The sequence below is a fragment of the Acomys minous genome (assembly GCF_964271855.1).
Source record: "Acomys minous genome assembly, chromosome: 7".
Taxonomy (NCBI): domain Eukaryota; kingdom Metazoa; phylum Chordata; class Mammalia; order Rodentia; family Muridae; genus Acomys; species Acomys minous.
This window is the reverse complement of record NC_140488.1, coordinates 94,248,743-94,392,921: the sequence shown is the minus strand read 5'-3', so window position 1 is coordinate 94,392,921 and position 144,179 is coordinate 94,248,743. Positions and strand designations below refer to the sequence as shown.

At 41.1% G+C, this 144,179-nt stretch overlaps 1 pseudogene across 1 annotated transcript; it reads left to right on the top strand.

Annotated features, from left to right (window-relative positions):
* The first annotated feature begins 52,957 nt into the window (after positions 1-52,957).
* LOC311601248 (60 kDa heat shock protein, mitochondrial-like) lies at positions 52,958-111,147 on the top strand (annotated as a pseudogene). Its single transcript has 3 exons — positions 52,958-53,070; positions 108,255-108,369; positions 109,450-111,147. The product of its transcript is annotated as a 60 kDa heat shock protein, mitochondrial-like (transcript).
* The last annotated feature ends 33,032 nt before the right edge of the window (positions 111,148-144,179 follow it).

Below are 144,179 nucleotides of genomic sequence, written 5' to 3'. Positions count from 1 at the left end.
ATCTAGGACAGAAAGAGAGAAAATGTGGAGAGAGAGAGAGAGAGAGAGAGAGAGAGAGAGAGAGAGAGAGAGAGAGAGAGCGCGCTGGGGTGACAGGCCCTTTTATCAGGGACTCATACACCTGTCACACCTGGAAGTGACAGCAGTTAATAATATAAGCAGTCGCTAGGTCCCTGAGGCAGACCAGTGGAATTGCCTGCACACAAATAGATGGAAAAGATTATCATTTCAATAAATGGTGATAGAATAAGTGAATATCCCCATGAGAAAAAATAAACCCGGAGTCCTTACCATGCACACAATTTATTTTTTTATTATGTAAAGCAATTTTAAGTTTATTTTTATTTTTTTGAGATAGGGTTTCTCTGTGTAGCCTTGGCTGTCCTGGGCTCACTTTGTAGAGCAGGCCGGCTTCGAACTCAAAGAGATCCACCTGCCTCTGCCTCCCTGACTGATAGGATTACAGGCCTGTTTCCATCATGCCCGGCACAGTTTTAACTTTAAATGTATTTTGATAATATTCTCCCCTTCCACAAGTCCTTCCAGATTGCCACTCCTCTCTACCCACCCAACTTTAAGGTCTTTCTCAGAAAACAACTCCCCCAAACCAAGAAGCCAAAATGAAACAAAACCACACCCCCAAAACAAACAAACAACTCCCCCCCACCAAACTGTAACTAAATAAAAACACACGAAAACCGATGGCGTCCATTAAGTATTCAACTACTGAACATGAGGCCTGCCCTGGAATTGAGATACCCAGTGTCACCTCATTAGAGAAAACTGATTTTACTTGTCTTCCAGGAGGTGTAAATGACAGTTCAGTTGTTAACCTTTGCCCTAATGGCTAGGTTCTCATTCATTTATTTATTCATTTTTAAAAATAAAATAAAATAAATATAGTAAGATAAAATAAAAACTGTCACATTGAAGTTGGACAAGATAGGCCATCAGAAGGAAAGGAGCCTAAGAGGAGGCACAAAGGTCAGATGTCCACTCATTTGCACACTCAGGAGTCCCATAAAAATACTAAACTGGAAGCCATAATGTATACATAGAGGACAACTTAATTCAATATATAGTATGGGTCTGAATATTAAAGGCCAAACAAATCTCGAGAAGAAATGCTAAGATAATATCTTCATGGGTTTTGTAAAGAGACTTTAAAAGCAGAGTTTGCAAAATGCACACTACCCATGAAGGAAAAGGCTGATAAATTGGATTTCAGTAAAGCTAAGAACTTATCAGAATCCATGACAAAGAATGTTTTGGCAAGCTGGAAAACAGTAGAACTTCTTTGCAATACACCTGTCAAAGGATATTTGCTTGTTTTTTCTGTGTTGGCAACTATTTCTAATTTGAAACACCGAGGGGAGAGAAACCTCTGTGCAGTGTGACATTATGCAGGACAAACAAAGCAAGCCTGTGGGCCAGCTCTGCTCACAAGTGGCCAGTTTGCAGCCTCACCTTGAGCCACCCTAGAGAACGGAGCTGCTTTAACATTGTTTTCTTCTTCTTTCCTTGAGCAGCCTTTCTGAAGGGGAATAAACAATGAAGACATCTAATGCTCAGCAGCAAGGGTTTCCCACTGGATGGCAGAATGGCTCTTACAGGGAGCGAGTGAGTTTAGGTTTTAAATAAATGGCACCTTCCTTCTGACAGACACAGATTTTTTTTTAAAAAAAGGCATGATTTAATCAACTTTTTTTTCATTAGCTCTGTGGAGAGTAAAGCTGATTCCCTTGTTTCCCGACTTCCTCAGACGGTAGACTGCTCAGCATCCATGCATGATAGTCTAGAGACCTGGAAAGTCAGTTTCATGCTTTAGGGAGACAGAAAATTTGCAAAAAATCAAGGTTAAACTTGTAGCACTCTGAGCCCCTTAGTGTCCAACTTTTTAATTTTCAACTTTCCAAGCTATCATTTTCATGTCCTCCCTTTCTTTTGGTCAGCTTGACTTTCTTTTTTAAATCTATCATAGTTGAAGGTTAGTGAGGTGGTGTTGGTGGAGTTGGTTTCCTTATGTCATCATCTTCCAAGTCCATTGAGTAAGAGGAGGTGGCCTGATGGATAGCACACTGCTAGCATTGCATATTAGTCAAAAGTATGGAGCTTGAGTTAGACTCTCTGGATTTAAGTCCTGCGTCTAATCTTTTGCAGTCCTGGGCATATTCTTTTTTTCTCTCTGCCTCAATCCCTCATCTATAAGTCACCAATAATAGTGTATGTGTATCAGTTACAATGGTGCCAAGCAATTGCTAAATGTGTTCACTAAAGTGAAAATTAAGTGTTGCATGGTTGACTGGCAGGTCTTGTTATTGTGCTAAGCCTTCGGTAGCAGAATACAAAGGGGCCATTGTCTCAGAGACCACCAGCCTAGTCTTGATTTCAAGAGAGGCAAACAACTTTACCTAAATAGCCCTCCTTTTTCCTTGAATTGGCTAAAATGGGGCTACTGGCTGGATTGATATTCTGCTACTTATGAAACCTGGTCATGTCTCATATTCAAAGCCATACAGAAGATTAAGATCATTTGGGGGGGGATATATTCTCTTAAAAGTGGACACTAGAATTACAGTGTAGATGAGGAAACCTTGATCCTGTAGAAGTGAACTAAGCTACTCATGATATGGCAGTGTTTTTTTTAAAGTCATTAAAAACTTTGATGATGTTTCATAAAGATCTAGGAGAATTATAAATCACCTCAGAGAAAGTCTGAATAGCACAAAAAAGCAGTAGAGATTCTTCTCTGGGGAATCAATGCTAGGAAGTATGAGACCCAATTTTAGAAATAAGTGAGGGGGGGGGCTGTGGCAGTGGTAGACAGCCTGGAAGAACTGTTCTAGAATGATGTGGAAAGCAAAACTTCTGAAAGATGAACTTGGCCATGTAGCTGAAGAGATATGCAAACACAATCTTGAAAGTACATCTTGGCTTTCTCCTCTTTAATAGGAAGATGTGAGAGGGCTTGTAGAAACGAAGGATCATTAAACAGAAAAGAACCTAATGATGTGGAGAACTCTAAGCTCTTCTAGGCAACAGATGTCAGTACGAAGCTTCACTCAAAGACTCTAAAAAGATGGAAGGTGTGATTCCCAGGGGCCTTTGAGGACAAGGGGGGGGGCACTGTTCCTCAGTCACTTAGCAGAAGCTGAAAATGGAAAAAGAGACTAGATAAAAAATGTTTATAGACCTGGCTTCTAATAGAGTGTGACCTATGGCATTCTGAGGAGATTTCATGAAATTCTTGACATTTTTACATCAGCAGAAACACTGTAATGAGAAAGGCTGTTAGATTCTTCAAATTCCATGGACAGGAAGCAAGCTGATGCTTGGGCATAAACATGGACCAGTGGTCATGAAAAAGGAAGGATGACGTAAGGAGGGAACCAAGGGTCCAGAGAGTAAGGCTAAGAACCTGGGAGGGAAGTTGAAAGCCAACAGAGGCCTCCTTCAAAACCTTGAAGCATAATGGAATTTGGCTGGATTTTAAAATGTTTTGGAACAATGGTTCTTTTTTTGGCCATTCACTTCTCCATTATTGAAGCATAATTGTTCACAGATTTTATGCTTTCCCTGTCCTTCCATCGTATATTGAAAAGGGGGAGGGATGTGACTTTTCAGTTCTCCAGATCCACAGATGGAAAGGAATTACATCCTGAGGTTGAGCCTTAGCTGTGTCTGATTTAGACAATCCAAATGGTAAGATGTGGGACTTAGGAGCTAGGGAGAATCAGAAGAGACTTCTGGATTTTCTTTTGTATAAAGGTATGAGATTTCTGGGTACCTTAGGATGGGGGTAAATATGTTGTACGGATGGAATGGATTAGAATCATAGGGTGCACCAGGGCACAGACTGTGGCAAGCCAAATTTGTGCTCTCCTAATCTCTCCTCATAGAGTTGTATTATGTTCTATGGCAAAGGGACTTCACAGATACAACTGAAGTTAATGATCAGTTCACTTTAAAATTGGGAGAGTATCCCGGGTTATTAGTATAATCACATGAGCCCTTAAAGAAGAGAGATGGCAAGGATGGAAGCCTGACAAGATGGGCAGGCAATGTGCTGAGGAATGCTTGGCAGCCATAAAGAACCGAGAGACTCTTTTAGCCCCATAGCCACAGAGAGCTGAGTTACGTCAACCATTTTATTGCTGAGTGCATGGAAGCAGGTTTGCCACAAAGCCTCCAGAAAGGATCCTGTCCTTGCCAACACCTTGATCTTTATTTTTATTTGTTTGCCTCTTTGGTTTGTTTTTGGAGAAACCCTAAAGAAGGGACTCGTTCGAGCTATGTTTCCTATGCAAAACTATTAAGACAGTAAATTCCTATTATTAAGCCTCTCTCTTTCGATAGTTTGTTATAACGGCAATAGAAAACGAATCAGCTAATAGAAAGTTTCATTTTAGTTTCCAACATTGTGTCCACAAAATTTTTGCTGGGGCTGGAGTAAGAGGGGATGGGGGAAAGGCCAAAGGAGAAGAGGCCTCTCTCCTGACCTTTCTGAGCATTCATGCTTTTCATGAAAAATTGTCTATTGGAAAATGAGAAAAAGTCAAAGAGGTACATTGAGTGCTTTTGGTGGGTTTGCAAAGGACATTCTGTTCTTCGCTATAGCCATCCTGCAAGGCAATTATTTCTTCCCTGGTTTATGAGCCTGGTCATGAAAGGAACCTTTGTAGAACAGTTACAGAGAGATGCTATACTGATGAGGTTACAAAAACGAATGAGACAGCCAGAACTGTGAGTGTGGGGGTGGAGTAGAGAGTCCTTTAGAGGAGGCACATGGCAGCTAAGTGCTGCCAGCTGCGTCCCAGATGGCCCCAACAGAACGGAAAGATAAGAGCAAGCAATTTGGGCTGAGAAGGCCTGAACTCCAGCCCTGGGTGCTGCTTTCTAAACTGTCTCTGTGAACACCAGTCCACTTCTTGACATCTTATCATGAAGGGTGGATAAGGAGAAGACCCACACTGAGGAATTCCAACACTGATTCAATAATAGGCTGTTCGTGGAGGCATCTTGCTGACTATGCAGCGTTGCTTAAGTGGTAGCTGGAATTCATGATGCCTGATACAACCTAAACCAGCCAATATTGACTGAATTCTTAGACAAAACACCTTGCAAAGAAAAAGCCTTGTCTTGGATCCTGCTGGACAGCAGGTGTGGCTGCTCACATGGGGTTCCTGGCTCTCATCCATGGTTCAAATGTTCCCAGGGATTTCTACCACCTTTATAGTTATAGCACGCAGGAGGAACTGGATGTGGCAAGCTGCTTTTCTGCCTCTGTCCCATGTCCATCAGGGTAGTTTTCCTGAAGGATGCATCAGAGATGGCTTGGGTACAATTATGTTGAGTAACTTATGGCATTAGGACTTGTGAATGATTTTTACCATTAAAAAAGAGGCTGTTTAGGAACATGTTGCAGGTTGTACACCTGTGCATGTGCATGTGTGTGAGTACAGATCTTCATCTGCCGTACATGTGGTGGTTAGGGTGGGAAAAGGCTTCCACTATCATATAGAGAAATATTAAAATTAATTACAGCACTCCATTTCATTGAGAGTCAGGTCCTTTCTGATTCTGGAATCTCAAGGACATATGGGTCATAGATAAGATGTGGAGAGAATGTAGCTCTTTTCTCTGTTCATTTATGGAAGAGCTGGAACATTTAGGTACTGCAAATAGAAAGATTCATGGAGCCTGCTTTTATAACACTGGGAGTGATACTTGTCTGTTCTCTGTCAAGTAGGTAAGACTTTTTTCTTGTTTTTTTATTTTTTTATTTTAATATTTATTTTTTTTAAATTTTTTATTGAAAATAAATTCTTCTCTCATAAAGTACATCCCAACAAGAAGTTTCTCCTCCTTCCATTCCTCCTACTGCCCCCCAATCTCCCCTCTCCCCCAGATCCACTCTTCTTCCATTTCCCTTTAGAGAAGAGAAGGCCTCCAAGAGACAGCCAAACAGGACAAAACAAGATACAGTAAGACAAGGCAAAAGCCCTCATATTGAGCCTGGACAAGACAACTCAATCAATAGGAGGGAAAAAAATGTCAAGAACAAGCAAAAGAATCAGAGATACACTTGTTCCCACTGTTAGGAGGCCCACAAAAACACCAAGCTAAAAGCCATAGCATATACACAGGCCTCTGCAGGCCCTGCTTCAGTCTCTGTGAGCCCATGTGAGCCCTGCTTAATTCAGTGGTGTGTTCTCCTGGTGTCCTCCATCCCTTCTGACTGGTAAGAGTATATTTTTTTCAAGACAGGGTTTCTCTGCTTGGCTGTCCTGGACTCCCTTTGTAGACCAGGCTGGCCTTGAACTCACACAGATTTGCCTGCCTCTGCCTCCCAGAGTGCTGGGATTATAGGAATGCACCCTACTTGGTAGGAGTGTTTCTAAAGGCTATGGTAACTGAAAAATTTTAGAAGACTATCTGGAATCATTGAGAGAAATTTGTAGAAGACCAGAAACTTCCAAGAAGTAAATATATGTAAAAAAGAAAATAGAAAAACACGTGAAAAACTGTTTTTCTTAAGACTTCTTAAGAAGCTATTTACCATCCCACGAATCAAACAGCACTGGAGGTGGGATCGCACAATGGTATAGCAGGTATCGTAACATGTGCAAGGCCTTGGGATTAGTCCTTAACAAAAAAGAAACTTGTAAGGAAGAGTGACTTGTATTCAATTTAATGAAACGGTTTAGCAACCTATCTAGAATCCAGGTGACTTTCTGCAATGTCATCTTAGACAGTTTTGATCCATGTTGGTATATTTTAAAATCTACTTTATTTGCATTTCTTACACCTCTACCTTCCACCACCACCACCCCCAACACTAGGTAGGAGTGAAAGAAGATTAGTTGGGTGAGGGCGCAAAGTTCCATTTAGCTACTTCTGGCTTGTTAGGGCTGTCAGGTCCTTTGTGGCAATATCAATCTCAGTTGTCAGTATATCCAGCAGTCCAGCAAAACAGCAGCAGCAACTGAACTAACAACCTTCTTCCTCCTCCAACTGTCTCCTAGAAGCATCTCTCTGTCTCTGGGTTCTGGTATTTATACCCTTTCAGAGTCCTCAGAGTTCAACTATCTCAGCTGGCAAAGACCACGCCCTTCCCTGAGACACATAAGGCAATTATCAGCTGTGGACAAATTAAAAGCAGCCCCATATCCCACAGTTGGGATTAAAACATAAACATAACATAACTGGGGTTTTTTTTTTTAAGAAACTGAAACTTCCACTAAACATGCAGAAATTTAAAGTTTAGTATATAAGAGCTAATTTCCAATTTACATCTAATACTTTTAGTCATTCAAATAAATGCAAGATAAAGTGATTTGTAATGTGTCTGCTGGTACACATTTCCCACAGTTCCTGTCCCTCTGCTCTAGCTGGATTGGTCACAGGAGAGATGCATAGGAGATTGAGTTAAGAGCAAAGCAGTGGGAAGGCAGTTTACTCTCAGGAGATCAGGGTAGATCTGCTTTAGTTATAGCATGAACACATTTTATGAGTCTGCTGGTAATTCTTTTTGTTGGACCACCAGAAAGACTTATAGTTTGCTATCCTCTCTTACTTCTTGTCCTAAAAACAAGCCACATAGATGAGCCCAGAATGGTAGAAGGATACTGCAAAGTTACATGGTAAAGTTGGTTGTAGTTAGAGGGAGGAGTAAAGAATTAGGGCTGTTTTTGCAATCTATCATACTAACACTTTTCATGGAGGTGATAAGTAGCCATGTCAACTGATGCTATTTTCAGAGCCTTTTCATTTCCAGCATCTAGATTTCTTATAGCTATTAATTGTCATGTTTATGTGACACAAAATGGTCATTGTCAACTTCTTGTATTCAAGTCTCGAGCTCAGTATCCCCTCTCATTAGAACAAATAATTACCTAATAAAGCCACAGTATTGTGCAATGAACTTACCATTCTCATTTCTTTTCATTTATGAAAACAAAGAAGAGGTAGCAAAAACCAAAACCCCAGGGATGGGAAGTTGCTGAATACTGACAAATAGACACATACTGTTAGGCTGAGACTGAACTGAATCAGGATAGAGATGGCCTGAATTATCCATCAGGAACCCTGAAATACAAATCAGTTCAAGTCACTTGCATATATTGTTTGTGTGTGTGTGTATGATTTAAAAATTTTTTATGTGTATGAGTGTTTGGCCTGCATGTATATCTACACAGCATTTGTGTTCTTGGTGCCCATGGAAGTCAGAAAGCATTAGATCCCCTGGCACTGGAGTTTCTGATGGTTGTGAGCTGTCATGCTGGTGCTGGGAACCAAACCCAGGTCCTCTTCAGAAAGGATTGTTCTCAACTGTTAAGCCATCTCTGCAGCCCATATTTATTTTTATTCATGTGTAGCTGTGGATGTCTCTGTGTATATTCCACATGTGTACAGGTGACTGCAGAGGCCAGAAAGCATACAAGATCCCTTAGATCCGTAGTTACAGCCAGTGTGAGCCTCAGGATGTGGATGCCAGCAGAGAAACCCAGGTAACCTGGCAGTGAAGGAAACACTCAAGTGCTACTGGTTTTGTAGACAGTAGTGTTAAAAAATCGAAGGTTAAGAAACAAATGATTAGGCTCTCTACATTCTTGGTCATTTTTCTATTGGAGGAAACTATGTTTCTTAACAGCAAATTTCCTAAGAGGTGTTCATTTTATTCATCAAAGGTGTTCACTATTTATTTGTCTCAGGGTTCCCCAGAAGGCAACTCTGAGACAATGAGTCAAGTGCAAGCAGTCTATCTTGAAGTAATGGAAATACCAGTGAAGCTGTGATAAGATAATGCTAAAGCACCAGTAATGAGCACATTATCAGCCTAGTTAGCTCAGAGGACAGCCGAAGGGCACGATCCTGTTGGAAACAGTAAAGAAACCACATGTTTCATAGTTACTCACACAAAGGTGGGAGAACTTGGGATATTTATTCGCCAGTTAATTTCCAGCATTTCCTTGTTGACAGCAATTCTTCTGGTGACATCAATCCTCTGGTACTTGTTACCTAAAAATTGGATAGGCAACATGGGTTTTATCAATAAAAAAACTCTTAATGAAATACAGTTGACATCTGAGGGAAGAAGGACCATCACCTAAAGAGGCCAGCTATGGGTATAAGAGAAGACTACTGACAAAACACGTTATGATGCCCTTGAGTGTGTGCTGATTGTTCAAGTATAGGTATGAGAGCAATTCTTCCTACAGGTTTACCTTCTCCATTGTAGTGAAGCATCACTTTGTTAAGTTTTTGTTGGAAGATAAAATTCATACATCTCCACCTTTATTAAGATAGAGCAGGTACACAATAAACTGCACACACAAAAGTATACAGTTTGATGAGTTTTGACATATGCATGTATATCAAGGATTCTTGTATGAAACAATTATCGCTGCAGTGTTTTCAGGGTGAATTTTTTATTTCCCTTATCTCTGCATTTGTTCATATATAATAATAATAGTAATAATGGTGAGTCTATTTATTTGTTTATTTCAGTAAAGACCCATAGGCATTTATTTTATTCTTTGGATTATAATAAGAAATGATTGTTAGTTTGTTACTCAAACTATTACATCTTTGGCAATTGAAAGGTCTTTCAGGTTGGCCTCTGTATCTTCATAACATGTGCCTATCATTTTTAACACCTGCACTTATTTCTTTTAATAGATTATCTACTGCATTAATGAGGAGTTACGAATACCTCTGTATTGCTTAGCATTAGGCTGAGCTGCATTTTAAGATTGAACATTATTTTTTTCACACTATACCATGTTGATGGACCAAAAGTCTCAGTATTATTAGATTGGTGCTTCTCCTTAAATTATATATTCAAGGTAAGCCCAGTCATAAAATACCATTTTTGTGTAGAAACTGACAAACTGAGTATAAAATTTCTATGGAGAATTAAAGCAACTAAAATAAACAAACAAAATTGGGGAAACCCCACAACGATAAAGCAAAAACAAACAAACAATCAAACAAAAAACCAACCTCACAATATGAACACAAGGATTACTGTATTCTATTATAATTTAGGCAACATGACCCTGGCATAAGAATAAGCATATAGAACAGTGGAACAAAATTGAATGGTCTTAGTTACATATATAGTCAGTTAGCTTTCTGATCAAGGTGTCAAGGTAGTTCACTATGGAAGGTCTTTCAACTGATGATTCTGGAACCATAAAGTGACCATATTAAAAAATGGTGAGTGTCAACCTTTATCTTGTACCACATGTAAAAGTTCATTTGAAATGTTTCATAAACCAAAATATTAGTATGAAAACTATACAAATTCTAAAAGGTGACATAAGAGAAAATTTAAGGGATCCTACAGTTAGCAGATCATTTTTAAAGAAGACATAAAAAGCACAAACCTCAAAAGAAAAATAAGTTATACTTCATAATTATTAAAACTTCTTCTTAACAGGAAAGGAACCTACCATAGAGGTCCTCTGAAAGACTCCACCCAGCAGGAGATCCAAGCAGATGATGAGACACACAGCCAAACTCCAGGGTGCATCATAGGGAGTCTTACGGAAGAGTTGGGTAATAGAGGGACCTGGAGGGGTCAGGATATCTACAGAGACTAATGGAGCCAACAAATCTGGGCAGAGGAGGAGTTGCTGCAGAGACTGATATACCAACCAAGGACTATGCATGGTGTGGACTTAGACCCTCTGCTTAGATGTAGTAGATAGGCAGCACAGTCACCATGTAGGTCCCATAATATAGGAAGTAGGGGTAGGGACTACCTGTGACATGGACTCTGATGTCTACCTGTTGATCACTTACCAAACCACAAAGGAAGAGGATACAGGCAGTCCAGATGAGACTTGATAGGCTGGGGTCAGATGTTAGGGGAGAAGGGCTTCCCCTTTCTGAGGACTAGGGTAGGGAGGGATTGGGTATGAGGGAGGGAGAGAGGGTGGGCTCAGGAGGCAATGTGGGAGGGGGACTACAATCAGGATGTAAAGTGACATAAAATTTAAAAGAAAATAAAAAAACTTTTTTCCACAAAATGCAAAGAAAATGGAAGGACAAGTCATACTTAGTCATTAAAGATGTACACAATAGAACAACAAAGGCATGCTAACTACAGTATATAAAATGAATAATTCTTACATCTTTCAGTGCTAGTGATGACTTGGAACAATTGAAACTTTTTTATTTTTTTATTTTTTACATATATATTTATATTATTACACAGACATACAATAAACTACCTACAGCAAGAAGAACCACAAAGCAATCAGGAATTATATAAATGTTACATTCATAGTGATTTGGCTATTTGTATTTGGCAGCCTTGGAGAAAACATCTTTCCTACCTTGGTGAGTCTAAAATTCTGAATGGTCCCCCTCAGTCACAGACATAGGGGAGGGGAATAGGGTGAAAGCAGGAAGGAGGGAGGAATGGGAAGATACAAGGGATGAGATAATAACAATTTAGATATAATATGAATAAATTTAAAAAATCAATATAATATCTCATCTCTATTAATATAAAACATCTATCTAGATCTAAAAACATCTTAACCACAAAACAACTAAACTTTTTTCTTTTTTTAATTTAATTTTTAATTTTTAATTTTTTTATTAATTTAATCTTATTACATCTCAATGGTTATCCCATCCCTTGTATCCTCTCATTCTTCCCTCCCTCCCATTTTCCCCTTATTCCCCTCCCCTATGACTGTTCCTGAGGGGATTACCTCCCCCTGTATATGCTCATAGGGTATCAAGTCTCTTCTTGGTAACCTGCTGTCCTTCCTCTGAGTGCCACCAGGTCTCCCCCTCCAGGGGACATGGTCAAATGTGAGGCACCAGAGTATGTGAGAAAGTCATATCCCACTCTCCACTCAACTGTGGAAAATGTTCTGACCATTGGCTAGATCTGGGAAGGGGTTTAAAGTTTACCGCCTGTATTGTCCTTGGCTGGTGCCTTAGTTTGAGTGGGACCCCTGTGCCCAAATCTGCCTATCATAATGTTCTACTTGTAGGTTTCTAAGATCCTCTGGAACCTTCAACTTTGCTATTCTCCCATGCTTCTCTCGTCTAGAGTCCCAATAGGATGTCCTCCCCTCTGTCTCAGTTTCCTGGTAAGTGAAGGCTTTCGTGGGACATGCCCCTTGGGCTAGTATGCAGATAGAAGTGAGTATATACTATTTGAGTCTTTCTGCTTCTGGGTTAACTCACTCATTATGATCATTTCTAGCTCAATCCATTTATCCACAGATTTCGGGAATTCCTTGTTTTTAATAGCTGAGTAGTATTCCATAGTGTATATGTACCACAGTTTCTTTATCCATTCTTCTACTGAGGGACACTTAGGCTGTTTCCATGTTCTGGCTATTATGAATGAGGCTGCTATGAACATGGTTGAGCAAATGTTCTTGTTGTGCGCTGGAGCATCTTCTGGGTATATTCCAAGGAATGGGATAGCTGGGTCTTGAGGAAAAGCCCTATTCCCAATTTTCTGAGATAGCACCAGATAGATTTCCAAAGTGGCTGTACTAGTTTGCATTCCCACCAACAATGAAGGAGTGTTCCTCTCTCCCCACATCCTCGCCAGCATGTGGTGTTGCTTGAATTTTTGATCTTAGCCATTCTGATGGGTGTAAGATGGAATCTCAGAGTTGTTTTGATTTGCATTTCCCTGATGACTAAGGAGGTTGGGCATTTCTTTAAGTGTTTCTCAGCCATTTGATATTCCTCTGTTGAGAATTCTCTGTTTAGTTCCAAGCCCCATTTCTCAATTGGGTTATTTGGTTTGGTGGTGTTTAATTTCTTGAGTTCTTTATATATTTTGGATATTAGATCTTTGTCAGATGTAGGGTTGGTGAAGATCTTTTCCCCGTCTGTAGGCTGTCGCTTTATTCTCTTGACAGTGTCTCCTGCCTTACAGAAGCCTCTCAGCCTCATGAGGTCTCATTTATTAATTGTTGACCTTAAGGCCTGGGCTGTTGGTGTTCTGTTCAGGAAGTTGTCTCCTGTGCCAATATGTTCCAGGCTCTACCCCACTTTTTCTTCTAAGTGGCTTAGTGTCTCTGGTTTAAGTTGAGTTCTTTAATACACTTTGTTTTGAGTTTTGTGCAAGGTGACAAATATGGGTCCAGTTGCATTTTTTAGACATAGACATCCAGTTAGACCAGCACCATTTGTTGAAGACACTATCCTTTTTCCATTGGATGGATTTGACTTCTTTGTCAAAAATCAAGTGACCATATGTGTGTGGATTCATATCTGGGTCTTCGATTCGATTCCACTGATCAACCAGCCTATTGCTGTGCCAGTACCATGCTGTTTTAATTACTGTTGCTTTATAGTACAGTTTGAGATCAGGTATGGAGATTCCTCCGGAGCACCTTATATTGTACAAGATTGTTTTAGCTATTCTGGGTTTTTTGTTTTTCCATATGAAGTTCAGAATTGAACTTTCAATGTCTTTAAAAATTGTGTAGGTATTTTGATAGGGATTGCATTAAATCTGTAGATTGCTTTTGGTAGGATGGCCATTTTTACTATGTTAATTCTCCCGATCCATGAGCAAGGAAGATCATTCCATCTTCTCATGTCATCTTCAATCTCTTCCTTCAGAGTTTTGAAATTTTTTCAAACAAGTCCTTCGCTTGCTTAGTTAGAGTAACTCCTAAATATTTTATATTGCTTGTGGCTAATGTGAAAGGTGTGGCTTTCCTAATTTCTTCCTCTGCAAGCTTGTCATTTGTGTATAGGAAGGCTACAGACTTTTTTGAGTTAATTTTGTATCCAGCCAATTTGCTGAAGGTGTTTATCAGCTGTAGGAGTTCTCTGGTGGAATTTTGAGGGTCACTTATGTAGACTATCATATCATCTGCAAATAGGGATAATTTGAATTCCTCCTTTCCCATTTGGATACCCTTGATCTCCTTTTGTTGTCTTATTGCTCTGGCTAGAACTTCGAGTACTATATTGAAGAGATATGGAGAGAGTGGGCAGCCTTGCCTTGTTCCCGATTTTAGAGGAATTTCCTTGAGTATCTCACCATTTACTTTGATTTTGGCTATTGGCTTGCTGTATATAGCCTTTATTATGTTGAGGAAAGTGCCTTGTATCCCCGATCTCTCTAAAACTTTAAACATGAATGGGTGTTGGATTTTATCAAATGCTTTCTCTGCATCTAAAGAGATGATCATGTGGTTTTTTATTTTTATTTTATTTATATGGTGGATTACATTGATGGATTTCTGTATATTAAACCATCCCTGCATGCCTGGAATGAAGCCTCCTTGGTCATGATGAATGATATCTTTGATGTGTACTTGTATTCGCTTTGCAAGTATTTTATTGAGTATTTTTGCATCGATGTTCATAAGAGAGATTGGTCTGAAATTCTCTTTCTTTGTTGAGTCTTTGTGAGGTTTAGGTATCAATGTGACTATGGCCTCCTAGAATGAATTTGGTAATGTTCCATCCATTTCTATCTTTTGGAGTAGCTTGAAGAGTATTGGTATTAGCTCGCCCTTGAAGGTCTGGTAGAATTCTGCACTGAAATTATCTGGCCCTGGGCTTTTTTTGGTGGGAGACTATCAATGATTGCTTCTATTTCTGTAGGGGAAATGGGACTATTTAGCTTGTTTATCTGTTCTTCACTCAACTTTGGCAAGTGAAATTGATCAAAAAAATCGTCCATTTCCCTTAGATTTTCAAATTTTGTGGCATATATGCCTTCAAAGTAGGATCTTAGGATTCTTTGTATTTCTTCAGTGTCTGTTGTTATGTCTCCCTTTTCATTCCTGATTTTGTTGATTTCAATACTGTCTCTCTGCCTTTTAGTTAGTTTGGTTAATGGTCTGTCTATCTTCTTGATTTTCTCAAAGAACCAGCTCTTGGTTTTGTTGATTCTTTGGACTGTTTTCTTAGTTTCTAATTTGTTAATTTCAGCCCTGAGTTTGATTAATTTCAGACGTCTACTCCTTTTGGGTGTTTCTGCTTTTTTTTTTCTCGGGCTTCCAGTTGTGTCGTTAAGATGCTTATGTGCGATGTTTCCAATTTCTTTTTAAAGGCACTTAGTGCTATGAATTTTCCTCTTAGCACTGCTTTCAATGTATCCCACAAATTTGGGTATGTTGTTCCTTCATTTTCATTGAATTTCAGAAACTCCTTGATTTCCTTCTTTATTTCTTCCCTGACCCAGGTGTCATTTAGCAGAGAGTTGTTTAATTTCCACGTATGTGTAGGCTTTTTGTTATTTCTGTTGTTGTTTCCTCCATTATCATCCTCATTACTAAGGATTTGAGGTCATTTTCTTGTATTTCCATTGTATTTGAGTTCTGTGGGTTGTTTTCTTTGGGATAGCTGGAGACTGGAGACACCATGTTGTTTTGGGTTTTTTTTTTTTTTTTTTTGCGTATTCTTTTACGCTGTCCTATAGACATCTTGCCGTCTTTGTTTTTGTTGGGTAGCTTCCAGAGTTGGATGGAGGGAATCTGATGATAGATTCACTTGTTTTCTCATGATTTCCGTAGCCTGGAAGCTCTGATGCTTTACTGGTGTGGATGGCAGGAGGTTAGTCCTGTCGTTTTGGGCTCTTACAGCCAGTGATCCTCAGCTTCCCTGTGCTGTGGGTTTTGCAATCGTTCTGGGTCTCTGAATGAGCATTCGGTCAGGCCAAGGTATTCACAGCCTTCTGGGTTCCCTGCCAAGTCCAGCCACGGACACTGGGCCCAAACCAAGCACCGAGCTCAGCTAGATTCTCAGGGCCTGAACCGTCTGCCAAGCTCAGCTAGGGATTCTGGGCCCAAAACACACACAGGGTACAGCCAGAATTTTTGGGCTGGGACTGTGCACCAAGCTCAGCTAGGGGCATTTGGCCCTAAGTGCGTGCTGTGGTCAGTTATTGACTCAGGGCCTGAACCGTCTGCCAAGCTCAGCCAGGAATTCTGGATTCAAAGTGCACACTGTGTCCAACCAGAGTCTTAGAGCCAGGACTGTGCCAAAAGCTCAGCTAGAGTCTCTGGGACCAATCTGTCTGCCAAGCACAGTTAGGGACTCTGGCCCCAAACGGCATGCCGAGCTCCACCCAAGTCACCGGGGCGGGATTGTGCACCGAGCTCAGCCAGGGACTCTGGACTCACACTGTGCACTGAGTTCAGCCTGGAACTCTGGGCCTAAACTGCGTGGATAGTCCAGCCAGTGTCTTAGGGCCGCCGAGCCTATGCGCACAGCTCAGCTAGAGTCTCTGGGCCCAATCTGCCCAGAAAGTCCAGCTAGGGCCTCTGGGCTGAATCTGCATGCTGACCTCAGCCTGCGTCAGTGCCCCAGAACTGCCCACTGAGCTGAGCTAGTGTCTCGGGCAGAACTGCTCGCTGAGCTGAGGTAGTGCCTCCGGTGGAACTGAGCGCTCCGCCCAGCCTGCGTCACAGCAGGAGAACTGTGGCTGCGCTGAGCTGGTGCCTAAGGTGGAACTGAGTGCTCCACCCAGCCTGTGTCACAGCAGGAGAGCTGCTGCTGAGCTAAGCTTGTGCCTAGGTTGCGTCACAGCAGGTGAGCTGTGGCTGCGCTGAGCTGGTGCCTCGGGCAGAATTGCTTGCTGAGCTGAGCCAGCGTCTCCACGGCACTGCGCACTGAGCTGAACCCAGGACTCTGGGGATGAACTGTCTGCCGAGTCCAGTTTGGGTCTCAAGGCACCACACGACCCAAATCCTGTCCAGAGTCCCCTCTACCACAGCAACTCCCACTGGCCACCATACCAATTGGCTCCACCGGAAGGCTCTGAGCTGCAAACCTCAGCCACCACTGCTACTGATGCTGGTGCTGCTGGTGCCGCCGCTGCTGCTGCTGCCTCTGCCGCTACTGCTCTGATCCAAGAATATCCGCACTCTTCCCATGTGCAGGGGCACGCAGGTCCTCTGCACCCTGGTCCCTCTGAACTGTGGAGCACTCCTGCTGCCGTGGTGTGGGGACCTTGGTGTTCCTGGCTCAGAAATCTGCAATTCCCTGAATTGTTCACTGGAGCTTCCAAACACGGTCCACACTGCTTGCCGCCATCTTGGATCCCCAAAACAACTAAGCTTAATTATAAGCTAAACTATCTGGTCTTCAAGATCATCAGAGACTTGAGAAGGAATAAAATTAATTACCTGAGTATACAGGGAGTGCAGGTTAGCAGCTTCCCAAATGGGAAGATGACAGAGACAGTTTGCTGCCTGAACAGTGACCAAAACCTCTCTATAACGTTGGAGAATCTTCTTCAGGCTTCTGGCCCAATATATCTGACAGACATATATGTGAAACAGGAACTATTGAGGACTTGCTTATCCTGTCTTGGCAGAGTTTGGCTATCAATTCTGCCTATATCCAAGCTTGCCCATTTTAAGGCAAAATTCTGTCTGTGGTAAAAATGACGACATTTTTCTCAGTGGCTTGTTTGCCACACTTGAAGCCATCTCCATAAGGAAATTCTTTGATGCTCATCATCCTCTTGGAGGTAGGTTGGGTGTTGCCAGGAGTTAACCTGTCTTGTCAGAGAATCTTTAAAAAGAATGAGAACATCTTTAAATGCCATATTCTGTAGGCATCTGAGGTTTTTGAAACCCTTATCTAATTATTTTGCCTTATCTTTCTATATAATTATATCTATCTTTTATACCTAAGATGTATATTCTTGTGACAAAAATAGACTAGTAATTGGTATGCCCATGATTTGATCAACTAACAATTAACTTGTATAACTTACTTATGCAGCCTGCAATATCACTTTCAAAGTATTAGAAGTAAACCTTGTATTACAATTGAGTTATATGGGTACAATACTGCATATTAGAGTAGAAATATATATAATGTGTGTAAAGAATAATCTTAAATTTGAATTTTATACCAATGTATCTAAAATTAAACTTATTTTGCATGTATATAAAAATTCTATACCAGTGAATTAAAAATAAGCTTGTGAGTGATATTTAAGGTGTTAAGTTGAGGAGTAGATTCATTAATCTACCTTTTGTCCGATCATCCCTATATATTTCTATATTCCTTCTTTCTTTTCAACCCATATCCCCAAACCTAAGAAAGAAAGATAAAGGAAAATAGAGACATCCCTGAGTCCAACCTTGTTTTCTCTATAAATAGGATCAATAATAACTTATAACCAAATACCAATGAAAATAAACATCTTTAAAAAAAGAGAAAAAGAAAATAAATCTACCACCGAAGAAAGCAACCAAAAACCTACCCAAACCCCACTTAAGGGAAATAGAGTGTTGTTCTCTTAAAGTTTCTTTCAGCTTATTTGAGATGAATAATACCTTTGTAGGGGCCCAAATAAAATTGGGGAAATGGTTATACAAGCTAGAAATCACATTTGTGGTTTAGTTTCTAAATGTTGAGAAATTCTAGGCTTAATAGGAGTGCTGTGTGGGACAGTCTGAAATGCTGGACCAATTGGGGTTGGAAGCTTTCTTAGAAGGTGTCCTGGGAGCTGTCCTGTTCTGATGAGGAACAGCAACTGAAGCACTTGGTACTGGAACATGAAGGATGCAGGATGTCAGCGTCCAGCATGCTGAGAGGAATGAATCCTTTCAGGTCTGATATAATTTCTCACAAACATTATACAGTTCTAAAATTATAAATGTATGAGGTTTGCATGATGCACAGAACAATTAAGGCTGGTTCTCTGTTCTTTGTATGAGCAGAAAAAAGACATCTGTAAGTCTTCATTCATGCCATACAAACAATGGCATCTAATATTAAATTACAGGGATTCTGTACTAACAAGAAGCATTGTCTGTGCATAGACATTCATGACTCAGCCAATCTCCGAGCTATTCCCGTGTAGTGGGATTAGCAATATAAATTATTTGCTTGTTCTGCAGTTTGAATTCTTTACATCCCACTTGTAACCTCCTCCCTCATTGCCTCCTGATCCCACCTACCCTCCCTCATCCCCTCTCCCTCCCCTAGTCCTCAGAAAGGGGAGCCCTTCTTCCCTAACATCTGACCTCAGCCTATCAAATCTGCACTACCTGTGTCCTCCTCCTCTGTGGCCTGGTAAGGCTGCCATGTCTGGGGGGAGTGATCAGAGTTGGAGAGCCAGAGACCCACAAGGAGACTGTGCTGCCTATCTACTACATCTGAGCAGAGGGTCTTGGTCTACATCATACATAGTCCTTGGTTGGTGCATCAGATCTATATTGTAATATAGTTATCCTGTATTATGTGGCTAATATCTGCTTAGGAGTGACTCTATATCATGAGTGTCTTTCAGTTGGATTTTTCTTCAATATTTCTTCTTACTGAATTCCATTTTCATACCTTAAACTGACTTCCTTATTTCCTCCAGCTGTTTGTGCTTTCTTATAATAAATATAGTTGTGTCCTATTTGAGTTGTTTAAGCATATTTATAATTATTCTTTTGCATTGTCTACCTGGGATTTTGTTTGAGTAATTTTCACTTGGAGCCATTACTGTGGAATTGGTAATTTTGGAAGGAAAGAAATTGTCTTTGTTTTTCATGTTCCTTGTGATTTTGTACTGGGAACCATTCAATTGGGATGAGATTACTAGTGAAGATTTTTGTGGTTTAAGAATTCAGGCCACCTTTCTACTTTTAGTGGAAGTACCTGTAGTGTTTAGGAATGACCAGGTTGCAGTAGGGTTGAAGTGCTGTTTTCCTCTTTTTGACTATTGTTCAGGGCACCAGCTTCTATCTTTAGGCTTCCACTGCAAGTGAAATGCTGTCTTCAACTATAGTCACTATCCAGCAGTAAACTCATTGGGAAAATAGAATATCAGTTGACCATAAAATAACCATAACTTAAAAACCAATAGTTTAGTGGAGGAGTGGTAAAGGAGCAGGAACATGACTGCATGAAGCAGTATAGTAGTTATTTGTGCATATGAGCAGAGAAAGTAAAGAGAAATGAGAAAGAAATCACAGTGGGCTTGGTGACTAGATTAGGTTGCTAGATAGGAAGTAGATGAGAGAAACAGACATAGAAGGAGGTATTATAGGAGCAAAAAGAAAGGTGAGAGGGAGAGATGGGAGTAAGGCACACACTGAAATAATATAGAACAGTCTCTTCTCTCAGGAGAGTGAGTCATGGAAACTCTGTAGACTAGGGCAGCCTGTGTTCTTTTAGAGAGGTAAAAGAATGATAGGATATGAACATAAGAGAGGAAAAAAGAGACTTGAGTAGTGAGGGATGGAATTGGCCTGTTACTTGACCTTGGGTATTATATTATATAAATAAGGAAGATTTGTAGAGGGGAACCGAGAGCTGGTTGGAGACTGGGGGCCAGGCCAGATTCCCAGCTGACTCTCTGACCTTATATAGGGCAGTTTTAGGGTGGGTCCAAACTCTTCGTGCACTCTGAAGCCTCAATGACAGCCAGGATTGGGACTGAGGCATGGGCATGCTCACGTGGTAAACAAGAGCTACAAGTACTTTAAAACATCCATAAAGCTTACGCAGTCAATCCCACTGGTGGAGAATAAGACCACTACCACAATTTTGAGCCACATTTGATGCAAATTTTAATTAAATACTGGCCAGGAGGATGGAATCTGGCCTGGACCATTCCAGAGTACCCAGGAAATGGCAATAAGTCACATTTTGCCAAGGCTTTTAGAGGTACACCCATGAGGCCACCATATTTCCCATCAGGTCCAATTAGGGGCAAGCATATATCCTGACATACTTCCTGCCCACATGTCTCTTGCCTACTTGTAATCAAGCAGTCGAGTAAAGAAAACTTGTCTGGGGAGTGAGGACACATGGCTTTTTCTCTCCCATAAACAATATCCTCCAACGTTTCAGGAGGTATCTGTCCTTGGACAAGTAGGGCTTACATGTTAGAAGCATTTTTTGTTTCATAGATCTCTTAGCCACAATAATTAAAACTCAAAACTTCAGCGCTCATATAATTCCACATATACTCTCTCACACAGCTTACTCATAGTCTGCCAGTTTTCAATTCAAAAAACCTGCAAACACTTAAGAGAATTTTGATCAGAGAGGTATTGAGGCATAAATATTCCCTACAAATAAAGTCATAAAACCAGAAGAATGTGATCTCAAACTGCTTGGAAAGAAACACATTGTTTTCTGGAGGAAAATCCTTAAGATGAAAATTATAATTTCTGTTTCAGCTTTGCATGTTGTAAACAGTTTTAGCCAGGAGAAGATTGATTATTTGTCTTTTGAAGAAAAAGCACCTGGTCTTTTGACCTTGAAATTTCCGCTGTCTGAATTAGGATCTTCTAGACACTCCCTCAAAAGGGAGATACTAGCTTGAATATGTTCAATTTAATAATGTAGTTTGTTACTTTGTATATTGGCTATTCATTTTATTACCGATGAAATTCTAAAGTCTGGAGAAAAAGAGATTGAGTCTTTCACTTGTTAAGCCTCTCTCCAAAGGAAGTAGCTATAACACAAATGCCGTAGAAAAGACAGACTCTGTAAGAGTAATCAAGTAGCATGTGCTGTATCATTCATCTACCATCATAGTAATGTCCTGTGAGAAACAGTCTCAAAATCCATTTGCTTAAATCATTTTTATACACCTTCCACAACCACGGTTTGGGTGATATTTGGATGATATGACTTGACATTAGCTAAACTTGGCTGTAAATGCAGGTTGGGACTAGATAGGCCTCCTGTGACTCTCTTTCCTTTTGAAACTGTAGACTGCTATGTTCTCATGTCAATGGCATACAGACAAAGGAGATTTGTGGAAATACCAGCTGCTTTAAGGTCCAAGTTCAGAACTGACACATTCATTTTTCCTGGTCAAAGAAAGTCGCATGGCCAAGAAACATCTTCAGTGTCTAGGGAAATGTACTTTACTTCTGCATGGAAAAACTCCAATGCCACAGGCAGAAGGCATGACTGATTAATTGGAAACAATTGTTCAATACCGACTTGAGACACAAACGCCATATGTCTATACCAGTAGCTAATCCATCTTAATCCTTCTGCCCAAGACAAGGTACAAACTGTATGGGAGTAATGTCATTGGAAATGTGTGAAGTCCTCTTTTCCATAAAAGGGAAAAGGACTTGGAAACTATGGTCCAAACAAAGTGTTTAAAGCACTAGAAATCAACCAAAAACTTACAACAATCTGAAGAAAAAATTAAAATGACTAAATATCATTAATAACAGCCTTTTACAGCCTTTTATTTTCCCTTGTTGTCTTGTTCCCCTTGTTCCTCTTTCCTATTCTGTGGTATCCTTAAAAACTATATGGGATTGCAGTGACAGCCAGCAGCCTAATAGCTGCAGAATGAGTCAGAGGAGAGTGGGGCCTCTTTACAAGCCCCCTTCTTGGAGAACTGTCATTATTTGACCTATTTTACAGTTCCTTAGAAAATCCCACTCACAAGACTTGTCTTTATTTCACTTGACTCAGAGCTCAGCCAGTGTGAAAAGCCTTCTCCTCAAGGGCATTTGTCAAAAACAATCAGGAGCAATTGTTTAATATCATAGCTGCCCAAGGCGGTAGTAAAGGCTAGGGCAAACAACAAGCTAAGTACAAAACTTGAATGGAAAAAAAAAGAACACCCTTCCCTCAACACCCCCCCCCCCAAGAGCATGCGATGTTCATAGGTGCATTGAAAAAGATGTAGCATATTCTTAGAGTTCTAGAGGGCTATCTAAGAATGCAGGGCTGGATTCGTGGTGAGGAGTGCATATATGCTCAAAAAGAAACCAAGAATGCCCTAAGCTTGCTCTTGGGCCAGTGTTAGGTTTCTGCACAAGCATAAAGGGAAGGCTGAGGCAGAGCTCTAAATTTGTTCTGCAAATTAACCAATGGTTTATAACAACTCAAGAGAAATGGCTGAATGTAGATGAAAAAAACCAAAACCAAAACCAAAAACAAAACAGTGAGATACTTCAAATTGTCTGAAGGTTCCAACATGCATGTTGAGGTCCTCAGCAAGACTCAGGGACTTATTGGTTCAGGTCATGGAAGGCAATGTCTGTTAAATCATTAGCTGACTACTAATTTTATTGAGTAGAGACTTTAGTGGCTACAAACAATACTTAATTTACCTAATTAGTTTAAGAATGTCACTAAGCAATGAGTAACAAAAACAAAGACAAAAAAGGCCCGAGGAGACACCTGGTTTCTAGATATGCAGAATGTGTGTTACATAAAGTGTTCATTCGGTTCAAGGAGGCTGAGGAGAGTAGCTCAGTGGTAGAGTACTTTCCTGGGAGACAGGAGGCTTAGGTTCAATCCCAACACCACAGAATACCTAGTATAAAAGAAAATATATAAAATATGCAAAGCCATAAATCTATGACACACATACAAGAGTAAAAGTGACAAATAGAAACAACTTCCAAAGAAGGCAAGTGTTGAACTTATTAGATAAGTCATTTAAATCAGCTATTTTACATATGTTCAAACAGCAAAAAGAAGCCATATCTTTAAAACCAAAGAAGAATATATATCATCACATAAAGAACAAGAATAATGAGAGTTAGGGCCAGATTGGGTGGCCTTGTGAGAACGTGTCTCAACAGAAAAAAAAAAGTGAATAAATAAATGCAGGAAGGGAGGAAGAAAAGAAGGATGAACTGAAGAGTAGAGTTCTGAGCCCAATACCTACACAACAAACTGAGCTCCCTCACCATCTGTAACAATAACACCTAGGGCAGGGGCAGAGACAAGTGAAAAACAAAAACAAAAACAAAAAAAACCAAATAAACATGAGCTCCAGGTCCTGGGAAAGAGCTTGTCTCAAGGGATTAGAGGGGCATAATAGAGGAAACTTGACACCCTTCTCTGGCCTCCAACACACATATACATACATGTGCACATACAACATCCACACATATACACAGATGCATATATATATACACACAAAAAGAATTTGGTATTACTATGACACTGATATTTGACAGTATATACTCTAAGACAAAAATTGTTCCTAGAGACAAAAGTGGATTTTACAATTTTAAGACAATCATTTCCTTAGGAAAATATTACCATATAGTATGTTCACCTAACAAAATAACTAAAAAATATATAAAGCAAAAGGTGACAGAATTGAAGGAAGACATAGGGTAAAATTTATTGAATGCACATAAAGTAGTGCTAATAGAAAAATTGTAGCTGCAAGTCTGTTCATTACAAAGAAGAAAGCAAGTCAGTAGTGGTGGCACACACTTTTTAAAAATATTTTATTAATTTATTCATATTACATCTCAATTGTTATCCCATCCCTTGTATCCTCCCATTCCTCCCTCCCTCCCATTTTCCCCTTATTCCCCTCCCATATGACTGTGAATGAGTGGGACCTCCTCCCCCTGTATATGCTCATAGGGTATCAAGTCTCTTCTTGGTAACCTGCTGTCCTTCCTCTGAGTGCCACCAGGCCTCCCCATCCAGGGGACGTGGTCAAATATGGGGCACCAGAGTTCGTGTGAAAGTCAGTACTCACTCTCCACTCAACTGTGAGGAATGTTTTGTCCATTGGCTAGATCTGGGTAAGGGTTTGAAGTTTACTGCACATATTGTCCTTGGCTGGTGCCATAGTTTGTGCAGGAACCCTGGACCCAGATCCACCCATCGTAATGTTCTTCTTGTAGGTTTCTAGGACCCTCTGGATCCTTCTATTTCCCCAATATCCTATACTTCTCTTACCTAGAGTCCCAATAGGATGCCCTCACCTCTATCCCGCTTTCCTGGTAAGTGAAGACTTTCATGGGACATGCCCCTTAGGCTAGTGTCCAACTATAAGTGAGCATATACCATTTGAGTCTCTCTGCTTCTGGGTTAGCTCACTCATTATGATCATTTCTAGTTCAATCCATTTGTCCACAAATTTCAGGATTTCCTTGTTTTTAATAGCTGAACAGTATTCCATAGTGTAAATGTACCACAGTTTCTTTATCCACTCTTCTACTGAGGGACACTTAGGCTGTTTCCATGTTCTGGCTATTATGAATAAGGCCACTATGAATATGATTGAGCATATGTCCCTGTTGTGTGGTAGAGTATTTTCTGGGTATATTCCAAGGAGTGGAATAGCTGGGTCTTGAGGAAGCCCTATCCCTTTTTTTCTGAGAAAGTGCCAGATAGATTTCCAAAGTGGTTGTACAAATTTTCATTCCTACCAGCAATGAAGGAGTGTTTCTCTCTCTCCACATCCTTGTCAGCATGTGGTGTCACCTGAATTTTTTATCTTAGCCATTCTGATGGGTGTAAGATGGAATCTCAGAGTCGTTTTGATTTGCATTTCTCTGATAGCTAACGTCATTGAGCATTTCTTTAAGTGTTTCTCAGCCATTCGATATTCCTCTGTTGAGAATTCTTTGTTTAGCTCTGAGCCCCATTTCTCAATTGGGTTATTTGGTTTGGTGGTATTTAATTTCTTGTGTTCTTTATATATTTTGGATATTAGACCTTTGTCAGATGTAGGGTTGGTGAAGATCTTTTCCCAGTCTGTAGGCTGTCACTTTGTTCTGTTGACAATGTCTCCTGCCTTATAGAAGCTTCTCAGCCTCATGAGGTCCCATTTATTAATTGTTGACATTAAGGCCTGGGCTGTTGGTGTACTGTTCAGGAAGTTGCCTCCTGTGTCAATGTGTTCCAGGCTCTTCCCCACTTTTCCCTCTAGCCGATTTAATGTCTCTAGTTTTATGTTAAAGTCTTTAATCCACTTGGACTTGAGTTTTGTGCATGGTGACAAATATGGGTCTAATTACATTTTTCTACATGTAGACATCCAGTTAGACCAGCACCATTTGTTGAAGATGCTATCTCTTTTCCATTGAATAGATTTGGCTTATTTGTCAAAAATCAGGTTACCATATATGTGTGGATGCATTTCTGGGTCTTCAATTCGATTCCATTGATCCACTAGCCTATTGCTGGTGGCACACACTTTAAAGCTCAGAACTTGGGAGGCAGAGGCAGGTGAACCTCTGAGACAGCCTAGTCTACAGAGTGCATTCCAAGGCTACACAGAGAACCCCTGTGTAGGAAAGAAAGAAAAGAAAAGAAAAGAAAAGAAAGAAAGAAAGGGAGAAAGGAAGAAAAGAAAACAGAAACAAAAACAAAGAAGAAAGCTTTCTCACTCATAGCTAAATTTCCACCTTAAGAAACTTTAGGAAAGCAAGAGGAAGCTAACTTATAGCAAGAAGTTAGAAAATAACAGCGCCAGGTATGGTGACACACATCTGAAGTCTTAATGCCCTACAGGCTGAAGAAGGCGGATCAAGAGTTTGAGGCTAGCCTGTGATGCATAGGGAAATCTTGCCTTGAGGAAAAAAACAGCCTAAACAACAACAGCAAAAATCCCACCTGGTTTCTGTAGTTACTCTACATTGCATATCCATGTCTGAGGATTTAGAATTAAGGAACCACAGATGAGAGAGAACATGCAGTGTTTATCCTCTTGGGTCTGGGATACTTTGCCCAATAGAATCCTTACTAGGTCGGTCCATTTACCTTCAAATTTCACGATTTCACTTTTCTTTACAGCCTGATAGTATTCCATAGTGTATATGTACCACATTTATATTATAAATTCATCTGTTGAAGGGCACTTAGGTTGTCCCAGTTTCCTGAAAATTGTGAGTAAAGCATCTTTGAACACTGCTGGGAAACTATCTGTGGAGTAGGTTGTCAACTTCTTTGGTTAAATGCCAAGAAATCATAAAATTGGTGTGTATGGCATATTTATTTTTAGTTCTCTCTCTCCCTCTCCTCTCTCTCTCTCTCTCTCTCTCTCTCTCTCTCTCTCTCTCTCTCTCTCTCTCTCTCTCTATCTCTCTGTGTGTGTGTGTGTGTCTGTGTCTCTCTCTCAGGATTCTTCATAGTGATTTACAGAGTGGCTGCACCAATTTGCATTCCCACCAACAGCAAGTGAGGTTTCTTCTTTCTCCACAATCTTGCCAACATTTGTTGTCAGTTGCCAGAAAAATATAGTGGGACCATGGGGGTGTGTCTTGGGAAGGAAATAGAAGGATACAGGTGAAATGAATTGAGAAATAGAATAATAGGCAGGGGGCTTTAACTGGGTGAAAGAGAGAGGTCAATACAGAAGGAGCAGGAAGGACAAGGGACAAATAACACCAAGGGTGTTTGATAAAGACTCTAAAATTAAACACAATATATATATATGTACACACACACACACACACACACACACACACACACACACACACACACACACACACACACACCACTTCAGCTGATAATGCTCACCACAAGAAACATATGCTAACAAAAATCCTTGTACCAGGCACAAGAAACCTCTTTTCAAATGGGAGATCAACATAGTTCAAGTGACTCCCAAAACAATATAGATTATTGATACAGCATTTAGTTGCCTCTCAGAAGCTGAATGTAGGCCCCTACTGCTTGAGAAACCACACAATTAGGACACAGAACTTGGATGATTTAGGCTAGATCTAACCTGAAAGCCCCCTCTCTTATTTTATCCAAAAATGTTAGCCCAACACTTAACTGTACAGTTCATTTCCAAAATTTCTATTTCCCAGTCTTACTCCCCAGACTCATGGGATGAACTGGATGGTTTGGTAAGTGTGGTGGCCTTATGTTGAAGAATCTCCTGCATGATGGGTTCTGCTTTCTCTATGATGATGAGAAGCTCGTTTCCTATTAATTCAGAGCAGAAAGGTGTGGGGGGCTCATATAGACACACACACTTGTGCATGAGATAAAGTAGAGGACAAAGTTAAAAAGAATAGAGGTTAGAAATGCCCACTCCAGAAAATTGCAGAAAGCAAGCTAAGGATGTAAAAACCAACCAACTCTTTAAAATACACCATAGAAGTGGTTCAATACAGAATTTTGGAAATCTTTTCAACATCTAAGATGTATTGACATTTGCTTGTTTTCTATTTCATTAATTACCATTCTAGTCTTTACTTTTTTGCTATTTTCTTAGCTCCCTTTATCTTACTGTAGTTAGCTTGGTGGTTTTTTTATATAACAAATTGTGACTTTTTATTTTTAAAATGTTTTTAATTTAAACATAATTACCCTTTTTGGATAAAATAAGAGAGTCTGGACCTTTTCCCATCACCACCAACAGAACTAGGATACCTTCTGGATGTATTTCTTAGCATGCACTTGGTGATAAACCACTTCTTTGTTGGCTGGCAAGATATTTTTCTCAGTGCATAATTTCTTCAGAACCTTGTTCTTCCCTTGAGCATTTAAATTGGATCCAATATTTTTTCTTTTAATATAATTTTTAATTAAAATAGAATTACATTACTTTCCCCCTTTCCTTTCTTCTTCCAGACCCCACCCCAACCCCAAGTACTCCAGATTAAAGTGTTTTCATGTGGTTCCCCCCTTGGTTCTCTTTTAAGGGGCACTTGTGAGAAATCTGATTGTGAAGCAGTCTGTATTCCAGTTGGCTGTCTAAGGGAGGACCAGGGTGTTGTTGAATAGACTATTCTTCAAAGTGACTTGGAGTCTAGTTTTTGGAATGCCCTGGCCTATTGTTGAAGTACCATCTCAAGGAAGCTGTTATTTGTCACTCACTTATCTCTGCCCATGAGACCTATGAGGATCATTAAGGGAGGACAGATTGAGGGAAGGACAGGAAAAATGACATAGCAATTGTTCTGTCCTGTCTTCATATCTTCATATTCTCTCCCTTTCCCCCTTTCCTTCCCCCTTGCTCCTGGCCTTCTCTGCCCCCCTCCTCTTCTTCCCTACATTCCCTTTCCCTCCCTCTCTCTGTATGCATGTGCATGCACATGCAGAGGCGATCAGAGATAAACACCAGATGTCTTTACCACTCCACCCTATGTTTTTGAGACAAGGACTCTCACTGAAGCTTGGGCTTGCCAGTAAGTCTCGGGGATCCCCCTGCCTCTGCCTCCTTGGTGGGATTATAGACACATGGTTTTTTATATAGTTACTGGGGATCCAAACTCAGGTCCTCATGACTGTGTGGGGAGCACTTTATCCGCTGAGCCATCATCTCTCTATCCCCCATCCTTAATTTTAAAGAGGATAATGATAATAACAAAAATACAAATGTGTGTTTATCTTTATACAAATAACTTGGACCCCGCTACCCACAAAATGTGTTAGGTGCTGGGTTATATGTGAACATAAGAGATATTCTTGCATTTACAAAAGAGGGAAGGAAGAAGAAAGAAGGGTTGAGGAATGAAGAGATGGGGAGAGGGAAATAGTAAAGTGATGGAGAGAAAAAAGTGAAAGAAGAAGGGAGTACTGAAAAAAGAAAAAAAAAGGAAAGAGGATGGAGAGGAGGAAAGTGGGGGAAGAGAAGCAAGTGTTGTTTTTTCAAAAGCTATACTTCTAAAATTCCTTTAAGCCTTCATGGTTACTATATGTACTTTGTATAAGACTTTCTTGGGTTTTAATACAAGAGAGAGATTAATTTTGAGCCTCTCTTTTGATGCTTTGGTTCTCTTGCTTTTGGCATGGGTGATGATGGTAGTAGAGGGGTTGGAAGTTGCTGAGCGAAGATGGGGGAAATGTTTTTGTTGCTACGCACAGAATCCCTGCAGTCCCTGGAGACCTCTCTGTTCTAGCAGGAGGAGGCTGTGTTGTCAGTTAAGCCTAGAAGAAATCTCATCATTATCATGGCTAACAGAGGGAGAGGTTGGATGCACCTGAGACTCTAGTGTCCACAGGCCATTTCTCAGGAAGCACAGTTGCTTCATTTCTACTAATCCACAGCCTGCAGGAATAGGTGAAAATAATAAATGAGCCCAGAATGTTATGTTAGGTTTTAGCTCATTGACTTAAAAGGCTGAGGTATAATTTCCCTGAGAGTTTTACAGTCATGAACATCTGCTCATAGGAGCTTGCAACATCTGCAGCCCTTGTAGTCATTCTTTGCAAAGGACCATAAAGTTTATAGAAAAATGAACCCACACAGGCACAGAGGCAACCTGGCAGAGCCACCTTCCTGGCTAAGAAGTTTGTTGTTTTATTTCTCAGCGTGAGCTGCTATGGCTACACTTGAGGACATATGGAGGAAGCCATGCTAAGGTTTCCTCTTTAGCCTTCTGCATACACAAATGTGCACCCCAGTGCCATGTACAGAATCCCTGCTATATGCTGGAAACCTTCTCATCTCTATTTCCTTCTTTAACTCTCTCAGTGGCCACCAGCCACTGGTAGTCATTGGTTACACGGGTAATGTCTTAGTTAGTGTTTTCTTGTTCTGAAGGACATCATGAACAAGGCAACTTACAAAAAAGCATTTAATTGTGGTCTTGCTTACTGTTTCAGAGAGGGAGTCCATGACCATCAAGGTGGAGAGTGTGGCAGCAGCTTGGAGCTCACATCTGCTCCTAAAGTTGGAGGCAGCAGCAAGAGACTAAATTTGGTGTTTGGTGTTTTGAAAAACTTAAAGCCCACCTCCTTATCCAACACACCTTATCCAACACCTTCCAGTCCTTCTCAAGATAGTTCCACCAACTAGGGACCAAGCATTCAAGCATGAGCCTATGAGACCATTCTCATTCAAACAACCATAGATAGATAGACAGGTTCAAGTGTGAAGTTTTAAGCACCAAACATAAGTTTCTGAAGTCTGGGTTCACAATTATCTATCAAGTAAGAAGAGATGTAAATAAAGTAAATAGAAACAGCAGCATCATAGGCTGAATTAAGAGCAAGAGACCTCCATTGTGGTCTCATCTCTGAAGTTCTTATATACTATTTGCTTTCTTTTGGGGATACAATTCTCATTCATACAGTGAAGAAGTCACCTTTAATTGTCTGTTTTAATTAAATATTTTTAATTTTTACATATACATTTCTATTATTATACATATATATACAATAGATTACCTATAGCAAGAAGAACCATGACACAATCAGGAATTACATAAATGTTACATTCTTAGTGTTTTGGCCATTTGTATTTGACAGCCTTGAAGAAGACATCTTTCTTATCTAAAATTCTGAATGAAAATCAATCTCCATCACATCTTGTCATTACATTACCAACTTAAAACATCTATCTAGACCTAAAAACATCTGAACCCCAAAACAACTAAGCTTCACTGTAAAACTAAGCTACTTGGTCTTCAACTCCATCAGAGACTTGAGAAGGAATAAACTTGATTACCTGAATATGCTGGGAATGCAGGTTAGTAGCTTTCCAAATGAGAACATGACAGAGACAATTTTCTACCTGAACAGTCACCTTATGTTGGAGAATCTTCTTCAGCTTTCTGGCCCAATATATTTGACAGACATATTTGTGAGGCAGGAACTATTGAGGACTTGCTTACCCTGTCTTGGCAGAGTTTTGCTGTCGACTCTGCCTGCATCCGAGCTTGCTCCTTTTTAAGGCAGAATTCTGTCTGTGGTAGAAACGAGGACATTTTGCCCAGTGGCTTGTTTGCCACAGTCACCTTTTATTTTCTGTCTCATCTAGCTCTCATGGCAGAGAAAATCAATATCCAGTATAGTCTCTATCATGCAACAGAAATGTTTAGGAAGAAGGCAAGAAATAAGTTTGCCAAAATGTTTATAGAGTTTTTGAGTGGTATGATTAAGCTCTCTTTGACATCATCTAAATCTTCTTTAATGTATGTATATCATATTTATGTTCTAAGCAATATAAAATATTGGACTTTATGGCAAACATTGCTCTATCTTTTTACCTCATTGTTATCTTTTTTAGAAATCTCTCTCCTCTCTCAGTCTCTGCCTCTCTCTCTCTCTCTCTCTCTCTCTCTCTCTCTCTCTCTCTCTCTCTCTGATGTACATATGTGCATGTTAATGTGTGAAGTTGTAAGACACCTTTGGGTGTCAGTTCTTGTCCTGTGCCTTGTTTGAGGCAGGGTCTCTTATTGTTTTCCGGCTGCATATGCCAGGCTACCTGGACCCTGAGCTTCTGGAGATTCTCCTGTTTCTGCCACCCATTTCTCTGTAGGAATTCTACAGTTATGATACATACTGCCGCATCTGGCTTTACGTGAGTTCTGGGATTTTAACTCAAGTGCTCAGCTTTGCACAGCAAGTGCTTTTCTCCGTGGAGTTATCATCCTTAGTGTTAACCATAAGTTTAATGCAATCTAAAATCACTTGAGAGACTAAGTAAATGATTGTCCAGATCAGTGGTTCGCAACCTGCGGGCCATGACTCCTTTGGGGGTTGAGTGACCCTTTCACAGGGGTTGCCCAAGACCATTGGAAAACACAGATATTTACACTATGATTCATAACAATAGCCAAATTACCATTATGAAGTATCAATGAAAATAATTTTATGGCTGAGGGTCAGCACAACATAAGGAACTGTATTAAAGGGTCACAGCATTAGGAAGGTTGAAAATCACTGCTCTGTATCAATGTACTGTTGAAAGGGAGATAAACCTGTTTCTGTTTTGATCCCAAGTGTGGGACAGAGAAGAGGGCAGGATGTTTACCACTTAGATGTGAGAAAGCAGGATGTTTTTTCACAGAGAAGTCGAACTACTTTGTACGGGAGCTTGGTGAAAAATACCCTTGAGCAGACTGAGAGGATATATATATATATCCTGCTGGTTCCAGCAGCAACTTTGGTGGGTTTGCTGGTCTGCTGAAACCCTGATGACTATGCCAGAGACTGATATCCTTAAGGTTTCATTGTAGTGTTTTTAAATATCCTTTTCTGATTGTTTGGGTTAGTCAGGTTATTAGGGAGGTAGGCTCATTTAATAAGTTCATAGTGAAATATAATTGATAAGAAAATTGAGCCTACATTCTGTGGTCATGACTATGGGGAATTGTCTTGATCATCTTATTTGATGTGAGAAGATACAGTAAACTGTGAGCTATACTATTCCCTGTGCTTGGGTCCTGAATTGTATCAGAGCATAAAAATTGATTTAGATATCATCTAGGTATTCAGTTTCTTCTGTTCTTAACTGTGGGTGTGACATGACCAGCCATTTAAGTTTCTGCTGCTTTGATTTCCATACTATGATGGATTGTACCCTAGAATTGTGAGCTAAAATAAATTAGCCCTGATTTTCTTTTTCTATTGCTATTTTGCCATAGCAACAGAAATAAAACTAAGAAATGAGCTGTGCCCTGAGCCCCGACATTGTTTCCTTCTTCAACTAGGCCCATTATGGTAGACAGACCAACACAATGTCTCCATGAAATGTTCTCTAATTCACTACTGATGCCTTTGACCACTCCTGTGAGACTGCTTTAGATATATTTACTTGTTGCATTGGTATGTGAGTTTGTATGTGTGTGTGTATGTGTGTATTATATACAACTGAATCAAAAGCTTCTCAAGATTGAGAAATATGGGTCTTTTGCTTCTAATTGTTTGTTTTAGGCAACATGATGGTTTGAATCAGAATGGCCCCCATAGGCTCATATATTTGATCCCACCTTAAATCAGTATCACTTGAGGTCACAATACCCAACCTTTAACCTGGGCTGCACCTTCTGGTGGCCGCCTATATAAAAGACAAGGAAGAAAGAAGCTTTTTCTCTCTGTCTGCTGCCTGGGGATTAGGATGTAAAGCTCTCAGCTACTATGCCAGCACCATGCCTGCCTGCCTCCTATTATGCTTCCCACCATGATGATAATGGACTAATCCTCTGAAACTGTAAGCCAGCCCCAATTAAATGCTTTTCTCATAAGAGTTGGCTTTGGTCATGGTGTCTCTTCACAGCAATAGAGCAGTGACTAAGACAGAACTGTTGTGGCACTGTGTATTATAGAGAGTTAGTTCTTTATGGAGTGAAAGAATGGAAGATTATATTTTTAATGTCTTAGCTCTAGAAGTTTCTTCCCTTATTTAGCCAACAAATCTGATCAGGCTTTTCTTTAGTGCCCCAAGAAAAAGGTCTCAAGGTTGGTTAATGTAGCTGTGGTCCTCCAAGAACTTGTAGTCTAGTGGTGGAGGTGGGACAGGGTGGGGTGGAGAATGTTACACACATATATGAATGTCTGCAAGGAAAATTTGTATGATGGGGTTCATAAGTGATGGAAACTTCAGAGCCTAGGATGGCTTAGGAAGGAGAATTCTCTTCCAATAACAAACCAGGGAAATTATAGCTGACATTTTTTTGGTGCTTCACAAAACATTTTTTAGTCTCTTGTGTGCAGACCCAGCTGTGGTTGATAGTTCAAGAATCCCACCTCAAGTTGGCACATGTATCTTTCTACCTCAGAGCTTTCTCCACTGCTGTGGAAAGTGGCTTAGTTCACATGCAACAGCAGTCTGAAAGTGTGGAGAGCATACTGCCCTCAGGGACAACTGCCGAGCAATGGAAGTGGGAGCTGGTGGCTCAGATCTTTGGCCTGTAGTTCTGTGTTGGATTGGCAGTTCTGATAGCTATCCTTTAGCATCTTTGAAATCCCCATGGTGTAGTCTCTCATTGTCTACAGCAATGATCTCAGGAATTATATTGGCTTTGCCTTGGTTGTTGCTGCATCCCCTTTAGTCAGTGTTTTTACTCAAGTACTTAGGCTCTGTGTGTGTGTGTGTGTGTGTGTGTGTGAGAGAGAGAGAGAGAGAGAGAGAGAGAGAGAGAGAGAGAGAGAGAGAGAGAGAGAGAGAGAGAGAGAGAAGAGAGAGAGAGAGAGAGAGAGAGAGAGAGAGAGAGAGAAACTAAATGAAGGCAGAAGTCATTATGAATTTGAAGACATTCAAACTAGGCTTTGTCTAAGGCACAGAAGAAGGGAGAATTTTAGGTAGTGGCATGTTGTAAGGGAGGCATGGAGAGTATAGTGTGTGCACGTGCACACACACACACACACACACACACACACACACACACACACACACGCACACACACACACACAGGCATGTGAGTGCAGATACTCTCAGAGGCTGGAAGATGAGTCAGCTCCGCTTAAGCTGGAGTTATAGATGCTTGTGTACTGCCTGACATAGGTCCAGGGAACTGAATCTGGGTCCTCTTCAAGAGCAGTTTGTGCTCTTTAGCACTGAGCCATCTCTCTGGCTAACAGATACTTGCAAACCCATGTTTATTGCCATACTATTCAGTCACTAAGCCATGAAAGCAACGTAGGTAGTCAACACCAGAAAAACTGATGAAGAAAATGTGGTGCATATATACAATGGTACTTTTTTCAACCATGAAAGTAGAAGAGGGGAGGGGCTACTTGGGAGGGGAGGTGGCCAGATAGAAGGGGCAGTGTAGTGGCTAGCTTTCTGTTAGGTTGACACAAGGTAGGGTCATCTGATAGGAGGGAACCTCAATTAAGAAAATGCCTCTATAAGATTTGGCTGTAGGCAGGACTGTGGACCAGTTTCTTAATTGGTGACTGATGGCGAAGGATTCAGCCCTTTGTAGGTGCTTCTATCCTTGGGCTGGTGGTCTTGGGTTCTGTGAGACTGAGTAAGTCATGGAGAGCAAGCCAATTAAGCATCACTCCTCCATGGATGGCCTCCGCATCAGCTCCTGCCTTCAGGATCCTGCTCTGTTGGAGTTCCTGCCTTTCTTCAGTGATGAACTGTGATGAGGAAATGTAAGCTGAATAAACCATTTCCTCCCAAGTTTGCTTTGGTTACGGTGTTTCATTATAGCAATAGATAGGCAGGATGGAGGGGAGGGTGACTAATAAGAGCAAAATATAATATGTATGAAAAAAGTTACAGTGACTCTCCTTACTTTGCATACTGACTTAGAAAAGTGATAAAGAACATATTTATTCCAGAATTTATTTATTTATTTATTTATTTATTTATTTTATTTATTTATTTTTTTTGGTTTTTCGAGACAGGGTTTCTCTGTGTAGCCTTGGCCATCCTGGACTCACTTTGTAGACCAGGCTGGCCTCGAACTCACAGCGATCCACCTGCCTCTGCCTCCCGAGTGCTGGGATTAAAGGCGTGCACCACCACGCCCGGCTCCAGAATTTATTTATATACACTTGTTTCATTTTGAATTAGAAAACTGCTCCCAAACTTTCAGGATTTGAGGGATTTTTTTTTTATTTTTTGAGAATTTCATGCATGTCTACTATGCATGTTAATCATATATACTCCCTATACCCCCTTTCCAACTCCCCTGGGCCCTCCTAGAGTCTCCCTCCCAACTTCATGCACTCTTTTAAAAAATAATCCACCAAGTCTAGTTCTGCTGTCCCTACGCCCATGAGCGCAGAGTCATCCACTGGGGTCTGGGCAGCCTAACAGTACCCACCCCTAGAAAAGTTACTCTCCCTCTCCCTGTAGTCATCTACTTCCAAAACGTCATCAGTTAGACTTGTGGCTTCAGGAGCCCTCCCCTCCATGTACTAGATTTTAAAAAATTGTTTAGTGTATTTAATTAATGAATCTCCGCATTAACCTCTACTCACTGTGGTATGTAGCTTCTCTGATCAAGACTGAGAATAGCACACATCTGTGAATATAAGTATAACTAACTGTTAGATAGACAGTGGGGGCGCACGCCTTTAATCCCAGCACTTAGAGGCAGAGGCAGGTGGATCACTGTGAGTTTGAGGCCAGTTTGGTCAACAGAACAAGTACCAGAGCAGCCAAGGCTACACAGAGAAACCCTGCCTTGAAACACCAAAAAGGACTAAACCAAACCCCAAACCAAAACATGAACACAGATGTTAAAAAGCAGTCTGACAACATGACAATTCAGTAAAAAGGCATCAATGAGTTCTCTTGTGCCTAGGACTTTCTCAGTCTTGAGTTTTGACAATGTTTACAGTACCAAGCATGAATTCCCTCCTGTGGATTGGACCTCAAAATCCAGTGAAGAGAGTGCTTGGTTTCCCTCAGAAATGGTCCTGCCATTATTGCACCAGTGGACATGTCTTGCCTGTTGGTTGCTATTGCAGCATGCAAGCTGCAGTACTGGGTAAGGCTATTGATGTTTTTTCTCCCTCATCAGCCCTCAAAGCACTTGGTAACACTATGAAAGCTAGCTAGCAGGGATATATTTTTAGTGCAAGAGTACTTTATGCAACTAAAGTGTGTGCTATCTATAGTGGGCAACCCATGGCCCTAACCTACATTGCTTTGGTGCTTCTGGGGCCTGACTAACCAGTAATTTGTAGGGAGGTAACCTGGGCCTGCCACTGAGATTTTTGTTTAATAACCCATATCTTCAGAGAGTAGCATTGGTCATCCATACAGGAGTACCTCTGTTCAAACTCCCCCTTTTCCTTTTAACTGTGTGTGCATGTGTGTGGGGGGTTGTTATTTTGCTTTGTTTGAGACACGGTTTCTCTGTGTAGCCTTGGCTGTCTTGGAACTCATTCTGTAGCCCAGGCTGGCCTCTAACTTAGAGACCTGCCTGCCTCTGCCTCTGCCTCTGCCTCTGCCTCTGCCTCTGCCTCTGCCTCTGCCTTGAGAGTGCTGAGATTAAAGGCATGCACCTCCACAAACCAGCCTTAATTGTGTTTTTAATTGGCTTGCAAACTAGTGGCAGTTTTATAACCTTCTTCAAATATATTCTTAGTTTGGGTTATTTCTCCTCTCTTAGCTCTCCTTTCTTCTACCCTCTTGCCCCCATCAGGATTTGAATCTTTAAAAGCCTAGTTAATTCTTCAAACATATTTTCAAAAATGGGTTCTTTTTAAATTTGTTACACTTATATAGTTGTGTGTACAAATGTATATGTGTGAGTTAACACATACCTTGGTGCATACATGGAAGTCCAACTTGCAGGAACTATGCTCTCCTTCCATCATGTGAGACATGGGAGTTAAAGTCAAGGGAGCAGGCCTTGGTGGTAGCAAGTGCTTTTGCTTGCTACACTGTCTCATCAACCCCCCTCCAACAGTTTGGATTTCAATGGATAATGATGATAACAATAATGATGATGTCTGACCCATGAGATAGATGCTGATCTTTCCCCGAATTGCAACACTTGTTTCTTTCACTTATGCACTACTGAGATCCTAGCTGAAGGAAAATAGATACTGTCATCCCTTTGTCTTATTCTTCTTTGTGTGGACATAAGTCCTCCTGAGGAAACCAGGAAGATCTTTCAGAATTTTGCTTGGGAAAGGTTTAGATAGATTCATTTCTTTTTATTCTGGGAGTGATTCTAAAGATGTCTATGACAGTGTTTTGAATGTGCATGCTTCTGAAAGTGACTTATAACTTAGAATTGCTCCTTGGCATAATGAGCCATCCTTGGCATCTCACAGTTGTGACACTGCTATCAGTAGCTTGGCTCCTTTGTATCATTAGTTATCTTAGCTAACTTCCCACCATGCTACCAGACTCTAAGACTATTTCAGTCCCAGACAGTGAAAGCTTTCTGGTACATCCCTGACCCCAGCTGCCTGTCTGTCTGGGTATTTGCTCATTGCCTGTGGCCACAGCAGCAAACGCTCAGCCAACAGCTCCTCTCGCATCAGCCCCTCCCCTGCTCTAGCCTCCTTTTTCAAGTGCCCTTGACCCTGAAGCCCAGATTAAGGGCAGCTGTACTTCTTCAGCCTTGCTTCATGGTGGCCTTGGAGTGATTCCATCTCCCACCCAGATCCCAGAGGTCCTGGAAGTGAGAGAGAGAGAGAGAGAGAGAGAGAGAGAGAGAGAGAGAGAGAGAGAGAGAGAGAGAGAGAGAGAGAGGAGAGTGCTTTGACCTAGACCTGGCTCACCTCACACCATAACTAACAAGCTTATTATAGCATGCAATAAACCTCAAACCAGCTTGACTCAGATTCTTAAAGGGCTAGTACTAACCAATCCTTATCTCCCTAGCAAGTATAGGTGTTAATTTTAAGAGCATCTTCCAACGTTATGGAGAGTGTTGGGTGACTGTTCAGGCAGTAAATTGTCTCAGTCAATTTTTTTTTCATTTTGGAAGCTGCTAATCTGCACTTCTGGCTCACTCAGATATTTAAGTTTTATTCCTTTTCAAATCTCTGATGGGGTTGAAGACCAGATAGTTTAGTCTTTCAACTAAGCTTAGTAGGTTAGGAGTTAAGATGTTTTAGATCAAGATAGATGTTTTAAATTAATAGAGATGAGATATGATAGATATTGATTTTCATTCAGAAATTTAGACCCAACAAAATAGGAAAGACATTTACTTCAAGATTGCCAAATACAAATAGCCAAAACACTATGAATGTAAAATTTATATAATTCTAGATTGTTTCATGGTTCTTCCTGCAGTATGTAGTTTATTTTATTCATGTGTAAAATATAAATGTATATGTTAAAAATGAAACATAGTAATAAAAAAGAGCATCTTCCTAGCATGTAAAAGGGGGGTGTGAGATTCCTTCTAATATCTGAATTAAAACGTCATATTTAAAATACTTATATTTTAGAGTACTTGCTTAAAGAGCTGAATCTAAGAACAGCAGCAAGACTGAAATATTGGCCACTTTTATAATGGGCACTTGGTTGATAATGATGGCGGTGGTGGTGGTAATGATAGTGATGATGATAAGGATGGTAAACAATATTTACTGAGTACCTCTTACATGTTTGGGCTCATTTAAAAGTAAATGATGCAGTACCCTATTGAGTCCTCATCATTCTTTCGCCCTGCAAGGTATACATTATCCCATTTTATATGTGAGAAAACAGAGTTACAAAGGTAAAATAATTTTTTAAACTTCAGAAAATACAACAATTGGCAGACAGCTTTAGAAACCAGAGTGTGCATTTGTGCTGTTGGCTCTGTGTTATCATCTTGTATCTCAGTGTGTAGAAAATGGGTTCCTCCCACCACCTTAATTCAGTCTGGGAGAAACAATGGTGGAATTTTCTTTGATAATTGAAAAGTCCCAATGGAATCTATTTATCTATTTGTTTTAATTATAGCAGTCTGTGTCAACTCTTTAAAGAAAAACAGTTAATAAACTTCTAGATTTCTAGAATATAAATTCAACCATAATTTTACCACCCAATGATAACTATTGTTAACAATTGAATATTTAGTATTTTTAGCATCTAACGTTTCATTAACAATAAAAATGATTTTAGAACATACAGAAAATGAAAAAAAGAAATGACTGTCATTCTCAATTCTACTCATTATTGGATTCCCATAGTCTCTTTGTGTATGTTTGTATATATGTCATATTGCTTTATAATATGAGCATTGTTATTTAATTATTATTATTGTTGTTATTATTCATCTAAAAGCATACCCTTCCATGATATGTCTGTTAGTTTTATATCTCAGTGTATCAATTTACTAAAAATCCAGTGGCTTGAAATGACACATATTCTTACAGTTTCCATAGGTCAGGAGGGTTTAGGACCAATTTATCTTAATTCTCTGTTCAGAGTCTCACAAGGGTGTCAACCATGATGTCAACTAGGGTCTGTTCTATCTGAAGGTTTAGGTCATGTTTAACCTTACCCAGGTTACTAACAAAACATATTTTTGAGACTGTGTGGCCAGGGGCTTGAATTCTTGATAGCTATTGACTGATGGCTATTACAAGACCCCAAAGCGGTGGTTTTCAACCTGTGAGTCATGACCCCTTTGGCAAACCTCTGTCTCTAAAAATATTTACATTCCAACTCACAACTATAGCAAAATTACAGTTAGGAAGTAGCAAGGAAGATAACCTTATGGTTGAGGGGGAGTCACCATAACATGAGGAACTGTATTAAAGGGCCTCTGGATTAGGACAGTTGAGACCCACTGCTCTAGAGGTTGCCTATAAATCTCTGTCATGAGCCCCTCTCCTCTGATGGTTCACAGTATGGCAGTATGCCAGATGAAAGCATTCTATTTTTACTTCTATCTATTATAGGAGTGATGCTTTAACACCTTTGCTATATTCCGTTTGTTATGAGTAAGTGGCAGGTCTCACTCACACTCAAGAAAAGGAGATTATTATACAGATAGAAATATAGGGTAACTCTAAGGTCTGCTTTGCACATAGTATTTAAAAGTGTAATATGCTACTCTGGCTTTTAAGAAAGCCATGTTATTACTTCTCTAATAAGTTCCTTGTATTTGAACCTTAGCTTTTCCATGGTTTTGTATTTATTAAAGAAATAGCAATGATTACTGTATTAGTAAGATTTCTCTTGATATAACAAAAATACTTGAGAAAATTCTTATAACTATTAAACTTTATTTTGGCTCACATTTCAGACCCCTGTCCATGATCAGTTGGCCATGTTGGTTTAATTCTGTTGTAAGGCATGGACTTCTGCCAGAGTAAAACTACTTACTTCGCGGCCAGGAAACAGAAAGAGAAGAGGCTGCAATCCCACAGTCCCTTTCAAGTGATCTCAATAGTAACTTAAGGAGTTGCACTCAGCCCAAGTTCCCAAAGTTTTCACCACCTCCCAACAGCACTACCCCAGGGACAGGCCTTTATAATTACAAGACCTTGTATTGGACAATCAGCATTTAGACCCTAGCCATCACACTTGTGGCTTCATCTTCTTACAAGCCCTTGATTATTTCACTTTCATGAAGATAAGAAACAGTCCCTGGGCCAGAAACTTCAGGCATTTTAAAGACAAGTAGCAGCAATGGTATATGGGACATAGAAGTATTTTAATGAACTGAACTCAGTTAATATTTGCCAAGTGCTTAAAGAATATATAATATATTAATATAAATATTATTTATATACAAATATAAACAATATAACTATTACATATATTATTATTAGGTAAAATGATTAGGTATATATTAGGTAAAATGAATGAAAATAAAAGTAATTTGGGAGCTGGAGAGAAGCTTGGTGGTTAAGAGCTCTTGTGGATGACCCAGGTTTGGTTCCCAGCACCCACATGACAATTCACAATCATCTGTAACTCCAGTCCCAGTTAATATGATGCCCTCTTCTGGCTTCCTTGGGCACCAGGCACACACATGGCACACAGATACAAAAGCAGGCAAAGCACTCAGACATGTAAAATAAAAATATCAAGTCAAAAGTAAGCTGTTTTATCCTTCAAACTAACGTGTGAGGTCAGTGCAAACACTCTTTCCAGTTTATAGAAACTGAGGCCAAAAGGTGAGGAGAAAGATTTTCAAATTGAACAGAGGACTTTTCCTCTCACCAAGCAAATGACTAGTTCCAAGCAAGAGCAACTCTTGTCTGAGTTTACTGCCTTCTTTTCTATCACTTTGCTCACATAATGAGTTAGTGCTGGGACAAGTCCTTGGGAATGGTAGAGCAGTGATTCTGCACAGCAGTGATTGGTTATGCAGTAGGAATCATTTTGGAAGCTTCAGAAATGAGAGATGCCTGGCCCCTAGCTCCAGATATTTGTGATATAATCGCTTTGTGCTGTGGGATGGACATCAGAAAGATTTAGGGCTGCCAAAGTGTATCGAAAACGCAGCCAAAGTGAGACTCGCAACCAGAACTGCCCCAACATGTGAGGAATTATTTGTGCATGGAGTTGAGGAAGCAGCATTTGGTTGTTGCTGTCTGCTGCCTGGAAGTGGCTTGCCAGACTCAGGCTGAAGTCAAACCTCTGCTTTCAACTCCAGAGTCAACTCATAAGCTGTCAACATGCAAAGTTAGTTTTGGGAATCTTTAATTACCTGCCGTTTTACAGTTTTGTGTTGGTCACTGGGCAGCAGGTCGGCTGCAGAAGCAGTGGCAGTGGTGACGGGGCGGCAGCAGCAGCAGCAGCAGCAGCAGCAGCAGCAGCAGCAGCAGCAGGTCCCTTTGGAAAACAGCCCTTTACTGCTGCTTGCTTTCCTCACATCAGAGCTTCAGCGTCCTGCTGCCTGTCGGTCAGCTTCACCACTTGAGGCTGAGGGACCAGACACCTGGCTGCCTGCCACTGGAGCTGGGGAGCAGATTTGTTGAGGTGTCTTTGGAGCCAGTCCAGACTTTCAGCTAACCATGACGGCTGAGGATGAATTTTTCTAAGCAGCTAAGTGTGGCTCAAAATGAATGTGATCAATCAATGGAATGAAAGTGTCAGCTAAGTTGCCCCAGAGTGATAAAGAAAGCCAACGCCAACTTCAGTCTTCCCATGACATCTGGTAAACTGGGGGAAGGATGTATGTTTGCTGTTTTCCTGAGGTCAGACGCAACCTATAGGTCAGACACAACCTAGTGATTATTAGGGAAATTGTAGTGTAGAGAAAGACATTAGCAAAGGCAAAACAGAAATGGCCCAAATGTTGAGTTCCATATATATATATATATTTTTTTTTTTTTCTGAATCTGAGCATGACAACAACACAAGAATGTGGCTATTGGCCCTTCTTAGGTGAAGACATTGAGGCAAGGTCCTTGTGAGGTCACATACCCATAAAATGGCAAACCCAGAGTGCCCACCTTGGCCATTCAGTCTGCAAAGTACTTGGTTTTTGTTTGTTTTTGTTTTTGTTTTTGTTTTGTTTTTTTGCACACCAGCTTCTCAAATTGGGAAGAGGAAGTTTGATCCCAGTAACTAATTTTATGCTAGCTCCCTTTCTTCTCATTAGGACTGTTGCCATCATGGCTTGTCTTTGGCACAGTTGTGAAACACTGAGGGTTGTGAGGGTTGCTTTTTGTAATGGCCCATCTTCCTCCCACTGAATTAATTTAGTAATATTAAGGCTATAATAGACCACCCCTGACTCTCAGAAGCCTAAGAGAACAGACGTTTATTGCTTGTTCACATAAAGCATTTGTGGCTATATAGGGATGAAAATTTCATCATGAAGAGGCCTATGTTCTTTCTGCCCGAGGCTCCACCTTCTAGGAGCTTCAGGGTCATCTTCAGGGCCTGTGCCTTTGAAAGATCCATGTGGGAAAGGAGTGTGGAAGTTCCTAGAGGAGATTTCACAGCCTATACATTCACTTCTATCCAGACCTCAGCAAGCACATTCCAGTGATATGAACAGCTATGATAAGCCAAAGGAAGACAAGAATGGATTTTAGTGAACATATATTAGTTGTTCCTAGCACAACACACGCCCATGAAGTCTCTTCTTTTCTGAGGCCTCATCGTCTTGACCCTACCCACATCCTTTCCAGAAAACTACTGTGTGCTTTGTTTTCTGTTATCTGACAATGATCTTCTGCCAAATTTCTGTTTATTGTGTCATGGCTGTGACAAGGAGTGTCAGGAGTACCTGGAAGGTCTCATGGAGCCATTTTCCATGCCAGTGGTACTGAAGTCATACATCATGGGCCTCTCAAAAGGTATCTGTCTTATGACTCTCTTCAGAGCCGGGAGTCCGTGATGGAGAGGTGGCTGGCCTTTGGTTTGGCTCTTCATTTGCCTAATGAATACGAATGTCCATGTCTCAGAGTTGGAAAGACCGGACTGTTTTGTCTGCAGTCTCTCCTCCTCAGTGTGTTTTCTGTTTCATCAGCTCTGCTTCAGGCCCCAGGGAGATGGGTTTTACAGTGATGGACACAGAGTTTTCAAATGTGCCAGTTCTGCTAATGAGTCTGTTAAGCTCTTACCTGTTTATTGCTGGAGTAAAATGAAATCTGCATTCTCATTTAACTGGAATCATTGGTGATGACAGATGATATAAAGGAATCTTTTCGAAGCTATTCAGAGTCTCATTTGATGAGCACTTGTCTTTCAGCACCTCCTGGATTTCATGATGAAAATGACAGGTTTTCTAGCCTTCTGAGGATGCTATGCTGACATCTTTGGCTGGTGTCCCTTGGGATGAGACCTTCCTCTGCATCTGGACAAGGAGTTTGTGGCCATTTCAGTATGATCACATCTTTCTTGGGTTCCTGATGTGTCTGAAAGCTCTTGGTGTCTGTTGAGGCCTACTGAAAGTATCAACATCATTCTGAGGTGGGCTTGTAGCAGCAGGTCTTCTGGCCTTTAACCCTGTAGGGACTAAAGGCAGCTTGAAAAGGCCAGAGACTGCTCTGCTTGGTCCCACTGTGCTGCCCAGATGAGTTCAAGCTGATTGGTTCAGGCTTGTTGGAGTTTCTCTTCTTTCTCCACGTGGCTTGCATTCAGCCCAGGAAGGGGACAAGGGGCATATAAATACTATTGCTTCTTCATCCTGTCCTCTCCAGCTCTCAGCCATACATTCTTGAGAAAAAGGCTGGGCTTTTCTTCTTCTCCTTAGTCATAATTCCTTCTCCCTGGCTCCATGAACATAATTTTGTCAGACAATAAGGAACAGATACTTGAAATTCCACTCAGGGGTGCACTGCCAACTGGGGTGGTTGGTGGTGGTGGTGGTGGATGGATTTCAGGTTAGAAGGTGGAGATGAGAATTATTCTTCAGCAATAGATTGTGCACACCTTAGATAAGTACTAAAACCCCTTAAAATAGTTACATCCAAAGAGAAATATCGTGGCTTGTAGTGGTGGATACACTAAGCATCTAAGTCAGTAGTTCTGAATCTGTGGATCATAACCCTTTGCCAATCCACTATCTCCAAAAAATATTTACACTACAGTTCATAAGAGTAGCTGGGAAGTGGTAACAAAAAATGTTGTGTTTGGGGTCACCACAACATGAAAAACTGTAATAAATTTTTGCAGCATTAAAAAGTTGAGAACCACTGTTCTAACTGAAACAAATAAGCAGGGGAAAAACCCAAGGACAAACAAGGACAAATTCTAAAAATGTAATATTGTGAAATGGTGAGTGGACCCATTTTGCACAGTTATATACTTAACTCTGAGGCTTCGTCTGACCATATAACCTTGTTCATATATATGATAGATGGCTTTCCTGCCCAAACAACCTTTCATTCTTTGGGGCTCCTGATTGAGCTGCTCCAGTATGTGAAAACAAAGAGACAAAAAGAAGAGAAGCATAAAAAAAATAAGACAGAACTGAAATGTCATCACTTCCCACCATGCTCATGTAACTGTGATGACACTGAAGAATAGCTCTTTGTGGGGTAAGTGGGAAATGATGCAAGGGAACAGAAGAGTCAGGTGGACTTCATCTGGAAGGGGATTGGTTGACAAGGCCATCAAAAAGCTCCAGTGATTTCCTGTTCTCCTTGTCTTTAAGGCCAGAGAGACAACTCACTGCCTGATATGCTGATTTCTTATGGTTTTAGTGCACAGTTGCCTTGCCTGCCTTGCCTTTCCATGAGTTGGTTTGAATATCCCAAAGCCAAATCTCCTCTGAAAATGACTCCCCTCACATACTCAATGAGACAACATCTCATTTTGAAATGAAACACAGACCAAACATCTTTTTGAAATGTAGATTTGTTGCTTACTAGCTACAAGACCTTTACAAAGCAAGACTTTATTTTCCAAAGGTAGTTCCAGTAGTATCTTCCATTTTGCATGCTCTTCTAGAACCTTCTCTCTACTCTCATAAGGCAGAATATAATACTCTTCTTCTTGGATCTGGATGGGTGCATTTGTGACTATTGCTGTAAGTAGAATGTGGAAAAAGTAATACTGCATGGCTTCTGAAGTTAGCTGATATGGAGACCAGAAAATGTCTGCTTTTTTTTTTTAAATAGTCACTAATAGGTTCTAGCTCCATGCTGTGAGGAAACTCCAGTAGCCTTTTAGACTGGCCCAAGCAGAGAGGAGCCACGAGTCCTGCTGAGACCCAGTCATCAGCTGACATTAACCACGTGGATAAACCATCTTGGAAGTAGAATGTTCAGCCTCTGGTGGAGCCACAAACGACCCCATTAAGAACAGGATCTGAGATGAGTCCTTGACTTGAAGACTTGGGGACAATAATAAGCTAATGTTCTTAAAAAGTCACTAAGTTAAAATATTTTTTAATAGTTATAAGTTTTGTTTTGGTGCGAAATAATAGGCCCAAGAGTCCCACATTCCAGAATATTCTCTAGCTCAGTGGCTCTCAACCTTCCTAATGCTGTGACCCTTCATTACAGTTCCTTATGTTGTGATGACCCCCAACGATATAATTATTTTCGTTGCTACCTCATAACGGTAATTTTGCTACTCCATACTAAATTGTAACGAAATACCTGTGTTTTCTAATGGTCTTAAGTGACCCTTGTGAAAAGGCCATTTGATCCCCAAAGGGGTTGCAGCCTACAGGCTGAGAACCACCACTTTTTAGAATAAAATCATTGGTGTATATATGCAAATATATTACAAGGATGCCTTTGTGCCTCTTGCTATATCAGCTAGAAATATATTAAGCACCTTAAAAAGAGGTCTATGAGTTATTGTCAACATATAAAAAAGGAGTTGCCAAATAATTTATAACATGAGCCATTTTTAAAGTAAAGAACATGGATCAGCCCCCCCACCCTGCAACCCTGTGTATGTGTGTTTATAGGAGTCTGGGGAATAATGTGGGAAGATAGATGCCATGCCGATGACACTGGGATAGATAGGGGTCAAGGGTGAAGATAAGGAGACTCTTGGGTGAAAGTAGCAAGTTTGAACACATTTGGGTGTCTTCACTTGGTACAGTGAGCATGTCTTTGAAATAAAAGCAATGTCATAGAGAAAAAGAAAATATCTTAATAGATTGAAGAAAGAAGGGTGCCATGTCCTATACAGCTCTAGGGATTGACCTGATTGGGTTGTCATGGGAATGAAGAAAAACAAACGCATGGACAAAAGCTGGGCTGAGTGGGCTGGGCTCTCAGATGGGGAAGCAACAGCAATGTGGAAGCTCAGCATGTGTTTTATATACAGTTGAACGGGGAGGCAGGATATTGCAGACAGCTAAACAAGGAAGAAGGATTATTATATACAAGCTGAACAAGGAGGCAGTACTAGCCAGTCTCATCAGGAGTGATTTCTATAGGAGAGAAGGCTTCAGCCCATAAACATATTTGGGGTCTGGGGGAGCAAATTATGGTGAACAGGTTTTGCTCATACTGTCACCATTCATACTTGGGCCCTAGGAAGGCTTTACCATCTCTGTGTGCCACACTTGGGGAAGGTTTTGCCACTTCCATGGGGCTAAGTCACTGGGCTTCTTAACATGTCCACGCCCATGTCAACAATTTGCATTCACTCAGGATTTAAGTTGCTCCCTACAGAAAGAGCATGGAACTTGGAGTTTGATAGATGGAGATTTGAATGCTGGGTGTGCTGCATACTAAATGATCTTAATCAAGCTACCTGAGCTCTCTTGGCCTTTGTTTCCTTGCCTGTAAATAGTAATGGCAATGCTTATACTGCAAGTTGATTGCTAGGATTAAGTGAGAACATCATTTTGTGAGATTACCCTCAGTGTAAACCTCAGGTTCACATCCAGTCCTTCAGGTGCGCTCTCTCTCTCTCTCTCTCTCTCTCTCTCTCTCTCTCTCTCTCTCTCTCTCTCTCTCTGTGTGTGTGTGTGTGTGTCTGTCTCTCTCTGTCTTTCTGTCTCTGTCTCTCTCTATCTCTGTTTATTTGCCTCTCTCTGTCTTCTCTCTTTCTCTCTTTCTCTCTCTGTCTCTCTGTCTCTGTCTCTCTGTCTCTATCTCTGTCTCTCTCTCTCTTTCCCTCCCCACTTCTCTCTCTGTAAATGAATTGTCACAAAACATTGTTTAAATCTTTTCTCCTGCTGTTATTTCCTCAGTATAGAAACCATAAAGGTTTTGGTGGTGGTTGTGATGATGATGATGACGACAAATGATGTTTTGTTGATCCTTCATTATATGCTAGGAGCTTTATGTCCAGGTTGGCCTTCTACCTCCTGCACGCCAGTGATTCCCCTACCTCAGCCTCCTGAGTAGCAGGGACTATATAAAATCCTACTCCTGCATCACTATGCTGGACTGAAACCAGATGCCTCCTCTTCCTCCTCCTCCTCCTCTTCCTTCTTTTTGGATTTTTGAGACAAGATTTCTCTGTGTAGCCTTGGCTGTCCTAGACTCACTTTGTAGACCAGGCTGGCCTCGAACTCACAACAATCCTCCTGCCTCTGCCTCCCTTCTTAACTATACTGTTGAAAGTGGGGGAAAATGGAAAGATCCCTCTAGACTTATCCCACTACAAAGCCTGCTGCACTTACTCTTAGTTAACCTCCAGTTGTGTACCACCCTGCCTGGGCCACCTGGTGAATCAACTCTTTTGTGGAACTAATCCTTTCAGTAACTAAGTGTAACTGGTAGGAGCCAGCCAGTCAAAATGTGACAATATGCTGCTGTGGGTGTGACTCCAAAGGTCCTGGTTTAACTATGGTGGCAAGTGAAATAAGGCTAATTCAGTAGCACTGTCTTTCTGTGTCTCCCCCAAATTTAGCCTTTCTCTACATCTCAGGCCCACAATATCTCCTCAAGGTTTTACCTTGCCCTGCTGCCATTTAACTTTTCCTTGCCTCAACTCTCCTGACTTAAGGCTGGATAGGACTCTTGGGCCTCTCTTCCTACTTTTGTACCAACCAGCTGGTTCTGGTATGATTAGAATACACCAAGACTGCCCACTCCTTGTGTCTTCTTCACTACAGGGGGAATAAGGAGTCTTCCGTCTTCAGTATGGTCTTCTCCTATTTGGACTCTAAGAAATTCTTGTGGATAAGTTAGTTAATAAAAAGTATGCATATGCTATGGTGGGTTGAACTATAGCTGCGGTTTCCTTTCTTCCCTGTACCTACACTCTTGCAATGTTTGTGTATCTGATGTGGCCATGTGACTTAATTCAGCCGGTGGGACAATCATGATTTAATATGAGACATAAAAATTACCTTCATTTTTTCCCTTTTTTATTAATTTATTCTTGTTACATCTCAATGGTTACCCCATCCCTTGTATCCTCCCATTCTTCCCTCCCTCCCAATTTCCCCTTATTCCCCTCCCCTATGACTGTTCCTGAGGGGGATTACCTCCCCCTCTATATGATCATAGGGTATCAAGTCTCTTCTTGGTAACCTGCTGTCCTTCCTCTGAGTGCCACCAGGTCTCCCTCTCCAGGGGACATGGTCAAAGGTGAGGCACCAGAGTGTGTGAGAAAGTCATATCCCACTCTCCACTCTACTGTGGAGAATTACCTTCATAATGGAGGTTTGGTGTTCTACTACTACCCCTTCATTCTATGAAGCTTGGGATAGCCAGCTGGCAGATGAGAGCGCGGAATCCAAGTCAAACTGTTATCCCCATGGATCAGGTGCCCAATAGTTGCTGATCTGAAGGTGACTTTGTGTAAAGTATACAGGGTATAATTGATGTTCAGCATGTGGGAATATCTGTCTTCCTCTTCCCTTGTCTCACAATCACAAACTCTTTATCAAACACACACACACACACACACACACACACACACACACACACACACCCTGTGTCTAGGTCATTTCTAATTCTGAATACACCTTCAGAACTTAACTACAGCCTCAACACAAGGTGGAGTTTACATTACTTCCTAGAGAACACTGGGTTAGGCTTGGTGACAGTCTTACTAGTGGGCAATATTAGTTTTGAGAACATTTTATTTTAGTTGGTTATAGGAGTATCTTTAGCTTGGAGTGTGCTTATATCCCCTTACCCCCATCACAAAGACAGACTTTGTTGCTGTCATGTAAGACAGCTACCCCATGGCTGCCATTTTGGAAATGCCACATAGAGAGAAGACATGGAAATGCCTAAGTAGCCTTAGTTGTTTGTCTGGCTGTTCATATCTTCCCAGCTGGGATCCAAGACCTGTGAAAGATGAAGGCAGGCAAAAGGCTTCAGCCATGTCCCCTGTCTCATTTCAGCCACACCAGTCCTTAGGACACAACCTTTTAGGAAGCAACAGACAATTTTCCACCTCAACACCAGACATCAAGTTAACATGGGTTTTAAACTCAAGGCTCTGTTGGCCAAGGAGAGAGTGAACATGAGAGGCAGTCATTGATGACAAGTAGGCACAGAGTTAAAACACAGAGAGACAGAAAATTAGGAAGAAAACTCTGTATCAGTAGAATCTGAGGCCATAAATTTTATTTATTTATTTTTATTTAAAGAATTTATTCAGATTACATCTCAGTTGTTATCCCCTCACTTATAACTTCTCCCTCCCCCTCCCTCCCTCTTTCACCCTTTTCCCCTTCCCTAGGTCTGTGACAGGAGGGGACCTCCTCCCCCACCATATGGTCACAGTCTATCAGGTCTCATCCTGGTAGCCTGCTTATCCTTTCTCTGAGTGCCATCAGGCCTCCCCACCAAGGGGAAGTGGTCAAATAGGGGCCCTAAGCTTTAAATTAAATTATATTTTCCACATTTCAAATACCAGCAAAGACCTATAGCCCAGTGACTAACAGGCATCCTAATCATCTTAGATATTAAATAATAATAGCTAAAGCTGGTACCTATCATGGGCTGAGTAAATTAATTATTTTACTACCATGGGAAGGATGTTATTATCCATTAAAAAATGATGTCAAAACCATGCAAGTGAATTAGACCTAGTAGACTACCTCCCAAGTTAAGGTTATTTATTTATTTTGTTTTTATTATATAGAATTTATTTTTTATATGTGTGTGCATGCCACAGTGTATGTGTGTGGAGGTCAGAGGACACCTTGTGGGAGTAGGTCATCCCTTTCTTTAATATAGGTCTTGGGGAAATCAACTAAATTTGTCAGGTTTGGCAGCAGAATCCTTTACTGGCTGAGCCATGTCACCGGTACTTATCTGATCCCCCTTTTTTCCTTTAATAAAATTATTTATTTCTTCATTTTACATCCCAATCATAGCCCCCCTCATCTCTTCCCAGTACCACCCTCCCACCCTTTTCCCCCTACCCCTTCTCCTCAGAAAAGTAGAGTCCCTCCTTCACATACCAACCCATCCTGGCTCATCAAGTTGCATCAGAACTAAGTGTATCCTCTTCCACTGAAGCCAGGCAACGCATCCCAGCTAGGAAGAAGTGATACAAAATCAGGCAATAGAGTTCATGTTAGAGACAGCCTCCGGGACCCGCATGAAGACCATGCTGTCTACCAGCTACATATGTGTTGGGGGCCTAGGTCCAGTTCTTTGGTTGGTGCTTCAGTCTCTGTAAGTCCCCAATGGGCCTAGGTTTGTTGACTCTTTTGGTCTTTTTTGTGGTGTTCTTCTTTCCTCCAGGTTCCTCTATCCTTCCCCTTACTCTTCCACAAGCCTCCTTGAGCTCTGCCTTATGTTTGGTTGTGGGTCTCAGCATCTGTTTCGAGGTGCTGTTGAGTAGAGCCTCTCAGAGGACGACTCTTCTAGGCTCCTCTCTGCAAGCACAGCAGAGTATCATTAATAGTGTCAGGGGTTGGCTCTCTTTCATGGGGTGGGTCTTGGGTTGGGCCAGGCATTGGTCAGAATTTCCCTCAATCTCTGCTCTATCTGTTCTATCTTTATCCCTGTACATCTTGTAGGTAGGGTAAATTTTGGGTGGAAGGTTTTATGGGTGGGTTGGTGTCCCATTCCTTCTACCAGAGTCCCGTGTGACTAGGAAGTGGCCACTTGGGTCTCCATGTTCCTCACTGCTAGGAGTCTCAGCTAGATTTACCCCCATATCCTCCCAGGAGCCTACACTGTCATATGTCTCCAGCTTTTCCCAGATATGCCCCCCACCATCAGGTTCAATTTATAACCATATCGAATGTCTGGGGACACTCTTATGGAATTTTGAGTTAAAGATATTTAAAGTAGACTCTACCTTTAGAAAATATAACACGGAAGATTCCACAAAATTGTGAGATTTAGAATTGTGAATCACCCCTCCTCCCTGGCAATGGGCAAAGAGACGCCTTGTTGATGGTGTTGTTCTTATATCAGTCAGGGGCAGAACAGATTACAGTCCGTTGTTCATCTTAGCTTGAGGCCTGGCTGGATGGCCAAAGCAGTCTTATGCCTAGGTCTGATAAAAATAAAATAAAATCCAGGCAGTGAAGCAGGGGAGGAAAGAAGACAGACAGAGAAACCTGTGTATCACCATGCCACCCACAGACCTGCTCTATAGCACATGGCACATGTGGGCCATAGACACCTGCTTCCTGCTACGCTACACAGCATAGATGGATGACATCACCTATGGGTCCACCAGTTATGTGGCCAGCCTGCATCGGGAGCCACCGCAATGTACAAGTATGTGGTGGAAAGATGGGAGAGAAAGAGGAGTGGAGCAGTTTGAGCATTATGAAGAGAGACAGAACTGGAGACTCAAGGGTGGAGATCAGTAGCCTGTTGTGAGTGGCCAGCCCTGCCACCTGGGGCCATGGTGAGGTTCCAACCCAAGAAGCCTCTGATGGCCATGGCTGAGTCCATGGATATGCAGTGGCAGTGGTCAGTGGCAGTGTCCGTGGCTCATATTACCACTAGAGAACATGGGTATGTTCCTGGTCAGGGTAGCCTTTAGGGATCATGTAGATGTCCAGGGGGTATACAAAACTGTCCCTGCCCCCTCACTGGTTGGTACGTTGTGGCGAACTGGCCCCTCCTCCCACCACCAGCAGCGCTTGGCAGCTGGATCTGGAGGCATGGGTGCCAGTTAGCTGGCCAGGAGAGCCGACCCTGCCTCCTGCTGATGGTGTCATTGGATGGTTGAGATGAAGCAGAGCTAAAGAGCTTGCCCTGATGGTGCAGATAAGGGAGAGCCAGCACACTGACCAGCTCAGCTACAACCCAGGCCCAGATCTGGCTTGGCCCACCCCAGAATCTGTATCATTTGTGAATGTTTGGGATGCATAAAAGGGCCAGTCATGCAGTTATAAAGCTGCATGATCTCCATGACACAGCGCAACAACAGGAAAACCAGGAGGAGGCCAGATGAGGATCTAATAACGATCATATCACAGATGCCAGAGACCTCAAACCAGACCAGTAACTCATTGCAATGAACATTTGCAAATGATGATATGTGGACAGTGGGGCATACTATGGGACACACTGTGATACACTACAGCTTCCATGATGAGATGTTCTCTCTCTGTCTCTGTCTCTCTCTGTCTCTGTCTCTGTCTCTCTCTGTCTCCCTCTGACTCTGTCTCTCTCTGTCTCTGTCTCTCTCTCTGTCTCTCTCTGTCTCTCTCTGTCTCTCTCTGTCTCTCTCTGTCTCTCTCTCTCTCTCTCTCTCTCTCTCTGTGTGTGTGTGTGTGTGTGTGTGTTAATTTGGGTGGGAGGTTGCATGAGTGAAGGGCAGATATGAGGGGATAGGGGACAGGGCAATGAACAGGACTGTGGTGCATGATATGAAACTTGCAAAGCTAAAAAAAAGTATTGTGAGCTGGGTGAAGTGGCACACACCTGTAATCCCAGCACTCAAGGAGGCAGAGGCAGGTAGATCTCTATGAGTTCGAGGACAGCCTGGTGTACAGAGTGAGTCCAGGACAGTCAAGGATACATAAAGAAACCCTGTCTCAGAAAACAAGCAAATAAAAAAGAATTGTGAATCAAATACTCTATTCTACACGCAATCAGATGCTTTAGCTGCTTTTATAAGTGTGAGGAAAACCTTGTGCACCTATCAGTTACCAATAAAACCTCTGTAAAATCTGAGGCAATTATGCCCTATCCACACCATTATACCCCATAATACATACAGTATAATTTTTTATTTTAAAATAAAAAAAACTTTTAAAAATCTCAATGAAAGTTTTAGAGTCAGCATTTAAAGAGTCAAACAATGCCAATGACCTAAAGTTCATTAGACATATGGATAAAATAACAAAATTTGGTTTCAAGCCAGCATATGTGTTGTAAGGAGGCTTTTCCTCTAAAATAATTGCAGAATTTGGCCATCTATCTTCCTTTCTGCAGCTGGAGTGAGCTTAAAAGGTGGATATTGGATAGGGCCTGTGCTCCATATGAAACACTCTAGGGGTTTCTTACTGCACCTGACCCACCCCTCTCTCTTACCCTCTGTTCCTGTTCTCCCTTTCTCACTGAGCTCTGGCCTTTGCTTGGTGTCTTTTTAAAATGTGTCTACTTTTGTAGTCTATGACTTGTAGTTTCTCAAGTCTTCACCTAACCTGCTTCTTTCCTTTCTTTGGATCCCAGCAAAAGCATCATCGCTTCGGAGATGTTTTCTGTTTGTTTTCTCAGTTTGGCACCCATAGTCCTTGTTTATCACCTTACCCTGTTTGTGTCCCAAATGGAGCATGCCACAGTGTAAGTTATCTTGGTCATTTGGCTGGTATCTCCTCCTAGATCACATAGTCTCCCCTGCATCACGTTTAGTATGTAACGATCTCCTGGGAAACCTATAGGCCTTATTGTCACTTATTTAACTGTTCATGATTTTGTGAGTTGTCCATGTGGTCTGGGCTCCACTCCAATGGGTAATCCTTGACTAATGTGGCAGAGTCTGTGCATACACGTGCCTGGGTCAGCTGAGACTGACTGGCCTTTGTGGGGAGGGCTGGACCAATGGGACCTTCTATGCATCTTCTCTCACCCTCTAGTAGAATCACCCAGGCATGGTCACATGATAGCTATTGTGTTCCAAGAGCTTGGGTAAGGAAGTCCGAAGGCTTCTGGTGCTCTAAGGAAGGAATTACAGTCATTCCGGCTGCATTCCTTTGGCATAACAAGTCAAAGACCAGGCAAACTTCAAGGGTAATATGAAAAGACCCCACCCCACCACTGGAGGAGCGACAAAATGTTGGTGGCCATTCTTGCCTGGTAGCACCGTCTCACCAGATTGCAACCCCCCGAGAGCAGGACCTTGGCTGTGCTCCATGGACTGCTGTTTGGAAACTGCTACTCCAAGGTGGGGACTGGGCTACATTCTGGTCAATCTCATATCCAATCCTCACTTTGGTTTAAGTTATTCAAGATGTGGCCATTCTGCCTTTCACATTAACCTACTCTGGAATGCAACCACCAACTGAGAAACTGTCGCTTTAGAGAAAAATGACCCAAACTGGAACGGCAGCAGGGGAAGGGGTAATATGAGAAACTTCAGATTAAAGAGTGAGGCCGAAAATCTGTCAAGCTCTGTAAGATAAAAATCTCCTCGAAAGGGCACATCTGACAAGACTACATTTTCATAGGCAGTCCTGACTGGAAATGAGGTCAGCACAGCACTCCTGTCCTCCCTCCCATGCAGGCCTGGGGAGACAGTGGAAGAATTTTGACGAGAACTAAATTGGATCCCCCAAAGCCAGGGCTCTCCATTCTATCTTTAAAAGAAGATAAGAAAACGAACTCTGTTAAGATGGCGAGCAGTTTTGGCAAGAGTAGCCTCATCCCTTCTGTGAACTTGGATTAGGCTAAGAGGAGGGCTTCCTCTCCTTGAACCTTGCCTGCTTCAAAGTCGCCTCTGCTGAGACTTCCTTCACGTTGCAGAAGTATGTCACTAAATTAGCCGCTCCTCCAAAAGCATTGAGAGCCAATCTGCTCAATTTTCAGGGCTGTGCTAGACACCTTAGGGATGGGGGGGGGCTGCTTCAGAGAACTTCTAAGGAACATACAGACCCTCAATGGAGCTGATAGCAAACGCTGTCTTCTGGCAGTGCTCCTCACAGTTGCAGCCATGGATCTTTTCTTGAGAGAGGGTTTGAGGAGTATGCGCCCCATGCCTATCACAACTAACCCTTAGCGAGCAAGTCAAACACAGAGGCATTCCACTCAGTGCTTTGTTTTCTTTTCTTTTGGTGTGTGTGTGTGTGTGTGTGTGTGTGTGTGTGTGTGTGTGTGTGTGTGTGTGTGTGTACGTGTGCGTGTATGAGAGAGAGAATATGCATATGTGTATGCAAGTATATATAGGCAAGAAGTAGATAGCTACTTTATTTCATGTCCTACCTTTATCGATGCCTACCTTATTTCATGAGACAGAGTCTTTCACTGAGCCCCAATTGAGCTCGACTGGCTGGCCAGAGAACTCTGGCAATCTGTCTATCACAACTCCACCCCCACACCAACACTAGGCTTACGTATGCAAGCTGTCCCATTCAGTTTTTACATGGCTGCTGGGAATCCAAAGTCAGGTTCATATTCTCATACAGCAAACAGTTTGCCTACTGAGCCATCTCCACAGCCCTCTGCGTTTAGAGCTTCTCTCTCTCTCTCTCTCTCTCTCTCTCTCTCTCTCTCTCTCTCTCTCTCTCTCTCTCCTTCCTTCCCTCTCTCACCTTTTAAGATGGGGTTTCATTTTATAGTTCTGGCTTACCTGGAACTTTCCAGAATCTTCCTGCCTCTGTCTCCTGAGTGCTGCAGTTGCATTCATGTGCCACCACAGCCTATTTGTATTATTGTGCCCTGTTTGTGTTATTATGCAGTGGGCTCTTTATGTCAGCTCTCTCTTGAAATATGGACTATTCATGTTACTGAAGCTCAAAGTTATAGGACTCATACAGGAACACAGCAGGCTTTTGACAAGTGTTTGTCTATGTGCTCTTATCCCCTGCCAAACTACATATATTATTTTATTCTATCCCTACTACAAACGTAGGAGGTAGCTATAGTTATGCATTCACATACTGGGAAACTGAGGCATGAGGAGGGTAAGTTGTTACTCAAGGTCACAAAGCAGGTCAAAATGTCCCTAGATTTGCTCATAATTTCAGTAACCCGCAGTGTACCTTTGTACCTTTTTGTTCTGGCTCCTCTTGACATGTCCAAACCAGAAGTACATCCAAGACACGTTCACATGAGAGCCATGCTGTTTCCACAAACCTTTCTGCACTGACCCCGACCTCATGCCGAGTCAACCTGTCAAGAATTCCATTCCTCTTACTGCCCTAAGCCTGTCCTTGGCTGGAATCCTGACAAGTCCTCTCTTTTCTTCCGCCCTTGATAAGAACAGCCCTGCAGAAAGCCTTCCCTGCTACTTATGTTGTCTGTTATAATCTTCCCCGGCTAAGCAGCCAGCCAGGTCCAGGGCGCAGAGCCAAGGAGAGGGAAGGAGACTCCAGAATTTAAGCTGCCTTAGCATCCTTCGTTACAAGCTCCTGAGAAAAGAGACCCTGGGTAACTGACACATAGGACTGTCCCCCGAATCCAGCAGCCTCCAATCAGCTTTATTTCAGACAAAAGGACAGAGGGACAAAAAACCAAAATCACCACCACCACCACCACCACCACAACAACAACCACAACAACAACAACAAAAACCCAAACTAAAACAAACAAACTAAAAAACCCAAACAGACCAAAACCTCACCCCACTCCTCACGCTTTCTTGGAGAGAACACTCAGCTTCTATCTGAGCAGCTTCCAGCTAGAGAGGCTTCACAGATGACTCAGCTCACATCTCTGTTCTACCTAGGATAAAGTTGAAGCCCAGGCCAGCCATCGACTGCTACGAAGTCATGTTGTCCTTTAGTAGCAGGCCCAGGCCTATGACAGTCATACAAGTAAACCTCCTTTTCAACAGATATACAGCAGAGTTTCCTGTCTTTAGACCCTTGGAGACCATCTTTTACATGTTTGCCACACCATTGTGCTCCCTGTGCCATTAACTGCTGAAGATCTTCCTGAAATGGACAAATACTAGCAAAAAAGAACTTATTGACAAAGTACATCTTGTAAATTACCAACCAGTTCATGCTTGTTTTCCATTTTTCTAATAAATACAAAAAGGTGAGCTTATATCATTTTACACTCCACTAGCAGAATGCCTTCCACCTTCTTGGAGACAAGGCCTTAAGGTGAGCCCTGATGCGTGCCTGTGGTGGTTAATGTTGTAAATTTGACAGTTACTAGACTCACCTAACTCAGCTCTGGGCAAGTCTGTGGGGGAGTGCCTAAACTGGGTGAATTGAAGGGGAAAGACCCACTGTAAATGTGGGTGGTGGCATTTCACAGGCTGGGGTCCTAGACTGAGTGAAAAGGAGAAGTGGGCCGACCACCTGCCTTCCGTACTCTCTCTGCTTCCTGACTGTAGATGCAACACCACTGCCACCAGACATCACCACGTCCTGTCGCCATGCCTTCCCTCACTGTGTTAGACCGCACTCTCAAACTAAGCCAAACCAACTCTTCTTGCCTTCAGGTGCTTTGGTCAATATAGTAACTAATACAGGGCTGAAAGAACTCTGGGTTTCTGTTTCTCCTGTGGGGCTTCCCGACTGTGATGTCATGCGTGTTTTCCTTCACCTTTCCCAGCTGTGAACCCCATACCTCTGCATTCCTTATAGGATTGTCAGAAGAACAAATGTAGGGATACACTTGAAAGAGCTGTAGACATTCAACCAAGCTCTCTTGTGACTTTTATTATATTATCATGCTCAGAGAAAATATTTTTTCAGGTGCTCATCTTCTGAGGATATAGAGATCTCCTGGGGGCTAGTTCAACTCCTTTTCTGATAGTGTCTCTGAGTGAATCCTTCATTTCTCCACACTTGTCGTTAGGGCCAAGGAAGCATTGAATGGATAGCTTTGTTAGTTTGTAGACCTTGCTTATATGAATCAGGCGTAGAGTATTGCCTTGGATAATTCAGTAGTCCTTTTCTGTTTTTTTCCTTATCCAGTCCCTGCTTTTAAACATCTCAAGGGAGGGGTGGAAAGATGGCTCATCAGTTAAAAAATACATACTCCTCTTTCAGAGCACTGGGATTTGGTACTTAGCATGGATAGGTGGCTCACAATCACCTGTAACTCCAGGTCCAGAGGACCTGAACCCTCTTCTGGCTTCTATAGGAACCTGAACTTACATGTATACTCCTCACCCCACCCACTCACCTGCAAACTCACATATACACATAAATCAATAACTAAAAAATAAGTCTTTAAAATGCCAAAGAAATGTTTGCATTTATAATTGATTGCTGACAATTGTGTTCCTGACATGTGTGTGCATGTGTGTGTCTATCTATCTGCATGTATGGTGTCATTCATCATATTAGTGTGCCAGACACAATTTTAGAATTCTACTAATACTAATTTATGCCTCTGAAAAACCTCTGGGGCAGGTACTTAGTGGCTATATTTTATGGAGACCAACAGGAGGAAAACAGGCTTGCTGAAAGTCACAGAGCTAGTTTTCAGTAGAGGTGGAATTTGAACCCAGATAATATGGCTCTAGGACCCTTGACCTTAACTAGTGTATGGTGTATTGAAATAAAATATGTTGGCTGTCCAGGTGGCACCAGCTTCCAAGGTCTAGTGTCAAGAGTTCCTGCCTCCTGGGGCCTCCTCTGAGTTCTCTCAAAGGAAATTTCAGAAATCCAATTGCATCTTATATCTCTCTATAGGCACATCCAACTTATTAGCTGGTGTTAGAATGATGCTGTACATCTTAATCTTCTCAGTGTGTGTGTGTGTGTGTGTGTGTGTGTGTGTGTGTGTGTGTGTGTTTCTCAATAACAGAGACTCTTCACCAAATATTTCTGGCTTTCCACTTCCAGTCACATACTAGACTCCCAGTCCCATTGTGGTGGGCTCATGGGATTTATCCTGGTTGATGATTTGTGAAGATAATGTCTCTGAATTATTTCTGGGTCTGACCACTAAGTTTTTCTGTGAGAAATTTCTACAATTTGTTGATTTGGCATAATCATAGGTAATATTTAAGATTGGTAAAGGGAATGTTTTTATTTATAAGAGTCATAATTATTTATGGGAAAAGTCCCAAAGAATCTATAAGATGACTAGTACTTGTAAGTCAGTTTTATATTTTTCAGGCCACATGGCAAATATACAAAGCCTCATCCATTGTATTTCTAGATACTGGCATCAAGTAACTGGAATTAAAATGTAAAAAAATAATATTTATAACAACAGAGAATACTACTCAGAAATACAAAGAAAGGAAATGATGATATACACAAGAACATGGATTATTATTATAAGCCTTATGCTAAGAAAAAGAAGTCAGACCCCAAAGCTGCATGTTCTACAATTCCATTGATGTGACTCTGTGGCAAAGGGTAAGCTGTACTGATGGAGAACAGATCAGCAGCTGTAGGGTTCATGGGTGGGACAGGAAGCTGATTACAGGGAATCCACTCAAAGAAACTGGGGTGGTGTCATAGGCCTGTTCTGTGTCTTGATTGTGGTAGTGGCTACATAGCTACATGCATTTCTTCAAGCTTATGGGATTGTATATTATGTGAGTTAGATATCTGATGGGTAAAAAAAAAATAAACCTTGTCTTTATTTTGTGAGTTTGGTATACCTTCCAATTTTTCTTAAATTCCTCTCTGATTTTGACTAAATTTCCTAGGAATCAGTGCTTATCAGAGGTAGTTTTCTGTCTCTCTGTCTCTGTCTCTTTCCTTCCCTCCCTCTCTGTCTCTCTGTCTCTCCCTCCCTCCCTCCCTTTTTCCTTCCCTCTCTCCCTCCCTCCCTCCGTCCCTTTTTCCCCTCCCTCCCTCTTCCTCTCTCCTTCCTTCACCTGTGTGTGTGTGTGTGTGTGTGTGTGTGTGTGTGTGTGTGTGTGTAGTGTGCTCTCATGTACTTGAATGCACGTGCGCATGCATGTGTGTGTTTCTGTCTACTAAACTCAAGTTTCTAAAGAAGGGGAAATCATCCATGTTTAAATAAAATAATTCCTCCATCTCCGCCTCAGCGTGAGTCACCCTTTTGTTAACAGGAGACAGGAAATGTCTCAGAAGGCCTTTTAGCATGAAGTGCTTATCCTGCCTCAGACTTCAGTGCCAATCTCTCACCTGTTTCCCACTAATTATACCTACTATGGCATCTTTCTAAGATCATCTTTTGTGTGAAGCAGTCAGCTGGCTCTGTCATATGTCCTGGTGTCCACAAATCTACAGATGAGGGAAAGTGGGGATGGGAAAAGTGGGTGGTCTGATTCCAGAGGTGAATGGGATAGCGATTCTTTGTAGCTCTGTGTGTGTGTGTGTGTGTGTGTGTGTGTGTGTGTGTGTGTGTGTGTGTATCTTTCACAGATCTAGAACTTAGCATGTAGACTAGACTTATTCACCAGTGAGCTCCTAGGATCCACTTTTTTCTACACTCCCCCCACCTCCTTCCAGTGCTGTGGTTGCCAGCAGGAGCCACCATGCCTGGCATGGTTTCACTTTAGTTCTGGGAATCAAAGGCAGGTCCCCAAGCTTGCAAGGCAAGCACTATACTGACTGAGCTGTATCTTCCCAACCTTCCTTTTGTGATTTTTTGAAACTAAGAATTCTGGCCTACCATTTTAGGAAAGGGCACAAAGGATACAGCTCTTTAGTGCTTTCCTTGAGGAATTTTTAGCTATGTATATACTCAAGAAGCCACTAACCAGTTCAACGTGTAGAAAAATATTCAACAGTCCTGATGCACTCTCTCACTCAGTAACCACCTCCCACTCTTTGAGGCAGTCATTATTCTGATTGTGACCACAGATTTGTTTAGCCTCTTTTTAAACCTCACATGAATGTTATCATATGCATACCCTTGAATTAGGCTTTATTTTTGTTTCCATTTGGTATCTGTAGGACTCATCTATTGTATATGTCAGATTCTTTTCTGCTGTGCAGTATTCTATTGTAGGAATATTGCACAGCTCATTTACCTATATTTCTGTTAAGTGAACAATGAATTTTTATACCTTTTGGCTATTATAAATGAAGCTGCTATGTGCTCATCTTTTCATAAACATAAGCATTCCTTTCTTTGGAGTTTATTCCCAGGGTAGGATTGATGGGTTATAGGAGCTATGCCTTTTTGGCTTTAGTAGAGATTGCCAACCTGCTTTCTAAAGGGGTCTTATCATCAGAGTTCCTATCAGCAATGTGTGGGAGTCCTTGTGGCTCTGTACTTGTCCACATTTGGCATTATTGATGCTTTAGTTCTAACATTGTGCTAGCTATATGGCTGAATTACAGGAAGGTTTTAATTCCCACCTTCAGATTTACACAATCCCTTGTGCTCCAAGGAGAAGAATTTCTAGTTGGTCTGAAGGGGTACCGATGGGAGTTGCAATTATGGGTGGTGGGCTGGTGGAAAAAGCTCTTTCATTGGGCTAGAGGGCTTAGCAATTGTTCCAGTATTGCAGCCCCAAAGAGGGAGCATCCATTATGTGTTTTCCTGAAGGCTGCTCCCACAGAGGATGTTTTCTATTGGCAGGCATACTCATTCCTCCAGTGGGTTGTACTTGAATTACAGACATGATGTGTCCCTCTCTTGGGTACGCAGGCTACTCTAGAGGTGCTATGGCATTTCCATTCATTTGATTTCCGTGTGACAACATGTCAGTGTAGCTACTGCTCCCCTTATGTGTTTACTAGTTGAAAGAGAAAGTTGGATGAGGGAACCCAAATCACACGGCTGGCGTTTTGTTTGGTTTGTGGATGACCCTGTTTAAAAAGCTTGTCCTACCAGCACAACAGCCTCCATCCTCGGTAGGCCAGCTATTTCAGCTTGCAGATGATCAAGAATTCACTGGTTGCCTCTTGGCATTCCCTCATAGAAGGAGGGGGTGGTTCAGGCCATTGGGTGCTCACCTGAGATTCTAGTCTCTCCTCCCAGAGACTAGATTTATATGCAAGTCTACTCTAATTGCAATTGCTGCTGAAGTACCAAGGCTGGGGAAGCCATCATCTCTGCTGGGTGAAGACATTCTAGTGCAGCCTCTGTGGGGTCACCAGCACTCTGGTTGATCACTCGACACACCCATGCTCTGTAAGTAAACCCAATAAACTCATTGATTCTCCTGGGTGAAGTGTGGTAAAAGTGTACTTTTTTTTTTATCCCTGGGACCTTATGAGGATGGTATAGGTGTTGTTTATGTCTCCACAGGGAAGGTATTCTTGCTACACTTTAAGCACCAGCACCTCCAAAAGAGCCAATCCATTAAGCAGGTGAGCTACCAAGCATTTTACTGCATAGTTCCTCAGTTCTGTGCTGGGAAAATAATAGAGATTCCCCAGTGTAGGTCCTGACTGAAGTCTTATTCTGGGTTCATTTTGAGCAGCCCTACCTAGATCAGAAACCCATGACAGCCCAAGAGAAAAGTCATGACTGGAGCTGACAGGTAGCACTTAGGGGCTTGAAAATGAAATCCTGCAGTGTGAATGGGGACTGTGCCACTTGGCAAGTATATGATCTTGGCATGTAAATTGGTATCGTGAATGCTTAATTTCACATCACCAATGAACTACATAACCTAATGTGTATCCCTCAAAGACTTGCTAGGGTAAACATTAGTTGAGATAGCAAATATAAAAGCACCTAACAGGTGGTGGGCACTCAGTGTCTATTGTGATCTAATATTGAAAATGAGGGGAGCAGCGAGAATCCCTTCAGCAGGTGAATGAAGGGTTCAGCAAAATATGGTGCATCTACTTTGTGGATAACTACTATGCAAAAATACAAAGGAAGGAATCACTGATAAAGTACACATAATGTTGACTAGTCTGAGGAGAATTATGGTAAATGAAAAATCCTAAAAGGATTGCATTTATGCAACATCTTAGTAATGTTCAAATGTTAGAAATGATCCTGGTGTGGTGGCATGTGCCTGTAATCCTGGCACTCAAGGAGGCAGGGAGGCAGAGGCAGACGGATCTCTGTGAGTTCAAGGTCAGCCTGGTCTACAAAGCATGAAATGAATCCAGGACAGCCAGGGCTACACAGAGAAACCCGTCTCAGAAAAAAGAAAACAGAAAAAAATTTAGAAATGAAGACTAGAGATTGCCATGGTTTAAGGATAGAAAGATGGATGAGAAAAGGATGGATGTAGCTATAAAAGGGCAATATGAAGGATTCTATAATGACTGAAATATATGGTGTTGTGACTATAATACACATATACATATTCATGTGATATAATTGCATAGGAAGAAACAACACACATGAGAGTACAAAGAAATTTGATGAAGTCCCATTAAGATCTATGGGTTGCTAATAGTCTGGTTGTGATTGTATTATATAGTTTTTGTAAAATGTTGCCTTTGGGGAAAATCTGGATGAAGGGTACATGGAATCAATCTCTCTCTGACTTCAAATAGATGTACAATTACCTACATTTTTTCAAGTAAAGTTATCCCTGTATCATATATTGTGAAAAGTTGTAAAAAGCAGTTTTAATAACAAGTTCAGTTTAATAATTGAAAACAAAGAAGAAATATACTGCCTTATTAAATCTATTTGTAGATTTCTGGATCAATCTTGACTTGAGAAATATTAAAATGCGGCTATGAGGGAAAGGGAAATTGCAGGTTAAATGAAGGAAATATATTTTCTAGCAGTAGTCTCTCTTGCTCTTGCATCTTCTGTCATCTCTGTAGCTTCCTGCCTTCTTTAGACACTCAATTCCCAAGGAAAGAAAACCCAGGGGGAAAGAGCTGTCACACTCAACTGTTGCTGTCTTGATTAATATATGCATTTACTTAATTATGTCTGTGTCCTCTCTGCCTACTTCCTATCTTTCTCTTATATCTGAGCCCTAGCATAGTGATTTGTGTGTAGAGCAGCAGTTCGCAATCCCCTTTGGAGGTCACAGGTCAGATATTTACATTGCAGTTCCTAACAGTAGCAAAAATGAAGTAGTGGCAAAAGTAATTTTATGGCTGGGGTCAACACCATATAAGAAACTGTATTAAAGGGTCTCAGCATTAGGAAGGTCGAGCACCACTGGCATAGAGTAAACATGCACTTTTTTTTGAGACAGGGTTTCTCTGTGTAGCCTTGACTGTCCTGGACTCGCTTTGTTGACCAGGCTGGCATCGAACTCACAGAGATCCTACTGCCTCTGCTGGGATTAAAGGCGTGCGCCTTCACCACCCAGCACGAAAGAATTTTTTCTTTCTTTTTTCTTTATTTTATTTAGATTACATCTCAATGGTTATCCCCTCACTTGTATCTTTCTGTTCCCCCTCCCTCCCTCTTTCACCCTATTCCTCTCCCCTAGGTCTGTGACAGAAGGGCACCTTGTCCCCCACTATAAGATCACAGCCTATCAGGTCTCTTCCTGGTAGCCTGCTTACTCTTCCTCTGAATGTCACCAGGTCTTCCCACCAAGGAGAAGTGGTCAAATAGGGGGCACCAGAGTTCATGTCGGAGTCAGGCCCTGCTTTCCACACAACTGTGGAGAATGTGCTGTCCATTGGCTAGATCTGAATAGGGGTTCTAGGTTTACTGTATGCATTGTCCTTAGTTGGTACAGTAGTTTGAGCTGACCCGCCTAGGTCCAGATCCGCTAGCTTTAATGGTCTTCTTGTAGGTTTCTAGGACCCTCTGGATCCTTCTATTTCCCCATTCTTCCTTACCTCTCTCACCTAGAGTCCTAATAGGAAGTCTCAGTATTCACCCCAATCTCCAGCTAAGTGAAGACTTTCATGGGCTATCTTTGTTGGTCTAGTGTCCAATTATAATTGAGTATATGCCATGTGCCTCTTTCTGGGTCTGGGTTAACTCCCTCAGGATGATCATTTCCAGTTCCATCCATTTGCCTGTTGGTGGGAGTGCAAACTTGTACAACCATTTTGCAAATCAATCTAGTGCTTTCTCAGAAAACTGGGAATAGGGCTACCTCAAGACCGAGCTATCCTACTCCTTGGAATATACCCAAAACATGTTCCACCATGCAACAAGGACATATGCTCAACCATGTTCATAGCAGCTTTATTCATAATAGCCAGAACCTGGAACCAACCTAGATGTCCCTCTACCAAAGAATGGATAGAGAAACTGTGATACATTTACACAATGGAATACTACTCAGCTATTAAAAACAAAGAAATCCTGAAATTTTCAGGCAAATGGATGGAACTGGAAGTGATCATCCTGAGTGAGTTAATGAAAGAATTTTAAAAGAGGATTGCTGGTTAGAATAATTATATTCTAATGGTGAAATGTCCAACACCTTGATGATTAGAGATAGGATTCTTTCTTGCTCGTGGTTAAATAGCTCAACAGAGCCCCACCCTTGCTTGTTATAATAAACCACTCCTTCCCCCTCCCCACTGTTCGTCCTTTCCCAAATGTATGCTACAGGATTTAAAAACATGGGGCCTACAGTTCTCAGTGTATACATGCAATGGGAGTTGACATTGTTATGAACATAAATGTGACTTCAGCTTCTGGCTGGAGGTGGGAGTTTTTGTCTTCTAAAGTCATGATCATCTCCTGTTCTGGGAAATCCCGTTACAATATTTTACCTGATTGAGGTAATATTTAAGGATTTTTCCCCCTGTGGCTTCAGATGCTCCTCTGAATAGCAATACATAACTCGAATTCAGATTTATGTAAAATGTGATAAAATGAACTTAGTATTTTAATTATAGGGAAACCAATTTTCACATATTAGAGTAGACAGGGATGAAAATAGAGGTCACTATGCCACTTCACATGACTTTATTGTTTAGGTTAGATTAAATATTGAAGTAATGTCTTAAAATATTATCCAAATATGGCTTGCCATTTTGGTAGGTATCTATTGAAGGAGAAGGGAGAGATGAAGTGGAGGAGGAGGATGGGGGGGAAGGAGATTGCCTAATTTTGTTCTTAAGATTTTGCCATGAGATGGAGGCTTATTGTCTTAGAAGAAGCAGGGGTATGGCATAAGATGAAATAGTCATTGCTCAGTCTTTAATTTAAATGGGGTTAAAAAAAAAACTCCTTTACAATAGTATTGCTAGCCAGGCTAGTAAAGGGAACCATAGGATTTATGTTTTCCATAGGACTGCCCAAGTTGGGCTCTTTTATAATAGAAAGCAAGGTTTAGGGAATTTGTGTGGTGTCAATATTTAAGTTGGAAACCAAGATTAACTATCACAGGGCTGGGGATGTGGCTCAGATGGTAAAGTACTTGTTATGCAAACACAAGGACTTGAATTTGGGTTCCAGCAGGTCAGCACCTGCCTGTGATTCTAGTACTTGGGAGGCAGAAACAGGAGGTGTCCCTGGGCCTTGCTGGCTAGCCACTCTAGCAGACTTGGTGAGCTTACGTTTCAGATTTAGTGACAGACCATAACCCAAATAAGTTAGTGACTGAGGAAGACACTTGACATTGACTGTTGGTTTACATACACACACACACTCACACACACACACACACACACACACACTCACTCACTCATGTTGGAGTCTAGTACCTGATGTAAAGATATAAAGAGATGTGACCTCTGGGAGATAATTAGGTCACCAGGCTAGGACTCCTGTGAATTGGGATAATGCCCTTCCATCATGAAGGACCCAATGAGATGGTGCTACCTATGAGCCAGGTAGTGGACCTTTACCAGACACAGATTCTCCCATGCCTCGGCATTGGACCTCCAAGTCTTTAAAAACATAAGAAACATGTTTCTCATAAGCATCCCAGTGTGTATAGCAGTACAGTCAAAGCAAAGGTACTTGATCATGGAGAAGCCATGAGAGGGGGAGGGACAAGAACACAGTGAAAGCAAGGGAAGCGCCTTCCTGAAAGACAGAGAGATCAGCCTACCAGTTCTCAAAATTGAAGCTGGACAGAAGGAGCAAGAAATGCAAATATTGTCTTATTTCCTGCTTCTTATCCTATAAACAGTACAGGGGAAGAAGGGAGGTGCAGTAGAAACACTGATAGATTAGGAGAAATGACGTGATCACCTCAACAGCTGTATCCAGGATGAATGCAAACCCATCTCAGAGAAACCTCCCACAGGACCATACCGCCTCCTCCTTAATGAGGGAAAAGTGGTCTCAGTTGTGGGGGAAGCTTCTCAGCAGCCTCATCACCTTGCATGCTCCAGAGAACAGCAGAGAGAGTGCAGATCCTTAACTTAGGCATGAGAGCCTCTAGAGAGCAGGCATGTTTGAGCAACTCTGAGGACAAGGAAGCTGAAGAATTTAGAGACCTACCAGTGGAAGCAGTGATAAAGTCCATACTCAGTAACAGCAATCAGCAATGTACTAGATAGACCGTCTACAACGTAGTGGAGACCTACCTGAAAGTGATACTAAGTGATCAGGTAGGCCAGATACACCTAGAGGTTAGCAGAAAGACCACACCCTCTTCTTCACAACCACAAAGATGCACATAGTCACCATACTGGGAGAAAGGAGAGGAAGAGGTACTCTTTGTCTGAGGGGTTTCTACACCAATTAGAACCTGCTCTGCCCTTGCTCTGCTTAAGCAGGAAGTGCCCAGGTATGGTAACTTCCCCTTAACCAATGGCTGGTAGACTGTTGGATAAATACCCTAGCTTCCCCACCCCTCTGGTGGGTAGACCTTGATGTGTATGTTCTACCCTGTCTTCCACATTTTCTTGGGGACTGTGAGCTTTAGTTGCCCACAGTGATCATATGTTTGATAGTGCCCTCATTATGTATCTTTCCATCCCTTCTCTGGCTCAGTTCCCTCCAATATTCTTGGTGTTTTCAGGAACCACTACTTAAACAGATGCTTTGTACTCAAATATTTTCCTGAGAGGCTAGTCTTTGGGTGCTCATGGTAGTGGGAGGGGAGACAGTGACTAAATCAGGGAAGGAAAATTAATAGAAGAATGGCTTAGGATTAACCAGGCGAGGAGGTGCATCCTAGCGTTGCCAACATTTAGGATGCAGAGGCAACAGGTTACAAATTCCAAGACAGCTGTTGCTGCATTGTAAGACCCTGTTTAAAAAACACTAAGATAAAAATGGCCTACTATTAGGTCAGCAAACTTTTCCTGTAAAGAACCACAGTGAAGAGTTTAGGACTTGTGAGACATATATGGTTATTGATACTTTTAAAAAGCAACTTTTAAAAAATGTTTAAATTTTATTATAATTTATTCAGATTACATCCGGAATGTTATCCCCTTACTCTTATCTTCCCGTTCCCACACTCCCTCTCTGTTTCACCCTTTTCCTCTTCCCTAGGTCTGTGACAGAAGGGGACCTCCTCCCCCACCATATGATCACAGCCTATCAGGTCTCATCTGGATAGCCTGCTTATTCTTTCTCTGAGTGCCACCAGGCCTCCCCACCAAGGGGAAATGATTAAGCTGGAGCACCAGAGTTCATATCAGAGGCAGTCTCCATTCCCCCAAATTATTTGTATTTTAGGGTACAAGAAAATATACCCTGATATGACATAGTTGCCTAAGTATGAACTTATGAAGGATAAGAATTTTTCTTTTCAAAGGAAATGCTTTCTTATCTCAATGCCCAACACTCTGCTTCTCAATGTACACATAGGTTATTTGCAAATTTCCTTTGGAAGCCACCCATTCAGTCAAAATGATAGGGACTAACCAACAAACTATTTAACTATGAGTTCAAAATTGGATGGCCAGGAAGAAAAGCTAGCAAGGAAAGCAGGTACAGAGATGTTTGCAGGTGTGGGGCTGAGAGTTCTGGCACTAGATTATCAGATTCTCCAGGTCTTGGCACCAGCTCTGCCCCTTTGTTACAACAGAGAGACTTGGAGTAACTCTTGGTAAGTTATCTGACATATCCAAACCTCAGTTTCCTCATCTGAAAAGTAAGAATGTTGATGCCAGTGACAACACACACACACACACACACACACACACACACACACACACACACACACACACACACACAGAGAGAGAGAGAGAGAGAGAGAGAGAGAGAGAGAGAGAGAGAGAGAGAGACAAAGTTCACTGTGTTACTTGCCTACATATAGTATGCATATCCTTTAAAATTTTATTTATAATTTATTCAGATTACATCCTGAATGTTATCCCCTCACTTGTATCTTCCCATTCCCACCCGCCCTCCCTCTTCTACCCTCTTCCCCTCCCCTAGGCCTGTGACATAAGGGGACCTCCTCTCCCACCATATGACCACAGCCTATCAGGTCTCCTCAGGATACCCTGCTTCCCCTTCCTCTGTGTGCCTCCAGGCCTCCTCACCAAGGAGAAGTGATCAAACACTGGGCATCAGAGTTCATGTCACAGGCAGTCATCACTCTCCCCCAAAACATGGAAAATATACTGTCCATTGGCTAGATCTGAGCAGGTGGTCTATGTTTACAGCATGCATTGGCCTTGGTTGGTGCAACAGTTTATGCAGGCTTCCTTGGGTCCATATCCTCAGGCCTTGATGGTCTCCTTGTGGGGCTCCTGACCCCTTGAGATCCTTCCATCTACCCATTCTTCCATACCACTCTCAGTGCACTACCCGGAGTCCAGCAGTGAGTCCCAGCATCTGTTCTGATCATCAGAGTGCTTAAGATAAAAAACTCAAGTGACAACACATGCTGGTGAGGCTGTGGAGAAAGGGGAACACTTCTCCATTGCTGGTGGGAGTGCAAACATGTACAACCACTCTGGAAATCAATCTGGCACTTTCTCAGAAAACTGGGAAAAGTGCTACTTCAAGACCCTGCTATACCACTCCTGGGCATATACCCGAAAGATGCTCCACCATACAACAAGGGCATTTGTTCAACTATATTCATAGCAGCCTTTTTGTAATAGCCAGAATCTGGAAACAACCTAGATGTCCATCAACAAAGAATGGGTAAAGGAACTGTGGTACATTTACACAGTGGAATACTACTCGGCTATCAAAAACAAGGAAATATTGAAATTTGCAGGCAAAAGGATGGAGCTAGAGAAGATCATTCTGAGTGAGGTAACCCAGACCCAGAAAGACAATTTCAGTATATCCTCACTTATAAGTGGGTGTCCTCTAGTATGCATATCTTAAATGACAGCTATAACTGACCATAGCATCATCATTGAATGTAATTTAGTCACTGGTTTCAGGATATTTCTTAACATCTATTATATAACAGTAAGTATGCTTCATTCAAGGGAACATGAGTATGGAGAATAAGAAGGGATAATTTTAGAAGAAAAATATCAAGAGAAAAACCCTGGGGAAATATGAACATGAGGCATTTTCATTGAACTGGCAGAAGTAGAATATGACAGATGTTACAAAGTGGGGCAGGGTAGGAGGTTAGGGATAATGGGCCATAAACTGGGGACTAAAGTTTAAGGAACTCCTAATTATTTCAAAGTCTGATAAGAGCAAGTTTATCTTGTACTTGATTGGAAGTCACCAGTAGGATGTAAATAGGGAAGGTAAAAAAAAAAAAAAACCAAATTGAATTTGTATGTGTCTAACAGAATGGATGCTGTATTGGCAGTTTTCCAGGGACACAGGCGACCGTGAAAATGGGGAGATTGTTTAGGAAGCCTTTGTCATAATATCAGTTAACTCTATTGCATAGCAAACAACCTCAAGACTTAATGCTTCAAGACTTAATGCTTCAATGAGGTAGTAAGTTCAAGATGTGGAGGATCTGCTTATGATCCTGTTTTGACAGTCTGAGGTGGCTCAGTTGTGTGTCTCTTCCAGTTTTACTGAGGATCACACATACATTTGTAGCTAGAGGCTGGATTGTTTAGGAGCTGTCTGGTCTCTGATCTTGTTAAATATAGACATCTTATTTTTGTGATGGAGATGCAACCTAGGGTCTTGGGCATATTAGACAAACACTCTACCACTAAGCTGGATTGTCCAGCCATGATGATGTTTAACATTTGGTCTGCCATTCTCTAGAAGTCTTGCCTGGGCTTGTTCACACTGCAGCTAAGAAGGGTTAGTTACAAGTGCACCAATTCTCTTAAGGCTTCTATCTGGAACTGGCACAACCTTATTCTTTCACTAACAGCTCTGATCTGAGGTAAAGGACATGGGATTTAATCTCTTAATGGAGTAACTTCAAAGTCACCTTGCCAAAACCTTGGCTATCGATAGATGAATAATTGTGTCCAGTTTCATAAAGCAGCTTATGCATTGTAAACTAGAAGATGCTTAAGGCTTACAAGAGAGGGAAAAACAGGGTTCCAATTTCAAAGGATGCTTCCCAGTTTTTGGCTTGGGTAACTAGTTAGTGCTGCCAGCCTAAGGCAGGGAATAAAGAGGAAGGATACAGATTGGTAAGAGGAGAAGATGCTGCTGAGGTAGTAAGTTCAAGATGTGGAGGAAGCTGGGATCATCTTTCCTTCTGTCATGGTGATATGCTCATTTGCTCCTTACACTCCCTGAGCCCAGGTTAATATTGCTAACATGGTAAGTCTATTCTCCACAAACAATGTGCCACAACATATTCCTCAGGTGGGCTGCACTCCATTGAAAGTGTTTGTATTTCCCTTTTCTATAAAAGGTACCCTGTCAATTTACCATGGCTCTACTTAAGAAAGCTTTATTATGACTGGGCTCAGTAGCTCAGAAGGTGATAACATGTACTTCAAATCCCAACAGTGTAGAGGCAGAGAGAGGAGGTATAGTAGCTAGCCTAATCAGTAAGAGGCTTTGTCTGAAAAAACCAAGGTGCTGGCTCCTGAAGTATAGAACCTGAGGAGGTTGCCCTTTGGCCTTAACCTCCACATATAGAGAGAAACAGAGGCTTTACTACTTTCCAGGCTTCTTGAGGCATTCATGAAACCCCACTAAGTTTCAACAGGAAGGAAAACAGATTTTACCTGTTGGTGGAGAAGTGGCAAGGCCCTGGCAAAGCATGCAAAAGTGGAAATATTGCCAAGGCCATTTGTGGAAAATAGCTTTTCTTCCAGGTGAAAACTAGAAGCAATTAGACACCATATTAGTTTTTTTTCACATTGCTGGGACAAAAAAACTGGACAAAACCAACTTAAAGAAGCTTGTGTTTATTTTTGGCTCAGCTTTTGAGGCCATACTTCATGGTGGTGGAGAAGGCGTGGAGGCAGGAGTTTGAGGCAGTTGCTTACATTATGTCTGCAGTCATGAAGCAGAGAGAGATAATGCTGGTGCTTGGCTCATTCTCTCCTTTTCCCCTCTTTTTATTAATATATATTATTAATTTATTCATATTACATCTCAATTGTTATCCCATCCCTTGTATCCTCCCATTCTTCTCTCCCTCCCATTTTCCCCTTACTCCCCTCCCCTATGACTGTGACTGAGGGGGACCTCCTCCCCCTGTATATGCTCATAGGGTATCAAGTCTCTTCTTGGTAACCTGCTATCCTTCTTCTGAGTGCCACCAGGTCTCCCCCTTCAGGGGACATGGTCAAATATGGGGCAGCAGAGTTCGTGTGAAAGTCAGTCCCCACTCTCCACTCAACTGTGGAGAATTCAAGCAACACCACATACTGGCAAGGATGTGGAGAGAGAGGAACACTCCTTCATTGCTGGTGGGAATGCAAACTAATAAAACTACTTTGGAAATCTAACTGGCACTATCTCAGAAAACTGGGAGAAGGCTTTCTCCAGACCCAGCTATCCCACTCCTTGGCATATACCCAGAAGATGCTCTACCACACAACAGGGACATATGCTCAATCAAGTTCATAGCCGCCTTATTCATAAGAGCCAGAACATGGAAACAGCCTAAGTGTCCCTCAGTAGAAGAATGGATAAAGAAACTGTGGTACATTTACACTATGGAATACTACTCAGCTATTAAATACAAGGAATTCCAGAAATTTGTGGACAAATGGATTCAACTAGAACTGATCATGAGTGAGTTGACCCAGAAGCAGAAAGATTCAAATGGTATATACTCACTTATATCTACACACTAGCCCAAAGGTCATGTCCCAAGAAAGTCTTCACTTACCAGGAAAGCGGGACAGAGGGGAGGACATCCGATTGGGTGAGAGAAGTATGGGATAATGGGGAAATAGAAGGATCCAGAGGGTCCTAGAATCCTACAAGAAGAACATTATGATGGGCAGATCTGGGCCCAGAAGGTCCTGCTCAAACTATGGCACCAGCCAAGGACAATACGGGCAGTAAACTTGGAACCCCTACCCAGATATAGGCAATGGACAGGACATTCTCTCCTTTTTAGTCAGCTTGGAATCCCAGCCTCTGGAATGCTGCCACCCACATGCAGAGTATGTCTTCTCTCTTTAGTGAAACCTGGCTGGAAACATTCTCATAGGCACAAACACTAAATCCTGCCAATTTAACAATGGAGATTAGCCATCACAGGCATCCTGCTGCCTATTTCCACCCCAGTCTCTCATTCTGTGCAGTCTTAGTCATCCTTCTACCTTTTCCATATTCTTTCAAAGAGTGTTCTCCTTCCCCAGGCTCTTCTACTCCACTACTGCAAGCTCCAATATACTGGACAACTCAGTTTTCTTGAATTCCCCGCCCCCTTACTCTGTACCCTGGAAACTCACCTTCAGTTCACAAGTTTTTCTCCTTTAGTTTCTCTCCACACATGCACCTTTTTGACAATCTCCTGCCTCCAAAAATATGTCTGGACTGTTCTTTTTTTTTTTGTTTATCATCTAACTAGTTTAAAATGTGCCTATGCTGGCATCCTTTATATATTCACTACCCACGATCTTTACTCCTTTGAAATCTGGAATCTATGGGTCCTGTGATCTTAAAAGTTATCAGTGTCTGGCCATTTAGTATTGGATAACAAATGGGTGTGCTCATCCCTGGGTAGACTATTTCTCCTGCTCTCAGCAGGTTGTATTTATGCATACAGCTATAGTGCATGCATATGTATTCTTGCAACAACAATAATAGTAAGAGAGACCAATAATTTGAAAGAAAGCAAAGAAAAGTATAATGGGATGGTTTGAAGGAAGAAAAAGGAAGGGCAGAAATAATGCAATTATATTATAATTTTGGAAATAAAAAATACTATTTTTAAAAGTTGTCAATGTCGTCTTTGAAATAAGCCTCATGTCACCTTCAGCAATGCACCTTTACTCTGTACATCAACCAGTGTTGATGTTTTCCTGCTTAAAATTCTTTCTTTCACTTTCATTTAATACTATGAAATAAAACCCACCGAAATCACCTTATATTTTTCTATTCTCTCCTCTTCTTTCTCATCTGACACTTTAAGACAGGAGCTCTCACTGATAGTTTCTCTTGTTCATTTTTGAGGTGCCTGTGAGCTGGCCTCGGTATTCTCTGAGCTTCAGAGCAACCATCTCCCCATTGTGAGGCAGGCATTCAGTTTTTATTCCAGCCCCCTAAACTTTTGTTCTTTGTCAACTATTTTGTGAACAATAAATATGTCCAAAGCTTCCTGTCAAACCTGCCTTCCTTTCTTGACTTCCTGTCAGAGCCTGCCATGAGGGCTGCTAGCAGTTTTACATGTCTATTCAGCAGCAGCATGCTTCGTAACTGCCTAGCAGCTAAGTAGGCTTATGTAATTGTGTCTGGTTCAGTGGGACATGACTGGAGTAATGCTTCAGTCCTCTGAGTCATCTCCTTAAAGATAATCCCTCTAGCCCCGGGGCTTTCTTTTCTTCTTAAAATCGCAGAGACAAGAACAAAACCCCAAGAGAATGACCTAGCCATGGACCGAAGGGACTTGGGTCCCTGAGTGATGGCCAACATAAGTTTTATCAGTAATAAGTGATATGGATGATATTATGGCCTCTCTATGCTAGCTATTTGATTTGATTTGATCGGATCTGAGAGAGAAGCTATCATTTATTGCTCCCTCCACTTATAGGCTCAACACTCAGGCCAAGTAGTATGCCATGCCTTTCCTTCCCCCCATTTCCTCTTCTTTCATTCTCACTTCTTGTGTTGGGTAGGCAGAGTTCTCTAGGGGAACAGATGTATAAATGTGTAATATATAATCTGTAATGTACAATCTAATAATAACATATATGATAAAGAGGGTTTATTACATTGGCTTTCCTGTTAGCTAGGTAGTTCAACCATGGCCATTTACATGCTGGAGAGGATCAGAACCTCGGGGCTGCTCAGTCCATAAAACTAGATACTTCAGAAGTTCCAGTCAGATACTGAAGGCCTGGAAGGTTCTGGAGATTTGCTGGTCTTCAGTCTGCATTGGAGCGCTGAAAAGGCTGGAGTCTCGTGGTAGTGGAAGATGGTGGTAGTAGGAAGACTATATGCATGCTCCGGCAAGAAGTAAATGTGGGTAGATAACCCCGCTTTTTCTTTAGCCCTTTTTATATCTAGACCACTGTCATAGCTTCAGCTGTCATCTGGACATAAACCTAGAATCATCTGAGAAGAGGAAACCTCAACTGAAGAATATACTACATCAAACTGGTCTGCAGACATGTCTATTAAGCATTTTCTTAACTGTTAATTGATGGAGGAGGGCCCAGCCAACTATGGGTGGTATCATCCATAAGCAAGTAGTCCTGGAGCTGTATAAGACAGGTATCTGAGTGGGAGAGATGGGGAAGAAAGGGGTAGGGGGTGCACATCTGACAAAGGTCTAATATCCAAAATATATAAAGAACTCAAGAAATTAAACACCACAAAACCAAATAACCCAATTGAGAAATGGGGCATGGAACCAAACAGAGAATTCTCAACAGAGGAATATCAAATGGCTGAGAAACACTTAAAGAAATGCTCAACCTCCTTAATCATCAGGGAAATGCAAATCAAAACAACTCTAGATTCCATCTTACACCCATCAGAACGGCTAAGATAAAAAACTCAAGCGACACCACATGCTGGCGAGGATGTGGGGAGAGAGGAACACTCCTTCATTGCTGGTGGGAATGCAAACTAGTACAACCACTTTGGAAATCTATCTGGTGCTATCTCAGAAAAATGGGAATAGGGCTTCCTCAAGACCCAGCTATTCCACTCCTTGGAATATACCCAGAAGATGCTCCAGCACACAGCAAGAAAATTTGCTCAACCGTGTTCATAGCAGCCTTATTCATAATAGCCAGAACATGGAAACAGCCTAAGTGCCCCTCAATAGAAGAATGGATAAAGAAACTGTGGTACATATACATTATGGAATACTATTCAGCTATAAAAAACAAGGAATTCCCGAAATTTGTGGATAAATGGATTGAACTAGAAATGATCATAATGAGTGAGTTAACCCAGAAGCAGAAAGACTCAAATGGTATATACTCACTTATATCTGCATATTAGCCCAAGGGGCATGTCCCACGAAAGCCTTCACTTACCAGGAAACTGAGACAGAGGAGAGGACATTCTAGTGAGACTCTAGAAGAGAGAATCATGGGAGAAAGGCAAAGTAGAAGGATCCAGAGGGTCCTAGAAGCCTACAAGTAGAACATTATGATAGGCAGAGTTGGGCACAGGGGTCCCACTCAAACTAAGGCACCAGCCAAGGAGAATACAGGCGGTAAACCTTAAACCCCTACCCAGATCTAGACAATGGACAGAACACTCTCCACAGTAGAGTGGAGAGTGGGATATGACTTTCTCACATACTCTGGTGCCTCACCTTTGACCATGTCCCCTGGAGGGGAAGACCTGGTGGCACTCAGAGGAAGGACAGCAGGTTACCAAGAAGAGACTTGATACCCTATGAACATATACAGGGGGAGGTAATCCCCCTCAGGAACAGTCATAGGGGAGGGGAATAAGGGGAAAATGGGAGGGAGGGAAGAATGGGAGGATACAAGGGATGGGATAACCATTGAGATGTAACAAGAATAAATTAATAAAGGACAAAAAAAAAAGAAAAAAGGGGTAGGGGGTGAAAGGTGAGAGAGGCGAGAGAGAGAAAGAAAAAGTAAATACTAGTAAACAGCCTTTTTCAATGGCTTCTGCTTCACATTACTGCCCTAGCCTCCCTACAATATGGGCTGTAATCTGTAAGATGAAATAAACCCTTCCTCCCCAGTTGCTTTTGGTCATAGCATTTATCACATCAGCAGAAAACAAACTAGGACGACCACCCTTTAGAAAGTATTTGTCCACTCTGAGTGAGGGTCTTTTCCTCTCAGTTAATACTTTCTACAAACACCTTTGCAGACCCACCCACAGATGTGTGTCTAGATTGACAATGGAGATTATCTATGACACCCCCTTCCTTTTTCTCAAAAGCTGACAGATGGGAGTCATAGCACTGCATATCTAGGGCTCTAGGGACATCAAATTATCTCAGGATCTCTCTTCACCTCTACCAGTTGGAGCTGAAGTTGAAGTAGTTAAAACTGAGCTGTATTTGCGGAAATATTTTCAACTTCTTCTGGGCTAGTTTTCACTTTTTTGAGTTTCTCAAAGTACTTGGTTCTGACCTCTACCTTGTCACTTGCCTCCTATTGTAAAAACTCAGTTGTTTTCACCCCTTAATGGTGTTATCCTAAAAACCAATGCTAATATAAGTTAATGTTTGTATCATAACTGCTTATCACAGTGTCAGCAGATAGTATGTGCATAGTAATAATCTTCCCAAAGTATAAATGGTGGACATATAGTAGATATTCAATAACTGCATTTTTTAAATCTAAGAATGGTATCAGTTACTATTTAGTGGGTTCTCTCTGTGCTGTATACATTTATACCTGGTAGTTCCTAATACAGTTCTTAGTAGCTTGCATTATGATAACTTTTTTTATAGATGTGGAACAAAGGATTGTAAGAATTAAGGAACAATTAAAGTTCCCCAGATGGTGAATAGTAGCTAAGTTAGTATCTGAATCCATGCCTCTTTTTTTTCAAACTCTAAAAATCCTTTCCTCCACAACATCATATTGTCTTTCATTTATAAGGAGTATTGTATAGCTTTATTTTTTCAAGCCCTGAAAAAATGGGGTCGACAAGAAGCCAGGAAAATAGCTGTTATTCTTTAGCATTCTTTTCTTCCATCTCTATTGCTATCTCCCTTTCACTGGGAACCTACTTATCTTAGTCAGTGTTCTATTGCTGTTGAAGAGACACAGTGACCAAGACAACTTATAAAAGAAGCATTTAATTCAGGGCTTGCTTACAGTTTCAGAGGGTTAGTTCATGACTACTGTGGCAGGGAACATAATAGCAATTAGACAAGCATAGTGTTGGAGCAGTAACTGAAAGCTTACATCTTGATCTACAGACAAGAGGCAAAGAGAGACAGGAGTCCTGGGGAGAGGGAGAAAGACCCACACTCTCCAACAAAGCCACACCCCCTAATCCTTCCTAAATAGTCCATCAATTGAGAACCAAACATTCAAACAAGGGAGCCTATGGGGGACATTCTCATTCAAAACACTGTATTCCTATTGAAAGATTACTCTTTAGAGGCTTTTCATCGTTCTTGGCCCTTGCAAGCAGAAACATTCAACTGTCTTTATTCTGGACTTCCTTTCCAAGGATAAGCAGACATAAGAAGTAGGCATTAGTGCCCACCTCCAGAGCAAAAGACTAGCTGGCTTAACTCTTTACTCTCATAAAAGTAACATTTTTGTTCATTGTCCTAAGGGTAGGAATTCGTCCTGGCCCTCTCTGAACCGCCATATGGAAACTAGGACCCACAAAATATGCTAAGAATATGGCTGTGGCTATTTTTGTGTTCAGGGATATCAGTATTCTATGGGCTGTATATACAACTCACAGCCTGACTTGTTTGTTTGCATAATCATAGACCCTTTTCTATTCTTGACACCTATTTTGTGTCAAGCAGTTTCACATCATCTTCATGATGATATGATGAAAGGGCTGATTGCTCCATGTTCTAGAAGAGGGAACAGATTCTGAGACATTTAGAAAATATTCTAGTAAGGAACACAACTTGGATTTGAACTCTTGGCAATGGGGTCTCAACAATCCTGTAGTAGTAGCCCTGTGGCCATAGCCCTTCTTTGCTTTGTAGAAAGGATAAGCTTAGGTTGTTTAATCACTATTTGGCATCCTAAATTTTTTTCTCCTGCTGTAGAGGACAAAATCATTCCAAGAATAACCTTCTAGTTGGCGTGTGAAGTCTTTGGAGATTTGGTGCTATTTGAAACAAATATCTGACTCCTCACTGTATTTCATTTCTCTGTTATTGCAAAGCTTTACATGGAATTTGAGATTTTGGCAGTCAGCAATTTTTCTCAAGGAAAAGAAACATTAAAACATTTGTTCTTGGAAAAATAAATCAGTGTGTGTGACATGTATGCCCACATGTATATACAATAGAGCAATCTATTCAGGATTTATTTTTATACCAAGGAGTGCTGTTATGCAAATATACACAGAACCACTCAATGTTTTAAAAGCATTTTCTATATGGAGAACCAGGCACAGGAGGAAGAAGGGGACACAGAGAAAGTAAGTAAGGATTTCATAGATGCATAGAACTTTTTCTATCAGGTGTTTCCAACATTTTGGCATTACAACATGAGGTTGTTACACTCAAGAACTCCACAATTGAGTTACAAAAGAAATCACCGAAAATATCTCAATGTTTTAAGTAAGTTTAAGGTTTTGTGCTGGCCTACCTTCATAGCTATCCTGGCCACATGTGGCTTGGAGGCCAAAGGTTAGACAGACTGCTCTGGATCTAAGCTCTTTAAAATAGCTTTGAAATATCTTTGAAAGCTTATTCCATATTTTAATTTCACCTGTAGAGGTAGAGCTCCAAATGCTAATGAATATCTGTTATGGATTCTTGTGGAATCATGGTAATGTAATTCCATGAAAGCATCGATGCTCCTTAGTTTAAGAACTTAAACGACAATAACAGTAATACCAGAAGTCCTAGAGACCCTTAAATCCCATTTAAAAACGCTCTTGGAATCAATTCCCACTAGTCATTGAGGATAATAGACCAGATTCATAAGGGGAACATACCTTGCTTTCTACTGTAGCCCTGCAGTCTGGGGGTATATATGGCTGCTAAGGCCTAGGTGTGATGAAAAATAAAAGGGAGATCAGGGGCCTGTTTGTTTCAGACCTAAGCCTTGAATGTAAAACTAGCCTCCAAAGCCTTCACATGCCCTTGCATCCCCTGACCCCAGTCTCAGACTCAGGTATGATTTCATAATATTCAGCAGAGGCCTTGCCCCTACTCTGGTTTAATTAACATAACTGTGGCTGCAAAAGCACATGGCAAAGATTACGGTTTCCATGACCTCACTGATTTCTGGAAAACACACTGAAATTGCAGAAAAATATATGTATTTTTTTCTTTCCTGGATTTAAGTACAAATGTAATCACACATTTAGGATGCCTCTCCTGAGCCTTTTCTTTTCACCACCCTTCCATCCTCCAAATGCAGATTCTCTTATCTCTTTTTCCAGCACAAAATTCAGTAATTCATTTCAACGAATTCGGGGTTAACATATACAGATAACAATTTATCTCCACTCTAATTCTATAGATGTGCTTTGTTTCCTCCTAGATTTCTTTTTGGAAATGACTGCGTAGTGCCTAATGTCAAATGCATAGTATTTTCATAGCCTTCTCCCAACAACCTCAGTTGGACAAGTATGAATTATTAAAACAATTTAGACTTATTCACTTTAATTTTCTGTGTATCAGTGCTTTTCTTGCATGTGTACCATGTTTGTGCTTGGTGCCTACAGATGCCAGAAGAGGGAGTTAGAGCCCATGGGACTGGAATTACAATTGGATGTGAGCTGCTATGTGGGTGCCAGGAACAGAACCCGGGTCCTCTGCAAGAACAAAAAGTGCTCTTAATCACTGAACCAACTCTCTATTTCAATTATGAAATATTTTTATCTATTTAATTGCTATCTTAGTGAGCTATTATTATGGGAACCAAAAAAGAGATCTCACTTTTTACTGGCACCATGTCCATATCTGTGGAACGTGACCATCTTTGAATCTCTTACCATACCTTGTTTTTACCATGAGATTAACTCCCAATGGCCTATTATAGGCAGATGGCTCAATAATATATGGCTTATTAGATGCTTTCATTTTTCTAAATCAGATTTCCTCTTCCCTAGTCCCATTATCCCATATTCTACATGCATTAACTTTGGGGAGAACCTCAAACTAAGGTATCTATCAAGGTTGAATAGGACCATTGAAGAAGTTTTTGTTAGCTCACTGGCTGAAAGTGCAAAGAACCCTTTAGAGTCTCAGATAGCGGAAAGACTCCAACAAAGAATGAACTTACAGATTGTCACATGTGAGCTTCATGTGAGAGAATGCGTTAATTTTGGTTTCTCTTTGTCTCTTGCTCTCAACAGAACTCAAACAGCCCTTGTTGTGGTTTTTCAAATGTTTGCTTGCCAGACAGTCTACCTACTATCATCTCTTAGTAGATAAAGTTAAGATCAGCTCTGTAGGAAAATGGCCTGTACACAAGAAGGATCCAGGTTTCCATTCCAGCTTTTTCATTTTTGGCATAATTGGGCCAGCTTAAGAATTCTTTTGCAGTTCACTTCATTTGTCTGTAAGTTCTGGGCAAAATGCTGATTAGATAGGTCATTCAAGGCAAGAGACTCAAACACCTACTATGTAATGGGTATGTGCTGGCTCCCTGGGAATACAGTCCTTTTTTGTTGTATTGTCTCCCCTTCTGCTATTCACAGCAAAGATGTGGGATCTGGAATCAGATACTTACTTTCACTAGATCTGTGACTATACTAAATCTCATTGTTTTCTTTTTACTCTAAGAGAGGGACTCATATGTGAGAATTCATATCTGTGATCAAGGTTAAGCACATAATAATACAGTTGCAGCTATACAGAAAATGTTCAAGTAGAAGATTACAGTGGTTAATACTGACTGAGTGCTTTATGACATGTCAGATACTGCTTAAGACATTTTAAATGCATAAACTTATTTAGGCCACCTGAGAAGTCTTAGATGTAGGCACTATTGCTTGTTATTTTTATCATCTTGGTTTTGTGAATAAAGAATAGAGAAAGGTCAGATCACTTGACAAAGGTCACAGGGTTGATATATAGAGCCAGGATTTTAATCTAGGTGGTATGAATGCAAAATCCATGGTCTTAATATTATAATTTGTTTTTTTAAGGCATGGTCCATGTTGGATCCTGTTAGAAATGCAGAAGTTCTGATGGATCCACTGTAGACCTCATGAATCAGAGTCTGCATTTCAGTCAGCTGACCAAAGGAATCACTTTCACATTCTAGTTAGAAATTTGATGAGCTAGAGATTCGATACAACTATTTTCTAAGGTCCCAGAAAGTCTGGACCAAAGAGAATTCAGTAAAATGTAATGGATTATATCTGAAAAACTTGTATGTAAATATCCCATAAACTCTGAAACACACACACACACACACACACACACACACACACACACACACACACACACCAGCTGTGATCAGGGACAGACCTTGTGTACCTGTGTAGGACTAGATTCCCCACCCCCAACATAGCTACCCCAACAGACTCCATAGGCCTTAACTCATTCTGCATTTATCATTGGCCACTAGGTATTATTGCTGACAGCTATGCTCTCTCTCTCTCTCTCACCTTGCAAGTTCAGGAAGGAATTTGCATAGGCATAATTGTTTTGTTTTCTTCCTTTCTTTGTTGTCATGGTTACTCAATTCATTTGCATCTTCAAGCTTCTTTCATATTAACCTGAAAGCCATGCGCAGCATTTCCTTCAAGGAGGAAAAAAAAAATCGTGCATGAATGGTGAAGGAGAATTCTAATTCCCGAGTGTCAGGGTGATGATTTTTAGATGAAGGCACCTCTAAAGTAGAAGTGATTTTTAAGGTTCAGCCTGAAATCACAATTCATCAGGCGGTGTCTCCTCAGATCCTGGGGTGGAACTGTGCATCTTGACTATGTGTGTGTCCCAGTGGTAACAAATGTGTTCTGAGGCAGAAAGCAAGTCATTATTATAATGTGACTCCGTGCAGAGACTGTAGGGAAAAAGCACCTTCCTCCAAGGCAATTCTGTTCTTCCAGCAGTAGTGTGTGTGTGGTGGAGTGAAGGGGGTTGTGTGTTACTCATTAAGTCTTTGTCTCTGATGGTGTAAGTCATAAAAGAAATGCAAAGCTCTTTGCTTATTTCTCAATTACCTACTTCATTTGCAAGACTGTGCATTCTTTTTTTTCTCCTTTATTAATTTATTCTTGTTACATCTCAATGGTTATCCCATCCCTTGTATCCTCCCGTTCTTCCTTCCCTCCCATTTTCCTCTTATTCCCCTCCCCTATGACTGTTCCTGAGGGGGATTTCCTCCCCCTGTATATGCTCATAGGGTATCAAGTCTCTTCTTGGTAACCTGCTGTCCTTCCTCTGAGTGCCACCAGGTCTCCCTCTCCAGGGGACATGGTCAAAGGTGAGGCACCAGAGTGTGTGAGAAAGTCATATTCCACTCTCCACTCTACTGTGGAGAGTGTTCTGTCCATTGTCTAGATCTGGGTAGGGGTTTAAGGTTTACCGCCTGTATTCTCCTTGGCTGGTGCCTTAGTTTGAGTGGGACCCCTGTGCCCAACTCTGCCTATCATAATGTTCTACTTGTAGATTTCTAGGACCCTCTGGATCCTTCTACTTTGCCATTCTCCCATGCTTCTCTCATCTAGAGTCCCACTAGAATGTCCTCCCCTCTGTCTCAGTTTCCTGGTAAGTGAAGGCTTTCGTGGGACATGCCCCTTGGGCTAATATGCAGATATAAGTGAGAAGACTGTGCATTCTTATTCTAGCCAACTATAGTACAGGAACCACTCAAGAACATAAAGGCTCCAAGTACCATTTTATTGATCATGATTCACAATGAGAGAAAGAACTCAGCTGAATGATTCTTTTGCTTGTGGTGTCAGCTGGGACAGCAGTTCCCTAGATGCCTGAGTACACTAGAATAACCAAGATGACATATTCACTTGACTAGTGGTTGATGCAGGTATTTGATAGAAACCTTGAGTGGGAAGTTGACCAGAACATTTAGATTCTCCCTCCATATGGTCTCTGCATGACTTTGGTCTTTCCCAGAATGATGGCTGAGTTTCAAAAAGGAACATTCCTAGGAAAGCCCTAATGTATCATTCAAAAGAAATACTAATTCAAGGGAGAAAATATAGACTGTTCATCACTTGAAGAACCTACACAGAAAGTAGAACCAGTAGAATACATATGTGATGTTGAAGAAACTTACTCGATTGGGTTACCTATAGTTAGATGAAATAGGGAAACCAGTATCTGCTTTAAGAAGCTGGAAGCCTCTGAATAAAGTTGACCAATGATGCAGCCCCAGTCCACATGGAAGGCTTGAAAGTTTCCTTGCGAGTTGTAAGAGTCTGAAAAATCACTGAAGACCTCAGACTCAAAAAGTATGTAAAAACAAAGGTCATTTCTCAGTCATTTGATATTCCTCTAAGATTCTCAAGTGACAGCACATACGGTGAGGATGGGAAGAAAGGGGAACACTCCTCCATTTGCTGGTGGGAGTGCAAACTTGTACAACCACTTTGGAAATCAATCTGGTGCTTTCTCATAAAATTGGGAATAAATCTACCTCAAAACTCAACTATACTACTCCTGAGCATATACCCAAAAGGTGTTCCAACACACATCAAGGAAATTTGCTCAACTATGCTCATAGTGGTGTTATTCATAATAGCCAGAAACTGAAATTAGTCCAGATTTCCCTCAACTAAAGAATGGACAAAGAAACTGTGGTACATTTACACAATGGAAAACTATTCAGCTATTAAAAACAAGGAAATTTTGAAATGTGCAGGTAAGTGGATAAAACTAGAAATGATCATCCTGAGTGAGACTACCCAGGCCCAGAAAGACACGCATGATATATACTCACTTATAAGTAGATATTAGATGTCCTCTGAGAGTCCCTACTCAGTGGGGGGATCAGGACAGAGCCTGGGACTCACTGCTGGACTCCAGGTGAGAGTGGTATGGAAGAATGGGCACACACACACACACACACACACACACACACACACACACACACACACACATGGAACTAGAGGATATCTAAGAGGGTGTGATATCTTCTAATTTGATTGGGTGGATTAAGGAGCAATCGCAGGGGGCAGGGTGTAAGATGATAGGCTGGAGCCAAATGGCCAGTCACCCACCCAAGTTACAGTCCAGAGACTTTAGGCCTTATATGGTCACATTAGTGGCTGATTGGCTCAGATATTTCCTTCTTGGGACCAGGAGCATCCTGTAACATGACTCCAATTGAGATTGGCTGTTGCCAGCCAGTACCTGTAGGGGCTATGAGACTTCTGCTACAGTGCCATGCGCCCGGGGCTAAGTGACTCTAGCTGTGGACCTTTTAGCAATGTCTGATCCTCTCAGAGTCATTGATATCAGCTCATGTTCAAAGTCTGAAGAAGCTGAGGCCTAACATCCATGGCTATTGGCAGCAGAAAAATTTGCACTTGCTCGAGTGGACTCAACTTCTCCTTTGCGAATGTTTTATTCATTTCCATCTGCATCGTACTGGATGGCATTGCCCTCATTTAGGATGTGTCTTTCTTCCTAATTTGTTGATGTAAATGCCAATGTCTGTGGAAATACCCTTGCAAATATGTCTGAAGATGTTCTTTGCCATTTGTTAGGGTGTTTCTCAGTATACTGAAGTCCTCAACTAACATTAGTCATTATACTCCCTTGATGACCTTTCTTGCTCACTTTTTCTTAAGTCCAACTCTTCTTTGCTCCTTGGAATTTGCACTCAGCCACTGTCAAAATTCTTTCTAGCCTAAATATATTCTTGGAGACGTTCCTTTTCATCATATTTGTGTGTGCTTTTCCTATTATTATCTCAGGTGCTGGCTACCTTTCCCCCTTTGCCCCTCATAGTCCTTAACTGGTAGATAAAAGAATATCTCTGCTGCTATGCATTTCTAATTTCTAATTCTATTCTAACTTTATCCTATGAATACCACATATCTGTCCAACCTTAAATCTTGGGCCATTGGACTATGACATTCACTTCTACCTTTGGATTATTCATCTGTTGATTATATGTCACTCTCTCCCCTTTCTATAAGATTGGCAGTCTCTCTTCACTGTCACTGTAATACTTCTCCTGCCATGATTCTTGGGGCTTTCCATGAATGCCTCTCTGCAGTCCCTGCTAGTCACTTTGTCTACACCTCTTCTGCACACCCCCACACTCACACTCTGGAATGATTTTAATTTCTTTACTTCTTTCAGAATCTCTGTTCATCTGAGACATCAATCCAAGCAAGTACTTGCTTTGCTTTTGTAAAGGGAGAGCAGCGGATGACGAAATTTCCCGGAATACTTTTAATGCTTTCTGGATTAATAACAGGATGATGGTTTTGGCCAGTTTATTAAAGTGCTGCTTAACAGGCACAGGCAAGCTTCCCACTAAATGCACTGAGGTTTAACATAGTGTGGAGCACAACACAGAGGAGTCATGCTGCATTTAGAACCCAAAGGGCTCTTTTAAGATTTATTTTGTGTGTTGGCCAGTCCAGTTCATGGGAAGATTCACATGGTTTCTATGACCATTAGTTTACTTGTATAAAACAATGAGGACATTCTGCTGAATCTGCCTCATTTGATTTATTTTCATTTTTGAATTTTATTTCATCTCTTTTTGATGGAGTTTGTATACCAAGTAACAGGATTCATGACACATTTCCATATGCATGTGTCATTATCAGGATTCTGTGAGGATGAAATAAAATAGCATATAGATGCCAGATTTGGGTCTGAACGATGTCATAAAAAACACAGTTCTAAAAAAATATTCCTGCAGGAGAGGCTTCCAGGAGTCTATGGGGGTGACACTAGCTGAGACTTCTAGCAGCCAGTGGGGGGTGTTAAGGAGACAGAAGTGGCCACTTCCTGTAGCCAGGTGGGACTTCCAGTGAAGATAGGGAGGATACCACCCATAAAACCTTTGACCCAAAATTTGTCTCGGCTACAAGAAGTATAGGGGTAAAGATGGAACGGAGATTGAAGGAATGGCAAATCAATGACTGCCCCAACTTGAGACCCATCCCATGAGGGAGAGAGCCAACCCTTGCCACTGTTAATGATATTCTGCTATGATTGCAGCTGATGGAAAGAGATGCAGAGAATCACAGCCAAACAATATGCAGGGTTTGAGGAGTCCTGTGGAGGAGCGGGAAGAAGAATTGAGGGAGCAGGAGGGATCAAGGACATCACAAGAAGACCAACAGAGTAAACTAACCTGGGCCCATGGAGCCTTACAGAGACTGAACCACCAATCAAAGATCATGCATGGACTGGACTTAGACCCCCTACACATATGTAGCAGATGTGCAGTGTAGTCAATATGTGGGGGAGCATGGGCTGTCTCTGACTCTGTTGCCTGCCTTTGGATCCCTTTCTCCTAGATGGGCTGCCTTGTCAGGCCCCCATGGGAGAGAATGCCCTTAGTTGTGCTGTGACTTGAGGGCTAGGGTTGCTTGGTACCCCGATGGGAGCCTCCCCTTCTCTGAGAAAAAGGAGAGGGAAGGTAGAGGAAAGAGGATGTGAGGGCTGGACTGGGAGGAGAGGGGGCTGGGATCAGGTTGTAAAGAGATTAAATTGATAAATAAATGGAAAATGTTCCTGATTTTAGAAGAAATGAAGTTGCATTTGAAAGTTTTGTTGGGACGATCTGGCTGTAAGAGACTGTTGCATACTGCTGCATGCCCACACCTGTTCCTAGTCTCCAGTTCTGCCACTTTGGCTTCTGAAAACTGTAATAGTAATATAAAACATTATCACATAGCAGATACTGTGCTAAAGTGCTTATTGGCCAAAATGGATATAGGTTTTTAACATCATGGTGTTTTTAGCTGGTTTAGGCTAGTCATCAACACATGACTGTGAAAAGAGCTGGGACTGACATAGACTGGGAGGGCCTGTACTAGGGAGATTTGACTTGGCTAGTCTATAGAGAAGACAACCCTAAGGAGCTGCGAGCAGAAGGAAGGTGGCCATCAAGTGTATGGAGAGGAGAGATGTATACATTTCTCACTGCTGCTATAACAAATTATAACAATTTTAATTGCTTAAAACCACATGGGCTTATGATCTTATAATCCTGGAGATCAGAAATTCTCAAATCATGATATTGACAAAGCTGCATGTCTTCAGGAAGTTTTGTGGAAGAATCCATTTCTTTGACTTTTCAAGCCCTATAGACAGTCATGGCTCCTCTCTTCATTTTCAGAGTCAGCAGCATAGTATCTTGACATCTCTCTGACTTCTTACCTCTGACTCTTCTGACTCTCTTATTCCTTGTAAGGATGCTTGTGATTATAGTAAGTCTACTGGACAGTCTAAACTGTTCTTTCAACATAATTAAATCTACCAAAGTGTCTTTGGACCATGTAAGATAGTGTATTATAGATGTGGGAATGATCTGGCTGTGACATCTGCCACTGATTAATCATCAGGGTTGATTTAGCTGATACGGCTGGCTAGGCAGATGTCTCCTTCCTCCCTCACCACTCCATGAAGCTTTGTGCACAGTTAAAGTTTGGTTGTGAGTCTCAGCTGCTGGTTTGATCCCCTGTTGGGTGGAGTCTTTCAGAAGACACCTATGTAGGCTCCCATCTTGTTCCCTCTCTTCAAGCACTTCCAGTGTCTGTTCTATTTGTTCTTCTGAATTAAGCATTCTCCCTAGTGTTCTCCTTGTTATTTAGCTTCTTTAGGTCTGTGTATTATAGTGTGGCTATCCTCTATTATATGGCTAATATCTGCTTATAAATGAGTATATATCATGGGGAGCAGGGGCTGCCTCTGCCATTTTCTTGTAAATTTATGCAGTACAGGTATGATGTGATTGTGTTGGGGAAAGTAGGTAGAAGAGATCAGCTGAGGGTGAGGAATTGAGGAAGCACAAACTAACAGCTTGGAAAGGGGCATGGACTGACCACTCAGGAAACAGAGATTCTAGAAAGGTAGGGAAAACCCAAAGGAGCATTATTATTTCCCAAAAGCCAAAAGAAATGAATATTTTAAAAAGTAATGAGTGGTACCTTGGAATATACCCAGAAGATGATCTACCACACAACAAGGACATATGCTCAACCATGTTCATAGCAGCCTTATTCATAATAGCCAGAACGTGGAAACAGCCTAAGTGTCCCTCAGTAGAAGAACTGATAAAGAAACTGTGGTACATTTACACTATGGAATACTACTCAGCTATTATAAACAAGGAATTCCAGAAATTTGTGGGAAAATGGATTCAACTAGAACTGATCATAATGAGTGAGCTAACCCAGAAGCAGAAAGACTCAAATGGTATATGCTCACTTATATCTGGACACTAGCCTAAGGGGCATGTCCCATGAAAGTCTTCACTTACCAGGAAAGCGGGATAGAGGTGAGGACATCCTATTGGGACTCTAGGTGAGAGAAGTATAGGAGATTGGGGTAATAGAAGGATCCAAAGGGTCCTATAAACCTACAAGAAGAACACTATGACGGGCAGATCTGGGCCCAGGGGTCCTGCTCAAGCTATGGCACCAACCAAAGATAATATGTGCAGTGAGCATCAAATCCCTACTCAGATCCAGCCAATGGACAGGACATTCTCCACAGTTAAGTGGAAAATGGGGACTGACTTTCACACAAACTCTGGTGTCCCATATTTGACCACGTCCCTTGATGGGGAGACCTGGTGGCACTCAGAGAAAGGATAGCAGGATACCAAGAAAAGACTTGATACCCTAAGATCATATACAGGGGGAGGAGGTTCCCCTCAGTCACAGTCACAGGGGAGCAGAGTAGGGGGAAAGCAGGGGGGAGGGAGTAATGGGAGGATACAAGGATAGGATAACAATTGAGATGTCATATGAATATTATCAATAAAATAAAAGATAGTAAAAAACAAAGTAATGAGTGGTCATCAGTGTCCACACTATTCAAGTAAGACGAGAACAGGGAAAAATATATTGTTTTAATGACATTACGAAGGAAATTCTTAAGTGTAGGATGGCCAATGTCAGAATATTTCTACTTTCATTTGATAAATAACTGAGTCATACTAAAAGAAAACAACCAAGGTGACAACACAAGAACATGAATTGTGTGGAGCCAGTTTTTAATTTGGGGACCTCAATCCTTAAGCTAGAGCCCCAGGTTGAGTTCATAGCCCTCTCTTTCATCAGAGTCCAAAAGAAAGAAGTATAGTATTCAATTGGGTAAGGTGGCTCATGTCTGCAATGCTAACACTTGGGAGTCTAAGACAGGAGGAGTTTTAGGCTGGTCTGAGCTATATAGTGAGACATAATGATCTATAGGTTAGTATTTACCAATTGAAAACATGAGCAACCCACGTGGTTTTTTTCTGAGATGCCTTAATCTAACCCACAGGAATTAGAAGTTTTTTTTTCTGAGACAGAGTATCTCTGTATATCCCTGGATGTCCTGAACTCACTCTGTAGACCAGGCTGGCCTCAAACTCACAGAGATCCTCCTGCCTCTATGTCTCTGAGCGCTGGGATCATGGGCCTGGCTATGGAATTAGCAGTTCTTACCCCCCGTACTACCCTAAGGTCCTGATTCATAATCCAACAAAATTTTGTCCTATTCATCTAAGTGTGCTTTAAACAAAAACAATAACAAAAAATCCACAATAGCTCCTGTCTTCTCACATGCCTGAGACATTACATTCCCATTGTGTGTTCTTTGCTATTTATTTTTTGGGTGTGAAAGTGTTTAAGAACAGATCTGTGTGTAGACAAAAAAAAGTATTTTTTTAAAAAAGGGAAATGGATGTTGTTGTGGGGGAGATGTCAGGCTTTGCATCAGAGGTTTGAGCTCCTAGCTTGTCTCTGGAAAATCATCTCAAAGGAGTTTCCTGGCCTTTTCATTGAAAAAAAAAGTGGCATCATAGCACTTGCTGCAAGTAAAGGCAACAAAAGGAAGTTATGAGAGGATTGAATGTGACTTATTTGGTAATTGAGAAGCAGAAAGATCTGCCCAATTTTACTCACTCTCAACAAAACTGCATATACATATGAAAAGGTTATGTATAGGAAAGTTTGTAGTAGTTAGACATGGTAGCACATGCCTTTAATCCCAGCACTTGGAAAGGCAGAAGCAGGCCGATCTCTGCAAGTTCAAGAACAGCCTGGTCTAAAAAGCAAGTCTAAAAAGCCAAAGCTACACAGGGAAACCCTGTCTTTAAAAAAACAAAATAAAATAAAAATAAAAAAAGTTTATAGCAACTCTCTTGCCAAAAGCCCCAAACTGAAATGAGAGGCCCAAACATTTACTGTATCAGTTAGCTTATGCTGTATAGCAGATGATTCCTAAGTAACAATTCATGCTTCTGTGGGTGAGCCATTAGCTTTGGTTCAGCTGAATAGTAACCACAAGTGGCTGCTCTTTTCCCAGACCTGCACAGTGTAACTAAATGTACCTTACTAAGATGAGCAAGCAGCCATGAGATACCTACAGATGTCTAGCAATAGATAACTAATATAAAGCTACCTCTGGCTCTTGTATTCTTTCTTCCCATCTTCTGAAATGCTCCCTGAGACTTGAAAGGGATGCTATAGATGTCTCCTTTATAGCCGAACATTCCAGCATCACTTATTCTTATCATACTGACCTTTATGAGCCTCTGCAGTTATTGCTGTCCACCGCAAAAAGACCCTTCTTTGACCAAATCTGACAGCTGCACTAAAGTTTAGGCATACACATAGTTATTTAGAGGACATTTTAGCAGCTACATCATGTCCATTTGGCAAAACAATAGCAGTACTTCCCACACTAGGACCTATGGCCTGCTCAAGCATGGGACTATTGACTGGGTTTACATTATCAGATAAGAATTTCCTCTTGGGTGTTTCTCAAATCCAATCAGAAAGTGGTTGGTGGTGTTGTAGAAAGACTCAGCAGGTAAGAAGATTTACTGTACTATCATGAAGTGCTGAATTTGACTCCCTGGCACCCAGGTGAAAATCTGAGAATGACTGTGCATGCCTGTGACCCCCAGCACTGCGGGGAGCAAAAATGAGAAGATCATTGTAGCTTTTTGGCTGCCAACCCGGTTCCGGGTTCAGTGAGAGATCTTGCCTCAAGATAATAAGGCAGAGAGTTATAAAATAAAATAAAAAAGAGAGTAGTTGGTTATCACTATAACAGACTTAACACTATTGTTCTAGTGGGCAGATGTTGTTTGGCTGGATATTGTGTGCAGAAGACACAGCTGAGTAAAACCATTGAGGACAATTCTCCAGTATTCCAGAACTGTGAGAGGTAGCCAGAAGGGAGAAAGCACCCAGCCAAATTCTATGTCTTTTGAATAAAGTGTGTGGTATGTGTACTCCTTCAGCAATAGGATATTTATTTTTAAAAATGATTTTTAAGGGACTGGAGGGATGGCTCAGTGGTTGTGAGTACTGACTGCTCTTCCAGAAGACCTAGGTTTAATTACTAATAGCCACATGGTGGCTCACAACTGTCTATGACTCCAGTTTCAGGGCATCTGGCACCCTCTTCTAGCCTCTGCAGGTACCAAGCATATATGTGGTGCACAAGCATACATGCAGGCAAAATACTCATAAACATAAATTTTAAAAATTAAAATATTTTCAAGCTTAAATTCATTTTTAAAATTTGAACACACAATGGAACCATTTTCTGTGGATATAGCTTAGTTGGTAGAGTGCTTGTTTAATATGTACAAGACCCTGGTTTGATTTCTAGTACCTAAAAACCAAGAAACAAAAACCCCACATAATGCATGTGTATATAATACAAAAATTTAAAGATATAAAAGAGTGGACCATGAAGGTTCCGTTTCCCTTTTAGCTTTCCAGATTTTTATTCCCTATCTCAGAGAATGCTGTCTATTCTCTCTCCATTCTCCCCCTCTCTTTCTCCCTCCTTTCCCCCCTTCCCCCACCTCTCTCCAGGGTTTCTCTGTGTAGCCCTGGCCGTCCTGGAACTCACTTTGTAGACTAGGCTGACCTAGAACTCAAAGAAATCATCCTGTCTCTGCCTCCATGAGTGCTTGGATTACAGGCGTGTGCCACCATTCCCAGTTGTTCATTGTATCTTTCTGGAGATTTTCTATATGTAGTCAACCAATATGTTTTCCATCAATAGGAAAATAGTTGGGTATGATACACTATGGGGTATCATAACTGCACAGAGTTATATGTATTCAGGTATACAAACATATCTTTTTGTATACATACAAATATATATATATATATATATATATATAATTTTCTGAGACTATATCTATGTATTTTTAATCAGGACATAAAAGATTTATTTCTTAAGGCAGAATCATATGTTCAGGCTGGTTTTGAATCTGTGATCCCCAAGCCTTAGCTTCCCAAGTGCTGGGATTACAGGCCTGTCTAAGGTCTGTTTTTTAATAGTTGTCTAGCATTTTATAGTAGCACTGTGGCATAAGTTGGGAAGCTAATCTTATAGCGATAGATATATAGATGTTTTCTACCCTGTTGCTATTGCAAATAAAACTTCAAATAACAGTTCTGTACACACATTTTTTTTCTTACATGCTCAAGCATATCTGTTGATCTGATTTGAATTTCATTTCATTTGGTTTTGTCTCTAGTGCTGCACTCTAAATACTAAGATCAGTGTAACATTGGAAATAATGTAAAGGAATAGAACACCAGGACAAAATTTCAAGTATACAATTAACCCAGAAGGAAAATAGAAAAAAAGGTCAAAAGTGAGAAGTTAGATATCATGCCACTTGACTTTCTAGATCCCAGATTCCTCATCTCAAAACTGCTACAGTTAGATGGGATCTCAGATGTTCTTTTGTGGGTCCCCCCTCTGTTTTACATGTGAGGGGATTGCAATCCTGAGATGCCTGTAAACAGTACAGCTCAGTTGAAGAATATCTACTTTGGGATTGATGAGATGAATCAGCAGTTAGGATAACTTACTTCTTTCACAGGGGACCCAGGTTTAGTTCCCAGCACCTATATAAGGTGGCTCACAATTGTGTATAACACCAGTTCTAGGGGATGCAATACACTCTTCTGGCCTCTGCATGCATATGGTGCATATAAACCCTCATAGACACAGATATATATGCACATAATAAAAATTCTTAAAAAAAGAAAATATTCAAGTATTGGAAGTAAACCTTGTATTATAATTGAATTATATGGATACAATACCTCATATTGAGTAGAAATATATAAAATGTGTGAAGGATAAATTTACATTTGAATTCTATACCACTATATCTAGAATTAAACTTATTTTGCATCTATATACAAAATCCTATACCAGTGAATCAAAAATAACCTTGTGAGTGGCAATTGAGGCATTAAGATGAGTAGATTCACCAATCTACTTTTTGTTCTATCTTCTCTATATATTTCTATATTCCTGCCTTCTTTCTTTTCAACCCCTGTCTCCAAACCTAAGAATGTAAGATAAGGGAAAAGAGAGACATTGCTAAATCTAACCTCGTTTTCTTTCTAAGACCAATAATAACTTGTAACCAACTCCCATTGGAAATAACCCTCTATAGCCCAAGAAAGCAACCAAAAACCTACCTGACCCCCCTTAAAGGAAATGGGGTATCATTCTCTTAAGGTTTATTCTGGCTGACTTGGGACGAATAATACCTAGAAGGGGCCCAAATAAAATTGGGGAAATGGTGAAACAAGCTAGGAATCGCATTTGTGGTCCAGTTTCTAAATGTTGAGAAATTCTAGGCTTAATTAGAGTCCTGTATGGGACAGTCTGAAATGCTGGACCAATTGGGATTGGAAGCTTTTTTCAAAAGTGTCCTGGGAGCTGTCTTGTTCTGATGAGGAAAAGCAGTTGATGCACTTGGTGCTGGAACATGAAGGATACAGGATGTCAGTGTCCAGCATGCTGAGAGGAATGAATCCTATCAGGTCTGATCCAATATCAGTGCCTGATTCTTTTGTTCTGAAAACATATACTTTCTCACAAGCCTATTTGATCATGGTGGATGATGTTTTTGGTGTGTTCTTGGATTCAATTTGTGAGAGTTTTATTGAGTATTTTTGTATCAATTTTTATAAGGGAAATTGATCTGATATTCTCTTTCTTTGTTGGGTCTTTGTGTGGTTTAGGTATCAGGGTGATTTTGGCCTCATAGGATGAGTTTGGCAGTGTTCCTTCTGTTTCTATTTTGTAGAACAGTTTGAGGAGTATTGGTCTTATGACTCTTTTGAAAGTCTCGTAGGAATTCTGCTCTGAAAGCATCTGGCCCTGAGCTTTTTTTTTTTTATGGAAGACTTTAACTGACTGCTTACATTTTCTATTATTCTGTATGTCTATTTAAATTGTTTACCTGATCTTGATTGAACTTTGGTAAGTGGTGTTTATCAAGAAAATTGTCCATTTTGTTTAAAATTACAAATTTTGTGTGATAAAGGTTTTTGAAGTAAGACTTAATGAATCTTTGGATTTCCTGAGTGTCTGTTGTTATGTCCCTCTTTCCATTTCTGATTTCGTTAATTTAGATTCTGTCTCTCTGCATTTTAATTAGTTTGGCTAAGGATCTGTCTGTCTTGTTGATTTTCTCAAAGAACCAGCTCTTGGTTCTGTTCTTTGTATTGTTCTCTTTGTTATTAATTTATTGATTTCAGCCATGAGTTTAATTATTTCCTGCTGTCTACCTCTCTTGGGTGTGCTTCCTTCTTTTTGTTTTATATCTTTCTGGTGTGCTGTTAAGTTACTAGTATGAGATCTTTCCAATTTCCTTATAAAGGCTCTTAGTGTTATGAACTTTCCTCTTGGCATTGCTTCCACTGTGTCCCATGAGTTTGCGTATGCTGTGCTTTCATTTTCATTGAATTCTGGAAAGTCTCTGTGAGTTCATATTGACTTAGGGGCCTTGTTTCTTTGGTGTCTGGATCTTATACTCTTTCTGCCTCCTCTTCTGTGAGGTTCTCTGAGCCCTGAGGGGAGGGAGTCAATGGAAACATCCCATTTAAGGCTGAATGTTCTAATGTCTCTGACTTTCTGCATCATTTCAGGCTGTGGGTCTCTGTATTTGTTCCCATCTGTTGCAGGAGGAAGAGTCTCTGATAATAGCTGAATAAGATCTTCAATTCTTTGTATTTCTCCTGTCTCTTCCTCTTCAGTGTTGAGATTACATATCTGTACCACCATGTCTGGCTTACCTTAATTTATTTTTAGAAGCCTTGTTATGAGATGAAAAGCTGTTCATTTTTCAAAACTCAGTTAATTTAAATTAAAAAACATATTGCATTCTGTCCACTACTTTCACACTACTTTCACAGATAAGAAAATATATCAAGTCCATGGTGAGTATAATTTTCTTTAAGACCTGTGGAAAGTAAATGTATACATTTTGGACATAGAATGTAACATCACAAGGAAAAATAATATTGGTAGGGATGGTGAAGGAGAAGGCAAACAGGTCATTTTTCAGAAGGCAAATTATTTGTTTTACAGTATTTGCAAAATTTTCAGTTTGAGAGAGGGTGGAGTTGTGGTCATTTTGTACTCTAACTACACTTAAATAGTCCAGAAATCACTGTAAGAGTAATAAAAAAGTTGGACATAAGAAGGCTTTGAAACAAAGTTGTATGTACAATGTGTAAAAACTAAAGGAATTCAAACGGTAACCCTCTACCCGCCCCTCACTTGGCTCTATATACAGAGTAGTACATTTGGGGCTCATTCAAGTATGATACTCAATTCAAATTTGTTCCATATGACACGCTTTCACAAGTAAATGGATGCTGAGTGCAGTTGGTGAAGCTGTATCACTTCTTACAGAATATTTGTTTGCTGTGTTTAGAGGATGAGAAAGCCCATAGGCTGGGAGTCAGTTCAGAGTGATAAAATTTTGCCAGAGTCACTATGATAAAAAGTCATAAACTGAGTGGTTGTTACATGGCATATATCTGTATCTGGAAAGTGGGGGGGGGTTAAGTGGTCTTGATTTTTTTCATTAATCACAGTCACCAATTGAGGGTAGGCACATTGCCAACCCAGGCCAAATAAGTCTATTCTCATGGAGATGGGGCTTGGCTATTATGTAGGCTACTACACATGTCTGCCATGAGATATCTGTTTTTTTCCAAATTTCTTGGAAAAATGCAAGTAGTTAACAGTGGGAGGGGGCTTAATAGGATGTATGTATTATTTCACTCACAGAATTAATAAGTCACTGTGGCTCTTAGAAATACTATACTGAAAGTAATTGATGGTTAGATGCTGGTGCAAAGATTCTTCAGTATCTGAAAGACAGGCAACCCTGCACATCACAGAAAATGGCACTGTTGCATTGATACTAAAGATGTATTCACATAATTGTCCCTTTTAGTTAAGTAAACAGGCATGCTTCATTTTTTTCACCAACCTTGTAAAAGCTCTTGTGATCATCTCTTGGTGCCATCTATCATCAGTATGAAACATATCTCATGTCACTTTTTAAACAGTTTCCCTCTGAGTTATTGATTCAGTGGTCTTTTGTCAGGCACTGACTATATGTTAAATACTTTGCTTAGTTTTGTGGAAAATTTTGAGTCAAGTCAGAAATGACATTTCCCTCAAGGAGCTCCCAATCTAACAGATAATAAGACATACATATCAGTTCTGAAAGATAGAATGTAGTATCTATATCATAAAAATTGGACAGATGGTTATTTCAGTAAAATACATATTAATATCTATAAAATTCCTATTTCCTTTAAATTATCAATATAAAATACCTATTCTAAGGATCCTTGAGCCTCTAGAAAATCAACATATTGATTGCAGGTGAATCCCCATAAATTATATGCAAAACTGTGTTTATATATTTGATTGCTTTATTTATAGGAAATCATCCTTAAATTTTGTGATTCTTAAATGAAAAATTATTTAATTCACTACAATACTCCCACTTCATAAAATGTATCTTGTTTTTTAAACCTATCTTTAAAAAATGATCAGGCATATAGACAAAGATTTATTAAGGATGTTTATTATAGCAGCATGTACAATTGTTTAAAACTAGAAAGAACTCAAATATCAAACAACTGAGTATTAGTTAATTTTAGAACATCTGCACAATGGGATTTATACTCCTTCTGAAATGAGACATCAGAAAGTTAATGACATGAAAATATGCTCACAATAAATGTGCAGTACAACTGTATTCATGGTTTGCACTCAATTATAACATCATTGAAAAGTCCAAGGGGATAACACAAGAAAATGTTGGCAATGATTACCTTGGTGTGTTGTGGATTAAGAATTATTTTTTCTTTAATCTTTTCTATACTTCTAAACATTTCTTCAATGAGCATGGATCACTTCAAAAATTGCAAAAATGTTAGTGTTATGTGAGAACTAGTAGAAATACCACGATACTCTGTAGTGAGATACTCCATTTATAATTTTATTTCATTTTATTTTATTTTAGACAGAGTCTCACAGTTTTCAGGGTGACCTAAAACTCCTTGTGTAGTTTATGATGACACTGAACTTCTAGTCCTCCTTTTGTCTCCTGAATGCTCACATTATAGCTATGTACCACTTTGCCTGGCTTATGTTGTACTGGCCCAGGGCCTTATGTATGTTAGGCAAACACTCTTTGAATTGAGTGACATCTGTAGACCTATAAGATGCATTTCAAAAGATTAGAATGGCTTCTTAGAGGAGGTAACTTTTTAGCATAACCATGAATCACAGCTAAAGCCTTGACCTTCTTCTTCTTCTTCTTCTTCTTCTTCTTCTTCTTCTTCTTCTTCTTCTTCTTCTTCTTCTTCTTCTTCTTCTTCTTCTTCTTTTTGAGACAGGATTTCTCTGTGTAGCCTTGACTGTTCTGGACTCACTTTGTAGACCAGGCTGGCCTCGAACTCACAGCGATCCGCCTGCCTCTGCCTCTGCCTCCTGAGTGCTGGGATTAAAGGTGTGTGCCACCACGCCTGTTCCAAGCCTTGACCTTCTGAGGACACTAAGAAAAGGTGATGGTTGAAAATGTTAGGATTCAAGGGGAGAGCGTCATGTAGAAACTGAGATGTGATTACTTTTCCCAGAGAGTACAGAGAGGTCTCTTTCAAGAAAACAGCAGTCTAAGAGTGTAAGTCAACTCCCAAAGCCTCTCAAAAACTCCTGTTTTATGGCCTGTGTTGTTTAATAACCTTTCCTTTTCTGTGATAGGGAGTTCAACGTGGGGTTACACTGATAAGTTATATAAGGATGGAGTAAACACAACTTATGTGGACTTTTAGAAAACATTAGCCAAAAATTCAGAAAGTGGGATTATAAGACTTAGGAAAGAAGGATGAGAAAGCAAAAAATAAAATAAAAATTAATTAAAAGCCTGTTGTATATTGTTTTGTGACTTAAGTTGTTTGGCAGCCAGATGTCTTAGTGTGAAACTGTAGATCTTAATCCCTTAATATATCTAGAGGAAAGCAAAAGCTAGTAACAGATTGATTAATGCCATATGGTGTAAGATTACACTGCATAATGTTTATTAGAACATTTTACTATTCTGTATTAGATTTAACAAGACAGTAATTTTTAAGGAACTAATTATTCATTTGACCTACTAATTCATTTGGGAACTAACACTTAAGAAATTCATTTAAAAAGAGAAAAAGTATCTATTTATACAAACTATTTTTATAACAGAAGAAAAAATATTGGAAACCAACTTGCATGGGAGCTCTGATGTACTTAAATATACCCAAAGAAGGAAATATATTATAGCTATGAAAAGTGTTAATTTATAGGTTTAATAGTTATATGGATAAAACAATAAAGGTATCTGATCATCAGGACAGCAGTGATCACAGAGTGACCAAGAGGCCATATTGTAGATCACAAAATGTCAGTGTCTATGTTTCCCAGGTGAGAAGAGAGCCCATGGTGATGGAAATGAGTGGGTCCAACCTCAGCTCACTTGGCTAATCCCTGGAAAAGTTCTAGGGTTCTAGCTGGTGTGCGGTATCAGCTTCTGGCCATAAGCCTACTCTCACCTTCCTGGGGATACCTTCTGGTGGTGGTGGTGGGCACATAAGAGGCTCCAATTTCCAGCCTCCTGATACCCGGGATTCACAGAAACAGCCTCAGCCACTACTCCAAAGGTCACCTGGTCTCTCTAGGGAGACCCGCCAGATTTCTGGGCTTGCAGGTTCTCTGAGATGGCTGCACCCAGTCAGCACAGTGTCTGAGCACAGTTTCTGTGCTGCCAGAGCTCATTAATCTTGGAGCAAGAAAGCCAGTAGTGGGGCAGCTGATTCCCAGATTTCCCCCAGTGAGAGGAGCATACCCGGGTTCCCAAGGAGTCCAGTCTGTCCTCAGGATCATACATGTGAGGTAACCCAGACTCGGAAATACAGGCGTGTTATATATGCACTTATAAGCGGATATTAGCCATATAATACACGATTGCCGTATTACAACCCACAGACCTAAAGAACCTAAATAACAAGGAGGATCTTAGGGAGGATGCGTGCTTCTCATTCTGAAGGGCAAATAGAATAGACACCAGAAGTGGTTGAAGAAAAGGAACAGGACAGAGCCTACCATAGGGGTCCTCTGAAAGATTCCACCTAGCAGAGGATCCAAGCAGAAGCTGAGTCTCACAGCCAAACTTTGGGTAGAGCACAGGAGTCTTATGGAAGAATGTGTGCGTTGAGGGGGGGATAGAAGGACCCGGAAGGGACAGGAGCTCCATAAGAAGACCAACAATGCAAACAAATCTAGGCCATTGGAGGCTGATGTACCAACCAAGGACCATACATGCAGAGGACCTAGGCCTCCTGCTGAGATGTAGTTTTGCAGCTAACTCTATGTGAGTCCCCTAGTAAGGGGAGCAGGGGCTGTGATGTCTCTGACATGGACTCTGTGGCCTGTTCTTGGATTGCTTCCCTCTGGCAGGGTGGTCTTGCCAGGTGACAGAAGAAGAGGATTCAGGCATCCCTGATGAGACTTGATAGACTGGGGTCAATTGGTAGGGAAAGAGGGATCCCCCTTTCTGACGATGATAGGTGGGAAGAGGGAGGGATGGTGGTACCAGAAGGAGACAAGGAAGGGAGCTACGATAGGGATGTAAAGTGAATAAATTAAAAAAAAATAAATTTAAATAAAAAATAAATTTGTGTTAGGAGAAAAGCAAAACATTAATGATTTTTGTATTTCCTTGAAGATTAATTTGTACAATACTGGGCCAGTCTAAAGTAGTGGGTAGTATAACATTAAGAGGACTTGGAAGTGGGGGCTTTGAACTGAACAATTTTATTTTGGAAACAAATGTTCAGCATCATTTCTTTATACGGTCTTTCTGCATCCGGGGATCTAGAAACCAAAGAGCTCTATTTTGCAGAAGCCCTTGCCAGTGGCCTTCCAGGTTAGAGCCTACCAGTGAGAGGCTCGCTTTTAGATTTGGAAGGCAGAAGAGAAAATGAAACTATTACAATAGTATTGAGAAGGCTATGGGCTTTGTCAGGCAGAAGATGTGAAAAATTTCACCTCTTTATACTTAGCTACTTGCAAGTCACCTATTTAAGTGCTGCAGACCACTAATAGAAATAGCTAAGCACAGCTTCCTTTAACCTCCATTTCCTAGGCTTCTAATGGCATTATAAACATTTACTTCTCTGAATTAAAGTATTTCCCTTCATATATCCAAGTAATTTTAAAGTTTCTGACCAAACTGTGAGTGATATAGTATCTTTGCCATTACTCTATTTGCTTTCCATTATAAACTGATTAAACAGGTGAAACATACATTCAACTACTATCATGTTTATGTCCCTGTAGGTTTAATATACTCAAAAATATATGCCATGTACAGTATTCTCACCTAGAAAAATTATCCAGTGCTTTGCCAGCCATCACCAATAGTCTTTGCAATCTCCAGCATATGCTCCTTACACAAAATGGTTCAATGATCAATAGGCATAGTTCTAAACACTCATTTAGCTTGAACGTAATAGTGTGTATGCATTATAGGGGATCACAAAGGTCAGCTGACAAATTGGTATGAAAATGCTCTATCATATGAATAAGTCAAAACTGGATCTATTCATTTGTCTAGACATGATCTACATTGTTTTGGAAAAAAGAGCTCAGACTCTGTATTAGTACACCTACTTACTAGAGGAACATACTATGTATGTATGTAGACATAATCTGTAGGGGCATGTACATATATTGAAGACAATATGTGTGTGTGTGTGTGTATGTGTGTGTGTGTGTGTGTGTGTGTGTGTGATCTATTTTGTTCCTGTAACAATATGGAAGTGCAATTGAAAGGTATCCTTCAGCAACTTGAAGCACTTTACACCTTCTCCTTTGTTTCCTCCAAGCCATTTCATTTTATTGGAGGGAAAGCATGAACTATGGGATTTGATGTCATTCAGACTCTTTTCATGGGACCTTTGCTTACAAATGCCTTTCCTTTATGTACAGTCCTTTGCAATGTCAGTTTGCCATATTTCTCACTAAGGTATGGAATCTATTCTACAACTTCTTTTAAACTGGCCTTGGCCACGTGACTTATTTTAATCAATGGAGTTTAAATTTTAAAAAAATGGGAGTGGAAATTTGAGAGAAACTTTTGTACTGGTCTCACTCCATCTTTATGTTTTTGGTAAGCTTGAGAAAGCTTTTACGCTAATAACCTTGAACCAACCCAAGGTGACACATGACCTAATTGCCCAAAATTTCCCAAACACTGTCCAACATCATGTGACAGCCAGCACCAACCACCAAGCATGCCAGCAAGGGCAACTTAGACGAACTAAACTTTTCTATTGGCTTTTACCTATACACCTAATTCCAGGGAAGACCACCAGAAGAGCCACTCAGCTCTTCCCACACCATTCTGCTGACCCATACAATCATAGACTAGTGACTGCTGTTATAAGTCATTGAGATTTACAATGGTAAGAATTAGACTGGGTATAAAGCTGTGAGTTTAGACAAGAAATGGAGACTATATTCTCTGCCCTTCAATTAAAAAAACAAAACAAAACCCTGAACATGATGGTGAAGGTAGTTAATTACAACATATAATCTGTGCCTCAAAGGAATGCAAACAGGAAAAGCAATGTTGAAGACTCCTTTTCTTTCCTTACTAATTAGAAAATTCTGTCAAATGAGTAGCTCATCACCCAATTACCATCAAAACTCAATGAAGTGAAAATGATTTTGATTCACTGAGAAATTTAAGAAAATTGAAATGGACTAGAGTCTGCATTCGCTCCTTCTTAAGACTGCCACAGCTTTGTTAACAGGTCTTGCCATGGACTCCCAGAGCTTGTTGCTCATGTCTAAGCATCCTTCCCAAGGTGATCCATCATCTTTCTTCAGGCTTAGCTATTGTTGGATTCATGTGCTGTTCATTAGATTGTGAGGGATTTGTTTGTTTGTATGTGGCAAATTAAGCTCTAGACAACATAGAAAGAATATACCCACCTGCTGCCGATAATCCATGCCTCACCTTTCAAATAGCTTTTCTACTAGCTCATCTCTTTAAAAAGTATCTTTTAAAATTAATTTTTAAAGTTAGAATACAAAAGTGATGGATTTCAGCATTGTCTCTGCCCCGGGCCTGATTCTGTCCTGCCTTTTTATGTGGTCATTAATGAAAGATCTATGGTCAAAGTTGATATTCACATTCCACTGTTTGTCTTTTCAGTTTTTTTTGGGTTTGGGGGCCAGAGGGTTTCTCTGTGTAGCCTTGGCTGTCCTGAGTTTGTTTTGTAGACCAGCCTGGTGTCGAACTCACAGAGATTCACCTGCTTCTGCTTCTCTGAGTGCTGGGATTACAGGCATGTACCACTGCTCGTGACTTTTTGCCTATTTTTCTGTCCATATATTTTCGTGGTCTTATGGAAGATGGGACTTTAAGATTTAGTCTAAATCTGTAGAGCTGTTTAGTGCTGGTTAAACCCCGAAGGTGAGAGTGAAGATGCCTTTAGACACTAAGAGTTGGCTCTGAGGCATGTTTCAAAGTAGGCCACTCCTACATGGTCACCTCTAAATAATTAGTTTTTAAAATATTTTCCTTCTCATCCTACCAACCCTTTGAGTACAGTTTGAAATTTAACTAAACTAAAATTTATCCTTGAGGGATGAGTTAAGGAATGAGTTAAATGGAGACAGACACTGGGTGAATTTGTTTCAAGGTACCCATTTCTTTAAGGAGTACCCTTACCACGGAACTTAATAACGAGATAAAAGGTTAGAGACAGTGTTGGGCATGATCTCCAACAGAGGTAAAATGGGAACGTGGAAATATGCTGCTTTGTGACATTGCTTCTATTATCATGCTTGGAATTCTGGCACAGGTCTTGTATAAGTAATTAATGCATATATTTTGTCCTCCTAGACAAGCTGTGGTTTCTTGAAATTAGGAAACCCAGATTTTTTGCTTTCCCAAACCTTCCATATTGCTTAGTACCACATAAACTAGACAGCAAGCTGTGTAATGACAAGTAATATAGCATCTTTCTTACTGTAATCTCTCTAGTACCTTGGAGAGTATCTGGCACATGGTAAGTACTCAATAAATATTGAATGAATGAGTGAATAAATGGGGCATCAGATACCTTATAACAGCTGTTGAATCAAAGAGTGAACTGATGAATAAATGTATGAGAATAGATACAGTCTGGAAATCTGGTGCTAGTCTGCTTGGAAAGCCTATAGTTCTGCATGTGATTGGAATGCAGGTCATATGAAGAAAGGCTACAGGAGGCATGCCTGTGTTTGTATCTTTCATTTATAAAAGCAGAAGGATTTGACTGCCTTAATTTTCACTATTCACTGAGTCTATTCACCTGGTTATTAAAAATTGCTTCATGTATTCTTAATTCATTTCAGTTTTTTGCTCAATTTCTCTGCTTTTGGGTTTCATTTCCCAATAATGGGGTTTGCTGTCTCTCAGCTCAATGTGACACTACTCAGAAGACCTTGGAATGGTTTCCATGGTTACATCTGGAATTCTCCCTTTGGAAATGTTGTGTTCTTTCCTTACCTTTAACTTCTACCTCAGCTATTTAAATGCACGCCTTAGGATTCTTGAAGAGAGCGTGTGTGTTAGCATTCCCCAGATACACTTCAAACTATGCAGAAGAGAAATCAAGGACTTCATATTCCTGTGCAGAGCAGGAACAGATGATGTGGTACTGAAGCCCTCTGAGGGAGGATAAGGGCCTGAGACATCCCCCCAGCAGTCTCCAGATTGCCAAAGCTGCTTTCCACATTCCAGGTGCAGTCATATAACAATACTGGGCACTGAGACCAATACTAAAGCCTTTTCTTTATTCATATTTTATTTTCATTGAATCATCATGCTAACCTTACTGATGTGTCTTGCCTTGATGCCTCTTAAGTATGTGTGAGTAGCTAGAAAGAAGTCAGAAGAGTGAAGCTAGTGAAAATTGGTGAAGAAGGCATTGTTCTTAGAGGAACTTCAAAACTGAACTGACTCCTGAGTTAGGTGACCTTCTAAGACCCTCTACTCTTTCTCCTCTGGTGTTATTTTTAAATGTTATTTATTCTTCCCTTATATTTTTTCTCTCATCCTGACTGCAGTTTTCCTCTTCCACCTTTCGTTTGAGAAAAGGGTGGGCCTCCCAGGCATATCAACTGAGCCTGGCATATCAAGTTACAATAAGACTAGGCACATCCCCTCATATTTAGGCTGGACAAGGCAATTTAGTAGGCAGAATGGGTCCCAAGAACAAGTGAAAGAGCTCCCTGTCCCACAATACCCCCAAGCTAAACAAACACAGCATGTATGTAGAGGACCTAGCACAGATCCATACAGGGTCTGTAATTGTCACTTCAGTCTCTGTGAGCCCCTAAGAGGCCTGCTTAGTTTATTCTGTGGGCCATGTTCTTCTGGTGCCCTTGACCCCTCTGGCTTCTACAATCCTTCCTACCTTTCCTCCGCAGCCTACTGTTCGGCTGTGACTATCTGCATCTGCTCCTATCAGTTGCTGAATGAAGCCTCTCGAATGACAGTTATGCTAGGCTTCCATCTACAGGTACAGCAGAATATCATTAGGAATCATTTCGTTGATTTTTTGCCAGTTCTGTTCTGGATAGGACTAGGAAAACAATCCTCCCGAGTGAAGAAATCTAGACCCAGAAATACAAAATGGTGGATAGTAGCTGTAAAGGATAATCATGCTACAATCCACAGACTCAGAGTGACTAAACAACAAGGAGGGCTCAATGGGAACTTGAATGGACTGGCGGCAGGTGGGGACAGAAACAGAAGGGACCAGATGGGGGAAAGGATGGAGGGAGAGAGTACTGGAGTACTAGGAGAAACAGCTGGAACTAGGTGGGGGTGAGGGGAGCCATTTCAGGGGCAAGGTAGAAACCTAGTGCAATGGAAATTCCCAATAATCTCTGAGGGTGACCCTAGTAATGCGGAATAGGGAGGCTGAACAGGTCATTTTCTATAACCAGGCAAGGCTTCCAGTGGAGGCACTGGAACACCAACCTAGCCACAAAACCTTCAACCTACAATTTGTTTTGCCTGCAACATGTGCTGGGGTAAAGGAGGGACAGAAATTGTGGGAACGGCCAAGCAATGATTCGTCCAGCTTGAGATCCATGCCACCAGGATCCAGAGCTTAGATAGCCCAGAGACTAGAATAGAACCTACTGGTGTTATTATCTAATGTCTACCAACACTGAGAAACTTTCAGAGAATCAAGAATCAACTCTCAGACTCAGGTTAGGTAACTCTGGGATATACCCAGGGCTCCCAATGGACTGCAAGTAGATTGTACAAGCCATGCATCCAGTAATACAAAAATGCCTGTAGGAGAATGCCATTTCCTTTATGACCCCACCCTGTCTCTACATCCAGCCTTTTCTCTATACCTTCATTTATCTTCATGAAACCCCTGGTTCTTTCTTTAACCAGTTTTTAGCAAAGTCTTTTCCCAACTTCTAAAAGTCCCAACAAGAAGATTAAAAGAATCCATGCTTGTTTGTCCCCCACAAAGTTCAGTGCCTTAGGTTGTCCTTTAGACGCAGTGCCCCAGAGGTGTGCTTCATCCCCAGAAATGCATAAGGCAGACACACCTTGCCCCTGGCCTCACTGCTGCTGCATGAAATCCCAGAGAGTCTCTTAAATCTCCTTTGTGGACTTTCCTGTTTTCAGCCATACTCAGTCCTCATTGAAGGGCTGGCCTGATGGCATGAGCCCATCCCTAGACCACTTGGGAGGCCTCAGAGAGGTGGCAACAGTGGTGGGGTCCACATCCAGTTCCATGTTGGTAGGGAATCTTTTTATTATTATAGTGTAGTCTCTACAAGCATAGATGCTGGAGCTATACTTTACAGCTCATGGAGCCATGCCCTTTCTTCTTCTTTCTCAGATAGGTTTTCTTGGGCAAAGTGTTTAGCCAGCCTCTCTCTTTTTTTGTTTCAACTCTATAAACTGGAGGTGATTATAGTAACCATGCCTGCCTGTTATGACTACAAAATTAATCATGTGGAGTGCTTAGAATAGTGTGTGGCAGGATCTGCAAAGGAGCCCCCAAATATTGCCTAATATCAGCATCAAAGCTTCTTCTCTCCCTGAGAGATGTACTAGCCAAAGTCATATAATCTTCGAGTAACACACATAGTATAGGTTTTCAGCTTGCACCTACCTTGTATATAGACAACTAGAGTTGGATTTCAGTGTCCAGGGTAGTAAGAAAGGGTAAATGGGCCAATGCTCATGTAAGCACTTGAAAATGGACAATGATATGTTTACTTTTTGTTCTTTGTAATCAAGTTTGGGTGATGTTTATCATGTCATTTAAAACGTTTATTCCTTCTTTGATTCCCTTCTTCCTTGAGGTTCAATTTAGGTGTTTGCTTAAATTTTCCAAGCTCTCATTTTTTAAACCAAATTACACTAAGCATGAGAAAAAGTAAGGGTATGAGTAACTCTTTAAACACTCTTTTGCTTCTATTTCCCAGGCCCTCCCTCCCATGGAGGGAGAGGTAGCGTTGGCTATAAGGAGGAATCTTGTAGATTTTGCCTTTAGGGGGCCAACTTGGGCAGGGACAGTGCTGACAGTGTCTGTATTCCTTTTCTATTCTATTCACTCACCTCCCATCCACTCATCTTGCTTTGCTGACCACTGTCACAGGGGCCACAGAGTCTCCCTATGATCCAGAGCTGTATGGCTAAATCTGTATTATAGCTGCTCCACTGTCCCCATTATATTTAGCCATAGCTGACACTGGTTCTTGAGAGGAATCTCCATTCTCTTCCCTCAGTTAGCATTCATTGCACTATAAAATATTCCAAAACCCAGTAGTTTAAAATAGGTTACTCATCATGGTGTGTGCCCTGTGCTCAGTCCCTCACTCACCGCCTAAGGCCCACCTTGCTGAGGGCGCTCCCGCCGCCACCCCGCAGAAAGGCTTCGACTACCTATAGTCCTTTGCCAGATGAGATCAGTCTCACTCGGGTCTATGCCAAAGATGTAAAAGTTGAGGCGGGTGCTCGAGCCTTAGTGCTTCAAGGTATAGACCAAAGGGAAGAACTGTGATTGTTGAACAGAGTTGGGGAAGTCCCAAAATAACAAAAGATGGGGTCACTGTTGCAAAGTCAATTGATTTAAAGGATAAATACAAAAATTTCAGAACTAAACTCGTTCAGGATGTTGCCAATAACACAAATGAAGAGACTGGGGATGGACCTGCCACTACTACTGTTCTGGCACGTTCTATGCCAAGGAGGGCTGTGAGAAGATCAGGAAAGGCCAATCCAGTGGAAATCCGCAGAGGTGTGATGTTGCTTGTTGATGCTGTAATTGCTGAACTTAAAAAACAATCTAAACCTGTGACAACTCCTGAAGAAATTGCTCAGGTTGCTATAGTTTCTGCAAATGGAGACAAGGATATTGGAAACATCATTTCTGATGCAATGAAAAGGGTTGGAAGAAAGGGCGTCATCACAGTGCAGGATGGAAAAACCCTGAATGAGTTAAAAATTGTTGAAGGCATGAAGTTTGATAGAGGGTGTGCTTCCCCATATTTTATTAACATCAGAAGTTCAAAAATGTGAGTTCCAAGATGCCTATGTTCTGTTGAGTGAAAAGAAAATTTCTAGTGTCCAGTCCATTGTACTTGCTCTTGAGATTGCCAATGTTCGACGGAAGCCCTTGGTCATAATTGTTGAAGTTGTTCATGGAGAAGCTCTAAGCACACTGATTTTGAACAGGCTAAAGGTTAGCCTTCAGGTCCTAGTGGTCAAAGCTCCAGGGTTTGGGGACAATAGGAAGAACCATCTTAAAGATATGCCTAGTGCAGTATTTGAAGAAGAGGGATTGAATCTAAATCTTGAAATGTTCGTGCTCATGACTTAGGAAAAGTTGGAGAGGTCATTGTCACCAAAGATGATGCCATGCTTTTGAAAGGAAAAGATGACAAAGCTCAAATTAAAAAATGTAGTCAAGAAATCACGGAGCAGCTAGACATCACAACTAGTGAATATGGAAAGGAAAAACTGAATGAGCGACTTGCTAAACTTTCAGATGGGGTGACTGTGTTGAAGCTTGAGGGACAAGTGACATTGAAGTGAATGAGAAGACAGAGTTACTGCTGCTCTCAAGGCTACAAGAGCAGCGGTTGAAGAAGGCATTGTTCTAGGAGGAGGCTGTGCTCTGCTTCTGTGCACCCCAGCCTTGGATTCACTAAAGCCTGCCAATGAAGATCAGAAAATAGGTATAGAAATTATTAAAAAGAACACTTAAAATTCCTGCAGTGACTATTGCTAAGCACACAGATGTTGAAGGATCTTTGATAGTTGAGAAAATTCTGCCGAGCTCCTCAGAGGCTGGTTATGATGCTTTGCTCAGAGATTATGCGAACATGGTAGAAAGGGGAATCATTGATCCAACAAAGGCTGGAATTGCTTTACTTCTTGCTGCTGGGGTGGCCTCCTTGATAACTATGGCCGAAGCTATAGTGACAGAAATTCCTGAGAAAAGAAGGACCCGGCAATGGGAGCAATGGGTGCAGTGGGTGGGGGTATGGGAGGAGGTGTGTTGTGACTCCTGGAATAGTGTTTTTCCATTAGCAATGAAGTGTGACAGGAAGCTCAAGGCAGGATCCTCATCAATAATTTCAGAGAAGTCACCTGAAGAAAATAACTCAAGAGAAGGCTGGCTGGTCACTGTAACCATCAGTTACTGGTTCCCATCGAGAATATATAATGGTAATTGTCCATGCCTACAGATAATTTATTTTGTATTTTTGAATAAAGACATTTGTACGTTCCTGATACTGGGTGCAAGAGCCATATGCCAGTGTCCTGCTTTCAACTCAAATCACTGAGGCATTTCTACTGTTCTGTTATAGTCAGGACTGTAGCGATGTGTTACCACATGAGAAGCTCAGAAGCAGCCTTCCTGTGGGGAGTAGAATAAGTGTGTATAAAGTAGAGAAGTATCCAATTATGTGACAATCTTTTTGTAATAAAACTTTATTTAAAGTTAAAAAAAATAGGCTACTCCCTTTGCTTTCGCAGTCGGTAGTTTGGGATGGGCTCAGCTGGGTGGTTCTATTATCATTTCAGCTGGACCCATTCATGTGTCCATAGTCTGCTGCCATCTAGATAATGTAACTCTTACTACAGCTTGACTGGCTGTAGGCTGGAGTGGGGAAGGGAATGGGATGTTCTTCTTTTTCTTCTTACCAATCTCCAGGCTAGCCCAAGCTTCTTCATGTAGGGGTGGTGGCAAACACTTCTGGAGCAATAAGTAAGTGAAAGCAACAAATATGTTCATGTTTCTGTCTTGTTCAAAGTGGTATTTGTTCCTTTGGTTAGAGCAAACTATACGACCAAGCTCAGGGTCAATAAAGGAGATGGGTATCCAGGGATGTATAAGGAGAAGGGCGTACAAAACAAAACAAAATGAAACAAAAACCCAAAAAACCAAAGCCACCACCACCACCACCACCACCAACAACAACAACAACAAAACAACAAAAAACACTTGAAGGCTGTTAAGCGTAGGGCATCTGGCATGACATTTCAGAACTCACAAACTAGATAGGAATGTTAGTTCATCTAGATTTTAATTTTGATATATCTGTCTAAATATATGTGCCAATCATGAAAGTAGAAAGGGGAATGTGAGAAGGGAAAAAGATTTGAAAGTGGGAAAAGAGGATCATAGAATACATGTGGCATGAAAGACAAGGGGAAGTGGGAAAGAGAAGAATAGGGAAGTGTTTGAGGAAGATGAACAAGAACAAGCTATGTATGGAAATGTCATAATGAAACTAATTACTTTATATGATAATTTTTAAATAGCTTTTTAAAAAAGGCACATTCACTTTCCATCATATTGCTATAAGAAAATTCAGGTCCTACAAACGTCATTAGTAGTGTATCTTTGTTTTCCTTTTTCATTTTATGTGTGGAGGTCAGAGAACAACTTGTTCTCTCTACCATGTAGGTCCTTGGGATCAAACTCAGGTCATTAGGCTTAGTAGCAGGTACCTCTGCCTATTCAGCCACCTTACTCTACAGAGTGGTGGCTCTTAACATCACTTTTGGAAGTGGAAGAGTCATCCCAAATTCCTCTTAGAATCTATGGAAGTTAAGTGACTTTTCATCAGAGAATTTCACATTTGTACATAGACACAGGATGTTGCTTAAAACTGCATGAGATTCATAGATTACCTAAAGGCAAACTCCAACTTAATGACTCTTTCATCAGAGTTAGAGTATATGTTCTTATAAAAGAATTCCTTTGAACCCAAATGTGTTTGCCACAGACTTGCTCATTGAAGGGGAATCTTGTTTGAAGGGATACATAAACTACCACATCTCCAGGTTTATCCAGAACATGTCCAGAAACATTTAGTTTGGCCAGCTTGCTCTTCAATATAGGAAAACATCAGTTTCCACCCAGCTTTCCTGTATTTCATTAAGCAGAGGCCAGATGGGCTCATTTAGGTGTGTCCCTGTGTCTTTTTAGGCTATTTCATACAAAATCATATACATAATGATGTGAGCACTAGAGAATGTGGCAAAGCCAGTGAAAATATATGATTGATTAAGAACACTTGCGTGCATTCAAAGCATACTTTCAGATGTTTAAATATACTAAACTCCAAAAGTCTACAGGCTTTGCTATATCATTTAAAGATGCTTTTGGTTGTAAATAACAGATGATCCCATTAAAATGGGCTTTAAGTTGGGTATGGTGGCATGTGATGGTAATTCCACTGCTTAAGAGGCTGAGCAGGAGGAGCATGAGTTCAAAACCAGCCTGTGCTGTATAGCAAGAGTGTGTCTAAGAAATAAATATAAAATAAGGGTTATATGTTGATGAAAATATGAAGAGGCAGAAAGAAAAAAATACCTTTTCATGAGTGAATCTTCCCAGAGGCCTCTATTGGACCTTCCTTTCCTAAGTTGCATTGGCCAGAGTTGCCTATGCTAACGTGACAACATCTAAAGTAGGCCTTTGCAAGGGAGAGAGTAGCAATCTCATTCAGTTTAAACATATAGCACACTCCTCTTTATTCTAGGTAGAGAGTTAGTCTCCTTTGAAGGACATGCCTTTTCCTTGAGGGGTTAAAAAAAAGTTCAATATGGAAAAAAACTTAAGCATACACTCAGCAAAAAGAAGGGAGAATGGCCATTGGCTGGGCAATCCACAGTGTCTGGCACAGTGTTCTTCAACCTTATACTCATTCTGAATGGTTAACTTGACCTTTTGTGGAGAAAGAAGAAAAGGTTTTGCAAACACAAATCATGGGAGAACTGACTTCTGAAGTATCACAATGGCTGCCTTCTCAACATCTGGTGGTAAAGTTGATAGTCAACACTAATAGAAAAGTGAAAACAATGGCTCAACGGGGAGGGAGCTGATCAAAAGACAATGTGTCAGAGGGTAACAGTGAGCTCTGCGGATGAAGGTGAATGTGGTGTCAGGTGGAGTAAGGGCAAGGCAAAAGAACTGCATGAGGACATTATTACATAGGAGAATGGTGAGTGCCTCACACTAGGCAAACTGTCAGAAGAGAGAAGCTGAAGGGATATGAAATGGGGTGGACAAGAAAATGGGACCAACACACTGAACCACTTTGTGCATGGCACAAGCTGGATGCTTAGAGCAGAGGTGCGGTGCCCTGCTTGAAGTCACGCCCCTTTTACGATATCTGGTGCATGGCAACTGACATTGTCCATAGCTGTTGTTCTTTGTACTCATTTCCTAACTCTTCCCGCCTACATGGCTGTGTAACAATAGAAGAATTAGCATCCTTCTGGGTAGCCTTAAATTAAGGATGCTATAGATCTGGTAAATAAATACTCCAGATTTTGGTAGATGTGGTAGTATATACCTGTAATCCCAGCACTCAGGAGGCTGAGGCAGGAGGATTATGGGTTTGATGCCAGTCAGGGCTACAGAGTAAGAATGTTTCAAAATAAAACAAAACCAATAAAACCCAAAGCAACCCAAAACAATGAGTACTTTGGTTTTTAACTTTTGTTTGGAGTTTGATACTGTGACCCAGGGATTTTCCTGTAGGGTGAAATCAGTTGCTCACCACGGTAGCCAGCTGAACACCTGACCTTTGCTACTTCCTCACCAGTCTTCTCAAAATCCTGTAAAAAGTCTACCTGAACACAAAGCCTGCTTTCTTGGTGTGTTTTATGCACATCATTTTATACTGCCATCTAATCTCCTAGGTAGGTCTCTAACATAATAGGTATTGAGAGGTGATGGATAAAGTAAAAGGTGTAGGCAAATTGCTATTGGCTGTGCTATGTTGAGGATGTCCTCCGATGGTTTATGTGTTGGAAGCTTGGTCTTCTTTATGACAGTGTTGAGTGGTGGTGAAACCTTAAGTGAGGTGTAACAGGATATGATTAGGTTGTTGGGAGTACTGCCCACTGTGATTAGCATAATTCTTGTGGTGTCCCAGTTACTTCTCAAGAGAATGGGTAGCTATAAAACTACAGCCCTGGCTCTTCCTCAGTCTCTGCCTCTTGGTCTTGTCACATGATCTTATCTCACATGCACTCTAATCATGATGCTATCTATCATGACATAAGAGCTAGGGCTATAGTGTTTAGATTGTTAACCTTCCAAACTGTGAGTTAAATAAACGTGTTTTAAATAAGTCACTTAGCTTCTGGTATTTTGTTAGAGCAATGGGAAAAAAGGCAATAACTCATAAATCATGTAAACGCTAACAAGATCATTCAACTGATAAATAGAAAAGCTCAAATTGAATTCTGGGTCATTCTTATGCTCTTTCTCAAATAATACTTTGCATCTTAGTGATATTGAGCAAGACACTAATACTAAGACTGGAGGACCTAAACAAACCAAAAGACCATGGGACCACTATACCACATGTCCACAAGTTATCCTAGGCATCAATCTAATTTCCCATACATAGGTGACCATGGCTTTTGGGTTTGCTTCCTCTCACATCTATGAGCAGATATATTGCATATGTTTCTTGAGCTTTGGCAGCTACTGGGTGGGAATCCTACAGCAACCAAATGACTCTGAATTCAAATGCCAGTTTGAACCAGAAAGGCTCTGAGAGTTCAGAGTCTGACCACTGTCTAGGATGCTCTCTACATGGATGAACTTCCTTGGCAAGAACTAAGCAAGTGATCTCTTCTGTACATGGCTGAGCTACTGAGATAACATGATGGATGGCTTTGGAGATGGATTCTGGAGTTAAATATAGCAAGGCCACAAACGTATTCTGGTACTTCCCTTGCTGTTTCCTTTCTCAGGATCCAGAACATGTTTCTTTCCTGAAAGCATCCTCTCACACCACTGGAGCCTACTTAGTCACCGCTGGGTACAAATCCTTGCATGTGTTAGCATCCCTGGGGAACCCTCTTGCCATTCAGCTATTCGAATTGGTAGATTAAATGCTTCAGCTTCTTCATTCACCAAGAGAATGATTCAGAAGCCTATCATACACGGTATCCCAAAGGACATGGAGCCTAAATGAGCCTTGACTGCCCAGAGTTCCATACTGACTCACACTCATTTATTGGTAATTGCCTCATCCCTGTGTCATTATTACCTAGTTGCTTAGTTTCTAAAACGCAGACCATACTTTTGGCATGCAGGTGGCATGAGGGTTAAAAGAACCCCCGTGTCTAGAGTGGTCTGCAGATAATGAGTGTTTACAAGAGAATATGGTGGTTACTGCGGCAAGCCTTTGTTTTTTGCCTTTAAACTCCATCCTGCAGCCCCAGTTCTTCCACTAGGTGGCAGAGTGTCAACAGTCATCATTTGTGGAATGCGTGTCTCTGAGAGTAAGGAAAATAAGTAAGTTAGAGATCCTGAGGGACTATGGTCAGCGTGACACGAGAAGGGCAAGCCTATGATTAAAAACTAACCCAAATAAAGAAAATGGTGCCCTGAAATTTCAGCCTCAGTCAGATCGGTGTCTGATTTGAGGCTTTGAAAGGTAGAGATTGTTGGATGAATTCCCAAAGCAACACAGGAGCCTATATGGGAGAAGCAGGAGTCTGTCTGTTTGCAAGAAATTAGTGGGCGCCATTTTCCCATGCTGTGGCAAATACTAAGTCATAGGAGATGACTAGAGGGACGAGAAATGGCAACGTGCCGAAGGAAAATCTAAACAATCATTTGAGCAAAGTAGAACGTGATACGAGGTAGTGAGACCTGGCAGGCAGCTTTGGAAGAAAAAAATAATTTCCAGGATTGTTTGGTAATTTTTTTGCTAAGATGTTTGTATCATTAGACAAACAATACCAGATAAGTATTTATCAACTTCAAGGTTAAAAGATGAGAAGGATGAGGGTATTTAGCCACTGCTTAAATCATTAACCGCTTGAGCATTTGTGTGGGAGTGAGATACAGATGTCTCAGGTAGGAAGCTTTTGGGCATGTTTAAGAAACATTGGCACTTAGGCTGTTTCCATGATCTGGCTATTATGAATAAGGCATATACAGGGGGAGGTAATCCCCCTCAGGAACAGTCATAGGGGAGGGGAATAGGGGGAAAATGGGAGGGAGGCAAGAATGGGAGGATACAAGGGATGGGATAACAATTGAGAGTAACAAGAATAAATTAATAAATAAAATAAAATAAAATAAAAAGTCAAAAAAATAAAAAAGAAAGAAACGTTGGCACTTTCTGATGAGTGCAGAAGGGTAGATGAAATAAAGGAGGGGGCCATCCACCGTGGATGCTACAGCAGTGCTTCTGAGACTTAGGGCAGTATTTATACATCCTGTGGATCTGGTCAAATGCAGATCTTCATTATGTAAGTCTCAAGTGGTGATTGAGATTGAGAATTTTGAATGGGTGCTCAGATGCTGTGGGTGCTCCTGATCCATGGACTGCATCTTTGGAAGTCAGGGTCATGCTACTCTTTCTACCAGCCCTGCTATCATGTTTAGCATCCCATACCATTATCAACCCTAAACAACACTGGAAGTCCTTGAACTTTGGTGTTCCCTTCTCTGGTCCTTGATATCTTCATCTCCAAAATGAGGGGTTTGTGTTAGATGAGCTGTTACTAAGATATTTTTATTTTTATTTTTCTTTTTTTTTTACCATTTTTTATTAATTTATTCATATTACATCTTGATTGTTAGCCTTTCCCCTGTTTCCTCCCATTCTTCCCTCCCTCCCACTTCCCCCCTTCTCCCCTCCCCTATGTCTGTGATTGAGGGAGACTTCCACCCCCTATATATGCTCTAAGATTATCGAGTCTCTTCTTGGTAACTTGCTATCCTTCCTCTGAGTGCCACCAGGCCTCCTCATCCAGGGGACATGGTCAGAAAAGGGGTACCAGAGTTCATGTGAGAGTCAGATCTCACTCTCCACTCAATGGTGGAGAATATCGTGTTCGTCAGCTAGGTCTTGGTAGGGGTTCGAAGTTTACTGCCTATTTCTCCTTGGCTGGTGCCTTAGTTTGAGGAGGACCCCAGGACCCAGATCTGCCTGTCATAAAGTTCTTCTTGTAGGTTTCCAGGACCCTGTGGGTCCTACTATTTCCCCATTCTTCCATGCTACTCTCGCCTAAAGTCTCAATAGGATGTCCTCTCCTCTGGCCCACTTTATTAAGATATTTTTAAAAGATTTATTTTGTCTTTATTTATGTGTATGTGCGTGTATGCATGGGTGCGGAGATAGAGACTCACAGAGGCCAGAAGAGCATGCCAGGTCCCTCAGAACTGTAGTTACAGGTAGTTGTGAACCTCTTGATATGGGTTCTGGGAACAATACAATGCAATGGTTTCCAGTATGTGCTCTTAACTGGAGACATAGCTTAACTTTTGAGCTAAGTCTCCAGCCTCTATGGACAGATTTTTTAAATGGCATTTCAATGTTTAAAAAACACCTAGAGTTAAATAAATCTACTCTACTACCCAGCTCCTTGGCCTATGTCCAAAGAACTTGACATGCTACTCCACATATACTTGCTCAGCCATGTTTATTATTGTTGTATTCACAAAAGCTAAGGAATGGGAAAAATTCTAAATGTCCTACAACTGATGGATGGAGAACAAAAATGGGGTACATTTACATGATGGAATACTATTCAGCTGTAAAGAAAAATGAAATCATGAACTTTATAGGTAAGTGGATGGAACTATAAAAGATCATATTCTATGAGGTAACCTAGATCAGAAAGACAAATGGTGCATGTTTATTGGAAATTCCTAGTTCAAAATCTTCAGATGTGAATACGGAGCCTGTAGTAATACAGAAACTAGGAAAGTAACATGATACCATTGCCAGAGGGCTGGGGAGCAATTGAGAGGGAAATAGCAGGGTACAAGCAATCTTCTCAGGGAAATGGGAAAAGAGACACTCCTTAAGCAGGGGGAGGGCAGTAAATACAGACGATGGTAGGAGGAGGGTAAAGGAGAATAACAGTTACCAGAGATCTGATAGGGGAGAAGGGAACTGGGATAATCCTTTGGGAAAGGAGAAGGTAAATACAGGAGAAGGAAGGAAGTGGGTAAGTAACAGTAATGATGTCTGGAAAAGCCTCAAGGAATCATACTATTAACTACCTAAAACACCGTAGTTTATGTAATTCAGCGTATCAATATTCATATACAATTTTAAAGAAATTTTCTCACCTGAGCTGATGGTGCTCCCTCTAAGAGCCAAAGACCACCTTTGTAAAAAACCCAACCCCAGATATGAGAAGCCCTCTTTTGAGTTGTTGTTCGGGGATATACAAGAGACTCCCACTATATGCAATCTATTGCTGTGGCTCTTGGTTGCTCCTCAAAGGTGGAAGGTAAGTCCCTTTTGCCAGAGACAGCTTGCACTTCAGAAACATGGCCCAGAGAGCCCTGAGTTGAAATGTATTTCAATTCTTCCTGCCTAAGGGCTAGTTCTCCTGGTACCATTTAAACTTCCAAAGGAGGGAGGAAACTAACAGTCTTACCCAGCTATGACACCTAACATTGCATGTATACCTTGGTGGTAAACAAAAGCTCTCCAATTGGGTATAAAATCTGCTCAACAAGAGGAATACCATGCCTGGTACTGGAAAACTTGCTAACTGATAGGTGCTAGTGAAATCAGGGTTATTGATTGTTCAGTGCCAAATGGTCAGCCCTGAAAACATACATACTTACATAGATTCAATTAAATTATGTGGATTCATATATTTATGTATATGCTCATAGTAATATATTAATCTATATAAGAATGTCTGAAAATACATATATGCATGCAATAACAATTAGTAAAACAAAAAAAAAGAGTCTATGCATTTGAAGGAGAGTGGTAAAGGCCATATGGGAGGGTTTGAAGAAAGAAAACGAAAGAGAGAAATGTTTCAAGAAGAAATAAAACCACTGAAATATAAAATGTAAACAGACCTTCTGAGCTGGTCAAGATTCACAAGAAAACTACTCTGAGAGTAATGTCTCCTAGGAGTCAGGGCAGGGGGATGGTATTATAGTTTCCAGAGAGGTGGCCTGTGGGGCGGGGGAGGGGGGCGGGGAAAGGAGAGAGAGAGAGAGAGAGAGAGAGAGAGAGAGAGAGAGAGAGAGAGAGAGAGGGAGAGAGAGAGAGAGAATGTGCACATATATATGCAGATGTTCTTCCTGTTCTTCCTGTGCCTGCGTGCCTGGATGACAAATATTGAATTTGAATATTTTTCTCTATTGCTCTTTATTTTATTTATTCATTGAATTTGGCTCTCCAGGGAGCCCCCAGGATTTGCCTGTCTCTGTTCTTCAACACTGGGATTAAAGAAATATACCACTGTGTCCATTTTGGGGGGCTTTGTTTTGTGAGTGTTGAAGATCTGAACTCGGGTTCCCAGTGAGCCATCACCTAAGCTCCACACCTGGCTTCTACATGGATCCTGAAGGGCTGAACTCAGGCTCCCAGGCGTACACAGGCTCCCAGGCTTTACTCACTGAGCCAACTCGCTCATCCCAAGATGATCATTTTTATATAGAGGAGCATGCTAGTCCTAACGGTTGAGGAAAAGATCTTGGTTTGATGACCTATAAAGCTTTGTTCAGATCTGCAATCTCCTTCCTGCATTTTACATAGATCTATTATTATACTTTTATATCAGAATGCCCATATACTTGTCTTTCCTCCTGGCCTAGGAGCCTTATAAGGGTAAGTAAGACTTGGTCATTGATTCTATTACTGCAGTACCTGTCACACACTTGATGCTTAGTGACTCCTTGAATGTGTAATAAATCCAGGATTTTTGCAGTTCTAAAAATATTGTGACACCATGGGGTTGAAGTACATGCTGGCTGTTTTGTTTTATATTGGTTTATTAATAATAACCATTCTAAATATGCTGGCTCTTTGGAAAGGCTCTTTCAGGGTTTTATTCTGCTTAGATAGTACAAGCACCTTTGAAGTTTATTGTAACAGTTTCTAGCCACATACAACTCCATGTTTAGCATTTAACAAGAGATGCTCCTGAGCTGATACCAGTTACTCATGGGCTAGTGACAGTTGCTTGGCAAAGGAAATTGTTGAAAGTGGTGCTTTTGTATAAGAAACATCTGCCTTGGTTTGCTATGGAAGGAGAGTCTTTGAGTACACTTGGATGGGCTCTGCCTGATTGAGCTTGCCAGGAAGAGGCAGAGGCACCACTAATTATATATCTTGTGTTATAGGTTGTAAATTGATACACAGAACAAATGCACTGCCTCTCAAAGCCCCCAAATGCTGTGAAAGCAACATAGATGTAAGCTCATATTCCAAATTCCTAGTGTTGCAATGCAGATCCAGTTATACAATTCAATTGTTCCTCTCTTTTCCTCCTTATGTTTCTTAAAACACAAACCCCACAAACAAATGGAGTCTCTGGAAGTCTACTTGCAAATTCAGAAAAAAAAAACAGTAGGAAAATATATAGAAAATAATCATGTTAACACATACACTTTACTGTAAGTATTAATTAGTAATTCCCTTGAGTTTGGGGGTATCCTTGTTACAGGTCACCACCATTGCTTGACTGTACACAAAATTAGATTTACTCAGTTTAAAATATTATTTTCCAGGTACCTGTTACTCAAAGATCCTTTCCTAAAAGATAAGAAAGAGGCAGACTCCGCTGGGACAGTGAGAGGCCCAAATGTTCAAGATCAAAGAGAAGCCCTGCTCTGAGGTTCAAAAGATGAATTCTATAATTCATTATTCCATAATTACAGGAAGGGAAGGTCAGCTTTGCAGCACCCCATTAAGATTAAAATCTAGTAGAATTCTGGCACGCTCAAGAAATAGCAGCAGTGGGACACAGGTGTCCAATAGCTAACCAGCAGCGGTAGAACACTTGCACTGCTTTTCCAGCTTCCATTGCAGTTTGAAATGGACACAGACATGACTGAGTTCTCGTCAACAGAATGTGAGCAGAAGTAAAATGCTCTGTTTCTACCTCTGGCCCATAAGTGCCACATGTACGTTCAGGATGTTCCCTATTTCCCCCTATTCTGGACTGACATGAAAAAGAGTGGCTTTGGGAGCTGTGTATTAAAGACAGCGGAACCACAATATGGAAGAAGGCTGTGTCACTGACTGACATCACAGAGGAGAGCCCTTCCCCAATAAGGATTTAATGTGATTAAGAAATAAACCTTTATTGTGTAAAGGTAGTAAGATTGTTAGGGTTAATCTGTCATAGAAGCTTTTTTTGGTTAGATATATGGCCATTGTCTATATTAATAGAGGTATTATAGGAAGAAAAAATGTGCTAATTTTCTGTTTTGAGTATTACCTTGTAGAAAGGGCTTGTCAACTGGAACATGAATAACGTGAAAGATAAGGGTGGTAAAGAAGTGAAAAACAGTTCATGAGAGAAGCTATAAGTGAGGGAGCTTAGCCTACAGAGGGGACAATTTGGGGTTGAACGAAAAACACACAACTCTGTTGAAAGTGTATATTTAATTTTCTTTCTTGCTTCTGGGATAGAGTACTCTGACAAAAGCAAATTAAAGGAAAAGGGGTTTATTTTGACCCTTGATTCTTAGCGGGGAGGTCAAGGCAACAAGAGATTAAAGCAGCTGGCTACATCACATGTACAACCAGGAAGTAGAGAACTATGAATGCATGCTGTTGCTCAGTTCCCATTCTCCATTTGTATAGTTCAGAATCCTAGCTAAGGAATAGTGCTGCCCACAGTGGGCAGTTCTTCACATTTCAATTAATCAAGACAATTCCCCACAGTTATTTCCACAGGTGATTATAGATACTGTCTAGTATCAGTACAACAAATCACAGTATGTTACAAGGAATAAAGAAAGTCTAAGCTTATGCTATAGCACTCAGGGGAGCAGACCTAGCATACGATTTAGCCTTAGGATTAAGGAAAGCATGTTTTGTTTTTGAGATATGGTCTCACATATCACAGGTTTGCCTTGAAATCACTATGTAGCTGAGGATGACTTTGGACTTCTGATCATCCTGCTTCCTCCTCCTTAGGGCTGGGATTACAAATGAGTGACACCACAGCCATTTCTCTGGTGCTAGAGATGGCTTTGTGAATGCTGGGCAAGCACTCTGCTAACTTAGTTCTATCCCCAGCTCAGGGAAACTTATAATAATAACTAGCACTTCCAAAAAATAAAAGGGGCTTTCTTCAAGTCTTCTTCATCTTCAGTGGATGCTGTTGATTGACCACTCAGTGTTCATTTTACCTTCTTCTCTGACTATAAGATTTCAAATTAACTGAAATTTCATCTTCATGTGATTAGGGGAAAGAGAGCCCTGTGCTCAGCTCCAGGTTAGATACTGATTACTCTGAACCCTTTAGTACATGGAATTGAAGGAGGTATAGCTAAGTTCATTTCACTTAAAATACTGGCTTCGTTACAAGTGTCTGGGAATACATTTTGTAGTGAGCATATGTTAGCTTTTGGCTGTCACACAGCTGACCTACTCCCATTTCTGTTTATAAGAAGTCTCCTGTAACAGAGACAACTCATTGTTCACTGAATATTTATGTTCTTTCTTGCAGAGTACAGGATTATTGATGGAGGCAGCTGCCTCCTGGGAATTACACTTCTCTCCTTACAAATAGCAGCATCTATGGTTTGTTACTGTCCATAACTTGGGAGCAATCATGATAAAATGTCATGTCTGGGTCAAGGAGCTTAAGTAATGGGTGTACCTTCATCAGTTTTATTCATCTTCCAGCTGGATGCAAAGGATTACAATGCCCAAAGAGACAGTGAAGCTTCACCATGGAAGAAATCTGGGGTGCAAATTATCTTGAGGAAGGTGGGCATCAACCAGGAATGCGTGGCCTGAACAGTCCTGTGACTGAAGAGTACACTCTTAGTGGGTTCATTTGTTAAACTCAGGACTTGTGTGTTATTTTAGGTAGCAGTGCACTAAGTATCCATTATGAATGGTCTTGGCAAGAGGGTAATAGCCATCTCTGCTGCCTGCTAATTAATGGTCTTCCAAAAGGACTAGGTTCCCTACCTCTATCTGCTCCCAAGTAAAGCCAAGATATATTTTATTTTATGTTATTTAGTTATTACACTAAATAATGGGTTTTATCCTGCCATCTTCTACACAAAATATCATAGTGTTTTGTTTATATTTGCTCCCTCATTACCCTTCCCCACATTGGTCTCCTTCTTCCAAAGTAGAACCCCATTCTGTTTCATACCATGTATATCCCATTATCACCTCTTGATCACCTCTTCCCACTTTCCTCCCATCTCACAGCCCCCTTTCTGAAAGCGTTATGTTTTTGAGATGGGGTTTCTCTGTGTAGCCTTGGCTGTCCTGGACTTGCTTTGTAGACCAGGCTGGCCTCGAACTCACAGCGATGCGCTTGCCTCTGCCTCCCGAGTGCTGGGATTAAAGGTGTGCGCCACCACGCCTGGCTCACAGCCCCCTTTCTATTTCCATGTCTTACATATGTACAAACGTATCCACACATCTATATGAATTTTTTCTAGACTTCACATCTGAAAGTTGGTACAGCCATGATTGGGGATAGATAGCTAGACACCTGTGGTGGGATGCTAAATCTTGAACAAGCTGTACAAAGACAAGGAATGTTCAGAATCAAACATATAGTAGTGATAACAGAAACATGGGAAAATACATGGTGAAGCTTGATTAATGGTTTCTGCTCCTGCAGGAGTAGCCGGGTCCTGCTGATGTCCAAGTCTGGTTCTCTAGCTTCTCATAAATTCTATTAGCTTGCTCATTTATACTCCTTTTGCCTAAGACAATCAGTACCATCCCCCTCTTACCTACATTCCTTTGGTGGTGGTCTAATATTTTTCACAGAAGAAATTCTTGTAGAACTCATTTTGTCTAGTAAGAGTGGACGTTCCCCTATGCATTTCTGCGTTTATCTTTGATTCTGTTCTATTACCTTAGTTTTATGATCTAACAGCATTTGAGTTGAGAACCACTCAATTTCCACTTCTTATTGACTACCTGTCCAGGTAATCAAGTAGTTATTTATTTTTTCCTTGTATTTTCATTTTGTGTTCTCTCTCTCTCTCTCTCTCTCTCTCTCTCTCTCTCTCTCTCTCTCTCTCTCTCTCTCTCTCCCTCCTCTCTCCCTCCCTCTCCCTCTCTCCTGGTTGTCAGCATTATTTTCATCTTGTGTTTTACTTACAAATTGTCCTCACTCATGATTTTTGTGATATTTATACCTGCTAGCTATTTCTATTATTGGTCTATACCATATAATTATCAAACTGCCTCCCCCTCTTCCATAGGATTCCACCAAGCCCCACTTAATATTTGACTGTGGGTCTCTGCATCTGTTTCCATCAGTTGCTGAGTGAAGACTCTCAGATGGCATTTATGCTAGGCTCCTATCTGCAAGTATAGCAGAATATCATTAACAGTGTTAAGGGTGGGCTCCCTCTCATGGCATGCGTCTCAAGCTGGGCTAGTCATTGGTTGGCCATTCCCTCAAATTCTGCCCCATCTTTTACCGCTGCACATCATGTAGGCAGGTCAACTTGTGGTTCTAAGGTTTTGTTGCTGGGTTAGTGTCTTAATCCCTCCATTGCCTGGTTACGGGACATGGCTGGTTCAGGCTCCACATACCCCATGTCTAGGAGTCTTAGCTATAGCCATCCTCATAGGTGTCTGGGAGTTTGATTGTCTAGGTTTCTAGCTTTCCCTAGAGATGCCCCTTGCCCCAATCCAGTTGTCTTTCCAGTACTCCATCCCTCCTTCCTCCCCAATCTGATCCTTCCTGTTCCCATCCCCACCCCTCTCCAATCCAATCCCATTCCTCTGTTTATCCACCACTGATGTCTAATCTATTTCTCCTTCTCAGTGAGATTTTGGAGTCTCCATTCTGGTTATGTAGCTTCTTTGAGTCTGTGAATTGTAGTATGGTTAACCTGTATTTTATGACTCATATCATACTTGACTTTGTGCATCTGGGTTACCTCACTCAGGATGATCACTCAAGATGATCTTTTCTCGTTCTATCCATTTGCCTGCAAATTTCATCATGTCCTTGTTTTTAATAGCTGGTTTTAATCAATAGCTCTATTGTGTAAATGTGCCACATTTTCTTTTTTCATTCTTTGGTTGAGTGGCATCTAGGTTGTTTCTAGTTTCTGGCTATTACAAATAAAACTATGAATGAACATAGTTGAGCAAGTGTGCTTGTGGTATGGTAAAGCAAGCATCTTTTCGGCATTTGCCCAGGAGTGGTATAGCTGGGTCTTGAGGCAGATCTAGTCTCAATTATCTGAGAAAGTGCCAGATTGATTTCCAAAGTGGTTGTACAAGTTTGCACTCCCACCAGCAATGAAGGAGTGTTCCCTTTTCTCCACATCTTTGCCAGCATGTGCTATCACTTGAGTTTTTTTTATCTTAGCCACTCTGAAGGAATCAGAAGGGTCAAGGACATCACAAGAAAACCTGCAGAATCAACTAATATGAACCAATAGGGGCTAATAATAAATGAACCACCAATCAGAAGAGGAGTATTCCCCTTGTTCCACATCCTTGACAGCATGAGCTGTCATTTGAGCTCTTTATCTTAGGCATTCTAACAGGTATAAGATGGAATCTCAGAATTGTTTTTATTTGCATTTCCCTGATAACTAAGGATGTTGAACATTCCTTTAATTGCTTGTCAGCCGTAAGTCTGGGCTGGCATCTATGGTCTTTTAGAGACTGCAAGACATCTACCCAGGCCCTTCTCGCTTTTAGCATCTCTATTGAGAAATCAGGTGTAATTCTGATAGGTCTGCTTTTATATCTTACTTGACCTTTTTCCCTTGCATCTTTTAACATTCTTTCTTTGTTCTGTACATTTAGTGTTTTGATCACTAGATGGTGAGAGGATTTTTTTTTCTGGTCTAATCTTTTTGGTGTGCTGTATCTTATATTTTTATAGGCATCTCTTTCTTTAGGTTAGGAATTTTTTCTTCTATGATCTTGTTGAAAATATATTCTGAGCCGGGCGTGGTGGCACACGCCTATAATCCCAGCACTCGGGAGGCAGAGGCAGGTGGATCGCTGTGAGTTCGAGGCCAGCTTGGTCTACAGAGCGGGTCCAGGACAGCCAAGGCTACACAGAGAAACTCTGTCTCAAAAAAACAAAACAAAACAAAAAAATATATATATATATATATTCTGGAACTTTGAGTTGGGACTATTCTCCTTCTTCTATTTCTGTTATCCTTAAGTTTGCTCATTTTATACTGTTCCAAATTTCCTGGGTGTTTTGTGTCAAAAACGTTTTAGAATTAACACTTTCTTTGGCTGATATATCGATTACTTCAATTGTATCGTCTATGCCATAGCTTCTCTCTTCAATCTCTTGTATTCTGCTGGTGATGCTTGGGGCTGTAGTTTCTGTTCTCTTCTCTAGGTTTTTCATCTCTGGGATGAATTCAGTTTGTGTGTGTTTTTATTATTGCTTCTGTTTCCATTTTTGGGTCTTGAACAGTTTTATTTATCTCCTTCACCTATTTGATTGTATTTTCCTGTATTTCTTTAAAGGATTTATTCATTTCCTTTTTAAAGATCTCTATCATCTTTATAAGATTGGATTTAAGGTCATTTTCTTGTGCTTCAGCTGTGTGAGAATATTCAGATCTTGCTATACTAGAATAGCTGGGCTCTGGTGGCGCTGTATTTTCCTGCTTGTTGTTGATTGTGTTCTTATGTTGGCCTTTAGCCATGTGAGTTTTGTAGTTATTATGGGTTTAGAAGGTGATTTTTTAGTTTATCCTTGTTGAATGTGTATTTTTTCTGGTGTGTTTTCCTTTGGTTTCTATTTCCTCTCTGTCTTCTGGCCTTAGTTGCCTGATGTTCTGTTGACTAGCGATTCCTTAGGTCCAATAGGGTGTCTCCCTGGAATTTTTATGGCCTGTATGGCCTCTGGGGTTTTGGGTACCAATCTTGCCTCTGGGGTCCCTAGTACCAGCATGGTATGGGGCCCTAGCACCAGAGTGGTCTCTGGAAAATCAGGTAGAGTTGTGGCAGAAAATGGACTTCAGGGGACAGGGTGCAGTTTACCAGTGTTGGATGTACTTTAGCGGGACTTGGCAAGCAGGGGCTTGGGATGGTATCTTAACCTGGTGTCCTTTGTGCTGGCAGGCCTCTGGTAAAGCAGGCAGAGATGTAGGTTAGAAAATGTAGTGCAGAGGACAGGGTCTAACACTTATTCTCTATACTTTGGTCACTTGCTGGTTTCTGCATTTGTCACTGTCTACTACACAAAGAAACTCCTCTTATGAGGTCTTAGAATTGTATTAATCAATTGGTATAGATATATCAATTTGAAGAGTAGTTTGATACTATGTCCTTTTAGCAGAATAGTAGTAGTTGTTCACCCCTGGGGCCCATGAGATCTCCACCCATATGGCTCCTAGCCATATTTACAGCAGCAGGAATTCATTTCCTCTTGTGGAGTGAACCTAAAAGCCAATTATAAATCTGTGGCACTATTGCACCCACAGACATATCTTGCCATGATGGTCTTTATTGTAGTTAACAGGGATCATAGCTGAGTAAAATTGTTGATGGATGTTTCTCCCAGAAGCCTACACAGTACCTTCTGGTACTATGAAAGCTGTCTATCATGGAGGAAGCTTCCTAGATAGTGCAAATTGATTTGTCCATGTCCTGTGACAAGTGTGTTGATTCTTTATCAATAGAGTCTTACTATGAAGTTACGGTGGATAGCCAAGGCAATAGTGTTTTTCATCTGGTACTGGGCTTTTTATTTGGCAACCTATAGCTTCTGAAAGGAACATTATCTCCTTTATAGGGTAACTCCAGTCAAACTCTATCATCTATCTACCTGTCTATCTATGTAAAGCTTATAAAATAGTAGGTTTCCATATGACATTTTCAAATATCCTTTATGCCGTTTATCTCTCTTTTCCATGACCCTTCTGCCCTATTCTCCCAGCCTTCTCTCCCCCTAAACTTTCCTTTCATTTTTCCCATTCATATAATCTGTATTGTACTATCCCCCTCCCTTAAACCCTTTCTTTACCTTTCCCACTTTTAAAAAATATTTTATTAATTTATTCATATTACATCTCAATTATTATCCCATCCCTTGTATCCTCCCATTCTTCCCTCCCCCCCCCACTTTCCCTCTACTCCCCTCCTCTATGTCTGTGACTGAGGGGGACCTCCTCCCCCTGTATCTGCTCATAGGGTATCAAGTCTCATCTTGGTAGCCTGCTATCCTTCGTCTGAGTGCCTCCCCATCCAGGGGACGTGGTAAAATATGAAGCACCAGAGTTCATGTGAAAGTCAGTCCCCACTCTCCACTCAACTGTGAAGAATGTCTTGTCCGTCGGCTAGATCTGGGTAAGGGTTCAAAGTTTACTTCTCGTATTGTCCTTCGCTGGTGTCATAGTTTGAGCAGGACCCCTGGGCCCAGATCTGCCCATCATAATGTTTGTCTTATAAGTTTATAGGACCCTCTGGATCCTTCTATTTCCCCATTCTCCCATGCTTCTCTCACCTAGAGTCCCAATAGGATGTCCTTCCCTCTGTCCCACTTTCCTGGTAAGTGAAGACTTTCATGGAACATGCCCCTTGTGCTAGTGTCCAGATATAAGTGAGTATATACCATCTGACTCTTTCTGCTTCTGGGTGAACTCACTCATGATGATCGTTTCTAGTTCAATCCATTTGTCCAGAAATTTCGGGAATTCCTTGTTTTTAATAGCTGAGTAGTATTCCATAGTGTAAATGTACCACAGTTTCTTTATCCATTCTTCTACTGAGGGATACTTAGGCTGTTTCTATATTCTGGCTATTATGAATAAGGCTGCTATGAACATGGTTGAGCAAATTTTCTTGTTGTGTGCTGGAGCATCTCCTGAGTATATTCCAAGGAGTGGAATAGCTGGGTCTTGAGGAAGCCCTATTCCCAGTTTTCTGAGAAAGTGCCAGATAGATTTCCAAAGTGACTACTAGTTTGCATTCCTACCAGCAATGAAGGTGTGTTCCTCTTTCTCCACATCCTCGCCAGCATGTGGTGTCGCTTGAATTTTTTATTTTAGCCATTCTGATGGGTGTAAGATGGAATCTCAGTGTCGTTTTGATTTGCATTTCTCTGATGACTAACGGCACTGAGCATTTCTTTAAGTGTTTCTCAGCCATTTGATATTCTTCTGTTGAGAATTCTCTATTTAGTTCTGAGCCCCATTTCTTAGATTATAGAGATAATCCAAGTTAAACACATACACCTATATCACCATCCCACAAAACCCAAGGAACATTGCAGAAGAGGGGGTAAAATACTCTAAAAGCTAGAGGTTAGGGACGACTGGTACCAAACAGTATTTTTCTGGATATAGCACAATTGATGAAATCATGAGCCCAACAGCAGCTGTGGTGGCCTACACAAGATAAAGCTAATCAACATGCTAGTGTGGAACAGGGAGGGGCTTAGGAACCCTCATTCCTAACTGAGATGCTATTGACAGTTGATAACTTCCAGGGCATGGGGAAGTTAGTTTTCTTTAGTGGTGTGGCCCCTGGTAGGTCTACTATGCCCCAGTGGATGGCCACACACACAAAAGTTTATGGAAAGCACAAATTGGACTTGGTGTGTTATTTAATTGTTATTTTTAAAGGAGTACATGTAGTTGGGAGGGAGTGGAGTTGTGAGGATGGGATTTGGAGTAAATATGAACAAAATACATTTACGAAAGTGTCAAATAAGTAATACAAATTATACATTAAAATGCATGGTTTCTTTTGGAAATTGAGCTCTGAGTGCACAGTTTTCCACCAGCTGATGAGAGCTACACAGTTCCTTTCTCATTTTCTTTTTGGCTTTATTATTATTTTAAAAAAAAAAGACACAATCTTACTATGTAAATCAAGCTGACCTTGAATTTGTGGCAATCTCACTAGCTCTGCCTCAAGTGCTGGGATTATAGGTATGATCCACCAGGTCCAGCCAAATGGCTTTGTACCTTCAGTTTATCCTCAAATACCACCCTTGAAATAAATCCTAGCAGAGCAATGCACTGCTTCAGTGTTTTATCCTCCCTTCACATACTGTGTACACAAGACATTTGAGATTCCACAGTGGCCTTTTACACGATTCAACTTAATTTCTAAAGAAGAATTCTACAATGCTTCTTATTAGTCATTTGTATTTGGCTCTGCACTGCTTTAGGAACTCAATTCCACCTCTCAAAGTCTATCCCAGAGGCTAGATTTGACAGTTCCTAACACTGGGTCTCAATTTTCTTATTTGTAAAATGAGGTGACTCAGCTGACTCCCCCAGAGTCTGTTCCCCAGTCGCAGCCTCCCATGGTGCCCAAAAACGATGCTGTGACTTCTGAGTGTCTGCTTATATTCTTGATGGAGTTAGCTTCAGATCTTCTGCTTACTCTTTTGATTAATATGTACCATGTGGTGATTTTTTGTATATTTGATGAATGGTTTCAACAACTTGGCCACACACAGGAGCTTCTTCATGAGCTCACCTGACGTCAGACCTCTTTGGCATCACAGCCTAGACCATTTTTGTCTTCTCAGAGCTCTCTGTCCTCAGATTCTTCAGGTATATTTTTGCCCCTTCCCTTTCCTTCCCCCATACCACAGAAGAACATTTCTGCCTGGAGTTCTTTTGCTGAAAGCCTTCTCAGGCTCCTTCTGCTGGGGTGGAGCTTGTTGTCATAGTTACCTCCCATTAAAGGCTCTGAGGTCAGCACTGAAGTCAGCCAAATCCACTCACACGGGTGACCACAGAAGGTCAGGACAGAGTATCTCTTTAAACCTGGCTCATAGGAAACAAAGTATTTTGTTGTTTTGGTAGCTTGTCATAATGTTCCCTTTTTTCTTATGGGCCACTCTAAGGAGTAAAGAGAGAACATTGGAAATTTTAGTTCAATTTCCTAATCTTTTCTAATATTTTTTACAGATAGATCTGTTTATCTTAGGCTGTCTTTTGACTTTGAAAATATTATCTTCCCTTCTAAAACATGTTCTTTGAGTCCTTGAACTTGAGCCAAGAGGGGAAAAAAGGCAAAGTACACAAGCTTAATGGCTAATAATACTAAAATAATAATCACTGAATATTCTTTGATGACAATAAACAAATACCCAGAGCAGTATTCTTTCCGAGCATACCTATATGTATGCACATACAGGCCCCCTCTTTATCTGACATTTCTAATAGTCAAATGAAATGTGAAGAAAAACAATAATGTTTTCTAAAAAAGTTAGAAAATTCTAGACTAAATTCCATTTTATTTTATTACTCTACAGAAGTCCAAGGCCAAATAGAGAAGTAGTAGGTTAAGGACAATGTGAGGTCATAAGAAGGCCATTGCCACTAAATGAACTGGGACAATTTTTTTCAAGGGGGGGCTAAAATAAGTGAAAATAAAAAGGCTTATGAAGTGGGAATCTTGGGCCTTTAGGTACCAATCATTAAATAGTAAGAGCAGCTTCCCCCTCCCCATACAGGGAAGCTCTTCATCTGAGGCTTGGGAATAAAAGCTGTGTTGCCAACTGAGACAAAGAAAGAAGTATACACACATACACACAAGAAACTGGCTGGGCTGTCAGGCTGTATTTGTGTCTGCCTGAGCTGCTCTGAAAAGAAACTCTTCTCCTGAATCACTCCCACCCCAGACAATAGCGGGATAGAGAGGCAGCACTCCCTGTGTTAAGCAACAGATTGCAGATGTGGGACTGGAAACCTTCATCTCAGTTGCTACTAATAGCTAAATCACCACTGTTGTGCTGTGTCTTCGTGGCCTCAGCTTCCTCTGTTACTAGGTGATTATGATGAAGAGTCTGACCATCCCATGGTGAGTGGAGATGGTCCAAGACAACAAGTCACTGCTGAAACCTCTTCCCACATACCTTTCAGACTAGGTCTCTTTCTACTCCATTTAAAGCTTATTGTCTACCTATGCCAAGACTAAGGGGTGCTTTCCACCAATATAAGCCAAAATGACACAAATCTCTTTCAAACCCTCTAATCATGCCCAAATAATGTCATTATGATCTATAAAGATACTAAACCATCTGCCTCATACCCCTTTACTTCTCTAAGTGATCAACGGTCACTTCTGCCCTATCTTTACTTTGTTCTAGACATATTGGCTCCATTGCTTAAATGCACCATTTTAATTCACATCTCAGTGCTTCTGCACATGCTGATCCCTCTTCGTGAAATAATATTTTACCAGTTACCCATATTACCTCCTGTGTTATCTCCTTCATATCTTTTCGCAGACATCATTTCTCAACGAGCCTTCCCTGACCAACTTATTTCAAATTACAACTAATTATTGCTGCTTGGCATGGTGGACACGCACCTGTTACCTCAGCCCCCAGGAAGCCAAGACAGAAGAATAATGAAGTTGAGACCAATCTGGGCTACTTTTTGAATTCCAGGCTACTCTAGACTATAGATAATGAAACTGTTCTCCAAATCCACTCACTAACTAACTCACTTACTCACTCACTCACTCACTCACTCACTCACTCACTCACTCACTCACTCTTCTGTGTTTGCTAGCTATAACCAGAACCTGGCTGTGTAACAAAACACCCCCTCAAAGTGACTAGAAGCATTAATTTCCATATGGAAGTTTAGATGAGACTTTATTGACCTGTGATAAGCTTAGCTTGGGTTTTGCTGCTATTTAGGTTATGGGCTGGAGAACAGTCTTCAGTGGGCATTTATATGGAGGCATAGAATGAGGGATAGTACTTATTTGGAGCATCTTCTAGTGGTACAGCATCAGGAAAGCCAAAGAATACCAGTGATCTAAGACCTTTGCTCCCATCACATCCCACCGCCATTCTATTTGTTAAAGGAAACTGTGGGGAGCATAGGAAGCCCTGACTGAGTGAAGTCCTGAGTGAATGAATGTGTGTTGTTGACATGGGCATGGCCATGTCAAAGACCCTCTAGCCTTAGACCCACAAGACAATTGCAAAGCCTGCCTTCCCTCCAAGTGCAAATTGGGTAGTATCTGCATAAAATGTCTACTATAGCCATCACTCCCCACCCCTGAATCTTTATGGCCTGAAGACTGATCCCCTACAGAGACTCCTCTTACTGAGATTAGCTTAAAGTTATCTTCTTGTTTAGCTGTATATCACAACCCCTGCCTCCTTGTTTAACTGTATGCAATAACCCTTGCCTCTCTGTTCAAATCTATATAGTAAACACAGTGAGCTTCTGAGGTGCTGTGGTTTTCCCATCAGAGAACCCAGCTCACCTAACCACAGCTTTTCTATGTCTGTTTTTTGCCTTTTCTTCATTCCCTTGCTGCTTAGTCCCAATTTCTAGATCCGTGTAGAACGTGGCAGTCAAACAATAACAAGGAGCCCGCAAAGAAGGATCAGTGTTTTGAAGTGTTTGCTGGACTGAGCTTGACCCTGATAGCCTATATAAAATGTTCAGATATGGAAGTACACGCTTGTAATTGCAAGACTATAGAGGCAGAGACAGGCAGGCTGCTGGTGTTTGCTGGCCATCCAGCCAGTCTAACCTACTTGACAAATTCCAGATCAATAAAAGCCTTGTCTCAAAGAAACAAGGTAGATGGCTCTATTCATTACTTTTCTCTTGTGATAAATCATCATGACTAAGGCAACATATAGAAGAAAGTTTATTTGGGCTTATTCTAGAGGGTTAAAGCCCTTGATGGCAGAGAGAAAGCAGCAGGTGGCAGGCATGGTAAATGGAGCAGAAGCTGGGGGCCCACATCTGGAACTGTAAGCACAAAGCAGGGGGAGTAAACTCAAAATGGCATGACTCTTTAAGCTCCCAGAGCCCATAATCTCCAGTGTCATATCTCCTCTTACAATGCTGCCAAGTATTTAAATTCTCAAGACTATGGAGAACATCTCATTCAAACTACCACAATGAGTTACACATGAGGTTGACCTCTGGAAACACACACACACACACACACACACACACACACACACACACACACACACACACACACAATGAAGCAGGGAATGGAATTCTGCCCACACTGGAAGGGAGAAGCCAAAGAATAGTTGCTGAACAGTCAACCAAACAATTGTGCATGCATACATAGATGCGCAGATACATCTCCTACCCATTTGCCTGTTTCCTCCCATCTTTATCTTTCTCCTGGGGGTTTATTACCACCCTAAATGTGACCTATTTTACTTACTTATTTTGCTTATTGTTTGTCTCACTTGCATATTGCTATACAATTGGTACACTGAACAATGAGAGAGTAAGTAAGTGCACCTATTATCATTGAGTTCTCATTAGAGGAAGTCAGAAATGGGTTTTATAATTCGATGGTAAGACTCTATTGTTGAAAACCCCAAATACTTGAGTCATAGGATATGAAGAAATTAATTTGGTACTGACCTGTAAGCTTCATTTTTACTAACTAGATTTCACAGTGCTGAAAGGCTCTATGCATACTACCACAGGAGAAAAGTAATAGTTAACCTTACCAATTTGCACGCTGCAAGCTATGATAATGACTGGCTTGGCAAGATATGCTCACTGATATAACAATGGCATGAATGTTCTAGAAGTGACCAACCACTTTCTGATTGGATTTAAAGCCTGATATTGTTAGCTGGGCCTCAAACTTGGAGGCTATCTAGGTCATAAGCCCTAGGGAAGAATCCAATACTATTATTTTTCTAAATGGGCATAGTGATAAACTGAATCCTAAGTTCTTATGTTTATGCTTATAGATTAGTCTATCTCTCAACCCTCATCAGAGAAACTTCTTTTTGCAGTAGATGACTATTGATACAGAGACTCACAGCTGGTCAATATGCAGAGAATAAGAGACTCAGCTCTAGGTGGTATATCTTGATCTCAAACCATTCTCTCTTCCCTCTATAAGTCACTGGGCTAATCATAAAAGGAGGGAAAAGATGTCAAGAGCCAGTAGTAATGGGTGCCTACACTGAAACTTTGCTGGCCATGACCAGGTTTATGTACATAGTGACTGTGAATATATGCACAAGGCCTGCACAAGGTCAAACCAGACAAAAGTTCCAGCATTTGTCAGGGAGCTAATTATGAAGTCTCATGCCTAGCTGTGGACCTATTGGTAATTTATGGCTGCTGGGAGGGGAGTGTCAGTTTTCTTCAAAGATGTGGTCCCTGAGAGCCCACGCATGCTCGAATAGGTGGGCATAAGCCCACTGACAGTACTAAGTGGGCTCAGGGGGTTAAAAAAAGTTCACGGAGTTGGGAGGGGGAAAGTACTGGAATGGGGAGATTGAGGAGGAAATTTGAGGGGGTCGAATAGGGAGTGGATTTGGACAAAAAGTTAGATGCATTAGATTCCCAGACAATAAAAAGTGGGTTCCAGCATCTTACGACCTATGAACAGGAGTACAAGTTCTTCAGAATACAGTAGATCTGATCTATTACCACTGCTTCAAACATCAACATTACTACCACTATCATCATCACTATTACCATGACCACATCACTACCACCAAATTTTCTACCCCCACCATCTCCAGTACCACTACCATTTTGTCATCATTGTAGCTATTGTCATTGTATTCTCTGTAGTTTTAGTCATCATGACTACCACCACTGTTACCATTATTGACACTAATACCACCACACCACCACCAGCACCACCACGCCCACTACTATCTCCACCTCTACTACATCTCCATCCACACAATCACTGGGATGCTTTGACTACCACCAGTACTACCAATGTTATCATTAGAATATCTTTCTTCCTCTGCCATATCACTATCACTATGACCATTGCCATCCCGTGTCTACCACCGATACCCTCTTCGCTCCCACTTACATTGGTGCAGTAATTGCTATTATCACTAGTAATAATAGTCTCCTCTTGATAGTCATGATTAACAGCAGAACTGATTTCACACAGCTCTTAACAAACTGCAGCATAGGAAGCAGAAGAAAGGACATTTCTGCCCTAGTGCACCAACTGCAGTGTAAAATGCTCAATCCAATAAAATGATTTCATTCAGCTCCCCAGAGTAAATCTTTAACAATTATGCAGTCAATATGGGCTACAGCTTCAGAAGCGCAACCCCACACAGATCATCAGACCCCCAAATCCACCTTCCAGATGGCACTGAAATTGTCTCCTCCTCCTTGGAAGGAAAAGTAAAGTTTTTTACTTAGTTATTTCTTTGCTACGGAAGGTCCATATCTTATTGAATAATAATGGACTATGTTCTTGATCTTTTTCTACCATGCAAGAAAAGCTTTCCCCAAATTGCTGCTTTTTCTCCAGTTCTTTGCAAAAATATGTGGGTGCTCTGTCAAATCTCCACTCCAGATCACTTCTCTTTGTTTATACAGGGAGGCAATATAGTCTTCCTCTTAGCTGTACTCTGTGTGTGTGTGTGTGTGTGTGTGTGTGTGTGTGTGTGTGTGTGTGTGTAGGGGAGGGGTAAGAATCTTTGTTCTTTAAGACCAAATTTCGCCTTCATTTTGCCTGGCCTATGGCTCATTTCACATTTGATGAAGCTTTTACTTCACTTACTTTTTTTGCTGAAGGCATTAAATAAATTGCTTCAAAGCATGTAAGTATTCCAAATATTCTACAAAAAGATCTTCCTCAAAATAGTGTACCATAGATCTAGGAAAGGTGTGTTGGGGGATAGTGAAAAGAGGGAGGATTTAATTTAATTCTTAAATGCAAGTTTCCTTTGAAGGGAAGAAACTGCCACTGTTTGGCTTTGGTCCCAAACCTCCTGTTATGATAACACATGGGGAGTGCAGTTTAGACTATATACTTGATGACAACACATCTGATTTTGATTCTATCAAACACAAAGAAAAACCTGTCTCGCTGGGGATGGGGTGGTGGAAAGGAATGTTAGGGCTTCCTGAGAAGCTTTCTTTTTTGTGGGCATGAGAGAATGGCCCACAGGCAGATGGAGAAGGAGATGAAAAGGCCTATCCTGTAAGGAAGCTAATGACGCCCAGAACTTTCTGTGGCTGAAGTCTGGTGTCTACTGTGGGCATAGGACACACAAAAGAGTTACTCAGAAATTATTATAATATTTTAAGTAAGTTTAAGCTGTTTTTGTTTGGGACCCATTCATAGCTATCCTGGGGTGCATATGGCCCGTGGTCTCTGGGTTGGACACATCTCCATGCTTACTCATTTCTGGTTGACTGGAAGACTCTGGCTTGTGCTCCACTGAGGAGCAGGGAGAGGCAGCTTCACAGGGGTGCAGAAGCCACCTCCAGACCAAAAGCAGCTTAGTGTATGAAGCTCTCACAAGAAGCTGTTCTGTGAGGTTCTATCAGATCTCTGCTGAGCCAAGGAGACTTCTGTGTGAAGCAGGACAATTTCTCATCAGGGAGTGTGGGGTTTGAACTTGAATGGATGCAATATGCTCAACGGGCACTTCCTGTGAAGGGATTCCATTTCAATATAATGGTGTTCATTTTACAGTTTCTTTGGAGCCAAAGCGAGAATTTTTGTCAGCCTGGGTTGTAACAAGATCTGAGTGGGGATGCACAGACATTGGGAGAGGTGTGAGAAGGAAGGAGCACAGTCATAGACATGTTTCTACATGTCCTGGGAGTGAGATTGTATTCCTACCTCCTTATCCTGTGATCATCATTAGTGAAACCTCAGCTCCACAGTGGATCTAGGCTCTGGCAGATATCAATGTCTTATGTGTCAGGTCTAAGAAGGGAACAGATGAAATGGATGTCAGAGAGTGTGGCCCACCATGTTGCTCACCAACCAGACTCTGGTAGAGAGATTCTTGAACAGAGACTTTATTAGGGGTGCTCTTAGGACCAACACCTGTAGAAGAAGATGAAGTAGGATAAAGCACCTTCAGGGTGGGGGCGGGGGGTGGGTGGGGTTGAGATGCAGTGTAGTGGCAACAAAGGCCTTTGTTTTCCCTATTGAGAATTCTGGGGCAGCAAGCAGCCATTACTACTGGACATATCCAGAAAACAGCCTGTGCTTTGGGAGGCAAAGCTTCTCCCCTATCAGGAAGATGCTAAGTTGCCAACACTCCAGGCAGCTTTAGTCCAGATTGGAGGATCAGAGTGCCATGCTACAGCATCCTGTCAGGGGGTGTCCAGTCTGTTGACTTTAGGACATGACACTGCCAGATACAGATGCATTGGTTCACATCTGCAGTTATCCTAGGATGCATTTGGCCCTTGGATTGCAGGCTGGAAATGCCTTGTTGAGCTTGAAAGAAAGACAAGAAGTTTTCTATAGAAGACAGCCATTGACAGATAACATACTAATATACTCCTTTGTAATTTCAATTATAGCCAATTCAAAAATAGATGAATGCTTACTGGTGTCTTAGCATTGGAGATACACAGATAAGCAAAATAAGAGAAAAACAGGTACTTCAGGAACCAACAGGATTATAGGAGCACTGAACAGGTAAAATGGGATATGGAGGGGTCTGCCAGCTTAAAGTGAGATATTCCTATGCAGCATTAATCTATTGATTGTCACAAAATAAATACCTTATAAAATTCCATTACTGAAGTACCCCCTTTAAAACCATTTGTTATGGAGAAGTAGTCTCTCTTAAAGCTTTTTTTCTTGGGTGACTATAAGTTTTTGTAATATCATATAATTAAGTTTTTAAAAATACCTTGCACTTCAGAAACAGGAGAAATAGCTCAGCAGTTAAGACCATTTGTCGTTCTTACAAAGGCCCTAGGTTCAGTTTCCAGTACCCACAGGGCAGCTCACAAGCATCTGTAACTCCAATTGCAAGAGATCCAGTGCCCCCTACTGGCCTCCACAGGCATTGCTTGCACGTGGTGCACATACATCCAGGCAAAGCATATATATATATATATATATATATATATATATATATATATATATATATATATATATATATATATATATATATATATACACATGGATTTACCTTTTTGAAGACCTATCCAAAGACTGCCCCTCTGGTACTGCATATATCTTCTGCCCAACCCTACAGATTTGCATACCAAACATCTTTCCTTACTTTAACTGTAATTCATTTATTGAAGTATCTTCTCTGAAGTTGATTTGATGAAGCCTCTTGATAACCATAGCTGTTGCTGGGTGTCATTTGAATGTGCCTCCCAAAAGCTCATGTGCTGGACATTTGGTCCCCAGTGTGACAATGTTAAGAGGTGATGAGATGTTTATGAGGCAGTGTTTAGTCATTTGGGGCTGCTGCTTTTGGAAGGGATTAATACAGTTCTCATGGAACCCTAGTTAGTTAGCATCTCATTCACATACCAAGATCCTATAAATGCTTGATTGTGGCTAAAACTGCCCTGGTTTTATTTATGCATGGCCAATTTAGAAAGTCATGTGGGAAGAAACAAACTCTTTTTTAGCCTCAAGTAATTTATCATTGTAAAAGACTTGAGAACTCAACCTCCAACAGCATGTCCCTCTTTTCAAGATAAAACTAAACCTTCCCTCCTTTGTTGAAAAAGTTCCTCATAACCAAAACCATGTGGGCCCCTTCTTAGTTCTGTCTGCCTCCTTCCTCTTCCAGCATCTTACACTACCTCCTAAGGAACTTCTTATGCCCCAGTTTCTCTCCACTATCCTGGTCCATGCCTCCAGAACCTCACTTATACTTTTTTATCTGCTCAGAATACCATTCAAATCGTATGCCATTTCCTCTAGGAAACCTTGTCCTATGTTTCTTTCCAAGTTAGAATGTCTTCTTTTGGGTTCTTATAGTACCCAGGTGCATTATAAGCATGGGCTCATTGTACCATATTAAAACTGTGTATATATTTGTCCGTCTCATCTGCTAAAAATGATTAGGCCAAGAACTCTATCTTCATTTTATTATTTGTCTCTGTAGGTACAAACAGAGCTTGGTAAACACACAGAAGTACATCCAGGCTTGGCTTACATTCTTCAAATAGTCTTGACTGTCTCAAAAGCAGCCTATTTCATTTTCCCAATTTTCAAACATTCTTTCTCCGAGGGGCTGGTTTCTACCTTATAATTTCTGCCTACTTGTCCCTGTTCTGTCCTCAGGAATGGAGTTTATTAGGAGAGGGCAGTTGTCTGCTCGCTGAGCTAGACTTTGGCAAATGGATGCAGCTGTCACTGGTGGCTTGTCTTGAAATAATTCAGTGCTTTCTGGGGGAGGTGGGTATGAAATCTTTCTTTCTCTGAATATTTGGAAATAGGAAAAATAAGAAGACGAGAAAGCAAGAACAGCCAGAGCATCCCCTGAAGTGTCTCAGTTTGGTCTGCTGTTGGGCCGTGTTCCCACAATTTGTTTACCTGAAAACATTCTGCTACCATAATGCAAGCAAACTAGTCACACTTAGCATATTTGTCACATGCCAGTTAACCTTTTCATGTGGATTCAGTGGGCTTAACTGCATCTTCCGATGTTTGTGCTGGGCCCTCCACAGGACTCACTTGCTAGCTGCTTGGAGTGCAGCTGTGGCACTACTCCCTAGCACTAGGGCCACACTTGACTTCCCTATGACCAGGAGTTCTGAGTCTTGTCACCATTTATACATAGTTCTCTGGAAATTTTACACTTCACTATAGACTAGAGCTTCTAAAAAAACAAAATCACAGACATGAGAACATCCCAGGGAGTTTATTGAAGATACGTAGGCTTGGAGTTCTATACCTGATTGTCCAGAATTGAACATTTACTTATATTTATTAAGTTTTAAAATATAAAATGCTTGAAGATAGCACGCACAGTAGTGGCTTTCCTTATGGCATTTTCATTTGGGCAATTGTTATTTGTTCTTACTCATTGCCCTTCCTCACTGCCTTCCTCTCTTTCCTTCCCTCTCTTGATGCTCCCCTTCCATCCCTCAAATAATTTACTTTCTGCTTTCAAAGTACATGGTATGCATTTCAAATTGCCTCATTGGATGATTTTTTTTATAAGATAAAGTGAAAGAACCTAGATTTTGGCAAGAAAATCACCAAATACATCATTATTAACATGTTCTGGAAACTTGTTTGCATCTAAATACACACTTGCCTCTATAAGTGTCCATCTATGCCCTTTGCTTTCACCCTTAATAGTAAGTGGGGATAATTCATACAATTCCTGTGTGCTGGTTAAGGTAAAACCAACTACACTACTATAAGAGGAACATCATTAAGCATCAGTGGCTTACCACAAGTAAAGTTTACTACCAGGTTACATTAAGCTACAAGAGACTGTTTGGTGAGTAGCTCTCCTCCACATGGTGATTCAAAAATTCGGGTTATTCCATATTGGAGGCATCTTCTAGAATCTCTACATCCGAGGAAGAGGAAGTGAAACAGAATACCAATTGCTAACCTCCTGTGGCACATGATTGACACTTTCCAATCACAGTTTGCTGGTTATTTACTTGACTCACCTAAATGCAAGAGAACATGTGTATGACCCATTCATTATATTATTAAAAGCCAACACAAAAGTTGGTGTTTTTAAACAATTGTCATTTGTTTAAGTCGTTCTATGGGGCAAAATTTGGGATCTAGGCTCAGCTAGGCAGGCATACTACTCTGAGTCAGGTTTATCTGGGTTCAGCTGCCTCACTCTTGCATATGTGGTCAGTTGCCACATTGGCTGGTGTGTGCACAGTGTAGAATAGCCTGAGTTGAGAACTCATGTCTTTTTTTTTAAAAGATTTATTTATTATGTATACAGTACTGAAGGTCAGAAGAGGGCATCAGATCGCATCATAGATGGCTGTGAGCCACCACATGGTTGCTGGGAATTGAACTCAGGACCCATGTCTTTATTGTATCTGTGCCTTAATGGATCAGGCAGGTTTCACATAAGGTGGCCAACGTGACATAACTAATAAATATAAAGAAATAGGGAAGAAACAGACTGGGTAAATAGACAATGCAAAGAGTTATAGGCAATTTTACAACCAACCTCAGAAAGGAAAATGTTCTCTCCTCTCCTCTCCTCTCCTCTCCTCTCCTTTCTTCTCCTCTCCTCTCCTCTGCTCTACCCAGGGTCTTGTGTAGGCTAAGCAGATATTCTATCACCAAGCCACATCCTTCCTAGCCTATAACATTCTTAACAGACACTTGGTATCATTGTAAGTCTCCAACATACCTACCTGTCTGGATAAATTATAATTTGTTGAACACTTGTTATGTAGCAGATGCTGTATTGGATAATTTACATCTATTATCTTATTTAGCCACCACTAATCATCTACTGGACAGATAAAAGAAGCAGGGGTCAATGAGATGAAGAAAAGTGCTCCAAAGTTATTTAACTAATAATATTTAACTAGTGTTTAATAGTGTCAAGGCACCTTCTAAGATGTAGGCTAGAAAAAAATTAAAAGCCAACTTTGTTTCTAGGGCTGTATTAAGAATTTAGAAAAGTCTGAGAAATGATTTGGAAAATGACTCTAGCCTTTTGACCTGAAAGACGAGGATGGAGCTGGAGCCAGTTTTGGCAGATGACCCTCAAGTTGGCACAGATCATCTCAAAGACAAAGCAGTCATGAGCACAATGACCCAGCTCATGGAATGTGCTGCTTGCTTCTTGCCCTCTTCATAGGGGTGGGGGATGGGGGAAAGTCCTCATTTTGATCAAAGAGTTCTTGTTAGTGCTAGAGGATCTTGGGTAAGAGGAAGGAGGTAGATAGGAAGTGAGCAGAGGACAGAAACATCCAGCAGTAGAAAATACCAGAGCAGAAAAGGCTTTTGAAATCTCTTAGCCAGATGTTGTCAACCTTTCTTAGGAATGAGGCCCCAGATAAGATAGCACTTTACTGAGCCCACAGATAAGGACTGTCAAGCATATAATTCAACCAACATTTCCCACTAATCGCACAGGCTCTCAGCAGTCTGTGGCCCACAGGTTGGAAGCCACTAGCCTAATGCAGAAGAGTAGACAGGTTTAATTTCAAAAGCAAACTCTATTAATTTGGCAGTGGTGGGCATACTGGAAGCCCTGTGTTGATACAGATTCTTAGGATGTGATGACTGACTGTTACAGCGCTGTAACTGATGGCTGATAGCGTTCACTGATAGCATTCTTTTGGGTTCTTATAGTACCCAGGTGCATTAGGAGGTGAATAGACTCCTTTCTATTTAAAACTTTCTCAGGCATCTGGGTTGAGTTTCGGCATAGTCATATGCAGGCCCACTGTCTACA